Raw genomic sequence first — 128,948 nt, 5'->3', positions numbered from 1 at the left:
TATACATATTAATGACTTGGACTTGGGTGTCCAGGGCACAATTTCCAAATTTGCAGATGACACAAAACTTGGAAGTGTAGTGAACAGTGAGGAGGATAGTGATAGACTTCAAGAGGACATAGACAGGCTGGTGGCATGGACAGACACGTGGCAGATGAAATTTAACGCAGAAAAATGCCAAGTGATACATTTTGGTAGGAAGAACGAGAAGAGACAATATCAACTCGAAGGCACAATTCTAAAAGGGGTACAGGAGCAGAGAGACCTGGGGGTATATGTGCAGAAATCGTTGAAGGTGGCAGGACAGGTTGAGAAAGCGGTTGCAAAATCATACGGGATCCTGGTCTTTATAAATAGAGGCATAGAATACAAAAGTATGGAAGTTATGATGAACCTTAACAAAACACTGTTTCGACCACAACTGGAGTATTGTGTCCTGTTTCTGGGCACCGCACTTTAGGAAGGATGTGAAGGCCTTAGAGAGGGTTCAGAAAAGATTTACTCGAATGATTCCACGGATGAGGGACTTCAGTTACGTGGATAAATTAGAGAAGCTGGGGTTGTTCTCCTTGGAACAGAGAAGTTTGTGAGGAGATTTGATAGAGGTATTCAAAATCATGCAGGGTCTAGACAAAATAGATAGAGAGAAACTGTTCCCATTGGTGGAAGAGTCAAGAACCAGAGGACATAGATTTAAGGTGATTGGCAAAAGAACCAAAGGTGACATGAGGAAAAACATTTTTAAGCAGCGAGTGGTTAGGATCTGGAATACACTGCCCGAGGGGGTGATGGAGGCAGATTCAATCATGGCCTTCAAAAAGGAACCGGATAAGTACTGGAAAGGAAAAAAATTGCAGTGCTACGGGGATAAGATGGGGGAGTGGGGCTAGCTGGATTGCTCTTGCATAGAGCCGGGGCAGACTATGGCCGAATGGCCTCCTTCCGTGCTCTCACCTTTCTATGATTCAATGAGACGTTAAACCGAGGCCCTGTCTGCCCCCTTAGGTGAACGTCAAAGATTCCACGGCACTATTTTGAAGAAGAGCAGGGGAGTTCTCCCCAGTATCCTGGCCAATATTAATCCCTCAACCAACTTCACTAAAACAGATTGTCTGTCTGGTTTTCATCACTTTGCTGTTTGTGTGCAAATTGGCTGCTGCGTTTCCTACATTTAAACAGTGACTACGCTTCCAGAGGTGAAAGGCGCTATATTTCTTTCTTTCTTTGCTTAAAGCAAAAACGTATGCCTCTCCTGTTCTCGGGACACCCCCAAAGCACTATACAGCCAATGAATTACTTTTCAAGTGTTATCACTGCTATCTAGGAAAACACCGCAACTAATTTTTGCACAGCAAGATCCCACAAATTAGATGAATTGTTAGTTAACCAGTTCTCTCTGTCGATTGAGGAAGTAGTGTGGGGCAGGACACTGGGGACCTCCTGCCCGTCTCCGAATGGTGCTATTGAATCTTTCGTGTCCACCTGAGCAGGCAGACAACAACAACTTGCATTTATATAGCGCCTTTGACATAGTAAAACTTCCCAAGGGGCTTCACAGGAACGTTATGAAACAAAATTTGACCACATAAGGAGGTATTAGGACAAGTGACCAAAGGCTTGGTCAAAGAGATGGGTTTTAAGGAGCATCTTAAAGGAGGTGAGAGATGTAGAGAGGCGGAGAGATTTAGGGAGGGAATTCTAGAGCTTAGGGCCTTGGCAGCTGAAGGCACGGCTGCCAATGGTGGAGCGATTAAAATCAGGGGATGCGCAAGAGGCAAGAATTGGTGGAGCGCAGAGATCTCGGAGGGTTGTAGGGCTGGAGGAGGTCACCGAGATAGGGAGGGGCAAGGCCATGGAGGGATTTGAAAACAAGGATGTAAATTTTAAAATCGAGGTATTGCCGGACAGGGAGCAAATGTAGGTCAGCGAGCACAGGGGTGATGGGTGAACGGGACTTGGTGTGAGTTAGGATATGGGCAGCAGAGTTTTGGATGAGCTCAAGTTTATGGACGGTGCAAGACGAGCGGCCGGCCGGCCAGGAGAACATTGGAATGGTCGAATCTGGAGGTAACAAAGGCAAGGATGAGGGTTTCAGCAGCAGATGAGCTGAGGCGGAGACGGGCGATGTCACAGAAGTGGAAGTAGGTGGTCTTGGTGATGGAGAGGATATGGGGTCAGAAGCTCAGCTCAGCTCAGGGTCAGATACGAAGCCAAGGTTGTGAACGATCTGATCCAGCCTCAGATAGTGGCCAGGGAGAGGGATGGAGTCGGCGGCTAGGGCAGGACCTTGGTTTAACATCTGATCCGACCTGCCCAACAATGCAGCACTACTTCTGAAAGGTAGTACCTCCAGAAATGCAGCGCTCCCTCAGTACTGCACTGTCTAGATTTTGTGCTCAAGTTCCAGGAGTGGAGCTTGATCCCACAAACACTGTCTGACTCAGTAATGACGATACTACCATGGAGATAAGTTTCATGGAACACTGTAGTTCCTGTTCTGCTGGGGATATGGAAATGTCTCGAATAAAGGGAGGTGTAAGTGTGGATGGGTTTAGAAGTTTGTTTGACTGTCTTTGGGGTCAGAGTAAAACTTCTTGCCGGGGAAGTTAGCTGCGGCGGTATCCATGAAAGGAGAGATTGTACACAGCCTTTGCAAGGAATAACCCTGGTGGCCTAAACAACCTTTTTTCTTTGGTATTTTTCAAATGAAAGTTATCCCTGCTGTTACAGCACTCTGAAGCACTACATATTTCTAGATCTGCCAGTTATCATTCATTGAGTGATCATTTTGGTTTAAAATTGTAACTTATTTTGATATATCTATATTATCAGTCTTGTGAGTAACGCACATTTCCTGTCACATTTTAGTGAATCCTTTGACTCACTTTGAGCAGTGCCTTAAAAATAAATGCGTTTAAATGGGCTTGCAATTTAAATTACCCTTATTGCTCATAAACTAATTTGTAACATTTGCAAATGTTGACAGCTCTGCATTGTATGGTCCATTGAATCCTCATTGCTTATAAATTTTTTAAAAAACACATTCACTGTTGTTTCTCTGGAAAATATGAGAGCTTCGTTTCATGAAGTGCACAAAGGATTGGAATGCAATGCAAAAGAATGTGCAATACATTTTGGCCATGCACTAAACATTGTGCCTGGACTTTGAGAGGGGTTTAAGCTGGCACTGCAGGGCAGCAGTGAGGGATTGCTGCATCATAGGAGGTGCTGTCCGTCAGATATTAAACTGAGGCCCTGTTCGAGCAGTATAGGTGGATGTTAATGATTCTAAGGCACTAATTAAAAGGTGAATAAGGAGTAGTCCTTCCAGTGTCCTGGCCAACATTCCTTCTTTACCCAACACCACCAAACTCAGATTAGCTGCTCGTCCATCTCGTGGATGTTTATGGGTCATTACTGGCACAGAATTTCTCTTTGCATATTACAGACACTATGCTTCAAAGTAAATTATCGTATGAAGCACATTGAAATGTTTTGATGTGATGAGCTACGTTAGTGAGTTTTTTTTGTGTTTTTATTTTGCCCATCTGTTAATGTACATCACTGTCCCAAGTAGAAGGACTTTCCTAAATGTGTAGACAGTGATACTTTAGTGGAATAAACCAGCTTGGAGACAACTGCATAGTAAATTCTAAACAGTATAGTTCAGGTCCAGTGAATCAGTGCTTGAAACCGGGAGTTCTTTGGGCTCAAATCTTGGGTAAGTGGAGCCTGTGATGAGATTGAAATAGGCTGGTTGCTCAGTGTAATGTTAGATATATTGACGAACGGCTGCAGGGGAATAAAGGGAGGGAAATGAGATCAATAGCACAGATCCAAAGCAACAGCTTCGAGGGCAAAAAAGAGATTTTGATGAGGAAATCAAGCAACTGGTAAGAGAGAGGAATGGACAGACAGTAAGATGCTGAAGGGCCCTGACAGTAAAGGAGAAGGATGGTAGACTATGGAAAATGATTATTCCACTGGTTAAGTAGAAAGAGTCTATAGCCACACAAGAAACCATTTCAATGTGTGAGTGAGACTGAAAATAGATGTGGAGGTACTGTGAAAATATTCTGGGAGCTTCAGTGTAATATACCCAGCCACGTGTGTAGGGCACTTAGTTTTCCACAATAGCAGAAAATGCACAGAACAATTGGATTTTTGTCAATCCTGTGGAGTTAATTGCTCTGTCACTTCCCAGTGTTTGTGCATGAGTTTCTGTATTCATTCCTCTGTTGAGTGCTCCTATTCTGCAAACTAAGCACCAACCCGTGTTTGACATGGCCATTTTTATTTTACCTCTTTGAAATCAATGCTTCAGTGACAACACTTTCAAAAGATGCACATAGAATCATAGAATAATACAGTATAAAAGGAAGCCATTCGGCCTATCGTGCCTGTGCTCTTTGAAAGAGCTATCTAATTAGTCCCATAGCCCTGCACATTTTTCCTTTTCAAATATATATCCAGTTCCCTTTTGAAAGTTATTATTGAATCTGCTTCCACCATCCTTTCAGGCAATGTATTCCAGATCATAACCACTCGCTGCGTAAAAAAAATCTCATCTCCCCTCTCGCCCTTTTGCCAATTATCTTAAATCTGTCTCCTCTGGTTACTGACCCTCCTGCCAGTGGAAACAGTTTCTCCCTACTTGCTCTATCAAAACCCCTCAAAATTTTGAACACCTCTATTAAGTCTCCCCATAATCTTTGCTCCAAGGAGAACAATCTCAGCTTCTCTGGTCTCTCCACATACCTGAATTTCCTCATCCCTGGTACCATTCTGGTAAATCTCCTCTGCACCCTCTCCAAGGCTTTGACATCCTTCCTGAAGTGTGGTGCCCAGAATTGGACACAATACTCCAGCTGAGGTCTAACCAGTGTTTTATAAAGGTTTAGCATAAGTTCCTTGCTTTTGTATTCTATGTATTTTTTTTGTATTGCAAAGCTATGAGGAGGATGCAAAGAATCTGCAAAGGGGTATCAACAGATTAAATGAATGGGCAAGAAGGTGGCAGATGGAGTATAATGTGGGGAAATGTGAGGCTATTCACTTTGGTAGGAAAAATAGAGAAATGGAATATTTTTTAAATGGTGAGAAACTATTAAATGTTGATGTTCAGAGGGATTTGGGTGTCCTTGTAGACAAAACACAGAAAGTTAATATGCGGGTACAGCAAGCATTTAGGAAGGCAAATGGCATGTTGCAAGGGGGTTGGAGTATAAGAGTAAGGAAGTCTTGCTGGAATTGTACAAGGCTTTGGTGAGACCACATCTGGAGTACTGTTTACTGTTTTGTTCTCCTTACCTAAGGAACTTGCCTTAGAGGCGGTGCAATGACAGTTCACAAGATTGATTCCTGGGATGAGAGGGTTGTCCTATGAGGAGAGATTGAGTAGAATGAGCCTTTATTCTCTGAAGTTTAGAAGAATGAGAGGTGATCTCATTGAAACATATAAGATTCTGAGGGGGCATGACAGGGTAGATGCTGAGAGAATGTTTCCCCTGGCTGGAGAGTCTGGAACTAGGGGCATAGTCTCAGGATAAGGGGTTGGACATTTAGGACTGAGACGAGGAGGAATTTCTTCACTCAGAGGGTCGTGAATCTTTGGCATTCTCTACCCCAGAGGACTATGGATGCTCAGTTGTTGAGTATATTCAAGACTCTAAGGGAATCAGGCGAGAAAGTGGAATTGAGGTCGAAGATCAGCCATGATCTTATTGAATGGTGGAGCAGGCTCAAGGGGCCGAATGGCCTCCTCCTGCTCCTATTTCTTAGGTTCTTATGCCTATATTTGTAAAGCCAAGGACCCCATATGTTTTTTTTAATAGCTTTATCAACTTGTCCTGCCACCTTCAACGATTTGTATATGTGAACCCCCAGGTCCCTCTGCAAAATTGTACCATTTAGTTTATTTTGCCTCTCCTTATTCCTCCTTCCAAAATGCATCACTTCACACTTCTCTGCATTAAATTTCATCTGCCATGTGTTTCTCTATGTCCTCCTGAAGTCTGCTATTACCCTCATTGTTTACTACATTTCCAAGTTTTCAACATCTTAAAAGTTTATGCAGAATTTGTTCATGAGTTTTCAGTGTTAATGAGGAGATCTGATCTCAAGCATTCTTCACTCTTTGGCATTATGTTGGACGATTACCGTGTAATACTCTGGAGCCGGAAGAGTTGCTCCGCTGCCGTGTGTGGTGGGTCAGTCAGTGAGTGGCTCTCCCTGGGGCAGCCTGGAGTGGCATTCATTCAGGTTGTGAGTACGGGGAGCTGTCTAGTGATTTTTAAGTATTTACCGATGACTGGTGGCCAGCTCTCTGACTGGGGGAAGGTTAGGGTTAAAAAAAGGCATTCTCGTATCCCTGCTTAATGCGCACAGAATTCAAGCTTTCTTTGGTCGGAACCCGACTTTGCCTTTGTATCTGTAAGTATTGAATTTTCAAAAAACAATTATTGGGCTGACTGTCTTGTGACTAACCATGTGAATTACTATTGAGCTGGAAAGATTGTGGGCTGTAATGGATAACATGTATGGTAACCTCTGCTTCAAAAACACAGGTATAAAACCCAGTGACTGAATAAAATGTGAAACATTTCAACATATTTTGTGGAAGAGGCAAGAAAGAATCTCAATGGAAATGAGTCAGAGTGCGACTGCAGTCTGTTACAGATTGCTGTGACCTTGTGTGAATAGCTGTCTCCCATATGTCTTGCACTTAAAATTGGAATGTGATTCCAATTAATAAGTGGTTTGGTTTAATTATTTTAAATGCACAAACATCCTGTGCTGAACACAACTGTGGTCCGAATAAATCTAGCTGACAGATTCCATCACATTGTGTACACACAAATGAATATGGAAATTCATGCTCTGAATTTATTTTACATTTTACCTTCTGCCACTGAAATTATGGTTGCAGATTAGGTAAGGGACTGGATAGCACAAGGTTCTACAAGTGGATTATTATTGCAGGGGAAGCAAGATGAGCACTTGAGGGAGAAAGGAATAGAAGGATATGCTGATAGGGTTAAATGAAGAAGGGAGGGAGGAGGCTCACGTGGAGCATAAACACCAGCATGGACCAGTTGGGCCGAATGGCCTGTTTCTGTGCTGTAAATTCTGTGTAATTCTATTTTCTTTTCACTTGTGGGACTTGTGTTCAGTTCCAGTTTAAATTGATGAGATTGAAGGAGACTTTATACTAACTCTAAGGGATATGTGCGAAGTGAGTTTGGGCCCTCTGTCCAGCTTATCCTGGACATGGCTTCACAGCTCAAAACTGGCCACAAATTGTTAATCCCACTCAGCCCATGCAGATATTTGTTGTGGGAAATAGTTTGCCGCGAGTTACATGTAGGGTCGAGATCTCATTGCCCCAATCTTGGGTAAACACGAGATGCCACACCAATATGACTTGTTACTCTCCCCAGATTATGGCCCATTTGGGAGCTTGTTCCCTCAAGGAATCTGATCTTACCAGACTTTTCATGTAAGATGCTTACAGTTGCAGAAAGCGGACACTTCTGTTCCATTATTCTGGCTTGGAATTAAACTAAGGGTGCAGAAAATGTTCTTAAAAAGTGCTAACCCCTCACTCCTCTAGTGTTTTTAAGTTTAAAAAGTGGTATGTTTCTTTTGTGGGCAGAAAGTGGGAGTGGGTGGTACCCGTTCAATGACGCCATCGGCATCATTTCCTTTCTTCCAAAAAATACACCTGCGTTACAAATTGCATGTTTTAAAGAACCACAAATGATTATCCAGTTTTTGTGAATCAAAGTATGATAATAGGAACATATGCAGGTCGACGCCTCGGTTCAAGTGTGTAATGAGGCACTAACAACCAATGTCACCTCAACCTTGATGTATTATGCAATGTGTGCACACATTGGCGTTACTTGAAATACAGGTGCAATCTGTAGAGAGGAAGTTTGGCAGGAGATGCTTGCAGTTGCTATGGGAGACAACACCAGGCTTCCACAATCAAACTATTAAGATTTGACCAGCAGTAATAGTGCATTAACCACCAACCACATCAGAATTTAATTGTTGCTTGTTATGTGGGAACATCAAACCATGTAGAAATTATACCTCATTCTTTAGAATTTAAAAGGTATTTTAGGGTAGATGTGTTCAGCAGTTAAAGTGAAGCTGTGATGAATTGCTCCTGTCATGATTAAAGCTGAACTGCATATGAGGAGAATAGCTACATAATTTTTTAAAAACTTGTGTCTCCACATACTTCCTAGCTACATAACCTTATTTTTTGTTGTCACATTTTTGTCACACTTTTTTGTATCAACTTTTCCCCCAATACAATTTCCTGTGTCCACATTTATAATGGAAACTGCCTATAAAACGTGTCACGGTGTAATTACACCCTCCCACCAGTGGTGGGGCTGGAATGTGTCTCAGCCCCTCAATCTGCACGACAGAGAAACTTGCATGCTCCAACCAAATGTACTTCCCTCCCTCCTAAATTTTTGTCACTTTTTTGCTATTTAACTATAAATAATAGCAAATCAAAGCATTATATAAAAATAAGGAGAGAATGTATGGCTTTAAATTGGGGGCTGAATCACATCTGCACGTCCTGGTCCAATTATCCCCTGGCCTCTAACCCCACTGCGCCTGAAGGCTACTCCTGTTCTTGACTTTCCATGTACCGTGCCACGAGAGATCGGCTAGTATTTCACAAAGTATTTCTGTAAAATTTTTGATGCGTTTGATCAGAGAACAGTGATAATTCCTATTTCCTGTTGCAAATATTGCACAATATTTATTTTGCAAAAATGCATGCACCCATTTTATGTGTGCGTGGGTTTTTACACAGACATGCATGCAACTGAAGAACTTGCATGGCTGGAACATTTAAATGTCTGCGGAGAGCATTGCTTCCCTTTACTGCCAACAGTTATGCTGTTTTCCACTGGAGGTGTGTCCGTGTGCAGAATCCCTGCATTAGCTGGCTTTACTTCATGGACGTGAATATTTGCTTCAAAAGACGTAATTTGTCGCAGTTTAATTTAGAAGAAAATCATGGTGTTTTAGAATCGCTGTATAAAGGAAGGGGAAATGCTTTAAAGATATAAAATGATGGATTCTTCAATACACTAACCAAAAGGTATCAGCGTACGACATGTGAGACAATCTTGTGTGTTGTCAGATCCAGTCATATAGCTTGTTGTATCTGCCACTTCTGACGATAGGTCTATGACCTAAAACGTTAACTCTGTTTGTTTCTCCACAGATGCTGCCTCACTTGCTGAGTATTGCCAGCATCTTCTGTTTTTATTTCAGATTTCCAGCATCCGCAGTATTTTGCTTTTGAGCTTTTTGTATCTGTTGAACATTGGTCCTGGACCAGGCGGATGATGCAGGCCGGCACGCATCACTTTCCTGCACCGTTTCCTGACTATGGCAGATTTTTTGGTAGAACTGAAAAATATAACTCTTTCTCACCAGTAATATACCACAGTGTCAGACTCAGTTGAATCAGAAAGTCATGGGTTCGAATTCGACGCGAGAGACTTGAGCATAAAATCCAGGCTGGCACTCCACTGTAGTACTGAGGTAGTGCTGCAGTGTCGGAGGTGCTGTCTTTCAGGACAGACGTTAAACAAGGGTCTGTCCTCTCTGTGACTATAATTCAGAAGTACTTTGTTGACTCTAAAGCCCATTGGGACATCCTGAGGTGGTGAAAGGCGCTTAATATATATGCACGTCTTTCTTCTATTAGTGTACCCTTTGTTTGGACTAGATGCATAAATGATAAACATGGCAAGCTGTGTGGTGTGGTACTGAAAGACTGTGAAAGTCTTGGATTGGTCCTTGGTCTGCACTGAGTTACAAGATCTACATGGCTAAGGGTGTGCTTAAATTGACCTGAGTGTTTCCAGCAAAGAGCAGGGGGAAATCAGCCAAGTTCCTGATTGCTATCCTGTGTCCACTGTCAGTCACAGTCTAGTTAAAGCATGAAGTATGGCCTGTGGGCGAGATATCTGTGGAACTGTATAAACCATAACTTTAAGACGGGGAAGAGAGAGAATGGGGTTGGAGACAGCAGTGAATGCCAAATTTCTCAATCTAATCCTCCCCCGAGACATCTTCTGACACGGCTAATGATGTATATATGTCTTGTAACACATTTTAGCTTGTGTGTATTCCATTGAAGTCTGCAGAAGTTTCTGATGATCAACCCCAGATTATCCAATAGCTAAACTTGCAGTAACAATGCTGTTTTGCTTAACTCTTCGTTTTGGCCATCGTTGCGTATTAGCATCACAGAACTCACTGGCTGTCACTGACGCTAACAGCTCTTAGTGGCACAAAAAAGGTAAACCTGCTACTTCAAATTATAAGTATATAATGTGTATTAAACATATCCTCTCCCCCCACCCCCCCAAATATATATCCAGAACTGATTTCAAGTTTGTGAGCTAGTTTTGACGAGGGGGTTGTGTGCGTGTGTATGGTGTTCACTGTGTGGCGTTCACAGTGGATGATTAAGGTTAGGATATAATTACTAGAGGTTTATTGAGGAAAGATCTGCAGCTGATTACTGGTTTGCGCAGTCCTCTTTAGCACTAATTAAATGGTTCTAAAAATTGCTCACCTTGTATTTTTTTTGCTTTTCTTAACCTCGCTTTTCCGTAGAGGTGTTTCCCTTTCTGTTCTGAATACAATGAGATCACATAAGAATATAAGAAATAGGAGCAGGAGTAGGCCATACGGCCCCTCGAGCCTGCTCCGCCATTCAATTAGATCATGGCTGATCTTCGACCTCAACTCCACTTTCCCACGCCTGATCCCCATATCCCTTCTTTCCCCTAGAGTCCAAAAATCTATCTATCTCAGCCTTGAATATACTCAACGACTCAGCATCCACAGCCCTCTGGGGTAGAGAATTCTAAAGATTCACAACCCTCTGAAGAAATTCCTCCCCAGCTTAGTCTTAAATGGCTGACCCCTGATCCTGAGACTATGCCCCTAGTTCTAGATTCTCCAGCCAGGGAAATGACCTTATCAAGCCCCCTCAGAACCTTTTATGTTTCAGTTAGATCACCTCTCATTCTTCTAAACACCAGAGAGCATAGGTCCATTCTCCTTATAGGACAACCCTCTCATCCAAGGAATCAATCTAGTGAACCTTTGTTGCACCGCCTTCAAGGCAAGTATGTGCTTCCTTGGATAAGGAGACCAAAACTGTACACAGTACTCCAGGTGTGGTCTCACCAAAGCCCTGTACAATTATAGTAAGACTTACACTTGTACTCCAACCCCCTTGCAATAAAGGCCAACATGCCATTTGCCTTCCTAATTGCCTGATGTACCTGCATGCTAACTTTTTGTATTTCTTGTACCTTTTCACCTAGCTCAGCAAAGTACAGGAGTCAAACGCGAGGCCCACCTGGCCTGCAGGGCTGAGTGACACATCTACACAGTGCATTTAACCACCTCACTAATGCAAGCCACGAGTGAGCTCAGCCTGTCAGTCTTCAATTTCAGTCTCATTGGGATCTGAGGGCAATGCTTCATTACAGTAAATTTAAATCACTCCTCCACGTTCTCCATCTCCTTATTGATAAATGATTTGGACCCCATAATTGGAGGTATGGTGTTGAAATTCGCAGATGATAACAAATTGGGGGGCCATATGCTTGCAGGGTGGGCAGATCGATGGCAAATGAAATTCAATATAGCGAAGTGTGAGATGGTTCATTTTGGTAGGAGGCATAAGGAGACCACTTATTTCTTGGAAGGTAATAAATTAAAGGAGTGCTTTTAGCGATAGTGTAAAATGTGGTGATGATATCAGATCGGCCAGCCGTCATACATGTCTCCTGATTTTTATTTCCATTGACTTCAATTACCCCCTAAATTGGCTAGAGGAGCAGAGAGATCTGGGAATACAGATACATAAATCACTAAAAGTAGCAAAACAAATTGGTACGGCCATAAAGAGTGCAAACAAAGTACTGAGGTTTATTTCTAGAGGAACACAATACAAAAGCAGGGAAGTAATGTTAAATTTATACAGAATCTTGTGGATTGTGTGCATTTCTGGTCTCCATACTACAAAAAGGATATTGAAGCCTTGGAGAAAGTGCAGAAAAGATTTACAAGGATGTTACCAGAATTAAGAGGATGCGACTATCAGGAAAGATTGAACAGGCTGGGGCTCTTTTCTCTGGAAAAGAGAAGACTAAGGGGAGACCTGATAGAGGCCTTTAAAATTATGATGGGGTTTCATAGGGTGGATGTGGAGAAACTGTATCCACTTGTATCGACCAGCACAAGGGGGAATAAATATACAATAGTCACAAACAGGTCAGATAAAGAACTTAGGAGGAATTTCTTTACACAGAGTGGTGAAAATATGGAACTCACTGCCACATGGAGTGGTTGAAGAAGATAGCATTGACACATTGCGGCTTGATGCATACATGAGGGAGAAGAGACTAGCGGGAGAGGTAATTAGAGTGGCACGAGGCTTGTATGGTGTATAAACGCCAGCATAGACCAATTGGGCTGAATGGCCTGTTTCAATGCGGTAGATTCAATGTAATTCTGTGTAGAATTGCCCATGCTTTGGCAATCTCATTCAGGAGAGGTCACTGGATGGGTGGTGTGGAAAAGGAAGATGTAAGTGCTGTAGTAGGGGATGCTTGTCTGATGTTGGAGCAGGATGGTGGGGCTTTAATGTACACCTGGCTGTGCTGCACTTGACTTGCGACTGCTTCATATTGTCACTGGGTGCCTGACATGGAAACTGTTCTCCACAAACATCCCTCTCTCAGAATTTAAATAAAGTCACACCACCGCCTTAAAAAGAATGCTGCATTATATACAAAACATGCATGTCTTCTGTTTCTCAGGTCCTGATCTGTCGGAATTATCGGGGAGATGTGGAGATGTCGGAAATTGAGCACTTTATGCCTATTCTGATGGAGAAGGAAGAGGAATGCTCCCTGACGCCCATTCTGTCGCATGGAGCAGTTCGATTCATGTGGATTAAACATAACAATTTGTATCGTATCCTTCAAAAAGGTTCCGAGCAATTGCTCTTTAAGATCAAATATGTGGGAAATATTCTGGTAAATCGAGTCACCCCATGCAAAGAGTGCCTAAGCAGTCAGCAAATGGTATCAGACCCTTTGTAATAAGGGTCTGATCCCAGTTATTACAAGATGCAAGCACTGCCAGTATCCAGAGCTTACTCAGTTCACATTGCAGGAAGTTGGCATGGCCTCAAGTCAAAGGTAAAAGAGTATGAACTATTGCAAATGAGAAACCTTAGGGCACTGCAGATCTCTTCTGTTTCCCTGAAGGCTGCATTTTTCAATCAGTATGTTTTTGCAGTTTGATTGTCTTCACTGACAATCAGTATAAGAGTGATACATCTCAACCTTTGGCACAGACTGTATAAACACCTCAATATATTCGATGTACCAAGCTCCCAATGTAGCATACAACAACCTGTCTAATAGCTAAATACATGGCGTGCCTTCTCTACAGTATTTCCTTTAATCTGTGCCTCTCCCATGTTGGGTTTACTGAGTCAGTTCGGTGAGTCATTCAGAATGTCGTTTTAGTTACACTGGCCCAACCTTTGCCTCTGTTATATAATTTCTCAACTCTAGGTTTGGCCTTTTAATGTGAAGTTGAGTCCAGCTCAAATAAACATTGTATTGAAGTTTCTAGTCCAGTGAAGACTTGTTTCGGACGAACTGACTATTTATAAATCGTTACAACGGGAACATAAAATGATATGAATTTGTCAGCAGCCAACACTTAAATTGCACATGCACGCAGCCTCGAGAGCTTTTGGTATTCACATCACAGGAAGTTTGGAATGGTCCCCTTGAGATCAAAGGTAAAGGAGTGCTCAGGATATCATAAATCAAAAGAATTAGGAAGTCTCTGCACTGTCCCAGGTTCTGACAGCAGATGCTTGATGTGTCACATTTCAAACCAAGGTGCACCGAAATGAAAATTGTCTCAGAAGATCTCAGTTTCTGTAGGTGCAGCTGGGAAATGTTGGTCTTGATCACTTAAAGACATCCGTTATCCACCTTTCAACTATCCTCTTGATTATCTTTTCAAATGTTAGCGGACATGTTACACCAGATATTGTCTCATTGCACAGTCCCTTAATGCCAGTCAACCACATGGCCTCAGTACGGTTCAGGTTTGTTGTTCATATTCTACTTGACTTCATTCCAGTATCTAGCGTAATGTGCCATTTGTGTAAGACCAAAATTTGAGGACTGAATTATCCATCAATCACCAATATAATGGTTAATTGTGGTGCCGTTGTATTTTTAATAAACTAGTTTCAAGGATGTCCTGTCGAACTCACATGCCCCCGCTCCAGTTATTGTACTGTTAAATGTCGTTTCCTCGTGCTAGCAAGAACTTATTCCCATCCATTTTAACGCATTGACCTTAATCTTTGTGTAGTCGTCGCAACCTCCAAGAAGAATGCGTGTGTGTCTCTGGTGTTTGCTTTCCTCTATAAGGTGGTTCAGGTGAGAATGTTGGCTTTAATTCTCTCTCCTTCTCCTTCTCCTCCTCCTCCCCCCACCACCCCCCCACCACCATCACCTTTCAGGCCTGACAATTTTTCATTTCCCCCCCCCCCGGCTAATCCATGCCCCTTCTGCTTCCTGATGAATCAGCAGCTTGGCCAGTTCCCGTTTTGAATCTTTCAACAGAGTTGGTGTTTACTGCACCAGATGGCAGTGTATTTTAGAAGTTAATGACTTGCAAAAGGGGTGACATTAATCTTTCAACAAATCAAAAATAGGAGACTGCCCATGTTCTCCCCAACGTTCAGCCACATGTAAAGTAACAATGTGTGTCTTTGAAACATGTAACTACAGACAATACAGTTTAGTTGGTTAGTTACAGAGAAGGTGATCTTCCAATTTTTATTTTTGTTGAGGACTTTAGAGCATGTGCTTATACTTACTGTAATATTTAGTATAACTGGCACTGCTGTATTTGTAACCACGTGTGAAGATGTGGCATATAGAGCAGATGGTACAGTAATTGCACCAGTGGAGGCTGCTGTTGTTGAAGCTGCACCATTTATCATTAGCGCTCTCTTTATGCTTTGCTGAAAATCACAGAACCTTCCAACTTGTTTCCGCTCATACTGTAAAGTGAGACCAATCCCTCCGCTCTGCACTGTGTTCTCTTTGTAGCCTGTTATTCAGCAGTACCGTCTGCTATTGCCCTTTTAATATTGCCCATAATTTTTAATAAAAACTTATTACCTCTTTTTTCATCTCCCTGGAGATTACATTGCTGAGATGGGAGGGGGGGTAGGGAAGGATGGCATGATGCTCCGGCCATCATGGGTGTGGGGCAGGCTTGATGGACCAGCTGGTCTTTTCCTGCCAACCAGTTTTGTACATATGTTATCTTCGTACAATTCCTACCGGGGTATAGTCACAGGGTTATGTCGGTACATCATCCACACAGCTATTCTTCGTTTGCAAGCTTGCGCCAATGAGAGCTGCCAGATTCTTCAGTGCTGGGGAGGTTTGTCACAGCTGAGTCCAATCCTGTCCTAACCTGCGCCCACACTTTACAGCAGAGGCCCTGATTGTGACCAGGGGGATACCTGGCTGACTACTTCCCCCCCCCCCCCCCCCCCCCCCCCCCCTTTCTCACTAGCCCGTGGATGCTGAGACCAATTGTCGTGGTCCCACCAATGCTGCTGTTGAGATCGGCTAGCTCAGTGCAAGCCAGCGACCTTCCTGAACTGTGTCAGATTCACCCTCTGGGACACTGGTGGAGATACCTGACTCTGTGAGGCCTCCCTGCACCAGCTAAGGTTACCTGACATGCACCCAGATACCCATCAGTGTTATCAGTGTTGTTACAGGAGGTGTGCTAGAGCGGCTCGTCCCATTCTTTTGTTCCTTTTCCTATAAGAGGTGTCCTGCTTCTGCTTGTTGGAGGTTGGAACCTGTTGATGTGAGGAATTGTAAGCTTTTGTCTGCATCCTCCCACCTGCTGTGGAGCGTGGTGGAACTCCAGCCTTACAGTTAGGTTAGAGCTCATACTGAGGGGCGTGTTCCGTTGCCGTTAACATTTTCTGACCCCTTTACTTTCCAGGTGTTTTCTGAGTATTTTAAGGAGTTGGAAGAAGAAAGTATTCGAGATAATTTTGTTATAATCTATGAGCTGCTTGACGAGCTAATGGACTTCGGTTACCCACAGACCACAGACAGCAAGATCCTGCAGGAGTAAGTAGGGGGCATTTCATTGAAGTAGTGCTCCAGGATAAACGGTAACACTATCCGAGAGTCCTTGCCTATGAGGTGGATATTCCCTTCAATGTAAATTAAAATATATTTATTTTATTGAAGGGCTGGTGATCCCTTTACAAGTGACCAGCTAATTGACGGATTCTCATTTCGCCTCCTTTTCCCTCACTCCCCTTTCCCCTCCCCTTCCCAGAGGCTCCCAATTTCCCATTGGGAAATGATCCTCAAATAACGGGGACACCTGCTACTACCCCTTACTAGGGCTCAACTTTAGCAGCGCTGCATCTGTTGGCTGTCCACTTATCCCTCCCTTACACCGGAGTGTTACACGTTACCTTACTCTACCCTTTTACCTGTGTGTGCTGCCTCTATAAATGTGCTTTATTCCTCTGCAGTTACTGTCTCTCTTTTCTGCTTATGATTCTTTTTCATTTGCCTAAATTGTGTTTCTAAAAAAACATATATTTTAATACTTTTTTCAAACTTAATTATGATGTGACTGCTGACCCATCGGGCTGTGTTTCCAAGCCCCGGATACAGAAATGCAATAGTCCCTGTCTCCCAGCAGTGTTTGGTTAGCACAATGTAAAAAGCAGTAGCAACCTGGCAGCTGAGGTTCAGCGATAGAATATGTTCTTGTGTCAAGCCCTGCAGAAGTGGTGATGGGGATGGGCCCTGATTTGGATGTCCGGCAAATTTGGTGAATTTTTTTTAGAAAATAAAAATGTTTCTTTCCCTCCAAAAAACACTCATTTAAGCGAGTATTTTACAGGCAAAGACTGAACTCTTTGTGTTGCCTTATCCTAGAATTTTCCTTTGGAATTCTACCATTTTCCAGGAAAAGTACAGAATCAAGTTTCCAACTATGTAGGACAGGCGTACAATTGGATACCATGACAGGAGAGTTATCGTATGAGAGAGCTGAGCACAAGGGCTAGCACCAGCTTTCTCAGGCACCTGCCAAATGAGACTAGTGAAACTGGGGCTCTTTTCACTAGAACAGAGAATGTTAACAGGAGATCTGATAGTGATGTCCGAAAGGGAGAGGTTAGGATTTTTTTATATGCAGAGGTTTGTTAGGACACGGGATGCCCCTTCAGAAACTGCGCTGGAAGCAGAATCCATAATAGCTTTTCAGAAGGGAAGTGGATAAATATTTATTAAAGAAATGTTTGAAAGGGTGTTGAAAGGGCAGGGCAATGGGGGTAATCCTCTGAGAGCCGGCACGTGCAAGACGGGCCAAAAAGTGTCATGTTTCCCCTATGACCGAGATAGGAAAATCGCAAATGGAAAACCTGGTGATATAACAGGCTTTTTACTTTTCCTGCCTGCATTAATGGCATCTGGTTTTCTTAAGTGTAGAAGGTTCTGTGTTTGTTGGAGTGTAGAGGATGGGAGAGGAGGTTAAATGGGGAGCGTTTTAAAGGAAGAATGTGCCCTCCTGCTCCACCACCCAGAAAGCCAGTGAAACCAGATACCTTGGCCTTCATTTATATCTTTACTTTATTTTTTTCCCCTCTCTCTCCCTATTTCTTCTATTCCTTTGACTATTGCTGCTTTGGTCACAGAATACAACAGTGGCCATCTTATTTGCTGACTGAATCGTTTTTAAAAAAAACTTTGTCGCTTGCCAATGAAAATAAATGCTAATGAAATGCAGGTACTCCTTTCCCATTGTGTAATGCAGTTACACAGTAATAGTTTGTTTTTCAATGGGTGGTTGGCTGTGGTTAATGTCTGACCATTTCAGAGCATACTTTAATGAGACCACCCACCCAGTCTGAGAGCTCTTCCTGCATTTGTTCAAGCAGCCCGTTAGTATAAGGCGCTGCTTGGCCTGTGCCACTTCCACAAGCTCACCCCATTGCTTAGGAGTCGAAATGAAGGTTATCCAAACCTCCATGGAGAGGAAATATAAACAAAAGTGCAGTGTTTGTGATGATGATAAGTCCCATCTCAGGGTAAGCACTTACTCTGATACAGATGTTCTCTATTTTAAAAAACATTTTAAAAATTCATTCTCGGGATATGGGTGTCGCTGGCAAGGCCGACATTTATTGCCCATTCCTCGTTGCCCTTGAGAAGGTGGCGGTGAGCCACCTTCTTGAACCGCTACAGTCCGTGTGGTGAAGATGCTCCCACAGTTAGGGAGCACCACTTGGAGGAAGCACTGAGAGTAGCAAGGGCACAGAATATACTCTGGGTGGGGGACTTCAATGTCCCTCACCAAGAGTGGCTCGGTAGCACCACTACTGACCGAGCTGGCCGAGTCCTGAAGGACATAGCTGCCAGACTGGGCCTGCGGCAGGTGGTGAGCAAACCAACACGAGGGAAAAACTTACTTGACCTCGTCCTCACCAATCTACCTGTCGCAAATGCATCTGTCCATGACAGTATTGGTAGGAGTGACCACCGCACAGTCCTCGTGGAGACGAAGTCCTGTCTTCGCACTGAGGATACCATCTAACGTGTTGTGTGGCACTACCACAGTGCTAAATGGGATAGATTCAGAACAGATCTAGCAGCTCAAAACTGGGCATCTGTGAGGTGCTGTGGGCCAGCAGCAGCAGATTTGTATTCCAGCACAATCTGTAACCTCATGGCCCACCATATTCTTCACTCTACCATTACCAACAAGCCAGGGGATCAACTCTGGTTCAATGAGGAGTGTAGAAGAACATGCCAGGAGCAGCACCAGGCGTACCTAAAAATGAGGTGCCAAATTAGACATGCTAAGCAGCGGAAGCAACATGCTATAGGCAGAGCTAAGCGATTCCACAACCAACGGATCAGATCAAAGCTCTGCAGTCCTGCCACATCCAGTCGTGAATAGTGGTGGACAATTAAACAAATAACGGGAGGAGGAGGCTCTGTAAACATCCCCATCCTCAATGATGGCGGAGTCCAGCACGTGAGTGCAAAAGACAAGGCTGAAGCGTTTGCAACCATTTTCAGCCAGAAGTGCCGAGTGAATGATCCATCTCGGCCTCCTCCCGATATCCCCACCATCACAGAAGCCAGTCTTCAGCCAATTCGATTCACTCCACGTGATATCAAGAAACGACTGAGTGCACTGGATACAGCAAAGGCTATGGGCCCCAACAACATCCCAGCTGCAGTGCTGAAGACTTGTGCTCCAGAACCAGCTGCGCCTCTAGCCAAACTGTTCCAGTACAGCTACAACACTGGCAACTACCTGACAATGTGGAAAATTGCTCAGGTATGTCCTGTCCACAAAAAGCGGGACAAATCCAATCTGGCCAATTGCCGCCCCATTAGTCTACTCTCAATCATCAGCAAAGTGATGGAAGGTGTCATCAAAGGTGCTGTCAAGCGTCACTTACTCACCAATAACCTGCTCACCGCTGCTCAGTTTGGGTTCCGCCAGGACCACTCGGCTCCAGACCTCATTACAGCCTTGGTCCAAACATGGACAAAAGAGCTGAATTCCAGAGGTGAGGTGAGAGTGACTGCCCTTGACATCAAGGCAGCATTTGACCGAGTGTGGCACCAAGGAGCCCTAGTAAAATTGAAGTCAATGGGAATGAGGGGGAAAACTCTCCAGTGGCTGGAGTCATACCTAGGACAAAGGAAGGTGGTAGTGGTTGTTGGTGGCCAATCATCTCAGCCCCAGGACATTGCTGCAGGAGTTCCTCAGGGCAATGTCCTAGGCCTAACCATCTTCAGCTGCTTCATCTATCATAAGGTCAGAAAAATTGGATGTATGCTGATGATTGCACAGTGTTCAGTTCCATTCGCAACCCCTCAAATAATGAAGCAGTCCAAGCCCGCATGCAGCAAGACCTGGACAACATCCAGGCTTGGGCTGATAAGTGGCAAGTAACATTAGTGCCAGGCAATGACCATCTCCAACAAGAGAGAGTCTAACCACCTCCCCATGACATTCAGTGGCATTACCATCGCCGAATCCCCCACCATCAACAACCTGGGGGTCACCATTGACCAGAAACTTAACTGGACCAGCCATATAAATACTGTGGCTACAAGAGCAGGTCAGAGGTTGGGTATTCTGCGGCGAGTGACTCACCTCCTGACTCCCAAAGCCTTTCCACCATCTACAAGGCACAAGTCAGGAGTGTGATGGAATACTCTCCACTGGCCTGGATGAGTGCAGCTCCAACAACACTCAAGAAGCTGGACACCATCCAGGACAAAGCAGCCCGCTTGATTGGCACCCCATCCACCACCCTAAACATTCACCACCGGCGCACAGTAGCTGCAGTGTGTACCATGCATAGGATGCACTGCAGCAACTCGCCACGGCTTCTTCGACAGCACCTCCCAAACCCGCGACCTCTGCCACCTAGAAGGACAAGAGCAGCAGGCACATGGGAACAACACCACCTACACGTTCCCCTCCAAGTCGCACACCATCCCGACTTGGAACTATATTGCCGTTCCTTCATCGTCGCTGGGTCAAAATCCTGGAGCTCCCTAACAGCACTGTGGGAGAACCTCCACCACACGCTCTGCAGCGGTTCAAGAAGGCGGCTCACCACCACCTTCTCAAGGGCAATTAGGGATGGGTAATGAATACTGGCCTCGCCAGTGACGCCCACATCCCATGAACGAATTTAAAGAAAAAAGTTTCAGGATTTTGACCCAGCGGGGATGAAGGAACGCCGATACGTGTCCAAGTGAGGATGGTGCGTGACTTGGAGGGTAACTTTGAGGTGGTGGTGTTCTCATGTGCCTGCTGCCCCTGACCTTGGTGGTGGTGGAGGTCGCGAGTTTGGGAAGTGCCGTCGAAGATGCCAAGATGCAGTGTATCCTGTGGATGATACACACTGCAGCGACAGTGCGACGGTTAGAGTTACTCATCCGTCCATTTTGCTCTTTATTCTGCCTGTCCTAATGTTTATTTTGACAAGAACTGTTAGTTGAATTTTAGCACTTAAATTATCAAAAGGAATAGAATTCTCCTTCAGTGTCGATGAGGGGCTGGTTATTTGAGGCTGTGAGGAGATGCATCAGGCTAACAGGTCAGCTACAACAAGAAAGATGGGAAAAAAACAATCAAGATAGAGGGTGAGGAGAGAAAAACACTGTTCAATTGGGCTGATTTGCTTTTGTTCAGTTGAAACGACCAGGTTTGGGGCCGGGTTATTTGGCCAATATGCAACTTTCGAGCCCTGCACCAACCAAGTATTCTGGCTGAAAACTGACCCAGAGTGAAAGGGTCCTGAGTTTCCGGATGATGAAGTTACCTGGGCTCGGAGTACAGGCTGTATAAGTTCAACATTTGAGTGTCATGTGCTGAATCTGCCTCTGTTGGCTGAGTCTCCAACCCATGTTCATTCCGATCTTAGGTACATCACCCAGGAAGGTCATAAGCTAGACACAGGGGCACCACGCCCACCAGCAACGGTCACCAATGCTGTGTCTTGGAGATCAGAGGGAATCAAGTATCGGAAAAATGAAGTATTTCTCGATGTTATTGAATCCGTCAACCTTTTGGTGAGTTGTTTCTCCGTAGACAAGTAGAGCTTAGCCACCTACAAGACCACCAATGAATCTTGGGTGATGCACAGGTGAGGGAGGGGAGAACACTCAAATCTGTTTTAACAAGCAGCACCCTTAACATACACCTGGCGCTGGTGATGCTGCAGGCTGTTTCATCGAATGTGAACGTAGATTTTTATGGCACGTTCACCGTTCCTCAGATGAATGTGATGACCTGCTTCACTTCAACAGGCCGCTTGTAGGTGTTTGGAATTGTCCTTACGGTTTTTTTTCTTTAGCCTGCCTGCTTGGTCAAGGAACTGTGTGTGACCTCTGGGTCGAGAGTTTGATTCTAGCCCATGCTAACTGGATGGAAGTATTAGCTGTAAGAATCCTATATGCATGAGCTTGGACAGTCTCCAGTCAGCTGTTAATGAGCAAAGCTGCCATTCATTCATTGTAAATTGGTAATGTCATCCCAGAGAGGGACAAGTGTAGGCGATGGAAGTGTCACCCTGGGGCAGTCGGAATTATGTAGCTGTCCAATGCTTCTGTGGAGAAAGTTCCCATTTCCAACACTGATGCTTCTCACCTTGAGCATTAAAAAAAAGCTAAATCTTATTTCTGGAATGTTTATTAAAATGTAATCACCAAGTCATCGACTCCTGATTGTTTAGTGACCCTGGAACTTGATATTCCCTATTCTAGACTGTGCCAGTAAATCGTTTTACACACTTGGTTTGAAATAGAAACCCATGAGAACCAGTTCTAGATTCATCATCATCTTCCTTTCTCCCACCCTAGGTCAGTGCTAATGGAAATGTATTACGTAGTGAAATAGTGGGATCCATCAAAATGAGAGTGTTCTTGTCGGGGATGCCGGAGCTGAGACTCGGACTAAATGACAAAGTATTGTTTGAGAACACGGGCCGTGAGTATTCTTTTCGTTATTGTGCCAAGCGAAATAGTAATCGTATGTCACGAGGTAGAATCCACCGAATGGAAATGGATAAAATTGTGAGGCAAAGTATAATGCGTGACTAGGGTTTGAACATATTGAAGCTTGAGCAGTTTCCTGCTGAGATGTATTACCCCCTTTGTAAAAAAAAACGCAAGTATTTTGATGTAAAACTAAAACTGCCACCCTGATGATGAAATTTGGAGGAGTCAGCCTTGTCTCAGTGGGTAGCACACTTACTTCTGAGTCAGAAGTTTGTGGGTTCAAGACCCACTCCAGACTTGAGCACAAAATCCAGGCTTACACTCCCAGTGCAGGGAGCTCCACTGCACTGTTGGAGGTGCCGTCTTTCGCGTGAAACGTTAAACTGACGCCCGGTCTGCCCTCTCTGGTAGATGTAAAAGATCCCATGGCACTATTCAAAGAAGAGCAGGTGAGTTCTCCTCAATGTCCTGGCCAATATTTATCCGTCAACCAATATCACTTTTTAAAAAAAAATAGATGATCTGGTTGTTTATCTCATTACTGTTTTTTGAGATCTTGCTGTGCGCATATTGGCTACCGTGTTTCCCTACATTACAACAGTAGTTACACTTCAAAAGTACTTAATTGGCCGTAAAGCGCTGTGTGAAGTCCTGAGGTCATAAAAGGTGCTATATAAATGCAAGTTCATTCTTTCTTTCTGAGTGAGTCATCCACAGGCATCTTGAGTCTCACTAATCTGAAGGGTTAAAGTGAGCTGGCACTGTCCCATATGCCGCTCTGATTCTTAATGCCAGGTCTGAGCAGCATGTGTGTCTTTGGTGAAATGGGCGGACACATGGCAGATGAAATTTAACACAGAGAAGTGCGAAGTAATATATTTTGGCAGGAAGAACGAGGAGAGACAATATAAAGTAAATGGTACAATTCTAAAGGGAGTGCAGGCACAAAGAGACCTGGGGATATGTGTGCACAAACCTTTGAAGGTGGCAGGACAGGTTGAGAAAGTGGTTAAAAAAGCATATGGGATCCTGGGCTTTAGAAACAGAGGGATAGAATACAAAGTCAAGGAAGTTATGTTGAACCTTTATAAAATACTGGTTCGGCCACAACTGGAGTATTGTGTCCAATTCTGGGCACCGCACTTTAGGAAGGATGTGAAGGCCTTAGAGATTTACTAGAATGGTTCCAGGGACGAGGGACTGGAGAAGCTGGGGTTGTTCTCCTTAGAGCAGAGAAGGTTGAGAGGAGATTTGATAGAAGTGTTCAAAGTCGTGAAGAGTTTAGGTAAAGTAAATAAAGAGAAACTGTTCCCATTGGCGGAAGGCTCGAGAACCAGAGAACATAGATTTAAGGTGATTGGCAAAAGAACGAAAGGCGACATGAGATAAATCTTCGTTACGCACCGAGTAGTTATGATCTGGAATGCACCGCCTGAAAGGATGGTGGAAGCAGATTCAATCGTGGCTTTCAAAAAGGAATTGGATAAATACTTGAAGGGAAAAAATTTGCAGGGCTACGGGGAAAGAGTGGGGGAATGGGACTAACTGGATTGCTCTTACAAAGAGCTGGCATGGGCTCGATGGGCCGAGTGACCTGTGCTGTAACCATTCTATGATTTTAGTGTAAGGAAAGAAGAAGGTGATGGAGAGGCGGGTCGGGTAAGAGATAGGAGCTAACTGGGATGCATCCAGATGGTGTCAGTGCGTTGGAGAACTGGAACTCAGAATAGGAAGGTCTGCACAGGGGGGACTAAAACAGGATAAAGGGAGCAGCAGAAGGGCTGAAAAGAAAAGGAAAATATAATTAGTGCAGGGAGACACATGAAACTGAGTGAAGAAGCACGAGAACAGGAGAGAAAGAGGATGTGCAAGAGCGGCCAAGATTGGGAGGCAGAACCGGGGCAGGGGCACAGCTGGGAATCCATGCCTATGGAGAGCCCTGTGTGCAGGAAACAGAAGGCAGAGAGACCTTAGTGTGTCGAATGAACCAGCCCTGACACAACTCATCTGGTTGGAAGAGGATGCCGGAATCTGGGATTGGTGAAACCAGTCTATATACTTGAGATCAGTGGGTACAAGAGGGATGCTTAACATGACCAGGTACTTCATTGTAATGCTTTGTGTTAGGCTGCTCCTGGTCCTGAGTGGCAGATATTAGTAGCTTTTCTTTTCATATTTTACTTTTATTTAAATGTTTTCCCTTTCCTTTTTTTGAGAGCTGGAGGTTTCTTTATGTAGGATTTTTAAAAATGTCATTCTTGGGATGTGGACGTCACTGGCAAAGCCAGCATTTATTGCCAAGCCCTATAGATAAATTGAGACGGTGGTGGTGAGCCGCCTGCTTGAGCCACTGCAGTCCATTTGGTGAAGGTGCTCTCACAGCGCTGTTAGGGAGGGAGTTCCAGGATTTTGACCCAGTGACGATGAAGGAACAGCGATATATGTCCAAGTCAGGATGGTGTGTGACTTGGAGGGGAACTTGGAGATGGTGGTGTTCCCATGTGCCTGCTGCCCTTGTCCTTCTAGGTAGTGGAAGTCTTGGGTTTGGGAGGTATTGTTGAAGAACCCTTGGTGAGTTGCTGCAGTGGTTCCTGTGGATGGTACACACTGCAGCCACGGTGCGCTGGAGGGAGTGGATGTTTAAGGTGGTGGATGAGCCGACAATCGAGCGGACTGGATGGTGTCGAGCTTCTTGAGTGTTGTTGCAGCTGCTCCCATCCAATCCTGACTCGTGCCTTGTAGGTGGTGGGTATGTATATGTGGCTGAAATCCTCGGAATGTGAGGTGTGTGTAGGTGAGCTGGGTCAGTGTGAGATCTGGGCCATGCAGCTGGACAACACATGAGCAACAGCGCACTTGTGAGGCTGAACCAGTGTTGCCATCGGGCTTAGTTTGTCCTCCATTTTCTGCTCTCTTAAATTTTAAAGAGTGACCATGAGAAGAATGCGTTAGCATTTTAAAAAAAATTGACTTAATTTTTCACTTCTGAAGGTAAAATCAAGTAGCCCGACCACACTAACACTGTGAATAATTTAAAATCGAACAGATCTTCCCTTTCCCAAACTCTGTAGTGTTTTCTTAATCTGTTGCCTTTCCATCCTGAGCAAATTCACTCAAGGTCCCCTTGCATCTTTTTTAAGAAAATAAAATCTACTCTGATCAAGTTTGCTGAATGAACGCTAAAGCTAAACTTGCTACGAATTTAGTGAAAAAATTACAGGATGAGGTCAAAGTTTACCCAGGGCTGGGGGAGGAGCAGAGTACTCTGCTATTGTGAAGAGGACATAAGGAGTCTGGAAAGGGATATAGATAGGTTAAGTGAGTGGGCAAAAATTTGGCAGATGTGGGAAAATGTGAACTTGTCCACTTTGGTAGGAGGAATAGAAAAGCAGTATATTATTTAAATGCAGAGAGATTGCAGAACTCGGGTACAGAGGGATCTGGGTGTCCTAGTACATGAATCTCAAAAAAAGTTAGTATGCAGGTACAGCAAGTGATTAATTAGGAAAGCAGATGGAATGTTGTCATTTATTGCAAGAGGAATGGAATATAAAAATAGAGATGTTTTGCTACAGTTGTACAGGGCATTGGTGAGACCACATCTAGAATACTGTGCAGTTTTGGTCTCCTTATTTAAGAAAGGGCATAATTGCTTTGGAGGCGGTTCAGAGAAGGTTCACTCAGCTGATTCCTGGGATGATGGGGTTATCTTATGAGGAAAGGTTGGACAAGTTGGGCCTGTATATACTGGAGTTTAGAAGAATGGGAGGTGATCTTATTGAAACATATAAGATCCTGAGGGGACTAGAAGGGGTAGATGCTGAGAGGATGTTTCCCCTTGTGGGAGAGATTAGAACTAGGGGCCACAGTTTAAAAATAAGGGGTCTCCCATTTAAGACGGAGATGAGGAGAAATTTTTTCTCTGAGGGTCGTGAGTCTGTGAAACTCCCTTGCCCAGAGAGCAGTGGAGGCAGGGTCATTGAATATTTTTAAGGCTGAGTTAGATAGGTTCCTGATTAACAAGGGAGTCAAAGGTCATAGTAGGTAGACGGGAAAGTAGGGTTGAGGTCACAATCAGATCAGCCATGATCTTATTAAATGGTAGAGCAGGCTCGAGGGGCCGAATGGCCTACTCCTGCTCTTAATTCATATGTTCGTATATATTCCTTCCTACCAAATTCCAGCAGAAATCACTTAAGTGAAGCAAGTGCCAAATTGTATTGATGCAGTCTCCCAAGATTCTCAGTAATCCCACCTGTTGCTTGATTGATACAGGAGCGACTGTATTGAAAATGACTTGATATTTACACTGCCTGTCTGTGATGTTTGAATGACGCAGGTTTCCTTACGAAGCTTTATAGAACAGATGCTTCAGGAAAACGTATTATTTGCTGTACCTCAAAGGAGCAGTGAAACACACTGCACTCTGGTCAAGAGTATTAATCGAGCTGCCACTCCTGGTGATTTTAAAACCTTTACAAAAATAAAAATTTCCAACTCTCTTCTCTGAAGAGAGATTTTCAGTGAAGTCACTAACTGTGACACGCCTTCAACACAAGACTCTGAGCTACGTCAGTTTAAAACAATTGCAGAAAGAAATTGCGGGCGGCTCTGCCGGTGCCTGCCCCGGCGCGCGGGCGGCTCTGCCGGTGCCTGCCCCGGCGCGCGGGCGGCTCTGCCGGTGCCTGCCCCGGCGCGCGGGCGGCTCTGCCGGTGCCTGCCCCGGCGCGCGGGCGGCTCTGCCGGTGCCTGCCCCGGCGCGCGGGCGGCTCTGCCGGTGCCTGCCCCGGCGCGCGGGCGGCTCTGCCGGTGCCTGCCCCGGCGCGCGGGCGGCTCTGCCGGTGCCTGCCCCGGCGCGCGGGCGGCTCTGCCGGTGCCTGCCCCGGCGCGCGGGCGGCTCTGCCGGTGCCTGCCCCGGCGCGCGGGCGGCTCTGCCGGTGCCTGCCCCGGCGCGCGGGCGGCTCTGCCGGTGCCTGCCCCGGCGCGCGGGCGGCTCTGCCGGTGCCTGCCCCGGCGCGCGGGCGGCTCTGCCGGTGCCTGCCCCGGCGCGCGGGCGGCTCTGCCGGTGCCTGCCCCGGCGCGCGGGCGGCTCTGCCGGTGCCTGCCCCGGCGCGCGGGCGGCTCTGCCGGTGCCTGCCCCGGCGCGCGGGCGGCGCTGTCTCTGCATGTATGTTTTTATGATGTGTGCCCCAATTCCAGTTGTGGAGAGACTGTGCGCATGATCAGGTGTTTGTGAGCAAGCAGGCAAATATGATCAAGCCTGGGGAGGGTGTTATGAAGCCTGCTGGTAGTATAGACGTAAAGTGCAGCCAGAGAAACGCACTGAGTTGTGCAGGATCTGCAAACTTTTTCGTCTTCACGCTCTTCGTTGCTGCTGCTGAAAGAACACAAACAACTTTTAGAAAATAAACCAGATTACTCACTCCTTTTAAAAAGCCAAATGTTATTTTTACAAAACCTATTAATTTCCAGATGATGTATTGGCCAGCAGCGTTCTCTTACACACAAACCACCAGCTGTTTTGTTTGTGCCAGCGTTTCTCATGCTTCCTGTAGTTAAGACCCAAATCGGCCTTGCCAAACCATTAGGATGATTGCTGCCCACTCTGCCTTGCAATTTCACTGCATTAAAGCAGTGGTATGCTGTTGGTTTAAACAAAGCAGATCTCTAATGAAAACACTGCTCCCAGTAAATACTTGTGTTCTCCACAAGACACTTATTTGGGGAGGGTGGCTCTGCAGCTATGGACTGTTGCATTCATTCTGTGAGGGAGGTGCAATGTGTACATGTTTGTGTAGCTGACAGTGTAGGATAGTACAGACATAAGCAACTGAAATTCAGTTTTACAGAAATATAGCCTGATGACAGCTAGTGTCCCGGCTCACAGGTCAAGAATGAGGTAGCGGAAGGCTGCTGGCCTTGGTGGACTGATATCTCCTGCATTTCACCACTTTCAGTAGAAGAGGGGCAGAGAAAATTGGGGAGGAAGAACTATCTCCTCAACAATAAACAAAATTGATCCCAAAGTAATTTTGTCTTATAGGTATTATGTTCCTGTTCCTCCAGTTAAGAAAGAAATAAGTTGCATTTATGTAGCACCTTTCACATCCTTGGGCTGTCCCAAAGCGCTTCACAAGCAATGAAGTACTTTTGAAGTGTAGTCACTGTTGTTTTGTAGGTAAATGGTCTATGGATTCTTAATTATTTTTGGCTGACTTAGACTAAAGTACCTTGCAGTAATATTGTTCAAAGCTTACTCTTGACACTTGTTTGCCAGAAGTAAAAATGTATAAGCAGGTTAAAGAGGGTTGATCAAAAACATTTCTGTTTTGCTCATATAGTTCATAAAAAGAATTGTCATCCTTTTTCCAGTCAGGAGAACACTTGTTACCAAGCTACTGGAGTTGAGCAGGAGCTGCTCATCTGATGGGTCCTTCACATCCATCAACAAGTGTCCCACTGTGGTAGCACATAGCTGCATCCTTCCTGGCCTACGATGCCAACCCTAAAGGATGATTGAAAGTGTTGGTTGAGCTGAAAGGCTGATTTGAATATAAAAACAGATTGTAAGAGCTTTACAAGTATGTAAAAAGGAAGAAATTAGCAAAAGTAAACGTGGATCCCTTAGATGCAGAAATTATAATGAGGAATAAGGAAATGGCAGAGATGTTAAACCAATATTTTGCATCTGTCTTCACAGTAGAAGACACAAAAATCATATTGGAAATAGTGGGGAACCAACAGTCTAATGAGAGTGAGGAACTTAGGTTATTAAGATTAATAAAGAAAAAGTACTGGAGAAATTAATGGGACTAAAAGCCGACAAATCCCCTGGACCTGATGGCCTACATCCAAGGGTTCTAAAAGAGGTGGCTGCAGAGATAGTGGATGCATTGGTTGTGATCTTCCAAAATTCCCTAGATTCAAGAACAGTCTCTGTGAAACGGAAGGTAGCAAATGTAACCCCGCTTTTCAAGAAAGCAGGGAGAGAGAAAACAGGGAACGAAAGGCTAGTTAGCCTGACATCAGTAGTAGGGAAAATGCTAGAATGTATTATTAAGGAAGTGGTAACGGGGCACTTAGAAAATCATAATATGATTAGGCAGAGTCAACACGGGTTTATGATAGGGAAACCGTATTTGACAAATCTATTCGAGTTTTTTGAGGGTGTAACTAGCAGGGTAGATAAAGGGGAACCAGTGGATGTAGTATATTTGGATTCTCAAAAGGCATTCGATAAGATGCCACACAAGAGGTTGTTACACAAGATTAGGGCTCATGGGATAGGGGGTGATATATTAACATGGATTGAGGTTGGTTAACGGACAAAAAACAGAGAGTAGGAATAAATGGGTCATTTTCGGGTTGACAAGTTGTAACTAGTGGGGTGCCGCAAGGATCGATGCCTGGGCCTCAGCTATTTACAATATGTATCGACGACTTAGATGAAGGGACCGAGTGTAATGTATCCAAGTTTGCTGATGAAACAAGGCTAGGTGGGAATGTAAGCTCTGCGGAGGACACAAAGAGGCTGCAAAAGGATATAGACAGGTTAAGTGAGTGGGCAAGAAGGTGGCAGATGGAGTATAATGTGGGGAAATGTGAAGTTATTCTCTTTGGTAGGAAGAATAGAAAAGTGGAATATTTTTTAAATGGTGAGAAACTATTAAATGTTGGTGTTCAGAGGGATTTGGGTGACCTTGTACACACATCACGGAAAGTTAACATGCAGGAACAGCAAACAATTAGGAAGGCAAATGGTATGTTGGCCTTTATTGCAAAGGGGTTGGAGTATAAGAGTAAGGAGGTCTTGCTGCACTGGTGAGACCACAGCTGGAGTACCGTGTACAATTTTGGTCTCCTTACCTAAGGAGGGATACACTTGCTTTAGAGGCGGTGCAACAAAGGTTCACTAGATTGATTCCTGGGATGAGAGGGTTGTCCTATGAGGAGAGATTGAGTAGAATGGGCCTATAGTCTCTGGAGTTTAGAAGAATGAGAGATGATCTCATTGAAACATATAAAATTCTAAGAGGGCTTGATAGGGTAGATATGAGAGGCTGTTTCCCCTGGCTGGAGAGTCTAGAACTAGGGGACATAGTCTCAGGATAAGGGGTTGCACATTTAGGACCGAGATGAGGAAAAATTTCTTCTCTGAGGGTTGTGAATCTTTGGAATTCTCCACCCCAGCGGGCTGTGGATGCTCAGTCGTTGAGTATATTCAAGATGGATAGATTTTTGGACATTGAGGGATATGGGGATCGGGCGGGAAAGTGGAGTTGAGGTTGAAGATCGGCCATGATCTTACTGAATGGCGGAGCAGGCTCAAGGGGTCTTATGGCCTACTCCTGCTCCTATTTCTTATGCTCTTATGAAAGCATTGATCCACTTTAAGATGATAGTTGAAAACTGAAATCTGGGGACAAAGAAATGGCGTTACTCAATAGTTACTACACTTCTGTCTTCATCCAGGAAAAGAAGGGAAAGTTTACTGAGTAAAGACATCCAATTTCCAGGAATGGTAAAGGAGGAGCTAGACAGTACACAAATATTAAAGGATATCTGGTTATGAAAGGGTTAAACGTTTTAAAATAAAGTTCCTGGTGCAGACAACTTGCACCCATGAGTCGTAAAGGAGAAGGGGACTGAAATGAATGAAACCATAATATTTTATTAAGTTCGGGATAGATTCCTGAGGATTGGAAAGTGGCTAACAGATATCTGTTATGTGTCAGGAGACTGGAGATTATAGACCAGTAAGTTTGTTCTATGTTTTCTCGATAGAATTTGAAACAATCTTTAGAGGCCTAGGGAGTGAACATGTGGGAAACTTTAACAAATTAAAGGACAAATGAATCTTTGATGTACACAAAAGAACTATGCTACCAGTCCACATTGCATGCTACCTCTGTTTACTTGTGTATCGCAAATCTGTAAGTAAGCAGAGCTTTGATCGACATTTACTTCTGGCATAGAACTAAATGTCAGCACTTTTCCACCTGCTATCAACCCACAGGTTTTGCTTCACAATGGGAAGTTTCAGTTTAAAGTTACAATATCAAGTAAATTGTACACCTGTGTTTGGTTCCTCATCCTTCAACATTCCTGTTATGATCCCCAGATAGTAACTGGCAAACCGTTTGAGCTTTCCTTTGGAAAGAGAAAACCTTGGCACTGGAATGTAGAACCATGTTAAAAGGGTTCTCTTTCTTTCCCGAGACAGGAGGGAAAAGCAAATCTGTGGAGTTGGAAGATGTGAAATTTCACCAGTGTGTACGTCTCTCCCGATTCGAGAACGACAGAACCATTTCCTTCATTCCACCAGACGGAGAGTTTGAGCTGATGTCCTACCGTTTAAACACGCATGTAGGTATTGAGCTGTGTGCAGTGAGTGAGGTGGATGGGTAGGTAATAGGTCTGAGTGTATATGAAGTGCAGCCTGGAATCTCTCTTTAACAGGTTACAAGAAATCATTGGACAACTAATTATCAAAGGGCTATCGCGATCCAATGCATTTCCAGTTCCCTCAATAATCCAGTCACCCAGTGATTGATAAATATATTGTGACAGTGTCGTCTCTTCATGTGGCTTTTGTGGCCAATACCACCTTGGATTAATCAAATGGAGTTACAATTTTGAGCAAGTGTATAAAACCTGAAATATCAGTACATTAACAGTCTTCAAATGTACTTAACCCACTAGAACTGTACTAAGAACTTCTGCACAGTAACATCTGTGTCACCCATGAAAATACTTTGACCAAAAGCAAGGAAAATGTGAGATTCCCCCCACCTAAAGTTTATTTTTTTTGGAGAAGTCATTCAGAGGGTCTGGAATGGGAATGTGGCAGGGGAGAGGGAAGCTGCTGTCTGGATTGAGTGGGTTGGGATCGTGGCAGTGAGTGGGGCCGTTGTCCTGGGTGGGTTGGGACTGTGATGGGGAGAAGGAAGCTGTTGTCTGGATTGGGTTTGTTGGGACTGTGGCAGGGGTTGAGTGGAAAGCAGTTGAATTGGCCGGGTTGCAGTCTAGGCAAAGGTGCGAGTCTGGGCTGTGGTGTTAGTCGTGCTGCCGTGTTTCTTTAACCCTCGTTCAGATTTTAAAAGCTTTAGAGGTTTGTACAGAACAAAATGTTCGGCGATGAAAAATATCTACCGTGTCCTGTTTTGTTTGATTGGCATGCCAAATACAACTGGTTTCCCTAACAGTGATTATAAAGCATGTATGTAGTCGGGCCTCGTTGAGTGACCATGTGTCCTGGGTTTGTCCAAGGAACCAAATTCACCAACCGATCACGGACACAGACCTGCATTTGATAACGGCGTTTAAATGGCATCTCATGAGTAAATCAGTAGTTTTCAAACTTTTCTGTTCATATTCACACTCCAAGGAACCCCATGACTCCCCTGCTGAAAGACGGTGCCAGCTGCTCAAAAGAAAACACTGCTATCATAATAGAAAACAGTTCATTAGTTACCTTTTCCTGCATTTTATTACTTTTGCCTACATTCTTCTGCAGTTGTTGATTTGCTAGCAGGTTATTTCTCTCGCCAATTCTGTTAGCAAGTCAACAAATGCAGGAAAAGATATAGAATGCAGGACTTGCGGCACACTGTGCTCACAGCCTGCTACATGTCCCACCCCACTCGTCACGAACCCCAGTTTGAAATCCTGTGAGCATTTCACAGCCTAGCACCACTAATCTACAGCAGGCCCGGTCCCAGTGAGCTCGGTCATGCCCGTTACACATGGTCCCAAGTACTAGGGTACACTGAATTAATTTATTGCTTTCCTTTAGTCGCTGCACCTGCGATTGTGAATTGGATCTGCTGCAGGGGTTGGCCAGAGTGTGGCTGTAAAGCAGAAACGCCCAGTTGCACTCTGCTATTAATCTGTGGTTTTTCCATTGGAGTGAATGAGGACCTGTGCCAGGGCGACTGTTGCCTTTTTAAAAACTCGTTCCCGTTAAAAGTCGTGGACGGTACTAACGATCCTGCATCTTTCCGCTTACCAGGTCAAGCCTCTGATCTGGATCGAGTCGGTGATCGAGAAGCACTCCCACAGTCGGATAGAATACATGATTAAGGTCAGTTATTTCTCTTCTAGCTTTCAAATCAATCCAGCTTCAAAACCTCAAATGGACCTTGAATGACCCGGTTATTTTCTAAAACATCCAGTTCCTGCAGGAGTTTCAGAAACACAGACCCAACTTCAGCTGCAATCTACTTGAAATGAGCTTAATCAGTGACGTCTCTGTTGAACATTTTTGTACTTCGTGGTGAAATCCCAATTGAGGATAGAAGGGTGGGAGAAAAATATTCACGCTGACTTCATCAGAATTCCCATCACAGTCAGCACATCACTTTAGTTCCCATTTAAAACGAAACTGTGCACCTAACTTCTCTCTCGATTCCTTGTCTAACTTGTGGTATGAATAATACAGGTCTAGGAGGCACGAGGTATGATCTGTATCCCATTTGCGGCTCTGATCGTAACTCACTGACGACTGTCAAAACAGCCCACTCGTGTGATATATAAACCGTATCCCCTACCTTCTCGTGTGACTGTCAGAATCCAAAATGCATAATTTTTATGTGTTTCCCTGTGACGTACAGCAGACTAACGCTCACCAGCACTGTACTGTGAGTCACGCGTTACAAGAACACTGCAGTGTGAATAATGGGAGCCCGCTGTCCATCTGACTCGGTGCCACTATCCCCACCAACAAATAATTGCCTTGTAATAATACAAGCTAAATGTGCGTGTATATAACGAAGTGTGCAGTATTACTAATCGAAATCGAAGGTGCATGGCATAGTGAGTCTGTCAAAGTATAGCCTACAGCATCAGAGCAAGCACGAACCCTTAAATCCCACCTGCATTTTAATGCAAGCAAACTGCAGTGCAGTACTGGGAGTACTGTACTGTCTGAGTTACCGTCTTTCAGATGTGATGTTAAACCGGGGCCCCGTCTGCCCTCTCAGGTGAATGTAAAAGATCCCATGGCACTATTTCAAAGAAAAGCAGAGGTGTTCACCCCGGTATCCTGGTCAATATCCATCCCTCAACCAACAACACTAAAAGAACAGATTATCTGGTCATTATCACATTGATGTTTGTGGGATCTTGCTGTGCGCAGATTGGCTGCCATGTTTCTGACATTACAACAGTGACTACACCAAAAGTACTTTATTGGCTGTAAAGCACTTTGGGACTTCCTGAGGTCATGAAAGATACTATATAAATGCAAGTTCTTTCTTTTTTTTCACTTCCTTTCATTACCTCTGGGCAGACCATCAGGAGCAAGGTTGTGGGCTGTGTCCCTGCCAGTCATTGTCATGATTGCTCTTTCAAGTATCCATCTGTTTGATTTCTCGTGAGGTCACTTGTACAGACACTCCAGTGAAGGATTACCTGAATCCTTGTCTCCCTCAAACGCTTCAAATCCTGCAGCGTGACATCTGTGAGTGGGATCTGCGTTCACACAGCACTGTAACTGTTGAGGTCTAGTGGTATAGGCAGCAATTTCACAAAGATTCTGGAGCATTTAGTAGCATTCTAAACAGTATGGCATTACTGAGAGGTACATTATAGGAAGAATGCACTGTACTGGTAATGTAGGTGAAAGAACCGGTGGGAAGATGAGAATTTTTTTTTACTCAGCGAGTTGTTATGATCTGGAATGCACTGCCTGAAAGGGTGGTGGAAGCAGATTCAGTAGTCCCTTTTAAAAGGGAATTGGATACATACTTGAAAAGGAAAAATTTGCAGGGCTATGGGGAAAGAGCAGGGGGAGTGGGATTAATTGGTAGCTCTTTCAGAGAGCCGGCACAGGCATGACGGGCCAAAGGGACCTCCTTCGGTGCTGTATGATTCTAGGTGGAAGTCTCAAGGCTATAAGTCATCTTCTGGTTCACATGACTGAGTAAGAGCCCTTGATGTGCCACTGCCTTGCAACACAGCTCTGAACTGTGTATTATCACTTATGTTCTAGTACCCTGAATTGTTTCTCCCTTGTTCTGGAATCACAAGCTCCAGCTTCAACTGGCTTGGCACATAGGGGCTTAGAGAAGGCACTCGAAACCAGTCGGTATTTCCATGTATCTTCATACGGTTTTAAGACCTATTTAGAATCATTGATCCAGTTTTTAGTATAAATCAAACCTCTAATTCCGATGCCAATAACATATATGTAGGCTTGTACCTCAGATTGAGTGCAGTGCTGGATGTACAGACTTTATTGAACACGTCGTATTCTGAGCTGCTCCATCTCTGACTGAAACACATCAAAAGTCAGAATGTGTATGTTTTTTTAAAAAAAAGCTACTTGCAAACTCTTCCTTGGGTAGATGTTACCTTTGATTATTCTGTCTGGTTAAACCCGCTGTTGGAGTAACTCTATCACCCAATGGGCTTTGTCTCTTCTTTCCTCAGGCCAAGAGTCAGTTCAAACGTAGATCGACTGCCAATAATGTCGAGATCCACATTCCAGTCCCAAACGATGCAGATTCGCCCAAGTTTAAGACCACAGTGGGCAACGTGAAGTGGGTGCCAGAAAGCAGCGAAATAGTGTGGTCAATCAAGTCATTTCCAGTAAGGGTCCTCATTAGTGTGTTCTGAGTGGGATAATGTGTATAGAGACTGTTTTAAAATGGGAGCACGTGAAGTATGCAAAGGAATAAGTACTTTTATATTAGGAACAGGAGAAGGCCATTCAGCCCCTCGAGCCTTTTCTGCTGCTCAGCTAGATCATGGCTGATCTGTATCTTAACTCCATCTACCCACCTTGGTTCCGTAACCCTAAATACTCTCACCTAACAAATCTATCAGTCCCTGTTTTGAAATTTTCAGTTGACCCCCATCCTCAATAGCATTTTGGGGGAGAGAGTTCCAGATTTCCACTACCCTTTGTGTGAAGAAGTGCTTCCTGACATCACCCCTGAACGGCCTAGCTCTAATTTTAAGATTATGCCCCCTTGTTCTGGACTCCATCACCAGAGGAAATAGCTGCTCTCACTCTATCATATCAACTACTTTAATCATCTTAAGCACCTCAATTTGATCACCCCTTAATCTTTTCTACTCAAGGGAGTACAAACCAAGTTTATGCAACATGTCCTCATAATTTAACCCTTTTAGCCCCGGTATCATTCTGTTGAATCTGCCCTGCACCCCCTCCAAGGCCAATATATTCTTCCTGAGGTGCGGTGCCCAGAACTGAATATTGGTTGGATAGTCCACACGTTCCTTTAGCCCATAGCAATGAACTAAATGGTAATCCAGATTGGCCATACTTCGCACAGTTACATAGAAATTACAACATAGCCCAACAAATTTAGCAGTAAGTAATAGTACACTGAGCTGTTCCTCCCTTATTCTAGAACTGCAAGCTCCAACTTCATCTGTGATGGTGTTTATTCTTTACACGAGCAGTAGTCCTAATCCCATGTACCCACCTTGTTCCCACATCCCTTTATCCTCCTTTCCTTCAACCATCTATCTAACCTATTCTTAAATGTTGACATGGTCTCTGCTTTATAGCTTCTTATTTGTATTTCCTCATGCCTGGCAGCATCCTAGTGAATCTGCACTGTACCCTCTCTATTGCCTTAACGTCCTTCCTATGGTGTGGAGCCTAAAATAGTACAAAGTACTCCAAATGTGGTCATTACTAAGAGTTTCATCATTACATCTCGACTTTTATATTCTATACCTCTTGCCATAAAATCCAGTATTCCATCAGCTTTTTTATGGTCATATCTGCTTGAGGTGCTGTTTTTTCTTGTGAATCTTAACTCTCAAGTCTCTCTGCTCTTCCGCGTCACCCAACCTTCCCCTGTTCGAAGTATAATTATTTTATTTTTTCAACCAAAATGTACCATCTGACATTTACTGACATTGAATTCTATCTGCTACTTTTTTGCCCATTCCACTCTCTTATCAGTATCTCCTTGCAGCTTTCTTTGGTCCTCAGAATTATTTACTGTGCCTCCTATTTTAGTATCTGCAAATTTGGACACCACTCCCTCTAGACCCACATCCATTGATGCACACAGTGAACAGAAGTGGCCCCAGAACGAGCCCTGTGGGACATTGCTACCCACTTCCAACCATTCTGAGAAACTACCCTGAACTCCTACTCTCTGTTTACTCCCTTCTAATCAGTTTTTAATCCAATTTACTACTCCCCTTAATTCCATGCCCCTAGATCTTCTCCAGTCATCTCCCTTGTGGTACCTTGTCAAAGTCCGTGTAAGTGTCCTGTTGTGATTCAGACGATAATTCAGAAGAGGAAGGCCATTTGATTCATCTTAATTCACCATCCAGAAAAACCCTATAATCCCCATCATTAATGTCACCCATTCGTTTCTTAAATTATTCCCAGGTTTTAGCCTCCACTACTCTATCTGGGAGTCGATTCCATGTGCGGGTCGCTCTTTGTGAAGAACTTGCTGATACCAGTTCTCAACGTGCCTTTTACCCGTTTGAACCAGTGTCCCTTGTCCCATTCTCGCAATTTAGTTTGATGTAATTTTCCAGGTTTACCTGTTTCATGCAGTTTACTATCTTGCATCCCTCAGTAAGATCACCTCTCAGATGCCTCTTTCCAGGCTGGACAGCCACAAGTCTATCCAGTCTTTCCACATAACCCAGCCCCTTGACACTAGCGATCAGCCCTGTGGCAATTGTCTGCAGTTCTTGTGTCTCAGTGGCCAGAACTGGACGCAGTACTCGAGGTGCAGTCTGGCCAGAATACTGTACAGTTAGATTACAACTTCCTCTAACTTGGATTCTACTGTGTTGTCTGTGTAGTTTAACATTCTGTGGTTTTGTTGATTGCTGCTCTGCATTGGTGGGACATGCTGAGCGTTGAATCAACTAAGACTGAATCAACTTCATCCTTAGCAGTTTCAGGGCCACTCATTTCCCATCTTTCCTTCCTATGTGAATACTTAACACTTGTCTGTATTAGATTTTCACCTCTAACATCGCTCAGCTTATCTGCTGCTGAAACCCTCATCCATGCCTTTGTTACGTCCAGACTTGACTACTCCAACACTCTCCTGGTTGGCCGTCCACCCTCCGTAAACTTGAGCTCATCCAAAACTCTGCTGCCTGTATCCTAACTCGCCCCATATCCCATTCAACCATCACCCCTGTGCTCGTTGACCTACATTGGCTCCCAGGCCGGCAACACCTCAATTTTAAAATTCTCATCCTTGTATTCAAATCCCTCCATGGCCTCGCTCCTCCCTAATTCTGTAACCTCCTCCAGCCATACAACTCTCTGAGAACTCTGTGCTCCAATTCTGGCCTGTTGTCCATCCCTGATTTCCTTTGCTCCATCATTGGCAGCCATGCCTTCAGCTACCTAGGCCCTAAGCTCTGGAATTCCATCCCTCTGCCTCTCTGCCCCTCTACCTCTCTCTCCTCCTTAAAACCTACCTCTGATTAATCTTTTGGTCACCTATCCTAATATCTCTTTATGTGGCTCGGTGTCAGTTTTTATTTGACAAATGCTCCTGTGAAGCGTCTTGGGACATTTTACTACGTTAAAGGCTCTATATAAATGCAAGTTGATGTTGTTCCACACGCTTGCATGTTTTGTCCAACTTGTTTTTATAGTTTCTCAGCTGCCTTCTCCACTTCCACTGCCCCTCCTTGTTTGGCTTCATCTACAAATTAGACAAGTTTGCATCAAGTTTCTGATGGAAGCTTGCTGCCTGAACTTTAGCGAAGGTAGGATTTGGGGTTGGGTGAGAGTGGGGGGGGTAATGGAGATGGTGCTCAGATGGGGCGATAATACTAGATGTGATCACTGTCTGTGTCGCTGTCTCTGTCTGACTTGTCTTTTCTTCTCCGTGCCTGTAGGGCGGAAAGGAGTATCTGATGAGAGCACATTTTGGGCTCCCTAGTGTGGAGGCTGAAGACAAGGAGGGAAAGCCACCCATCAGTGTGAAGTTTGAAATTCCCTACTTTACCACTTCAGGAATACAGGTGGGTGCATGTTGCATTTATGAACAGTAGATGGTGCTACTGCCCTTTTCTTTCACCAGAACATTGGCAATGCAGACTGTAAAGAGGAAAGTTCTTTTGAGGGGCATTGTAAGAACATTTTGTTTATGAATTCCACTATCCCAATTTAATTCCCCCTTTTGATGTCGCTCCAGACAGCTCTGGCTGCACTTCTGACTCGCGCACCAAGCAATTTGCATAAGTTGTTGATTTTTTCAGCTGTGCGATTGCTTTCCCAGGCTTCCACATAACCTATTGCAGCCGCAACATTTGTTAATATGGAACTAAACGGTTCAACATTGAGGGTCCATCACTGACAAATCCCTACCGTCTCCTCTAATCACACACAAGCACCAGTGGGTGCGGTTTGACATTAGAAGGTAATGAAGTTGGCTCAAAGCTCTGTCGACAGCTGTTTGGAGCCAGCCCAGAATTGGTCCAACACGTGACAACTGTGGTTACCCAAATGTGGATTTATAGCAGCCCTGGTTTTTCACAGTGCTGGTTAGCAAAGACACTTGCTCGTGCTGTGCTGCCTGTAATATGGAACTGTTGTTCTGATACTACCTGCAGCAATGCATAGGAACAGGAGGAGGCCATTCAGCCCCTTGAGCCTGTTCTGCCATTGAATCAGATCATGGCTGATCTGCACCTCAATTCCATTTACCCGCCTTGGTTCCGTAACCCTTAATAGCCTTACCTAACAAAAATCTATCTCAATTTTGAAATTTTCAATTGACCCCCAGCCTCAACAGCTTTTTGGGGGGAGGGAGTTCCAGATTTCCATTGCCCTTTGTGTGAAGAAATGTTTCCTGACATCAACAGCATGTCATTTACCTATCCATAAAAGTAGAAAATAAACACACTTATTCCACAGTGATTGTCCACTTCAGATCACCTCCTGCTGTCCATTAATCCTCCTGAGTGAGGGCATGTTATACCTTCGCGTCTGGTCTTTTGAAGATGCTACATCTCACTGGTCCTGCATTAAAGTAATGAGAATTATTATTACCCTGGTCCTCTCGGGCTGCCACTTCTGAATTAGTCCCGTGCAGGCCAGCAGCCAACTTCACCCACCAGTTTGCAGCCAGTACCCAGAGACACCCCAAGGGAATCTGTACAAACAAACGAGGACTATTACAAATTTCAGGTCTGCCTGAGATATTCTCATGGGTTCGGTGGCGCTGGCCACCTTGTGAGCAGTCCCCACATCATACATTCAGGAATGTGCCCTTACTGCCCGATAGTGTAACCCAGGCTGTAACGATCGAACTCCCTTGTGACCTGACCTTTCAGTAGACGGACCAATAACACGAGGCCAGATCCGAATCGGTAAACTGCTTTATTTTAAAGACAGTAAGTGATCACACACAGTAACAGTTAGATTCAAATCTTGTCTTACTCCAACTGACCTCTGTTTCCCCCCACCCCCCACCTCACGAATAAGAAAAAAATAATAATAATATGCCACGCTATCCCTATTAGCAGACATGCTAAACTTCTTCTGGTCAGTCTTAATTGCTGAATTTGACCAGTTCTCTCTAGGCTTAGTGGCTCTCTCTGAACCAGATCTTACACCAAACTGACAGGAAACTAAACATCTGACCTGTGACCCTCTCCCTGTCTGGGGATTAGCCAGTAGGGCTACCAGTGAAACAGGCAATCGTCCCCTCTTCCTCCCTCCACCCCCCCCCCCCCACTCCCTTTTAGAAGCATCTCATTGGTCCATAGAAACTGTGTGACCTTTAATGTTACCAGGGACCAATCCCCACGTTCCTGCTCCCAATCGTGGCCGCCTTCCTCCATAGTCAACTTCTCCACTCCCGACCTGGTCTCCCGTTCTCAAACTGGGATGTATGTTCTCTGCTGTCGATACTTTTTAATTAAAAAAAAATCCTCTTTGCCTTTACTGCAATCTAACCTCATCCTCAGCAGACAAGCCATGCTGCAGGAGATGGATTAATCATCTATGGACAGGGAAGCTGGTGATATATGGACTGTACGTCACTTGTGATGTGAGTTGCTAAACATGCACCCATTCCTAAGCTGTAAGGCCCAACCACACTCAGCAGTGTACGTCCTGTAATCTGTCTCCCACCCCCTCAATTTGGACAAACATAAGCAAAGTATATCCTAGTACTCTCCTGAGATCTGGCGCACTGCTCTGTTCAGTCCTTGTATACCTGACCCGGTTTAATTCCATCCTGACCTCCTGCCAACCTGACCTGACAATGCGGTTCATTGCATCCTGCCCAACACCTTTTTGTGAGTGAATTGTATTCACATTGGAAGTGAACACTATGCAGGTTGGAAACATGAAGGTGGTTTTGATTTTGGTGGTGTTGGCCACTAGGTGGTGGCGTGTACACATGCTCCAGCTCCGTCAGTTGCACACCTGACCTCCGTGATTAACACCATCCAGTGGCCACAATGCAGACTTCACGTTCAGGATATCAAACGGGAAGGGGATCAACAGTGACCACATGCATTTACGCAGCGCTTTTAACGCAGATAAAACCCCCCAAAGCACTTCACAGAGGCATAATCAAAGAAAAATGGAGGCCTAGCCAAAGAAGGAGATATTAGGAGGAGTGACCAAAAGCTTGGTCAAAGAGGTGGGTATTAAGGAGAGATTTAGAGGAGGAGAGAGAGGTGGAGGAGTTTAGGGAGGGATTTGCACAGCATGTAGCCTAAACAACAAAAGGCACAGCGAGCCCACTGTTTGCAGCTGGAAGATGCAGTTTGATGGAATGGTTCTGTCCTAGTCGGTTATGTGCTCCGTATTCACACAGTGTATCTCGATAAAGAAGAACGATAGAGTGTGCGCCAAGGGAGATGGCATCTCTGCTCTTTGATTTTACCCATTTCTCTCTTAGACCACGCAGACTTTCCCTGGAATGAGGAACTGGATTAAACAAATCCTGCATTTGAAAAAAAAAGGTTTTTGGCACAGAATCTTTGGTATGATAGTGAAATCAAACAAGCAGATGTTACGGGGGTCGGGGCATGCGGTACTGAGCTGTGTGTAATGTACTTCAGAGTGTGAGAAGACTGGACTTTTATTTAGGAAAGATAAAAATTTACTAGCAAAACTGTTTGGCTTGAGATGGTATAGCTTACCATTGTTTCCATTAATGTGTGAATTTTGACCTTTGCTGGTGGATGAGGACCAAAGATAATGGTGATTTTTTTGGAGGGAGGGGCGGTCCCGTGCAGCTATGTCTCAGACAGATGTTAACTTTCCCTCGTGGGCCACACTGGTTTCAGATCGTTGCCCATGAGGAGATAGAGGAGAACGTCACTCAGAGGAGGTTACTATGGCTACACAATATACACAGTGCGTCTTGAACAAACAGGAACTCTGTGATTAGCACAACAGATGCTGGGAGCAGTGCTTCAAGGGTTAAGTAGCCCCTTTGGGCATTGAACTACACGAGAAGTTAATTTGGTCCAAGTGTAAAAGCTTTAACCCACTGCTGTGTGAAACACGCCAAGCCTGATAGACATTAACTTAATGAGGGTTCAGTGCCAGTTGGTTTTGAGAGCATCTCTCCAATGCAATCAGGATGGCCTGAACCCAGGTCATATCTGAGTGTAACTAATCCAATGAGAAATGGTGGGCATTATTCAGGGTTACTTACCAAAAGTCCCTTTATTTTCTATTTGTATATTTTTTCCGGCATTTTTCTTCGTATAAACCTAATAAAAAGCAGATCCTGTTAACTGCTTAACCTTTGGCATAATTGTATCCACATCCTACACCAATCCAGGTAACTATAATAGTGTCCACATCCTACACCAATCCAGGTAACTATAATTGTGTCCACATCCTACACCAATCCAGGTAACTATAATAGTGTCCACATCCTACACCAATCCAGGTAACTATAATTGTGTCCACATCCTACACCAATCCAGGTAACTATAATAGTGTCCACATCCTACACCAATCCAGGTAACTATAATAGTGTCCACATCCTACACCATAAAATCGTTATAGCACAGAAGGCGGCCATTCGGCCCACCGAGCCTGTGCCAGCTCTTTGTAAGAGTAATCCAGTTAGTCCCATTCCCCTGCTCTTTCCCCGTGGCCCTGCAAATTTTTTCTCTTCAAATATTTATCCAATTCCTTTTTGAAAGCCACGATTGAATCTGCTTCCACCACCCATTCAGGCAGTGCATTCCAGATCATAATTACTCACGGTGTAAAAAAGTTTCTCCTCACGTCGTCTTTGGTTCTTTTGCCAATCACCTTAAATCTGTGTCCTCTGGTTCTCGACCCTTCTGCCAGTGGGAACAGTTTTCCTTATTTACTTTATCTAAACCCGTTATGATTTTGAACACTTCTATCAAATCTCCTCTCAACCTTCTCTGCTCTAAGGAGAACAACCCCAGCTTCTCCAGTCTATCCACGTAACTTAAGTCCCTCATCGCTGGAACCATTCTGGTAAATCTTTTCTGCACCCTCTCTAAGGCCTTCACATCCTTCCTAAAGTACGGTGCCCAGAACTGGACACAAAACTCCAGCTGTGGCTGAACCAGTGTTTAAGAAAGGTACAACATCACTTCCTTGCTTTTGTACTCCGTGCCTCTATTTATAAAGCCCAGGATTTTTAAAAATTTATTCGTTCATGGGATGTGGGCGTCGCTGGCGAGGCCGGCATTTATTGCCCATCCCTAATTGCCCTTGAGAAGGTGGTGGTGAGCCGCCTTCTTGAACCGCTGCAGTCCATATGGTGACTGTTCTCCCACAGTGCTGTTAGGAAGGGAGTTCCAGGATTTTGACCCAGCGACGATGAAGGAACGGCGATATATTTCCAAGTCGGGATGGTGTGTGACTTGGAGGGGAACGTGCAGGTGGTATTGTTCCCATGTGCCTGCTGCTCTTGTCCTTCTAGGTGGTAGAGGTCGCGGGTTTGGGAGGTGCTGTCGAAGAAGCCTTGGTGAGTTGTTGCAGTGCATCCTGTGGATGGTGCACACTGCAGCCACAGTGCTCCGGTGGTGAAGGGAGTGAATGTTTAGGGTGGTGGATGGGGTGCCAATCAAGTGGGCTGCTTTATCTTGGATGGTGTCGAGCTTCTGTATGCTTTTTTTAACCGCTTGTCCTGCCATCTTCAAAGGTTTGTGCACATTTACTCCCAGGTGTCTCTGTTCCTGTAGCCCCTTTAGAATTGTACCATTTAGTTTATATTGCCTCTCCTCATTCTTCCTGCCCGAATGTATCACTTCGCACTTCTCTGCATTATATTTCATCTGCCATGTGTCTGCCCATTCCAAGTTTTGTGTCATCTGCAAATTTTGAAACTGTGCTGTGTACATCCAAGTCATTAATATAAAAAAAAAGTAGTGGTCCTAGTACTGACCCCTGGGAACACCACTGCATACCTTCCTCCAGCCCGAGAAACAACCGTTCACCACTACTTTCTGTTTCCTGTCACTTAGCCAATTTTGTATCCATGCTGCTACAGCCCCCTTTATTCCATGGGCTTCAATTTTGCTGACAAGCCTATTATGCGGCACTTTATCAAACGTCTTTTGAAAGTCCATATCCACAACATCAACTGCATTGCCCTCATTAACCCTCTCTGTTACCTCATCAAAAAACTCAATCAAGTTAGTTAAACATGATTTGCCTTTAACAAATCCATGTTGGCTTTCCTTTATTAATCCACACTTGTCCAAGTGACTATTAATTTTGTCCCGGATTATCGTTTCTAAAAGCTTCCCCACCACCGAGGTTAAACTGACTGGCCTGTAGTTGCCGGGTTTATCCTTACACCCTTTTTTGAACAAGGGTGTAACATTTGCAATTCTCCAGTCCTCTGGTACCATCCTCATATCTAAGCAGTTTTGGAAGATTATGGCCAGTACCTCTGCAATTTCCACCCTACTTCCCTCAGCAACCTAGGATGCATCCCACCCAGACTGGGTGACTTATCTACTTTAAGTACAGCCAGCCTTTCTAGTAACTCCTCTTTATCAATTTTCACCCCATCCAGTATCTCATCTACCTCCCTTTTTACTGTGACTTTGGCAGCATCTTCTTCCTTGGTAAAGACAGATGCAAAGTACTCATTTAGTACCTTGGCCATGCCCACTGCCTCCATGCATAGATCTCCATTTTGGGTCCTTAATCGGCCCCACCCATGCTCTTACTACCTGTTTACTATTTATATGCCTAAAGAACGCTTTTAGATTCCCTTTTATGTTAGCTGCCAGTCTATTCTCATACTCCCTCTTTGCCCCTCTTATTTCCTTTTTCACTTCTCCTCTGTACTTTCTATATTCAGCCTGGTTCTCACTTGTATTATCAACCTGTCATCTGTCATACGCCCCCTTTTTCTGCTTCATCTTACTGTCCATCTCTTTCATCATCCAGAGAGCTCTGGCTTTGATTGTCCTACCTTTCCCTCTCGTGGGAATATACCGAGACTGTACCCGAACCATCTCCCCTTTAAAGACCGCCCATTGTTCGATTACAGTTTTGCCTGCCAATCTTTGATTCCAATTTACCCGGGCCAGATCTATTCTCAACCCACTGAAATTGGCCCACCTCCAATTAAATATTTTTGCTCTAGATTGTTCCTTCTCCTTTTCCATAACTATTCTAAACCTTATGATACTATGATCGCTGATCCCTAAATGTTCCCCCACTGACACTTGCTCCACTTGGCCCACCTCATTCCCCAGAACCAGATCCAGCAATGCCTCTTTCCTCGTTGGGCCGGAAACATGCTGATTAAGAAAGTTCTCCTGAAAACACTTCAGAAATTCCTCCCCCTCTTTGCCCTTTACGCCATTACTATCCCAGTCTATATTAGGATAGTTGAAGTCCCATTTTCACATCTCTCTGTAATTTCCCTGCAAATTTGCTCCTTTATATCCTTCCACTAGTTGGTGGCCTATAGAATACACCCAGTAGTGTAATGGCACCTCTTTTTTTCTTAACTGTAACCAAATAGATTCTGTCCTTGACCCCTCAAGGACATCCTCTCTCTCCAGCACTGCAATATTCTCCTTAATCAATACTGCCACCCCCCCTCCTTTCTTTCCTTCCCTATCTTTCCTGAACACCTTGTATCCAGGAATATTTAGTACCCAATCCTGCCCTTTTTTGAGCCAGGCCTCCGTTATCGCCACTACATCATATTCCCATGCGGCTATTTGCATCTGCAGCTCATCAACCTCGTTTACCATGCCTCGTGCACTCGAACCCTATCTTCGACCTTCTCATATTGTCTCTTATACCGAATACTGTACTATTTCTTACTCTAGTGCTATCTGTCTCTCCCAATCCTTTGTGCACCTTGTTTTTTCTTTCTAATGCTACATCCTGATGCCCACCCCCCCTGCCAAATTAGTTCCCCTTCCCCCCGCAAAATGTTCTGCACCCTCTCAGTGATGTCCTTTACCCTGGCACCATGGAGGCAACACCATGCGGGACTCACATCGACGGTCACAGAAACACTTGTCTGTCCCCCTGACAATCGAATCCCCCACGACTACTGCATTTCTACACTTCACTGTGCTCCACTGTGCAGTCCTTTGCCCCATGGTGCCATGCTCAGGACTGCACTCTTTCGAGGTGTTGTCACACTCACTGATATTCACCGGTTTGAGAATGCCACACACCCAGAAGATTCCTGCCTCTTCCTGCCCTTTCGGACGGCCACCCACTTGCTATCCTGAAATCTCTGGCTGCGGGGTGACCACCTCCTGGAACGTACGATCCAGGAAACCTTCAGCCTCCTTTATGCTCTGCAGTGACTCCAGCCGCCCCTCAAGCTCAGAAACCCTCAGCTTGAGCTCGAACAACTGGAGGCATTTCCTGCACATGTGGCCTTCCAGGACATATGAAGCGTCCTGAAGTTCCCACATGGACAGGAATTGCAGGCAATGGGTCTCAGCTGCCTGTCCATTATATTTAGAAACCTTTTTTTTCTAAACTCCCTTTAGTTACTCTTATTATTAATTTACTTACTGTTTACTTACTCCGATTAACCTAGTCTTTTATTCTGGGTCACCATTCTAGGTAGATATAATTGTTTCCACATCCATCACCAATCCGGGTAACTATAATTGTGTCGGCTTCCTATATCAATCCAGGCAACCATGAACGGAGGATCCATCATTCATGTAACTGAAGCAAAGTGCTTTTGAAGGAAGGAATTTGTGTGCAGATATGTATTCTGTTTTGTCTGTACTTTGCACGAAAGTTGGCAGCGGATTTTAAAATGATAATGCTTGTAAGACTCAATAGCTCATTAACTGCTGCAGGCTACGTACATTAATTACCGACAAAAGTATTTGAGAAATATATCCACTGAAAGCATTCCAGAGACTGAATGTACAACCAGCAGTCATTTGGCTCTTAACACAGCATGTCCACAACCAGCCTTGCAGGTACTGCCGTCCTATTTGAATATTGAGTCTTGTGTCTAGAGCAAAAATAAAGGGGGATAGGGGTGTATAATGGGGAGAGAGAGGGGGATAGGTGTGTATAATGGGGAGAGAGAGGGGGATAGGTGTGTATAATGGGGAGAGAGAGGGGGATAGTTGTGTATAATGGGGAGAGAGAGGGGGATAGGTGTGTATAATGGGGAGAGAGAGGGGGATAGGTGTGTATAATGGGGAGAGAGAGGGGGATAGGTGTGTATAATGGGGAGAGAGAGGGGGATAGGGGTGTATAATGGGGAGAGAGAGGGGGATAGGGGTGTATAATGGGGAGAGAGAGGGGGATAGGGGTGTATAATGGGGAGAGAGAGGGGGATAGGTGTGTATAATGGAGAGAGAGGGGGATAGGTGTGTATAATGGGGAGAGGGGGATAGGTGTGTATAATGGGGAGAGAGAGGGGGATAGGGGTGTATAATGGGGAGAGAGAGGGGGATAGGGGTGTATACGTGTACAAAAAAATGTCAGCTTGGCTCAGTAGTAGCACTCTTGTATCTGATTACACCCCTGTGAAGAGCTATGGGTCGTTTTTCTACATGAGAGTCACTTTATAAATACAGTTTGTTGTTGACGTTGCGGGTTCAAGCCTGATTCTAGGTACTTGAGCACAGTATCATGGCTGGCACTTCAGTTCAGTACTGAGGCTCCATTGCTGGAGATGCCGTCTTTTGGATAAGGAGTCAAGCTGAGGCCCCGTCTGCTTGTTCAGGTGGATGTGAAAGATCCCGTGGCATTATTCGAAGAAGAGCAGGGGAGTGCTTCTGGTTTTCAGTCTGACAGCACCAAAAGCTGTTTAACTGATCAGTTATCTCATTGCTTGTTGCATGGTGTATGCAAATTGACTGCCACATTCGCCAATGCTCTCCTGGCCGGCCTCTCATCTTCCACCCTCCATAAACTTAAGCTCATCCAAAACTCTACTGTCAGTATCCTAACTCGCACCAAGTCCCATTCAACCATCACCGCTGACCTTCATTGGCTCCCTGTCTGGAAACTCCTTGATTTTAAAATTCTCCTCCTTGTTTTCAAATCATGGCCTCGTACCTCCCTATCTCTGTAACCTCCTCCAGCCCTACAACCCTCCGAGATCTACGCGTTCCTCCAATTCTGGCCTCTTGCGCATCCCCGACTTTAATCGCTCCACTATTGGCGGCCGTGCCTTCAGCTGCCTAGGCCCTAAGCTCTGGAATTCCCTCCGTAAACCTCTCCGCCTCTCTCTCTCCTCCTTTTTAAGAGGCTCCTTAAAACCTATTTCTTTGACCAAGCTTTTGGTCACCTGTCCTAATATCTCCTTATGTGGCTTGGTGTCAAATTTTGTTTGATATCGGTCCTGTGAAGTGCCTTGGGACGTTTTACAACGTTAAAGGTGCTATATAAATGCAAGTTGTTGTAGGTACATTTCAAAATAACTCATTGGCTGTGAAGAGCTTTGGGATATCCTGAGGGTGTGAATGGTGCTATCTAAATGAAAGTTCATTCTTCTTTCTGGCTGCTGTATTTGCCTACACAACAGCAGTGACCATGTTCAAAAATAATTCATTGATTGATTGTGATGTACTTTGACATGTTCCAAGGTAATAAGTAAGTTGCTATATAAATGCAAGTTCGTTCTTTTGCTGGTTCTGACATTTTTCAACTTGGGCACCTTGTGGTTGCCTCCGTCCTGGTCCTAAAAACAGCCCATAATGTTCAGTACTCTATATAAAAAAAGGGCCATTGGTGGCCTATGACCAACATAACTCTCGGTAAGTTCACGTGGTTCCTCAGCATCTTCCATGTGTGAAAGTGTAATTTCCTGTGCCAAGAGATGCGATACAGGAAATCTATCTTCACGGGTTTTAATAGCTGTTACAGGAAGTCGATGCTGAGAACTTCCAGTAACCACAGGGTGGAGGGGTTTTCACCCAGTGCTTCAGTGAGTAAATGCAGTGAAAGGTGCAGCACCAAAACATACAGACCAAGAAGGTCACAAGTTCTTGCACTAAGCCTGGTTAGGCAGGAGGCCACCCAGCACAGGGTTCCCACTACAGAATGTACTCTGGTGAGAAATGTGGAAATTGGTTGACAACAGTATAACATTCTGTTCCCTCTTGTCCGGAGCAGGATGCTGAGTGGTTAGGTTTCTACGGTTTCATTGGTGCTGTTGAAATGGTGGGTAAGTGGTTCATCAGGTGGCATCAATTCTGCATTCCCAGTGAGTTAGCTATTTAAGACATATTATCGGCCACATCCTGCCTTCTACGTTAGGCCAGCAGGTAGAAGGGCAGGGTTGGGGGAGTGGGGGGTTCTCCTAGATTTTTAATGAGACCAGGGTTTTCTTTTCTCAGCTGAAAGCTGTAGTTCAACACTGACTGGAAATCAAACCTTTAAGGTAATTTGGTTGTCTCTCGGTAGCTGGCCTGGTGATTGGTGAGATGGGTTGGAGGATTGAATTTCTGCTCTCGCTGCAATCTGTCTGCCGTAGTTAGGATGGGGTTTAATTGATTCTTGGTAGGTTGCTAAGTGGGGGCACTGCACAACTAGAACTAAAAATAAGGGGTCTCCCATTTAAGACGGAGATGAGGAGAAATTTTTTCTCTGAGGGTCGTGAGTCTGTGGAACTCCCTTCCCCAGAGAGCGGTGGAGGCAGGGTCATTGAATATTTTTAAGGCTGAGTTAGATAGATTCCTGATTAACAAGGGCATCAAAGGTTATAGTAGGTAGATGCGAAAGTAGGGTTGAGGTCATAATCAGATCAGCCATGATCTTATCAAATGGTAGAGCAGGCTCGAGTGGCCAAATGGCCTACTCCTGCTCTTAATTCGTATGTTCGTACAACATTAGAGTGCAGCAGCAGCAGGGGAACATACATTGGAGTGAAGACAAATACGGTACAAATAACATGAATGGAATTTAATCTCTCCGGGACTGCAAGGCCGACTTATGTCAGGAGATTGGTGTACAATGAGATAACATCTTGCACACTGCTCATTCCGATGGAAACTGGTGGGTGGGCAGAGGGCAGACTGTTGTAGTGTGCACGTTGGAGGTTCCACTATATTTGTATTTTGCTTTAAAATGTGTATAATATGCACAATTCTTTTTAAGAACTCAAATTCTGTGTACAGTTGTAAAGCAACTACAGAACATTCTCCTGTCACTGGAGTGTTGTATAGAGTTTACTGGACAGTGGCCCTGGGGGTAACGTTCTCAAAACGCAGCAGCACCTAATTCAGAAGGGATACAGAGGATTTGCCCACGAGTAAACTAAATAGTTCTTCTGAAAATAAATGACTAGTTTTTACATTGCAGATATAATATAACATATATAATAAATTTAACAATATATTAATCTTGCATCTACACACTCTGTGAACTTTTTCCATTATAAATTTCTGTGTCCACATTTATAATGGAATCTGTCGATGTAAACATGTCACACTAATTACACCCTCCTGCCAGTGGAGGTGCTGTGTCTTCACTGCCAGGAATGTGTAAATACAGTGTGATGAGTTTACATGGGCAGATTCCATTCTAAATGTGGACATAGGAATTTATAATGGAAAATATTTGAATGTATTAAATATTGAAAATATTTGAATAAAATAAAAAATTTGCAGGGCTATGGTGAAAGAGCAGAAGGAAATGGGTCTAATGGATAGCTCTTTCAAAGATTGGATTGCCTTCTGTGCTGTGCAATTCTATGATTCTGTATAATGTAGAAATAAGAACAGAACTAGGACTTCAAAATGGTAATTGGATTACATCTACACACCTTGGTACAATTATCCCCTGCCTGCCCTGTAACCCAACTTCACCCGAGAACTGCACTTAGTCTTCCTGTGTGCAATATCATGGAAGATCAGTTGGTATAACAAAAATATACACTTTCAATGTACAGATTCTAATGCTGAAGTGCCTAAAGTTCACAAAGTGCTCTTCTAAGTAATTGCCATTGTCAGTGTCAGGCAGAGCAAGAGGAAGTAACGGGGGGAAAAACACTTTCATTTGTAAGAGCTAGTGTAAAAACCATAAAATTTGCATGTTGATTTAATCAAATACACATGCAAAATTTATGATTACATATGGGGAGATCCTTCAGTTCCTGTTAGAAATGGGCCACTGGGCCTCCTTTCTCTAGAAAGATAGGAACGCTCACATCATTCCACAAACCTTTAGGCTCCTTTGTCACCACTATTACCCATGCCATTCCAAATTTACTGCATTCAGCATGCCCACCATACAATAGAAGGGTAAGGGTGAAAAGAATTTTTATGACATGCTGTCATACCACAGTAGAACAACAAGCAGAATCCATGTTGACTAGCGATGGGATTTGATAAATATTTCCTTTCGTGACTTTGTTACCCTAGTTATTTGAGGAGATAATTATTGTATCCCACTTTTGGCTGATCTAACAAATTGCAATTTAGTATATTTGAATACCTGTTTCATACAAGATGTGTTAATGCCTCCAAAGATGACTCTAATTACAAATGCCTGTGAGTTCAGTCCTCTATTACGATGGTGTTTGTGGTCGTAGTGTGGCTCCTGGTTTCTTCCCTTATGTGGCTGTGATATTGAGTACCATTTTTAGATTCCTATTTCCAGCTTCCCCAATGTCTCTGTTGAGTTTATTGCCCACTGTGATACTGAACCTCACAAATGTCCCAGATTTGATCTCTAGACTGCTTCGTGCCACCACTGGCAGGAGAATGTAATGACAAGTTTACATAGGCACTTCCAATTTAAATGTGTCCATAGGAATTTATGTTTGAAATGTAAAAATAAGGACAGAACATATGACTTTAAAATGCAACTGAATTATGTCTGCATGCCCTAGCCAATTATCTCTCTCTCTTCCCCCCACCTTCCCACTTGATTCCTGACTCCATCCTGCGCAATGTCACAGAAGATCAACTAGTATAATATAAAAATGTGTTTTTAATATACAGGTTCTAGTGCTGCAGTAGTTAAAGTTAATTAGGGATAGCACTAGGAGCATAGCAATGGTTCAATTTTAAAGGAGGTGCAGGAACCTGGGGGTTCATTTTTACAAATCTTGGAAGGTGATAGGTCAAGTTTTTTTTAAAAAAACATATGGGATCCTGGGTTTTCTAAATAGAGGTATAGAGTACAAAAGCAAGGAAATTATGCTAAACCTTTATAAATCACTGGTTAAGCCACAGCTGGAATATTGTGTCGAATTCTGGGCACCACACTTTAGAAAGGATGTCAAGGCTTTGGAGAGGGTGCAGAGGAGATTTACTGGAATGGTACATGGGATTAGGAACCTTATGTGGAGAGAAACAGGGATTGTTCTCAGAGCATAGAAGGCTAAGGGAAGATTTAATAGTGATGATCAAAATTATGAAGGGTTTTGATAGAGTAAATAAGGACAACCTGTTTCCAGTAGCAAGAGGGTTGGTAACCAGAGGATATAGATTTAAGGAAATTGGCAAAAGAACCAGAGGGGAGATGGAGAGTTTTTTTACGCAGCGAGTTGTTATGATCTGGAATGCACTGCCTGAAAGGGCGGTGGAAGCAGATTTAATAGTAACTTTCAAAAGGGAATTGGATATGTACTTGAAAAGGAGAAATTTGCAAGGCTATGGGGGAAGAGCGGGGAAGTGGGACTAATTGGAATGGCTCTTTCAAACAGCAGGCACGATGGGTCAGATGGCCTCCTTCTATGATTCGAATTGTCCTCCGTGCCTGTGTAGAGTGGCTCCTTTTCTGTCTCGACTGTGATGCTCCCGTTGTAGAGTAGCCCACCAAAACTCAGTGTCTAGGCTCGCCCATGAAGAACGGCTGATTTGGTGAAATGGAAGAAAACTCCCCCTCCCCCCATGAAACTGTCTCTCGGCATAGGGCGAAGAAGGAAGAAAACTGGGAGGGGAAGGGATAAGAACTCCAATCCTTCTAAACAGTTTCAAACTCCAGTGGTGTCATTTTAAACATTGGTTTTGCTAAGCAATTAAAACTTCCAGCAATAAAATCAAAACAAATTTAGTAGTAGTTTACTGCCCGTTTCCCAGCCCCATCCCTTGCATTGGTATCGCTTCACAAGACAGTCGTTAGAGCTTTGTACTTGGTGCCAAAGTTAAACATGTTTTTCGCAGATGAGCGGCCCTCATATTTTTTTAAATGTGTGGGAATTGTTCCTAATGTGCCAAAGATAGAGAAGTTAATTGCAAGCTATAATATGAGAATTGCCTGCACTGGCTGCTCTTGAGGGCACTGACGAGGACTGACCGGGTTGGCAGTGGTTGGCGTGTAATGGAAGTTCTGTAACCTGTAGTTGCGTATTTATATAGCAGACCACAAATACTATACCAGCAGAGTTAATCAGTAAGGGGCATTTAGTTAGATTATACAGTGACGGGATGAAAGATCTTCAAACCACATCAGACCAGTGCAGGGAAAAATAAACTTGGGGCCTCAAACCATGTGGCGTGCCGTGGTCATGTGGCCGATGGCTAAAGAGGCTAATTCAGCCACTGCCATCTTCATGCATTCAGCTGCATCAGGGGAGCTCAGGGTCATGATGAGCATTCAAGCTTTCAGGATTTCCAGTGGATTACTGGCATATCTAACCAGTTGATGGGTGGTCATAAGGAAGCCTGTGACTATTTGCCTGCGGTTCTCAGCTGAAGCCCTAGGTATTACGGGTTATGGAACCAAGGCAGGTAGATGGAGTTAAGATACAGATCAGCCACAATCTAATTGAAGGATGGAACAGGCTCAAGGGGCTGACTGGCCTCCTCCTGTTCTTATGTTTCCAGTGACATCAATGATTGAGTTTTGACTCTTGTTGTTTCACAAGCTACGAAAGCAGGCATTGTGGCTGTTCCAATGAACTGTACCACAGACTAGTTTTACACCTGCAGTCTCTCACATGGCAAGGCACTTCTCTGGGGGGCAAAGGAGGAGGGAAAAAAATCATGGTGTGAGTTCTCTCTCCCCCAGAACCAGATTACTTTTGCACATCTCCTTGGTGGCTGGTGCATTGGAAGAGAGAGAAATGGTGCATGAGCAAAAGAAGGAAGAAAAGAAAGAACTCTCATTTATACAACGCCTTTCATGTCCTGAGGATGTCCCAAAGCGCATCACAGCCAATAAACTACTTTTAAAGTGTAGTCACTGTTATAATGTGGGCAAATGCAAAAGCCAGTTTGTGCACAGCGAGGTCCCACAAACTGCAGTAAGATAAATGACCAGATCATCTCTTTTAGTGGTGTTCTTTGAGGCATAAATATTGGCCAGGATACTGGGAGAACTCGCCTCTGCTCTTCGAAATAATGCCATGGGATCTTTTATGTCCACCTGAGCAGGCAGGTGAGACCTCGGTTTAACATCTTATCCGAAAGACGGCACCTCCGACAGTGAAGCACTCCCTCAGTACTGCACTGAAGCGTCAGCCTAGAATTTGTGCTCAAGTTTCTGGAGTGGGGCTTGAACTCATGACCTTCTGACTTGGAGGTGACAGTGCAATTGCTCAGCCAAGACTTGTGCTTAAGGAAACAAAATTATTGTTGCTGGGGGTGGGAGGTGGGGGGGTCCCCTCAAGAAAGTAAATTAAGATACAGGTTCTGTGTAATATTTTTAAACTGCATCACTTTCAGCCAGGTGCTCATGGTCTTCCATTTCCTACTTTCACAAATACCAGACCACACGTCTAAATCCGTCTAAGCTGGGACTTTCACACCTTATCATTTAAGGTCAGATTTCAAATCGAATTTGTTTTGTAAGTTTAGACATTGCAAAATATTAATGTATTTTTAGTCTTGATCTTGAGCAAGGTGTTCTGTGTGTAAAACCTGCACAAGCAGTAAACCCAAAGCACAGTTTAGCGATACTTTTATTGGGAATAATAGAGCAGTTGCCCACTGGTTGGATTAAAATTTGCACCCTGAAAAGGGTGAAGTCTTCCATATGGAAATAAACATTTTTTTTCTTAGCCAATTACAGTATAATTTATTTTTTTTAAAAGTCCCATTTTGCAACATCTTTAGTAAACTGTAAAACAAAGCACTCTTCGAACCAGAGGCTTAAAATGCTGAGGCTTCAGTTTAATTGGAGTGGGTATCAAAGGCCCCTCTGATCTTTGCTAAAATTAAACGTATATATTTGCTCGCACTGTGTTTACAAAAATAAATGTGGTTAGTCTAAAAAAAAGCCTGTGGAGACTGGAGTGACCTCTGCCCTGAAATCCTGTGGTACAATTGGTTGAGCAAGTTACCAGAACCACCTCCTCAGAGCTTTCAAGAAACCACCTTTCTGGTTCACCAGCATGATCTGGAGCTGAGATTTATCGCAGATCAAATTAGCTACCAGCCCCAGCTGCATACCCCAACCTATTCAAAGACCCGGAGAAATCTATTCTTAACCAATCTTTTACAATTAGATTCTTTTTTTTAAGCAGTAAGTTTCCATTTACAATTTTCACAATGCACACCTTAGGGGGTGATTTTAGCCCCCAAGAGCGGGGTCATGGGGGCGGGTGGGAGTTGAAAATAGTTGTTTTTTTGGGTCGCAACCACAACATTTTCGGACTTCGCATTCCCAGTGGGAAGCCTGTACTTTTACTGCCCACGTTAAACCCGGAAGTGAAGCCAGGTTGCGGTCGCGACCCAAAAAACAACTATTTTCGACTCCCACCCGCCCCCAACCCACCCGTTCTTAGGGGTTAAAATCACCCCCTTTGACTCTACCAGATACATAACTAGATTTCTGTTCCATTCGTTGAAGAAGCAACACTTGCACGAGCAACCCTGCAGCTGACTGAACTTGGTAAAACTGGGCAGATATGTCGCAAATGCAGTATAGTGAAGGTAAATGTGTATAGTACAATGTGGGGAAAGAAAGAACAGAGAATGGAACAGACCCCGAAATGGTAAAATTCTCAATGAAATACAACAATAATGATATCTTTGAGAGTAGGCCTGTAGATGGAATGATCGTAAAAGGGCAAATTGGGTTCTGTACAGGCACATTGAATACAAAAGCATGTGCATAGTAGTACATTTTGGTGAAAAAAGAATAATGAAAGGAAGTATACTGTATAAGTTTAGACTCTTAACCAGAGGTGGAGGAACAGATATCTGGTGTGCAGATACATTTTTTAAAATTCGTGTGGGCGTCGCTGGCGAGGCCAGCATTTATTGCCCATCCCTAATTGCCCTTGAGAAGGTGGTGATGAGCCGCTGCCTTGAACCGCTGCAGTCCGTGTGGTGAAGGTTCTCCCACAGTGCTGTTAGGGAGTTCCAGGATTTTGACCCAGCAACGATGAAGGAACGGCGATATGTTTCCAAGTCGGGATGGTGTGTGACTTGGAGGGGAACGTGCAGGTGGTGTTGTTCCCATGTGCCTGCTGCTCTTGTCCTTCTAGGTGGTAGAGTTCGCGGGTTTGGGAGGTGCTGTCAAAGAAGCCTTGGCGAATTGCTGCAGTGCATCCTGTGGATGGTACACACTGCAGCCACTGTGCGCCATTGGTGAAGGGAGTGAATGTTTAGGGTGGTGGATGGGGTGCCAATCAAGCAGGCTGCTTTGTCCTGGATGTCGAGCTTCTTGAGTGTTGTTTGAACTGCACTCATCCAGGCAAGTGGAGAGTATTCCATCACTCCTGACTTGTGCCTTGTAGATGGTGGAAAGGCTTTGGGGAGTCGGGAAGTGAGTCACTCGCTGCAGAATACCCAGCCTCTGACCTGCTCTTGTAGCCACAGTATTTATATGGCTGGTCCAGTTAAGTTTCTGGTCAATGGTGACCCCCAGGATGTTGATGGTGGGGGATTCGGCGATGGTAATGCCGTTGAATGTCAAGGGGAGGTGGTTAGACTCTCTCTTGTTGGAGATGGTCATTGCCTGGCACTTGTCTGGCATGAATGTTACTTGCCGCTTATGAGCCCAAGCCTGGATGTTGTCCAGGTTTTGCTGCATGCGGGCTCGGACTGCTTCGTTTATTTGAGGGGTTGCGAATGGAACTGAACACTGTGCAATCATCGGCGAACCTCCCCATTTCTGACCTTATGATGGAGGGAAAGTCATTGATGAAGCAGCTGAAGATGGTTGGGCCTAGGACACTGCCCTGAGGAACTCCTGCAGCAATGTCCTGGGGCTGAGATGATTAGCCTCCAACAATCACTACCATCTTCCTTTGTGCTAGTTATGACTCCAGCCACTGGAGAGTTTTCCCCCTGATTCCCATTGACTTCAATTTTACTAGGGCTCCTTGGTGCCACACTTGGTCAAATGTTGCCTTGATGTCAAGGGCAGTCACTCTCACCTCACCTCTGGAATTCAGCTCTTTTCTCCATGTTTGGACCAAGACTGTAATGAGGTCTGGAGCCGAGTGGTCCTGGCGGAACCCAAACTGAGCATCGGTGAGCAGGTTATTGGTGAGTAAGTGCCGCTTGATAGCACTGTCGACGACACCTTCCATCACTTTAATGGTGATTGAGAGTGGACTGATGGGGCGGTAATTGGCCAGATTGGATTTGTCCGGCTTTTTGTGGACAGGACATACCTGGATTGTTAAAGATGGGAGCGCAGATAGAAAAGGTCACAAAGTTAAATTGGATTCTGGGCTCCATACATAAGGGTGTTGAATGTAAATGCAAGTAAGTGATGCTGAATTTGTACGAGATATTGGCTAGGTCACAGTCGGGGTACTTCTGAGTTTTTGGCACACCACTAAAGGAATGCTGTTGGATCCGTGGAAAAGCTGCAATATGAATTCACCAGGGATTAGAGCATATAATTATGATAGACTTGGAATAACTAGGGCTGTGTTTAACTGGAGCAGGAGAGGTTATGGTCTAATAGAAGTGCTCAAAATTATGATGGTTTGAGAAGCTTAATTGTGAATGATCATTTCCAATGGTCAGTGAATCGGTGCAAAGGGCCATAACTGTAGGATTATTACTGGGATCCTCAACGGGGAGGCCTGAGCAATTGTTTCAAGCAGCGGCTTATTAGTGGGTTATATGGAATGCAAGTGGCTATTGAAACCGATTCAATCCACAGCACTGGAGGGGTAATTGGATAAATACTTGGATGAAAATTTTTTACAATATTAAGAAAAAGCAGGGAAATAAGGTGAGAGTAGATGTGGAGCTAACACTGGCATGGGCTCATGGGACGAATCTGTGCTGAGATTTCTATGATTTAAAATCTTAGTACTATAATTGCACCCCCCCCCTACTCCCAACCAAAAAATAAAATCGATAGTATGGAACTCATCCCTCTGGCCCTAGATTCATGCGATTATCATTGTGTTAGAAGCTCGGTCTATGTCTGGCACCAAGTCTGTTCTGGTACAGTCAGCTAGATAGATTGGAATGAATTTCCTGGAAATGTAGCTCCTGATGACCAGACTCTAAGACTCCATTCAAAGATTTAGTGCCAATTTTGTTGACCTGGAGGAGCGTTTGTTATTTTCCTGTTAAAACTTATGTTTATTCTCCAATGGTAATCTTGTGACCCCGTCAGTCATGGCTCTGTGTCACAACATCATAAAGTGCTGTATTATCTTGTATCCACAAACAACTCAATGTTTTTACTGTCAGTAACTGAAAATTGTAAAGTCCAAAATAAGTTTTAAACAAAATTTTAAAAACTCAAAAAAATGTTTGATTCATAATAACATGATTAAATGTATCCATAGAATTCTTTTGTATCTTTTATGCCTTCATTAAAATTCTTCGTTGAAGGCTTTGGCCTCTCCCAAAAGCCTGGTCTTGTACTTGATATTTTTTCCCCAGAACTGAGACTTGTTGGCTGAATGTAGATTGTGCAGTGCACCAATTTCGCAGGATGCATCAGTACCATTTAGTAAATATTTTACTTCAGCTTCTAGCAGTTTCTGTTCAGTCGTTCTCGTAATTATTTGAAGAAAAGCTAGAGGACGAATTTTAAAAGCTTTATTCATAAGTTTATATTGAGTTTTTTTTTAAACCGTGTTTGTGTGAAAAAATAACACTTCTGATTACACACCTATTGCAGCTATCGTTATAAACTTGAAAACCACACTAAGCTGAGGCAGTGTCTTTTGTCATAATTTTACATTCATTTTTCAAAAAAAAGTTATATTTTGAAGCAATCTGAATGCTTCTATCCCTGTTTTGTTACCAGAAAATATTGTTATTGCTGAAACCTGAGGCAGATAATGTCTTTCCTCATCCTAATTTGAATTTTTAAAAACAAAAACATGTCAATTTTGAAAGCAAACAAAGCCTTTTTGAGGGGAAGGGGTAAGCGGGCCTTTGGCCTCCTTACCTCTTGGGAAGAAGTAGTGGGAGCGAAAGGGAAATGGGTGAAGTGAATGACAGTGGAGCAAGGGCGAGGGGATGTACCGGAGTTGAGTGGGTAGTTCTGAGAAGAAGGGATGACATAATAATGACAGTGAGTAGAGCAGTGGTGCGAGTGAGGGGAAGGCAGAGTGGTAGGGGATACAATAGGACTGAGGAGGTAGTGGAGGAAGCATGGGTGATGTGAGAGGGGATGGGAAAGAAGCCACTGAGAGCTCCCCTAACTAGAAAATGTAGCAGGCAGCCCCTGGTGGCTTCTTTCCTTGACACACCACCTTTCACCTGTAAGGAAAGAAACAGAAGATGATAATAAGAGAAGCAAAAAGAAGAGTTAAGGAGAGAGATGCAGAAGAGAATGAGAGGGACAGAAGAGAAAGAGAGAAACAAAGACTGAAGAGATTGGTAAGGAAGAGACCATATTTGCTGACTTACTGTGTTCAATGACAGAGGAAGATTTACTTGTCATTATTAAAAAAAATAAATGACAGTGAACATAAGTAACCACCAGCATCTCTGATCCTGAAGAACTGTCCATTTGTATGCAGGTAATATGATTTATAAGCCAAAAATTCTTGTAACACCAATCATTATCGACTGAAGCTAAAAATAATTGTGAAACAGTTTAGGCCTCTATTTGTAATTTTTTTTAATGAAAACCTGTTTATATAGTCCACTAATTTAACTTCTGCCATGTACTGCAGTTCTACTAACAATAACCTTGTGTATAAATCCCTTCATGGCCGAGCCCCTCCCTATCTCTGTAACCTCCTTCAGCCGTACAACCCCCCGAGAACAGTGCATTCCTCCGACTCTGGCCTCTTGTGCACCCTCTCCCTTCAGCCCACTATTGGCGACCGTGTAAGCCTTTTGGTCTGGAATTTTCTCTCTAAACGTCTCCAACTCCCATTCCTTCTTTTAAGACCGTCCTTAAAACCCACTTCTTTACCCAATCTTATTCACCCCTCCTAATATCTCCTCCCCTGGCTCAGTGTCCAGTTTTGTCTGACTACACTTCTGTGAAGTGCCTTTGAATATTTTTTCTATATTAAAAACGCCAAATAAATGCAAGTCGTTGTTGAGAGTGGCAAATGTGAATTCTTAGGACAAGTTCCATCCGTTCTTATCGTGTATCGTGGAACGAGAGACTATTGTCACTTCGTGGGTGTCCCTAGTACCTAACCTCATGGCACTGTCTGTGATCCGGAAGTCTGACTGCCTTTTCGGGAGGAAAAATAGGGGATTCGCGACCAAGTCTGAGCATCTAGCACTCATTCCAGTTGGACAAGATATCGAGGGTGGATCAGTTCAAGTTTCTGAATCCTTTGGTGCATTTTTCACTGGTCATTTTGTTCGATAATAAATAAATATATTTCATCTAAAGATAGGGGTGAAATTGGGCTTCAGCGTTAGTGCCTAACAAGTGATAGCGAATCAGCAGCCTGCTTTACACCATGCCCGATTTTTATTTTTCACTGACTTCAACGTTCATGTTACAGGAATATTCCTTGAAACTATACTACAGTTTGGGCTGTGACTCCCAGTGCTGTGAAAATGAGGCAGATTCCACAACTCTGAAACAACACAAAATCTGCACATTTGTAAATTTACACACACAGCTGTATTTAAGCCCCGATTTCCACTTGTTTTCCTCCCGCTGGACCTTTCCCTAACGGGTGGAGAAGACACAGACATGCCAGCCAGAATAAACTACATCGCTGGCTCCATGACCAATAGGATGGTGGTGGTGTGAAGCAAATGAGGCATTAAAGAAGCCTCATTGTTATCATTGGGTAGAGAATAGCTGAATATCACCTTGTCGCAAAGATACTGTATACAATTAATGCAGTGTTTTGCTGTGCAGTGATGTGTTTGGAGGTGAACTGTCATTGCATCACAATATTTAACAAATGCAGAAGGGAAGTTAGTCAAACGATTATTGTTGAAGACCATGCTTCTTTCAAATGGAGGTTGTTTGTAAAAAGGCTTCACCCTAAATCTACAAAGGGAACCTGGTAATTAAATAATAGTGTTGCTTGTTTAACCATTTCACCAAAATCCTATTTTCTTTTGGGCAGGTTCGTTACTTGAAGATTATTGAGAAAAGTGGCTACCAGGCTTTGCCGTGGGTTCGTTACATTACTCAAAATGGAGGTAAGGAACACACATCTTTATGCCTTGAGATGTTGGATGTCCTGTGCTTTACATTTTGAAACCAATCACAAATGTCAGTAGTAATCGCAGTACCAAATGCAGACTCTATCTGAGTAATAAAACAAAATACCACAAATGCTGGAAATCTGAAATAAAAACAGAAAATGCTGGAAATACTCAGCAGATACAGTCACTATCTCCACAGACCCTGCCTGACCTGCTGAGTGTTACCAGCATTTTCTGTTTTTATTTCTATCCGAGCTTTTCTATTGTATTACATCTTTATGAGCAGTGTCTGTATCTTCATAAAGAAACACTCCCAAAGTTCTCGTCAGTATCCCTGATGCCTTGTAATCTTGCTGGAGCGTTTCCAAATGAGGCTACCTTGCAATTGGTTAGAATGGTTTGTTGGCTGCAAGGTACCTGCTACCAAACTGATTTTGTGTCTTGTGAGCCATTAACCTGCACACATATCAGCACCAAGTGTTAAAAGCACCAACAAGTGACTAGTGATGCATTAAAGCTGGACAGTGTTTCAAATTTTGAATTATAACTTCCTAGTTTAATAAACAAAAACATAATGTTTTTAAATTCTTTTTTAAAAAATGCACCAGATGTACACCTAAAGTCAATTTAGCCGCATTTGCGGTGTGAAGATAAAAATTGAGAACGCTTTTCATCTTCGGTTTCAAGGTATGGTATTTTGCAATCGCTAAGTCCAGTTCACTGGAGAAACCTGTCCAGATTTAAACCCGAGTCATGCATTGCACTGAATTATCCACTGCTCACTGCTGAAATTGAAATTATTAGCACCTTTCTAAAACTGGGATATTCAAAGCAGAAGGTATATCAGGCAGTTGTAATTAATTTACACTCAATGAGTACAGTAACTAGTAGTGATACTGTACATACACAGTCGTATGGTACACAATCAGTGGAATGCATCTGTTGTCTCAGCAGCTGGTACAGTACAGGCATTCAGTCTAGTAATTCAGCCTCACTGCAGCTGTATAGTATACACGTTTAATCCAACCTGTAAGACGGAACTCTATACTTACAGTGCACGTGTTTAATCTACCCAGTATCATAAGAATCTATACAGTTAAGGTATGCACATTTAATCTGCTCAGTATCATAGGGATCTGTACAGTTAAGGAACGCATATTTAATCTGCCTCGTAGCATAAAAATCTACACATTTGTAAATACAGTATATTTATTTACATAGAAATTACAACATGGATTCAGGCTGTTTAGCCCATCCAGTCTGTGTTGGTGTTTGTTCTCCATAAACCAGTTGCCCTAATCTGCCCCGTTCTCATATCTCTTTATTCCATTTTCCTTCAACCAGTTGTCTAACCCATTCTCAAATGTTGACATGGTGTCTGCTTCAGTCACTAATTCTGGTAGTGCATTCCACAGCCTTGCAACCCTCTGTGTAAAAAAAAAAAAAGTTTCTCCTGCTGTCCGTTTTAAATCTCTTACATTTAATCTTATACCTGTGTCCCCTTGTTCTAGATCTCTGTCACTGGAAACAGTCTGTTTTCATATACTCTGTTGGATCCTTAATAATTTAATAATCACTCCTTAATCTCCTCCGTCCTAATGAAACAAGCCCAATTTTTCAAGTCTTCGCATATGTGTTTCCTCATACCAGGTAGCATCGTAGTGAACCATTACTGTACCTTCTCTATTACCTCAACATCCTACAGCGTGAAGCCCAAAACTGCACACACAGTACTCCAACTGTGGTCTTACAAAAACTTAATGAGCCAGATTTTGCTGGAGCGAGGCATCTGTTCGTTAGACTTGTTGGTTTATGTTCAGGTTTTAAAACGTTTTCCCCACTAAGTTGCCGGACGTGCAAGCTGATAACGGCGCATCGAGGGCAACAAGGCATCTAGGACCTTGGTGAACGACGTGACAAATCTCCTTAACCATTGAGATTAAAAGATTGAGAAATAAACAGAGGAAGAACTGAGAAGGAGGGTTATTAGAGTGGGTGAATCTAATGTCAAATCAGGTGCAGAAAGAGAAATAAAGAGAGGGAAAGATTGGATTACGAGAGAGAGAGCAAAAAGAGACTTGTTGAGATTGAGAGAAATTGAATGTGAGCAGATAGAAAAGTATAAAAATGACAGTAATAGAAGTGAATCCAGAGTCTTTATTTAATAAATTCACAAAGTACAGGTGGTGTTTTCAGGAAAAAAGTATTCTGTGATTTAGCTTCCTCCTGCTCCTTGTCTTAGTCTCTTTCTCCCCTCCCCCACCTCACCACAATAAACATGACAGACCAACATGTAACAGGTCTTCACTAATACAGTCACAGATCTTTAACAGTTGCCCTGAAGCAGCATGTGCTGACTCTCTGTGAAACACCTGTCCTTCACTATATACTCCACCATCGCAATTACGCACGTTTCAGTCTGTCATGCATGAATTTTACTTTTGTTGCTGTGATCAAGTGGGAGAGGGTCTGCCAAGAGTGGCCCAGTAACAACATCCTTTTATTTCTTCTTGCCTCTCTCTTCCCTCTCCCCTCCTTCCACCTCTCCAGGATTTTTGCCTCCACTACTCTATCTGTGAGTGCACTCCATGTGTTGATCACTCTGTGTGAAAAACTTCCTGATGAGTTTACCTTTTATTAGTTTGAATCTATATCCTCTTGTTCTGCTCTCAAAATCATATTGCAGATTTACCTTTTCACTTCCTTTAACTATCTTTTATATCTCTGTAACATCACTTCTCAGACTCCTCCCTTCTGAAAAGCCCAAGTTTCTTCAGCCTTTCCTCATAACTCAGACCCCTGACCTCAGACAAGGGATCAGCCTCATGGCTGTTCTCTGCACTGCCTCCAGTGCTTGAATGTCTCCCTTATGGCTTGGCAACCATACCTAGACACCGTGCGCACTGACTGGAGCATCGAACAGTTTGATTATGACTTCCTCTGACTTGTATTCTGTTGTTCTGGCATCCTAGTTCAACCTTCTGGTGGCTTTGTTGATTGCTGCTCTACATTGTTTGGTCATGTTGACTCTCACTGCTGTGAATGTGAGCTATAATCTAGCTTTGAGTCGAGCTCTTGGTCTCCCCTCCTTCCACCTCTCCAGTAATTTTGCCCCTGGTAACCATAAATGCTCCATTGAACGCTGGCAGTACTAACATTTGAAAATGGAAAGTGGTTTGTAACTTCTGCTGATGGCAAGACAGCTAGAGGTAGGGCTGTAACTGCTCATGGGGGAGGGGTTACCAAACAGAGATCGTCTCCTGCCAGCCATAGATCATAAGTGGATTGGAGAGGTCATTTATCTTCTAAAGTTGGGTTGTGAAAATTTGAATGGAATAGTTTAATTTGTATTCTAATTGTCTTACATTTTAGTTCATATTCAGATATAGTTGTCTTAAGTTTAATTTTTGGGAATTTCATTGTGTGTGGCAAGACAACTCTACCCGTTGATGTCAGGTAAAGTAAACTAAATTGGACAGTCACTAGCTGCTAAAATAACAATATAGAGATGAGAAAAGGCCACTTGGAATACATTGTGCACTCCTTGAAACCTTACGGTCAATGGCTGGCAGCTGGATACAGTCTCTAGTTGGAAAAACCTCCATGAGCAGTTGCAGCCCTATCTCTAGACTTGCAGAAGTTATACACCACTTTCTATTTTTAAGTGCTGGTAGTGCCAGCCAGCCTTGGCCTCGCACTGATCAATGGAACATTTGTGGTTGCCAGGGGCAAAATTTTTCAAGACTCTCACTGATCTCCTGCCTTGACCTCAAGCCCACACTCCTCTGCACCCTGTTGAATCTGGAGCCCTCATTTAAATTGTGATTGTACCTCAACAAACCATGCTGAGGACATAACCTGTCAATGCAAGTAATCATCTCAGCCTGCTCCAGCTAATCCTTTGAAGGGTTTATAAAAGTAGCAGTTATACTTCATTTGTGTAACACCTTGTAGTGGTACTGAGAAATGACTTACATTTGTGACTTTAGTTGTGATTTTAACAGTACTTGGATATTTAGCAGCTGATGGTCTGTTATGAATAGAAAAGAAGATGATTGGCATTGAGTTGCAAGTGGTAATTCGAACGAGCAGTTCCAACGTTGACTTTGGGACAGCATGGAGGCATTTTTGCATAGCCGTTCCTGATGAGAATAAATGGATTGAGTAGAGTGCATGATGCAGCAATATTGTCTGTGGAAGAATTTAGCAATGAGGACACTTGTAAATGAATAATTATACAGACACCTTTAAAACTGACTTTTGGAATGATTGTGTAAGCAAACATCAACAACAGTGACTACATTCCTGGAGTAATTCATGGGATGTGAATCACTTGGTACTTCCTGAGGGTGTGATAAGGGGCTAGATAAATGCAAGTTTATCTAGTTCTCTTTCTGTCTCTCTCTAGCTCTTTTTCTATCCATTCTTTCTCCTTGTTCTCTCTACCCTCTTTCATCTTGCTTTCTCTCTCTCACCCTTTCTTTCCCTATCCTCGTTTGCTCTCTTTCCCCCCACCCCTGTGCGGGCGCTCTCCCCTGCTCCCTTCATGCTCCCTTATCGTAACGCGAAATATATTAATAGCAAAGAGCTTACAGTGCAGGAGTGCTATTTACAACCCCCAATCAAGTGCCCGTGAAACAATGATCCTGTTCATGAGTCGATAGCAGCTATAGATACTACTATAGGTACGTAAGCTGAAATCCATCTGCAGGAAGTGCAGAAGCAAACAAGACTTTTTCCTGTCAATGGAGAGGGATGTCCCACTTCTATTTACCAAGAAGCTTGGGTCAGTGATTCTATCCCCTGAATGTCTATGTTCATTTAAAGCATCAGTTTAGCATCCCAGCTTTTAAAAACCATTTCCTCCATACTCAACTTGGTTTCCACTAAAATAGTGTTGAAGTTCCCCTCAACCCTGAACGGAAGGGTAAGCTCCATCACTATGTAATTATTGCACATCACACCACTTTAATATCAGCTCTCAGCAGTTTACAAGTCCTCATTGGCAAGCTCATAATAACCTGTATAACCGTGTGACCGCTGCACGAGATTTTCGTCTCTGTCTCTGTTGGTGACAGGCTGAATACTATATTTAATGCTGAGCTCAGTGATTTCAATTTAACAACTTAAAACATGGGATGAAAAATGTAATTTAAAACCCATCAATCCTGTCCCTTCCACAGACCTGTGAAGAGGGTGCGGAATATAACGTAATATGTTGTTCTACATAAAGATCCTAAGGCTCCAATTTTTTACTCTGTTATGCTGAGGACAAATGTTATTTATGAATTCATTATTCTACCTGAAGCCCCCCTAACCCATTGTGCCACCCATTCATTTCCACATTGATTTTGTTTTAAAAGAGAGTGGGGAATTAGGAACAGGAGTAGGCCATTCAGCCCGTCGAGCCTGTTCCGCCATTCAATTAGATCATGGCTGATCTGTATCTTAACTCCATTTACCCGCCTTGGTTCTGTAACCCTTAATACTCTTGTCTAACAGAAATCGATCAATCTTAGTTTTGAAATTTTCAATTGACCCCCAGCCTCAACAGCTTTTTGGGGGAGAGAGTTCCAGATTTCCACTAACCTTTGTGTGAAGAAGTGCTTCCCGGTATCACCCCTGAATGGCCTGGCTTTAATTTTAAGGTTATGCCCCCTTGCTCTGGACTCCCCCACCAGAGGAAATGGTTTTTCTCTATCCACCCTATCAAATCCTTTAATCATCATAAACACCTCAATTAGATTACCCCTTAATCTTCTATACTGAACAGAATACAAGTCTAGTCTATGCAAGCTGTCCTCATAATTTAACCCTTTTAGGCCCGGTATTATCCCCCTCCACGAATTCAGCAAGTGAGGGGGTGTGGCTTAATTTTTTTGAATCCATTGGTGAAGCAGTAATACTTTATCTCCATGGAGGCGGAGTGTTTGTTCCTCCTATGGGCACTATTCAAAAGGGCTGTGAAGGTTTATTTGACCATTTGAATACCACTGCCCCAGCGTGCAGGGTGCAAATACCAGTATTGTGGATGTACATTAAAACCTGAATTTGCTCCCCACTATCCCTTGTGACTGGAAAGAAATGGAAACTGTAACAAAATAATGCAGTCTGTTAGGTGTCATAATGCTTTATAAAGGTTGGCGGCCTTTTTTTTAAATCATAGACACTTACAGCACAGAAGGAAGCCATTTTGTCCATCGTGCCTGTGCTGGTTCTCTGAAAGAGCTATCCACTTAGTCCCATTTCCCTGCTCTTTCCCCCTAGCCCTGCAATTTTTTCCTTTTGAAGTATTTATCCAATTCCCATTTGAAAGTTATTATTGAATCTGCTTCCACCGCCCTTTCAGGCAGTACATTCCAGATCATTACAACTTGCTGCATAAAAAAAATTCTCCTCATCTCCCCCGTGGCTTTTTTGCCATACGCTGAATGAATCACTTTCCTCATGTCCTTCCAAAGGCTCAACAAGTTAATCCAGTGAGTGAGTAACCCACACAGATGGGAATATCTGAGGTTTAAACCCTGGCCTGTTTTGACGTGGTTGATCTCAGCTAAGGTGGTAGGTGTACTACAATTGGCCCATGCTGGGGAGAGGATATCAGCCAAGCTGCCACTCCTAACCGGTGCCCTTTGTTGGAATGCACGTGTGCTCATTGGGTGAGAACAGAAGCAGCTTTTGAAACCCCTGTGTTTGAATACCCTGGTGACACTCGTTGTCCATGCTTTCATGTGAATGATGGTCACTTGAGTGAGGTACCGGAGATTGATTGGAGCCCATGGAAGTGTACCCTGCCTTCAGAAGAGGAGGCACAGGAGAGAGACTGGAGCCCATGGAAGTGTACCCTGCCTTCAGAAGAGGAAGGGAGAAAATTGTGACCTTATATTTTTTTTTAAATGTCCCTTTCCTTCCTCCCTCGCCCCCCACACACCACCATTTTGCCTTCTGATCAACTGGAAGGGCCTTTAGTGTCTCCATGACTACTGTCAATGTCCTTCCTTGGTTGCCCACCCCGTGCTTCCCCCCCCCCCCCACCCCCCAGTTTGTCCTTCCTCCCCCACCCTCTGCAATCCACTCAATCTGAGTAAACCTGCGCCAGAGCAAGCAAGCTCTGAATACGTCGTGAGGCTGGGACTTAAACTTGCACCCCGTCCATTCAGGAGTGCAGATGGCTCCCGCAGGAGTCCGACCCTGCTGTCCTGTGCAGGTAGCACAGACAATAATCTTTGCCTGGCCCACCAGGAGTGTTTGAAAATGACCGCCCCTCCTTGGCAGTTTGAACACTGATAAACGCACGAGCAGTCTGCCAAGAGCGTCTCTGCTTTCATCATGAATTCTGGAAACTGGAACTTAAAACCTCCAATTTGCAAAGATGACAGAACACACTTAACAACAGAAACATATATTTTACACAGAACTGATCAGACTTCTGAAATAGGCTACCGTCTGTAAGTGAGACTTGGCCCTGAGTTCCCTGTGTTTAGTGTTCTGAGCATTAAAAAAACTGGATAATTTAAGAACTTAAGAATTTCTAGGAACAAGACAAGGTCATTAGGCCCAGCATGTCCATTCTGTTTTGTTAGATCATCCTGCCTTCTCACCGTATCCCTCTATCTGTTCTCTCCAGAAATGGCTTAGTACCCTTTCGTGGTAACTTATTCCACAAGCCTTCCTTTTTCACTCTTAACTTTTAACTTATGCCTGTCTGATATTTGAACCCTTCATCATCGTGAATAATTACCTGGATCAACTTCATCATCAATCTCCTTTCATAATCGTGTAAACTTCAACTAGTTTACAGTTAGGTCTCTTTTTGAAAAAGAGACAGCTACAAGTCTTTAGACTTTCCTCACAACTTAAATTCCCGAAATCTGGAATCTTCCTGGTTGCTTACTTCTGTACCTTCTCAAGACCCATAATACCCTTCCTGTCATTACGTGACCAGAACTGAACACAGCATCCAGATAGGCTCGACCAACACCTTATACAGCAACAGTGCAGCTGCTTTTGATCTGTAATTTGGAGATATTTTACACTTGGTTAAGAGCACTATATAATAAATTGAGTAGGATATTAGTGTCCATTGGGATGCTGCACTCCAATCTGGTTACAATCTAGATGTAGTCACTGCTTTTCCTTCACATTTTCTCTTGTTTTGGGCGAATAAACTAAAGACCTGATGAGAATCCTGCTGAACGCAGCTGTGGTCTGACTTATTGAGTAGATGTACTGGCCCAAGTGGTACAGAGCCATCGAGATCAGGAAGGCCTTAGATTCCATCCCTGGTCTGTGTTGAGTTAGCTAATCTCCGCCAAGTATCACAGGGCATGCTACAATTCACAACAACACCCTTGGACTAAGGAGGGAATAGTCTCAGCCACGGTTCAAACTCCAGAATTCTATATTGTATGGCCAGTTGGCTGAGGTACCAGAAGATTGCTAGCACGTGTGGGGCAGTACTGTAGATCGAGTTAGGCTCTGAAGAGGGGGGGGGAGAAACAATTAGTGAGGAAAGGAAAGAAAGTCTGCCAAGTAATGGATGTAGAACAGCTACAGAATGATTTACTTTAGGTTCTAAACCATAAGGTATATTCAGGGGGCTGTATGGTTGGGGCACTGCCATATCTAGCAGTCTGAAACTTGGGAGCTGATTCATACTCCCTTGTCCATTTTTCAGAAGTCCTTAATGTGGTTTCTGTGAATCCAAGTGGAGAAGATGCTGATACAGTCACGGTAACAGTGGCTTGCCCCAGGGACTTCTTCAGAAAGCACATCTGATCTGGTATAACAATTCCCTAATAGGGCAGAACACACGTGCCAACACTGAGCAGGCTGGCAATCAAGTCCCACGCTGTCAGCTGTTGTTAGTGGGACAAAACGGCACCAAACACTGAACAAAAGCTGATGGCATTTAGAGGATATACTGAAAAATACCACAGTGATGTCAAAGCAGCAATCTGATCTCAGGGTTCGGAATGTCTCTGATGTCTGCATCCCTTACTGGGGATTGTATCTGTAGTGATGCTCAGCATTTCAACATCCGCTCTAACCTTGTTTAGTATTGCTGAAATGTTTTCGATTCATACATGTATGTCTGGTAATGCCTCTACTTTAAAATTCTCATTCTTGTTTTCAAATCCTTCCTTGGCCTTGCCCCTCCCTATCTCATGCAATCTCCCACAGCTCTACAACCCGCTGAGATCTCTGCGCTCCTCCAGTTCTGGCCTCTTGCGCAGCCCCGATTTTAATTGCTCCACCAATGGCGGCCATGCCTTCAGCTGCCTAGGCCCTAACCTCTGGAATTCCCTGAATCTCTCAGCCTCTCTGCCTCTCTCTCCTCCTCCAAGATGCTCCTTAAATCCTACCTTTTTGACCAAGCTTTTTGTCATCTGTCCTAATATCTTCTTGTTGTGGCTTGATGTCAAATTTTGTTTGCTCCTGTGAAGCGCCTTGGGATGTTTTACTGTGTTAAAGGCACAAGTTGTTGTTGTTGTTGAATGCAGTATAGATACATTATATATAAACTAAATATATACGTGTATACTCCCGATTGTCTACGACAAGGTTTGGTGTGGTGTATCCTGAGACCCAAACCAGGGGCTCACTGGGTGCAAATGGATATGACTGGTTCATTCCTGAAATCATGGCCCTTCCCTACCCCTTTCTCCATGTGAAAATCTTTTTTTTTTTCTCTCTCTCACCTCAGATGTGTTGCTGAACGGTGAGACAGTGGGAAGTCTGGATGTTTCCATTGAGATGGCATGAAAGTCCAAGGGGGTGAGAGCCAGTGCCCCCCTCACACTGCACATTGGACTGGTCGGAGACTAGTGTCGTGTGCGTGTGCACATTTTTGTGTACCTTTTTGTCTGTCTTCTGTTTTCTTCCTCATTGGCTAAGTCTGTGTTTTTCTCCTATCTAATTAATGATTTTCGACTTTTGTTATTCACCAGTCACGCTACACAAAAGTTTTCTCCCCAACTTCAATATACTATCCATCTCATTGCTGCCAAATGAAAATTCTCCGACATTCAGCTCCCCATCCAGTCTTAGAGAGGAAAGCTTTACATGATAGTATTGCTTTAAATTGTATGAATTCTGAAGTTAGTTGATTATCGTCTGCTCCCAGGAATAAAATGATAGATTACCTGCAGAAACCTGCAGCTCCATTTGATGCTTGCTGATTTGGAGAAGCCTGGGTCTTCACAAGCCCTCAGACATGACATTTAATGAATCCACACCCACCTCTGCCTCTGCTTCACTCCTGGGCTGAACTTTTGATTTCATTTTCGTTCTTATGAAAGTCACCATCCCCAATACCCAGACCCACTAATCACGTACCCCTAAATAACCCCACACCCACTCTCGCCCTATACCTCAACCAGACATGCTTCCTCTACAGCCAGCCCCAGCAGACGCGCAGCCCCAGCAGAAGCACAGCCCGACCTCCTGAGCCTGCCAGCAATCGCATGGGGAGGGGAGAGAGCGCTGGCCATTGTATAATAAAATGTGTATGTGTGAGCGAGGGTAAGTCTTTGACTCGGGAGAAGAAAACCAGCAAACAGTCCCGCACAATTAAAACTGTAAACAAACCTTGCAAGGGGACAGCTCGCTTTTTGTTCAAATTGCAGATGTCTAATCCCAGCCTGTAACCTGCCAAGGAGAGAAGCCTTTCCCCTTTAAACAGAGTCCAGAGACATTTTAAAGGCCCTAAAGGTGCAGTGAAGGAGTTTCTGCAGCCTCATCAAGTCCGAACGCAGAAAGTCCTTTTGTGAGCTAAGCGAGGAAGGTACATGTTGCTAAGTGACCCTATACGTTGCTCGGCCCAGCTGACCTACAACCACTGCAGTTTCCATTTTCCCACGTGCTTTTTAACTGCAAGTTTTAAAATGTTTAAAATGCTGCTGTAATGTTTTATCATTTTAAAATGAGCAGCCTAAATCCACTTTTTTAATGCATCTCTACATCAATCTTTTACTTATCATAGCCACTAAAAACATACTTAATCAAAGGGCAGGGAAGCAATGTAGTAAAGGCAGCCAACTTTTTTTTCTCTTTATACTTGCGGCACTGAGAGCTTTACACTGAATGTTTAGGGTTGCTATATGTGGCCTTTGGGATGGTGCTGGACTCTGTTGAAAGGGATGTTGTACAAAATGTGATTTATTTTAATTTTATTTTTTTTGATGGTTTTGAAATATAGTCTAGGTAAACCAACACAGACAAGTGCTGATTCTTTGAAGTCCAAGATGGGATTACAGCTCTTTTTCCCCAAGGCAATTATCTTGTACTTGCTGTTAGAGTACGAGGAGTTCTTGTGGTTAAGTGGATCCTCCATGTGGCAACCGCTGAAGCTCCGCCCTGTCTGGACACAGGGTGCTGTCAATCATACTGCTTCTCCATTTTGTTTGGAGAGGTGAAGAGTAGGTTCTTTCTAGGAGTTTGTGTGGTCATGGCAACAGTGTCTTGCTGTTTCTTTCCATTGATAAATGTCCACCTTTTGGGCACATCATACCATGATGTCTACTAGGTGTCTGCATCTTGCACAGCACAACACACTGCCCAATGGTGCAGTTCCTAGCCTGGCTAGGGTTGCCAACCCCCCAGGATTGCTCTGGATACTCCAGGAGTTAAAGATTAATCTTCAGAACACTTTAGCAAGCAAACCCAGGAGAAAAATCATAGTGGTATTAAAAAAAAAGCGCTTTTTTTCATTTTCTTGTAACGCTTTTGTTTATTAGTAATCATAGAATGGTTACAGCACAGAAGGAGGCCATTCGGCCCGTCAAGCCCGTGCCGGCTCTCCGAGAGAGCAATCCAGCTAGTTCCACTCCCCCACCGTTTCCCCATAGCCCTGCAAATTTTTTCCCTTCACGTACTTAGCGAATTCCATTTTGAAAGCCACAATTGAATCTGCCTCCACCACTCTTTCAGGCAGTGCATTCCAGATCATAACCACTCGCTGTGTAAAAAAGTTTTTCCTCATGTCGTCATTGGCTCTTTTGCCAATCTTAAACCTGTGACCTCTGGTTCTTGACCCTTCCGCCAATGGGAACAGTTTCTCTCTATCTACTCTATCTAGACCCCTCATGATTTTAAATACCTCTATCAAATCTCCTCTCAACCTTCTCTGTTCCAAGGTGAACCAACCCCAGCTTCTCCAGTCTCTCCACATAACTGAAGTCCCTCATCCCTGGAACCATTCTAGTAAATCTTTTCTGCACCCTTTCTAAGGCCTTCACATCCTTCCTAAAGTGCGGTGCTCCAGTTGTGGCCAAACAAGTGTTTTATAAAGGTTCATCATAACTTCCTTGCTTTTATACTCTATGCCTCTATTTATAAAGCCCAGGATCCCATATCCTTTTTTAACCGCTTTCTCAACCTATCCTGCCTCCTTCAACATGAGGAAAAACTTTTTTACACAGTGAGTGGTTAGGGTCTGGAATGCACTGCCCGAGTGGGTGGTGGAGGCAGATTCAATCATGGCCTTCAAAAGGGAACTGGATAAGTACTTGAAAGGAAAAAATTTGCAGGGCTACGGGGAAAGGGTGGGGGAGTGGGACTAGCTGGATTGCTCTTGCATAGAGCCGGCGCGGACTCGATGGGCCGAATGACCTCCTTCCGTGCTGTAACCTTTCTATGAAAAACAACCGTTCTCTGTTTAACCTTCGACTCTCTTCTAATCATCATTTATATTAACTATACGTTAGAGTCAAGTACCTGTTTGGGGACACACTGAGAGGCCTATGCTTGGGTAACCTGATTCATCCTGATTCACTTACCTAAGGCGTGTGTGGGTCATCAGTTCTCAGCTGTATGACGAGGAGGGGAGGGTTGGCTGCAAGATCCGACAAGGGTTTTGTTCCCAATGAGAGGGTTTAAAACCCTCAGCTGTCCCACCCACCAGCCCGTTAGTGAGAATCATCGACAGCATTTGGGGTGAATTCTATAACTTGGACTGCCCCAGTCCACATGCTTGATGAAGAGTTGAATCTGAACCCAGAAATGCACTGCTCTGTGTAAGTGTGCTTTGATTTTGTCTAAAAGTGCAGACAGCATATGAGAGTCTTCTCCAAGCATTAACCTGACTGGTCTCTTTGTAGTAGGATTGCCAACTCTGGTTGGACATATTCCTGGAGGTTTCATCACATGACCTCAGATCGCCAACTGCCCCGTCCCCACACTCTCGCCATTGGTCACCCAACATGTCCATCCTCACGGTGCACTGCCTCCCCTCGCCAATCGAAAATTGAATAGACTCTTCATTACCCATTTGGACGATTCTTGACTGTCAGTAAAGCAACATTTTTTTCCCATGTCCAATATATTTATAACTAGTAAACAAAAGGGTTCAAAGAAAATTAAATGAACACAATTTTTTATTGCCCCTATGCTTTCTCTCCTGGGTTGTTTGCAGCACTATCCTGGAGGTTAATCTTTACTTCTTGGAGACTCCAGGGCAATCCCGGAGGGTTGGCGACACTACTTTGTAGATGCAATTGGGCCTGCAGTGGCATTTCCAACATTTTCTGTGTTTTATTTCAAATTTTCCGATTCTTTTTATTTGTGCTGGAGATTCCAGTGCTGGATTAGCCCAATCTCTACTGGAAATAGGAAATTTCAGATCCGATCTTATTATAAAGAGTGTCCCCTGATAACCTCGTGTGGGATTACAACTCTTCCACCCTCCTCCTCCAGTAAAAATATTAAATATTGACGAGGAATTTCAGTCCCTCCCATTTTTTCTGTGATTTTTTTCCCCCTTTTTTTTCCCTCCCATCCCCTCTCACACAGCTGGCCTTTGTCATTCAAGTGCTGAAAAGTGTTCACTGAGTTTTGACCACTTCAAGTTAATAGTGCACGGAGGCTTCTCAGATTCCTCATGTTTTTATTCAGAGCACCAGCAAACATCTGACCAAAAGTATTTGAAGAATCTAAAAGTTCTAAAATTAAAAGCTGAAAATGGCACCGATTGGACCCTTTTGCTCTGTGTTTATTTCCCCTTCCTATTTTGAAGGCTTCCAATCTGGTTTTAGCCACTTGTGGGTTTTTATTGGAAGCAGTCTGCCTGATTTTTGGCCGGGGTGCGTTGCTGACTACTCTCGAGCAGCACACCCCCAGTTATTGCAGCGCCCATTCCTTCTAGAGAATGGGCCGTTGAGTTTCACTCCCTGCGGTTCCTTTTCTTCTGGCAGATTCTTATTTCCGCCCAGCTGCTTTCAGTTACGTGAAGAGTATGAGCGGAAACTGATCAGTGCCATTATTTCTTCCACTTTAATGTTGTTGGCCCAGAATTTGCTGCCAAAATAATGGCAGCGAGTTTAATGGTGTTATTAATGTGTAAATCGTCCAGCAACTTGTGGTGAGGAAGAGATACCACGTGAATTGCGAATCGCCACAAATTGCTGGATGAATTGCGCCGCTCCACCATTAGCCTCGCAAACACAGCAGCTCGCCCTCAACCTCCCCAGGATTTTCATAAAGTTGCTGCATTTGCATATTAATTGCCCATTAAACTCACCATAGAAAGTTACAGCAACTACTTAACAGTGTAAGTACCTTTTTAATGAGATTTATGTACCTGTAATGCCACTCAACCTCTCCAGCCCAGAAAGGGAATAATTTAAACTGTGGAGTTTCATTCCTACATGTAGTAAATTGTTGTTAGAGATTTTAAAATTTAAATTTAGAAAAAAATTTTCTTACTTTTCCTTTCTGTCTCTTTTCTCTCTCCCTCAATCCTTTCTTTATTTCTCTTTTTGTACCTGATTTGACTTTAATTCACTCTCCTCTGTCATTCCTCTGTTTATTTCTCAATTCTTAAATCTCATTGGTTAAGGAGATAGACTGTTGGTCCCGTTGTTCACCAAGGTCCCAGAAGCCCCATTGCCCTCGCTGCCCCGTTACCAGATCGCACTTCCAGCAAGTTACAGAACAAAGATTTTTGGCTCTGAAAGGTGAGGGAAAATGCCTAACTAACGTGGTAAGATGTCCCACTCCAGCGAGATCTGGGCCTTTGAGTTTTTGTGGCCATTAAGACAAAGGGCATAGGTGCTGGGGCCTGGCACATTTTCACTTTTCGCAGAGCGCCAACTATGCCTGTGTGGGCGACCCCTGCTCTTATGGAGTGATAAATCTTTTACCGCTCCAATAACTACAGAACACAGAGTGGAATTACTTTTCCTAGTTTAGGTAGCCTTGTGCTGGAAGGATCTGGTGCCCACTGGGCTGCCCTTCAGGTCCCATTCCTCTTCTTTACCCCGACCACTGCCGTGCCTGCGTATGTGGCCACTGCCGGCATTCCACAAATAACGTTCGCTTCCTGGCGTTCGCTGGCAAGAATCGGCGTGGGATTTAAACTTCCCACACTGGCTCAGGGTCACCTCAAGGCAAAGCCTTGGACACGGCTGGCCACATGTTCAGGTGATTCCCGTTCCAGGAGCGAAAAAATAAATATCTGTGGCTCTGACTCTCGTTCTCTGTCCCGACAGCTGAGTGCCCTGGGGCAAGTGGAACTGGTGCTGGCAACTCAACACACAGATTGAACTTCTGTGGCCACACGTGGCACTAATTTATTAAGCCCAAACCAACAGTTAACTGTAATTAACACATGATGGGTAAATTTTCTCGACTGTAGTACTGCACAATTATTTATTAAGAAAGAAATTTATACTCAATAATTTACTGTATTGCCCTCCCCACCACCAACACACTGCCCTGCTACAGCAGAAGCATATGCAGGTCTATTGTATCTGCAACATAATCCAACTTTTTTAAAGCTTTTATTGGCTACCCATCCTCCAGCCACTGGAGGGTGGAAGAGGTTGGAGCTATCAACTGGCTCTCTGTGTCCCAACTTCTCACCCCTACTGACCTGCACTGACTCTCAGTTCCCCAGCTTCTCACCCCTGCTGACCTCCACTGGCTGTCTGTCCCTCAGCTTCTCACCCTTACTGACCTCCACTGGCTCTCTGTTCCCCAGCTTCTCACCCCTGCTGACCTCCACTGGCTGGCTGTCCCCCAGCTTCTCACCCCTGCTGACCTGCACTGGCTATCTGTCCTCCAGCTTCTCATCCTTACTGACCTGCACTGGCTCTCTCTCCCTCAGATTTTTAATTGTAATTCTTTTCCTTATCTTCAGACTCTCCATCTATCTCTGCAACCTCCACCACTTGCGTCCCCTCCTGCATTCCACTGAATTTAGCCTTTTCTACTTCCCCCTCCCATCGTCCCACCATTGATGGGAGAGTCTTCAGCCACCTCATCCCCACTCTCTAGGAATACCTCTCTAAACTCCTCCGCTTCGCCACTTCTCTCTCCATCTTTAAAAACCTTCTTAAAACCCACCTTATTGACCAAGCTTTCAGTAAACCCCCCCCCCCCAACTTGCCCACCATGGCTCAACATCCGCTCATTTATTCCTTTTATCTATTTTTCCGGCTCTCCGTAAAGCATCATGGGGTCTTTTCTCTGTTAATGGCACTATATGAGTACCGGTTATCAGTGTTCACACATGCCATAAGGAGGGCTGTAAGGTAAAGTGGAGCCTAGGTGCCCATCTCTGAAGTGGAAAGCTCATTTATTCATTTCAACCAACCGCATTTTATGCAGTCAGCGTTTCAAAACCACTGTCTATTTGTCCAGGTTTACAGCTAAAAATTAGCAGGGTTTAAACTTCCCGAGCTCCTTAGGAGTGATCCAATGAATCGCCTTGACTCCATTTTTCTGCGCAGGTACTTCCTCCTGAGTTCATGAACAAACTAGTTGCTAGATCATGACCAACTCTGACAGTGGAGCTTCAGCGATCACAGAGTGCAAATAAAGCACTGGGGTTCTAGGGGAACAGAATACAAAAGCAGGGAGGTAATATTAAACTTGTACAGAACTTGTTAGACGTTAGACACACTTGGAGTACTGTGTGCAGTTCTGGTATCCATACTACAAAATTAAATTGAAGCACTGGAGAAAGCGCAGAAACGATTTACAAGGATGTTAGCAGAATTGAGTGGCTGCAACTATTAGGGAAGATTGAGCAGCCTGGGGCTTTTTTCTCTGGAAAACAGACTAGGAGGAGACCTGACAGAAGTCTTTAAAATTATGAAGGGGGTTCGACAGGGTGAATGTGGAGAAACTGTTTCCGCTGGTGAGTGAGTCCAGAACAAGGGGGAGTAAATATAGGATAGTCACTAATAGATTAAATAAAGAATTTAGGAGGAATTTCTGTAGACAGAGAGTGGTGAAAATTTGGATCTCACTGCCAAATGGAGTGGTTGAAGCAGATAGCATTGACACATTTAAGAGGATGTCTGATGTGTACACAAAGGAGAATAGAGTGGATCAATTCGGTGGCAGGGTGGGAAGAGGTAGTTAGACTGGGAGGAGGGTCCGTGTCACTGGTGACGTGTGTTGTATGGGTCAGATTTCTCACCTATGGTGGCTCTGAACAGAGAACTTTTCTAAATACTCTCATTGGGCAAATCACGTTTCACATATTCTTCTCGGGCAGCAGATGGCCAGTATTGTTTTGTGGTTGCTTATCCTCTCCCAGTGACTGAGGCCCTGCTTTCTCGCATCAACTGGCGAGCCATTGTATGTTTTTTAGCAACATACTCTGACCACGTTTCTTGTCCACATTTGCAGTTAGAAATCTCTGCAAAGACTTCCTATTGCTCTCTTCACCTTTCAGTTTAATGCTGCGTCATGTTGCTCCTGTGCTTGGTGGGTGGGACAAGACTGAGGACCTGGCAGAGAGGGAAGATATAACTTTTGACTTGAAAGGCAGACTTTCAATGAACTTAAGTGCTGGAAAGTTAAATAATATCACAAACAAAATATGTTGCCCCAGACTCCTGTCCCCCTACCCGAAGAATAAATTTTGTACCTTCAGCTCCCTTCAGAAATCTCTAAATCTGTGATTTTATGTATTTTAGGGTTTATTTTCCTGCAATACAAGTAATGAAACGTCAGATATACCTGCAGCTTAAGTGACAAGTCCCTGTCCCACTGCACTTTCTGTCACTAGCTAATCACAGGGCTGTTTGAAATAAAAATAGAAAATGCTGGAAACACTCAGCCGGTCACTCAGCGTCTGTGGAGAGAGAAACAGAGTTAACGTTCCAGGTTGATTACCTTTCACCAGAACAGGAAGATGTTAGCAATGAACAGTTGTTAAGCAAGTGCAGAGCCAGGGAAAAGGTGGGGGGGGGGGGGGGTGGGGGGGCAGGAAAAGAGCAAAAGGGTGAGGTCTGTGATAGGGTGGAGGGCGGGAGTGATGAAATGACAAAAGTGATGATGGTGCCGGGCAAAGGGGGTGATAATGGGACAAGTGAAGAGATGGGTCCAGAGGAGGTGTGAATGGGGCTAATTGGTTGTCCACTTTTTTGAAACTCTTCTTGAAAGTCAGTTTTTGCTAGATTCTAAATTGGCATGTATGTGTGTAGTGCTTGCCAAGAGCACCCAGATCCAGAATATTACGGCTGATTTTACTATACAGGGTAATACCTTGAATGACATCATTAGCAAATGTCCATTGCTGAGTCAGTGCTTTGTTGCTCTAACAAACTGGGGCTTTCAGAGTCTGGGACCAGGAACCACTACATTTCCCTGGTACCGATGATTCCAGCTCACTTGGAGTGGCCTCTCAGCTAACTCAGGGACCAGCTCTGGCATCATGATGGGTGCCCTTCATGTCCACTTGCCAGCCTTCAAGTGGCTATGGAAGTGACGGGTTGAGGAAGTGGTCCCGTTGTTATAGTATCTCTCCATGCAACGTTTTAAACTAAATTTATAAACCGAGAGTAGCATGGATCCTTTCTACTCCTGTTGGCATCTGAGGCTGAACACTACAGTGCTGTCTGAAATTGATCAATGCTGGGGAAGAAAAATAAATTCACAGTTCAAAAATCTATACAAAATAGCAGGTATATTTTAGATGCTCTTTAAACTGGAAACGCTTCCCCCCACAGCTACTTTCTTTAAAAGGGAGAAGTAAGCTTTGCCTAACAGTGTAATGCTCACTAGTCCTTTCATAACCCCGCATGTACTCATTAGTTTGATGACTAAAGGCTGCCTGATACTTGTGTGTTTGAAGATCCAGTTAACTAGGAAGCGTCTCCTCTGCCCACTGTGCATGTGCACATCCTTGTGTTTTTCTTTCTTTATTCTCTCATATTCCCATCTCTCTTTCTCTCCTCCCTCCCTCCTCCTCTCCTCTCTTCCTCCTTCTCTGGTCTCCCTTTCTCTCTCCCCTGCACCCCTCTCTCTTTCCTGCTCCCTGCTCTTTTTCTCTCCCCTCCCCCTAAAAGCTGTCAGTCACAGAAAATTGGAACTCTTCACTCAGTATTCTCTATGGAGATATAAAGCAGTATGTTTGTGATGTAGTAGAATCACTGAACAGGAATTTGCGGTATTCCTTAGTAACTTTCCTGGAATGCTTTAAATGGAATGAGGGGAGTCGGTAGTGTTGTAGCCAAACTACATACACTACAGTACTGTTGGTAAACTGTGTCAGGAGCTCTACTAGATTAAAATGAGGCATGCCATATAATTTGGTCTGCAAATGTGATGAAATGCGCAATCTGAGCAAAAAAATGATTGCCATTATGGGAATTGACAGTTAGCTCATTTACACAGCAGGGAGAAGCACTGTTGGGAATAGACAAAAAAAGGATGGGTAGTCAGTTGGCATTCACTGATCTGATACTCTTAATCCATATGTCATTTATATTCTTAACTTGTGGGTCTGGAAGTAGATAGCAAATGCCCTGAGGTGAAGCTCTTATCGAGCGTATGGATTTGGATAGCAGTGTTACTGGGAAACACCCCGGATTGTTCCAGACATGGTGTACTTTGCCTGTAGCGGCACGCGTATCAATATGGCTTCTTTAAGTATTTGTTTTATATATAAAACATAAAAAACACACACAAACAAGCAAACGAAAGCCTAAGGGGCAAGTGAATAAAAATTGGAGAGCTCTGGGGGAGACTGTACTGCCAGCAGCTGAAATGATCTGTTGGGAAAATCCCTTTGATAAACATCCACGAAAAGGAAGTGATTTCAGATGCAGTTCCTGAGAATGCACACAAACTGGATACAGATGTGAGGTTGCGGAGGGGAGTTCATTAAAAGACTTCCAACTTTTCAAATGTACACATCAGATCTTATTTAAGAAAGAAGCCTTGGTCCTCGGCAATATTTTTGGCCAATTTTCATCTCTTGTTCTCTGTCCCCCACCCTATGAAGTATTTTCAAAATGCCAACGTGTGTCCTTGTGCAGTTTCTCATTTGGGAGTGTTCCTACACAGCCAGTGGTCTGGTGGCCTCTTCCCTCTTTCTTTCTGCTGCCCCCACCCCCCCCCCGCCCCTATGAAATTAATTTACTTTCTTCTCGTCTCTTATAACATGTCCAGAGTAGAGGGGCTGGGTCAGCACCCTAACCTAAAACTGGCTGGTAGGAGGCGAGCAACTCCTGGCCAACCCGCCCTTCAGATCCACCTCCCTTCCTGCCCCTTGCACAAACAAGATCTTAGAGGCTTTAATTATAAGGAGAGGTTGCATATACTTGACCTGTATTCCCTTGAGTTTACAAGATTGCGGGGTGATCTGATCGAGTTGTTATCCAAAACTCTGCTGCCCGTATCCTAACGCGTACCAAGTCCCGTTCGCCCATCACCCCTGTGCTCACTGACCTACATTGGTCCAGCAACGCCTCGATTTTAAAATTCTCGTCCTCGTTTTCAAATCCCTCCATGGCCCTACTCTATCTCTGTAACCTCCTCCAGCCCTACAACCCTCCAAGATCTCTGTGCTCCTCCAATACTGGCCTCTTGCGCGTCCCCCGATTTTAATCGCTCCACCATTGGTGGCCGTGCCTTCAGCTGCCTAGACCCTAAGCTCTGGAATTCCCTCCCTAAATCTCTCCAAACCTCTCTACCTTTCCTCCTTTAAGACACTCCTTAAAACCTACCTCATTGACCAAGCTTTTGGTCACCTGACATATCTCCTTATCTGGCACGGTGTTAAATTTTGTTTGATCGCTCCTGTGAAGTGCCTTGGGGCATTTTACTACGTTAAAGGCACTATATTTTATAGATATATTCCTTAAATTCTATAAATATATTTCTTAATGCTAAAGGGATCAAAGGATATGGGGAAAAAGCGGGAACAGGGTACTGAGTTAGACGATCAGCCATGATCACTTTGAATGGCGGAGCAGGCCTGAATGGCCGACTCTTGCTCCTATTTTCTGTGATTCTATATAAATGTAAGCCATCGGCGTTAAAATGATTTGATGTGGGAAAATAGAAAGAAGCTATTTCCTCTGGTGGGGAAATCAAGAATGAGGGGAAATTAGGAAGCACTTCCTCACACAGAGTAGTGGAAATCTGGAACTCTCTTCCCCCAAAAGGGAGGATGCTAGGGGTTAATTGGATCTTTCAGGACCGAGATCGATAGATTTTTGTTAGCTAAGGGTATCAAGGGACATGGAGCAAAGGTGGGTAAATGGAGTTGAGGTACAGATCAGCCATGATCTAATTGCTCTGTCTCATTTCGGATCACGTACAAATATTCCTGCCGCCTTTTAATTCTATCTTCTCTCCTTTTGTTTTTGCAGACTACCAGCTACGAACACAATGAAGGAAGACTGTGTCTGAAGAGTGACTGGGGGGTGGGGGGGGGGGGGGAAGAGAGATTTAATTCAGTGGATTGTGTAAAAGTGTTAGGTGTATTCATCATGTTTCAGGTCTCTGTCATAGTACCGTCTTTCATGAAGAAGATAAAACATTTCAAATGCACTCATCCACGGAGCTGAAAGGAAAACAGGCAGTGTTTGTCCCCTTCTACCCCCCCCCCCTCCCCCCCCCCCCCCCCCCCCCACCTCATCACCAAATCTTCCTCTTGCTCTTTGGTCCCTTCGGATAGTTAGACTCAGTCTCTCCGTTAACTTACACACCCCAATGCATCAGACAATGCGCCAGAACTCCGAAACTGCCAGACTGAACTTGAACTTGAAGTGCTCCTGACGGGTTCTAACTTTGTGAGTGTTGCTCAGCAGTTGAGTATGTTCTTGTGCTTTGATGTGAGTGGAATTCTTATTGGCTGACAGTTGTGCTAAACGCGATATGTGTACCGCCTGCATCGATCCCCAAGCACTGAATTAAAGTGGAACATGGGACAAACCCATTATCCAGTGGTCACACGGCACTCCAGGGAGAGTTCCCGTTCCTTCAAACCCCCATTAATTAAGGTACCCACTATGGAAAAGCACCTGCAGAAACCAGGAGGAGTACATTGCCGTCCTCACAAATATAAATATGTGTTCCAAATATTTGTTTCCTTTTTTTTTATACAAACATAACTTAATATCCAGAGTGACGTCAAGTAGCGGCTGTCCCTGTAAGAGGGTGTTTGCTCAGGTCTGGGTGGTTTAGTAGCTGTCAGCTGCATTGAGTTGGTGTTGACATCCCAGAGCTTTCCCTGGGTCAAAGGCCTTTTCAGACCGGCAAATGCAGCTTGGGTTCACTTTGAAATCTGACATCTGCTTCCTACCGTAAACTGCCCAAACTGAATTGCGCTGGCACAGATCCGACCCAGCTCTCCGTTCAGCTTCGTGCCAATTTGGACTCACTGCCAATTTGAACTGCTAGCGGGCTCATCGCTGAATCTCCACAGATGGGCCAGCACGTTCCTCCTCCCAATTGCCTCCCTCTCTTCACCCCCGCTTGGCCCCCTCCTGCACTGCCCATCAGGTCCTTCTGCCAGTATGAAATTGAAAGCCTGGTGTATGGACCTCATGTCTGATATACGTGCATGTTGATTTTATTTTTGGAGGTGGGGGAAGATACCGAGAATTTTTTTTTAAAATAAGTCGTACTGTTAAAAATACTAGAGAGAGGCTGCACAGCAGCTCCAGTAATCGGGCCTGCACAGACTCGAGCACTGAGTCTTGATTGTGGTACCGTTCTTCAGTACAAACGAGTCATAGATCTAAACCAAAGGCTGGTCTGGCCCTCAAACTGCAGGGAACGCAGGGCTGGCTCAGGTAGGAGGTCACTTCAAAGAAACCCATTCCCAACAGTTAACTCTTTTGTACGCTGCTGTTTTTTAAAATATATGTGTGTGTGTGTGTAATGCTGTACAAAATGTTTAAAGAACAGTGTTAAAATGAGTGCTGATGATCTGCAGATCTGATCTGGTTCTTGGCTGGCACAGGATTATGTATTTCTGGGCCAGACTGAGAGATCCAGTGCCACTATTACTGTGTATATGACTCTGGTGTTGGGATTTGCTACACGATGCTGTAACAGCCCTTATCGAAAGTGTTCTGAAACGGCTTGTTGGGTTAAGCCAAAAGGGGTACCGACAACCACACGAGCTGTCTGCGTGCCACAAGAAGCTGCAGCTTTTAAAGGTTTCCAGGCAGGTCCCCAAGACAGACCATAAGACCCTAGATTCGATCCTCGGTTTGTGCTGACTGAGCTGATCTCGGCTGAGACAGCAGTGGCGATGTTATAACTGGCCTCTGTCTCCAGTGAGAGAAGAAACATTGGCTTGGGCCTCCCACTCCTTCTGGCTACCCAATAACCATTGCTAGAAAGCACATGTACCTGGCCCTTCAAATGAGGACAGGGTAGGGACTTGGTGGTGGTTCCTCACGTGGTTGAATAGCCAGCCATCGCTCACTGCCTCAGGCCTCACACAAAATATGGCCACTTGGGTGAGGTACCAGGGAGCTGCCACTACTTCTTGCCGCGCAAGTCGGTGCCTTCAGCGCAGGGGAGGGACACATTGTGCCGACAGTGTAACTCTGCGAGCGTGTGGAACTGAAGGCCTTGAGATGAAGCCCCCACACTGATCAGCTATTCGCGTGCAGCGGTGGGTGCTTAGCGAAAACAAGTGAGGTGTTCCAGTCATAGCCTTGACCTGTTCTGTGGCTTAGTCCTGTTCAGACCCTGGAGCTGGTCTGTCGTGATGTCACATACACTGGCATCGATTTCCATTAGAGCGCCTGCCACATCGCCACAGTTACTGAGGACAGGACACATTCTGCACTAAGCCAGCAGCTGAAGCAGGCGGGAGCAAGCAGTATCCCATAATGCCACCTGGCTGGAGCACAGCCAGGGGTAGTGACGAAGGTGGGCCTCTATGTGTTTTACTGAAGCTGTAATCAGTTTTATCAGGCTGTGCTTCACATGGTCCCTTATTAATCACAATACCTCCATCCCTCAACAACTGAAGGTACAGACATTTGCCCGTGGATTTACCGCGGTGGGGTTCTCTGGCAGCACTCCCAGATCTGCAGCCGCAAACCGTTTTTCTGGGGGTTCCGCCAATCTCCCACTGAGGTTCCAGCAGGAGATCCCTGGGGAAATTCAGGGCCAATGTCCCTGCGCCCCTACAGACCAGCAAGATCCCAGCTTTGATCCCCTGTTGTGCTGAGTTAGCTCGTTTCAGCCAGGGCCGCAGGAGGGGCGCTACAATTGGTGACAGCGCCCCCAGGGCCGCAGGAGGGGCGTTATAATTGGTGACAGCGCCCTGAGTTAAGAAGTGGGGGGGGGGCGGGGTGTTGGGCAGGCTGCTTCCTGCTTGCTATCGAGCGGCCCCGATACATTGTTAGTACTCACTGTCGTAGCTGACACTTAAACTCTGGCCACTCATGTGATGTACTGGAAGGCTTCCTCTCCATGGAGCCTTAACCCAGTAAAGGTGTCAGTGTATTCAGGAGAGAATTGGAGGGGCGGGAGGGAAATCATGATTTTTCAAATCCCAGCAGCCCGTAGCCTTCTAACTTAGCATAGTGTAGTTGTGTAAAGTACAGTATTTAAATGTACTGGTGTGTGGAGCACCAACACGTGCACCACAGGTCTTGGTTCCACCATTGCCAAGTTACTAATCCCAGCCTCATTACTGATTACCGGACGGGCACAGCCAGTAGGATGGCATGGTTGCTGTTTTACACAACCTAGCGACCAGTTCTGGCGCATTGTCTGATGCGTTGGGTGTGTACGGCAGGGATGATGCATTGTGTAGGGTGAACCAATGAAAAGAAGAGAAGTAAGTTTAAAAGAGAGAGCGAGTAATTACCCTTTCCCAAAATCTCCTGGTGCCAATTATTCCCGCGTACAACCAAAGGAAATACATTTCTCTGGTGGTTTGAATTTGCAATTGGCAAGACACAATGGGCTTTAGTGGCATTACTGAATGAATCAAAACAGTACAGACTGTCACCAGAAAATACCAATTACTTACAAATTAAACTCTGTATTTCAGAGTCTAGAGGTAGTATACTCATGATTTCCCAATAATGTGAAGTAATAAATCTTTCCCTCTCCGGCATTAGTCTCTGGCCTCGCTTTGATCAGGAAGGCAGTCTCAGGCAGCAGGGTCTGCTTCAAAGCTGGTTTGCGTCGGGGACAGTGTGAGGGATGACTCGCTCATGGTCTGGAATGTGGGTGGGTGACTCTCACACTATTGCAAAGCCACCGGGAGGCAGAGCTGTGCTCAAGGTGTGGCTGCTCCCTACCGCCAATATACTGAACAGCAGAGGATCTTGTGCTGAAAGGGGCAGGGGATGTCTGTATGTGGCCATGTGTAGCACACTCTTATGCCAGCCTTGAAGTGAAAAGTGCTCTTTTTTAATTTCTAGGACGCAGGTATCACATAGCGGAACTGTTGGTGCCAGGCAATCTGACGCATCTGCTTTTAGCATTGGAATATTTTAAACTGGCCATTACACAATAAAAAGGAAATGTAATGAAATAAATTGAAAAAGATTCAATTGGAGTCCTGCAGTTTGAGTTTTCTAAAGCCGTTTTTCACTTCAGGCATTCTTTAGAGGGCTGTGTATCCCAAGGGTAGGTGAATCCCAAAGTGTGCTAATTTAGAGCACGCCATAGATTACTGTCGAGGGCCAACGCAGTCTGATTTCTTTTGGTCAAGTAATACTTCTCACCACAGGTTGTGGCTGGCGAGAAGATGCTTTTTGCATCCATCGATTCTTCCTTCCCTCCATTTTCTACACCCAGATTGAGCCAAAGGTTCATCCAAAGCGCTAGTAAATGGCATTGGTCGTTCCTACAAGAGTAACCACATGCCAAAAGGCACGTGAATGTATTATAGTCCCAGCAAGTAATCAGATATTTTAGAAATATGTATAAACGCACAGCCTGCTAAAGGAGAAAGCTCAGCCAGCATCGCTGCTCCTGTTCGTTCTCTCTCTCTTTCTCTGCAGAGACTCCTGGTGGAATATGCATGTGTGTTGGCATCTGTTGGGGACATGATTGAACTCCATCGTATTGGGCCTCCCTCATGGACGATTAGCCTGTCGACACCGAATGCCAAGGCTCATGCATGAATGGGAGCCTCTTGGGTGAGTGCGAGGGGGCACCCCAGCATCTGATGCCTCTTTCAGGAAAGGAGGAGATAAAAATCAGGGAGAAACCCAGCGTCACTGTCCATAGGATAATGTAGAAATCAATACCTTACTTTACATCAGCAGAATTTGGTTTCACTTAACTCAGTTTTGGGTCCTGTAGTCTCTATGATTTCCAAGAGGGGGGGGGGGGAAGAGAAGAGCAAGAGAGAGGAAGGGAGTCTTCGAGACAGTGATCTCCAAGGGTGGGAAGTTCTGTATCCTGAGATGGCTCCACCTCATTTGGCTTCTTCTATCTGAAGAGAAGCCCTGTGGTGTAGCGTTCAGTATTTTCTGAAAGAGCTGTGACGGACAGTTTAACGGTTGGAACGTAGGAATGTGAACGCTGGTCGAAGAGACCGTGTCTCGTGACAAGGTCTGGAATATTTCCAAAATGTTAACCGTGTGCACCTGTTACAAACAGCAAGACCAGAACCTGCTTGTTGGTGAGGAATGCCTGTTCTCTGGAGCAGTCTGTTTGTAGAAAGCTATTCAAGTAGTAAACTACTCATTTAATTGTACTTTTCACTCCATCCTCTTAACAAAAAAATTAACTGCAAATGGAAGTCTGCACTGGTGCAGCTGTCTCACTCCTGGAAGTCCTAAATTAGACCGTGTGCGTAAACTGAAACCCACCGGTACAGCAAAGTGACTTGGAAGATTGACTTAGCTGCGCTCTCACAGAAACACAAAGCGCATCGTACTGTGTTTAGTTTGTATGGGGGCCTGGTCTGGGAGCGCTTGCTCGTGTTACTGGGTGCCTGCGTTTCTCTGCACTCGCGCTCCTCGCACGAAGGGAAACCCATGTCAAGAAAAGATTTCTAAACGGTGATGTTGTCCTTTGTCTCCCTGCCCCAACCCCCTCCCGCTGCCCTCAACACTTGCTGAGCAGAGAGGCACCGCTGGTTAGAGAGGCTGCCCATTCAACCCGGCCATACTGTTGTCTCTCTCTCTCTCTCAAACAAGTGTCGAGGGAGGAGGACACACTGTGTGAGAAGTGCTGAACGTTAGTTGTGCGGACTTTGGGCTGGCTCCAGAGGGCTGACGGTCCTCAGCAGCGTGTTCCTATTGCTGTTCAGATGCCCGGGTAAACCGACAGATGTGGCTTGTTAGGTTCCTTAAAGCTTTTTCTTTCTCTGCCTGTTACAGATGTTGAGTTCATTTGCCTTCCTTCCATGATGTCAATTTATCATATACTTTATATCACTAATAATAAAAAGAAATCACAAAATGCCGTCTGGTGTGTGTTTTATTTTAAGTGTAGGCTAGAGGTAAGATGTAGCTACCCTGTAAGACCACCGTATGCTAATGAGTATATTGATGTGGTAACGACCAGACACACATGATATATTCATAGTAATGTGATAATGAACACAGTGTGTTAAGCGCACAAATAATATTGAAAGTGGTTGCATTCAGTCAGTAATAATATGGAGTGTGTGTATGTACACACTTTGTAATAATTTTTCTGTGTTTTTATTTCTCTAATTCTATTTTATAATATTGAGTAGTTTAGAATTTACAGAAATGTAAATACCCATTACCCTTCATGTGGGTTCATTTCAGTAACCAGGGATAAACTGGGATACGTGACCCAGAAAATCAAAACAGCCCATGTCCCATCTAAAGACTTTTCAGCCAGATTTCACTTCAGTCTTTAAGATCATGCACTCAGAGTTTTTTTCTCTCTAAAATATGAGATGTCGATGCGCACAGCAGCAGCCACCATCTGTTGTGTTGCCATTTGTTTATCATAGAATCATAGAAAGTTACGGCACGGAAGGAGGCCATTCGGCCCATCGTGTCCGTGCCGGCCGAAAAAGAGCTATCCAGCTTAATCCCATTTTCCAGCACTTGGTCCGTAGCCCTGTAGGTTACGGCACTTCAAGTGCACATCCAGGTACTTTTTAAATGAGTTGAGGGTTTCTGCCTCTACCACCCTTTCAGGCAGTGAGTTCCAGACCGTCACCACCCTCTGCTTGAAAAAATTTCTCCTCAGCTCCACTCTAATCCTTCTACCAATTGCTTCAAATCTCTGTCCCCTGGTTATTGACCTCTCCGCTAAGGGAAATAGGTCCTGCCTATCCACTCTATCTAGGTCCCTCATAATTTTGTACACTTCAATTAAATCTCCCCTCAACCTCCTTTGTTCCAATGAAAACAACACCAGTCTATCCAATCTTTCCTCAGAGCTAAAATTCTCCAGCCCTGGCAACATCCTCGTAAATCTCCTCTGTACCCTCTCTAGTGCAATCACATCTTTCCTGTAATGTGGTGACCAAAACTGTACGCAGTACTCAAGCTGTGGCCTAAATAGTATTTTATACAGTTTTACCTTAACCTCCCTGCTCTTATATTCTATGCATTGGCTAATAAAGGAAAGTATCCCTTATGCCTTCTTAATCACCTTATCTACCTGTCCTGCTACCTTCAGGGATCTGTGGATCTAGGATCTGCAGTCCAAGGACCCTCTCTTCCTCTACACCTCAGTATCCTCCCATTTACTGTGTATTTTTTTGCCTTCCCCAAATGCATTACCTCACACTTCTCTGGATTGAATTCCATTTGCCACTTTTCTGCCCACCTGACCAGTCCATTGATATCTTCCTGCAGTCTACAGCTTTCCTCCTCACTATCAACCACATGCCCAATTTTTGTATTATCTGCAAACTGCTTAATCATGCCCCCTACATTTAGGTCTAAATCATTAATATACACCACAAAAAGCAAGGGACCTAGTACTGAACCCTGTGGAACCCCACTGGAAACAGCCTTCCAGTCACAAAAACACCCATCAAATGATGGGTCGAACACCCATATGAAGCAAAGGTTAATGTTTCTCCTGAATGTTGGAGAATTTCTACAAGGGTCTGTCTGCCCAAGGGTCTGTACAAGTAACGCATCACTGCTTCACTTTTGAGTTTCAATCCCCTTGAGATAAAGGCCAACATTCCATTAGTCTTGATGATTACCTTTTGTACCTGTTCACTAGCCTTTAGTGATGAGTGTACATGGAGCCCTAAATTCCTGCACTCCTCCACGGCTCTTAGTCTCTCACCATTGAGAAAATACCCTGCTCTACAGCCCAACCAGTAAGGGAACTGCCATTGGTGCTGCTTCCCTTCACCCCACCACCAACTATCTTTGTGGTTTCATTGACTGAGATGCAAATGTATAAATGAGCGTCTTTCTTGGAGATAGCCGGTTTTGTTCTAATTTGTGCCAAATGCAGGGCAATTTTGCATGATGAACTTGTCCCCACCCACTTCAGGTGTCAGACACTGCACAAACTTATTTCTCCTAGGGTCCTTAGATCATTGGAGAGAAGAGGCTCCTATCCTGATGAACCCGTCTCCCACAGATGAAGAGACAGTGTTTGGATCCATGGTACCACCTAATCCTGAGTTTGAAATGCTTTTCATTTTAAAGTGACATTTTTGCAGTAATGAAGCACCTTCACTAAATGTCAATGGCATTTTTTACAAAGAACAACTCAGACATTGTTTTTTTAACAATACTGCACCGTCTGACGTTATGTTGGTGTCGCAGCAACATGTGGAGTCGTGGATCAGATTTCCCCCCAATGTATTGAGCTGATCTCAGCCAAGATTGTTGGGGAAGAGGGGAGAATGGAAGCAAGGTGTTTAACAATGTCAGTTGTGGCTCAGTGGTAGCACTCTTGCCTCTGAGTCATAAATGTGACACAGGGAGAGAGAAAAATGATCCCACACTCCCTGTACTGGGTTGTAATTCACCATTCTCCTTAGACTTTCAATATTCCACTCTTAACGCTGGCAATTTGGTCACCAAGATTACATTACGTAGGAAATCAACATCCTTCAGGCATTGAACATGACTGGTTCCTCATTTTGATGAGTCAAGATCTCAGGAATACCTCTCTTCATTGATCTAGAAGAGGCAGTGTTATTTATTCTACACTTCAATGCGTGTTATGTAAATCAAACATAAGGAGCCAAGCCAGTTTTCAGTCCACACCCTTTTTATTCATAAACGATGCTCGCTAGGCTGTCACATCTGTGTGCAATTTTGGAATGTAGTGGCCTCAAGTGTGTACATGACACAAATGTCAAGGATTTTGTGGTGAGGTGGTCTAAGAGTTGTGTAATTAGAAGATAGCCTACAGCCACAATTGCTATACAATATTTACACAAGTTGACTCAATCCAGTAACACACAAATGACTGGCTGGGTCTCCAATGATCAGATCATCTGTTTTAAGGTATTGGTTGAGGGATAAATATTGGCCAGGACCCTGGGAGAACACCCCTGCTCTTCTTCAAATAATGCCATGGGATCTTTTATGTCCACCTGAGTGGGCAGATGGGGCCTCACTAACATCTCATCCGAAAGACGGCATCTCCGACACTGCAGCACTCCCTCAGTACTGCACTGGAGTGTCAGCCTGGATTTTGTGCTCATTACTCTGGAGTGGGGCTTGAAACCCATGACCTCTGACTCCGAGGTGAGAGTGCTACCCATCGAGCCAAGGAGTGAACCAGACAGTGGCAATTTTCCCTTGGCTTCTCTCAATTAAGTCACCAAATTGAACCAAGAAGAGATTAAACTCGTCAGAGTGAGATAAGTGAATTTGTTGGACAGAGGACACAGGAATTAAAATTTTTATATGGCCGGGAACTGTTAATTGAACTGAGCTTACTCCTAAGCCAAGTCCATGCTTAAACTAAATAGGAACACAACCCAATTGTTAAATTTCTTCACCCAATAAATTCCTTACAGAAACGTCCTTTGTGTGCCTCCACGAATACCTCCCCTTTAAATAGAATTTTACAGCACAGAAACAGGCCATTCAGCCCAACTGGCCTGTGCTGGTGTTTATGCTCCACACGAGCCTCCTCCCACCTTCTTCTAACCCTATCAGCCTATCCTTCTATTCCTTTCTCCCTCATGTGTTTATCTAGCTCCCCCTTAAATGCATCTATTCTATTCGCCTCAACCACTCCTTGTAGTGAGTTCCACATTCTCACCACTTTGCCTTGCCTTGTGTACTTACAGTTCACAATGAAATAATACAGGTGGCCCGATTGTGCAAACACAAACCATGGGATGGTAGGAAATGGGATCACCACCACAATACCCCACATGGCAAATACCCTGACTGCAAACAGACCACTGAAGGCACTCTTGAGCAAGACAACTTTCTGTATAGTTTTCTTTTTAATTTACTTTTATGTAAATGAATCCAGAGGGAGGGTTTGGTGTAGGTGAGTTAGTCAGTGGGTAGAAAAGGGTTGCAACAGGCTGTAACAGCTCAGATAATCCAGAGAACATGAGTTCAAATCCCACCATGGTTGTTTGAGAATTTGAATTCAGTTTAAAAAGACTCTGGTGTCAGTAAAAGTGATCATGAAGCTGTGGGAATATTGTAAAAAAACAAACTGGTTCACTAATGTCCTCTAGGGAAGGAAACCTGCCATCCTTACCCAGTGGTCTATATGTGACTCAGTCCCACACTAATGTGGTTGACTCCTAACTACCTTCTGAAGCACTCTAGCAAGCCGTTCAGTTGTGCGAGGGATGGGCAATAAATGGCCGGCCTTGCCAGTGAGAATGAATTTTTAAAAAAGATTTAGAGAAGATTGGACAGATAGGTCGTCTGGTGGTCCTTGCTAGCTGGCAAGTTAGGGTTTTTTTTCAGCTTAGCAAAGCCAGAAGGTGATTTGCCCTCTGTAAACCCCCCTCCCCTGCCCAGCCCCCTGAAATAAATACCATATGGTCAAGACCACTGATCTAACATTTTCACAAGAAGATGCTCAAGAATACAATCCCCAAAATGACCGGTCAAAATCCTTTTGTGCGAAATGACTTAAACGTATTCTGTCGCCATAAACCAATGGCTTTGCCGATGACACACTGTCATTTAACAGAAAAGGGGGAAAAATAACTTGAAATAGGAGATTCTCTCTTCGCACTTCCAATGTTTGAAGCATCTTAGTTACCAAGATAGGCTCACAGAGCTGGGATTCTACACTTTAGAGAAGAGTAGGTTTAGGGATGATTTGATCGAGGTTTATAAGATGATGAAGATGATGATGTGTTTGTGTAGACAGTTCATTTCAACTAAATAGGTTAGGGAGGACCAGGGATCATGATCTTGTTACCTAAGGCCAGAGATAGGTTGGATGTCGGGAGGTGGTTCTTTTCCCAGAGAATAGTGGGCCTGGGGAATAGGCTGCCGGCTCGTGCAGTGGATGGCGATTCACTGAATTCCTTCAAGCAAGAGCTGGACCTGTTTCTGGCTGGGGCGGAGATCACCTGGTATAAGAGCTGGGTATCCTGTATAACATCAATCAGGGTCAGAGTGATCTCCTGGGCTAGTTTCGATCGCCTAAGGGGGTCGAAGAGAAATTTCCCAGATTTCTTTCCCCTAATTGGCCTGGGTTTTTATCTGGTTTCTCGCCTCTCCCAGGAGATCACACGGTTTCGGGCGGGGTGGGGAGTCTATATTTTGTGATGTACAAGGCATTGCTGTTGTGGGACAGGCTGGACGGACCAGAGGGTCTTTTCCTGTCCATGTGTAATGTTATATATAACCTCTTAGTATCAGGATTCCCAATGGGAGGTTCTTCCTGCACTTCACTGTGTCTCACATGAGGCAAGAGGCTTGAGCTCTCCTATAAAGGAGTGATATCCCTGACTTAAGCTTGACCTTACTGATTAGTGAAGTCTGCACTTTACAGACGATTTGATCTGTGGACAGTCTGTGTGCCATCCTCCTCTTAGAATGTAATGGCATTTTAGCGTCAATAACAAATATTCCATTCGGTGTCAGCCGTGGCTCAGTGGGTCGCTCTCTCGCCTCTGAGTCAAAAGCTTGTGGGTTCATGGTCCCATTTCAGAGACTTGAGCATGAAATCTAGGCAGGGACTCCAGTGCAGTACTGAGGGAGTGCTGCATCGTCAGAGGTGCCGTCTTTTGGATGAGACGTTAAACCGAGGCCCCGTCTGCTCTCTCAGGTGGACGTAAAAGATCCCACGGCCACTATTCGAAGAAGGGTTCTCCCTGGTATCCTTGCTGGGCACAAACTGACTGCCGCGTTTCCTACATTACAGCAGTGACAACACTTCATTGGCTGTAAAGCGCTTTGGGACGTCCTGAGGTGATGAAAGGCGCTATAGAAATGCAAGTCTTTCTTTTATTATTAGATGTTGTTGCCCTATTGAGCACCAGCACATGATAGATTAAGGAACATTCTACCTCTGTAGATTCCTCCGATTCAATTCTACAAGGGCCCCGCGGGCACTGATCTCCAGTTTGGAAGGCCTCACCCTATAAGTTCTGGTGTGTGGGAGTGAAAGGAGTGCAGGCTCCAGATGAAGGTAAGGGCCTCAATTTTCCTTTGAAAACAATGCAATAAAATAATATCGGAAAAATACTTTCAAAAATACAAGGAATAAATGGAAACTTTTTAAACATTTGGTATATTCTCCAGTGTGAGGGCCCACTGCTAGTCTCCATGGAAACAAATAGCTCTCCGGTAAAGAGTACACATTCCAGGCATCTCTCTGCATGTTGATGGTTTGCAGTGCTCCTTTATAACCCGCGTCGCTGGAAGTTTACTGCGAATTAGTTCTGCAGATGTGGCACAAGAGTTTGAGTGTTTAAAAGTTGGGAATGTTTCTCCGTTCTCAGAAGATTATTGGTGGCAATTCTCTGAAAACCTGCTTTTCATGATTAAACTGCATCTCGATTTCGTGATTAAACTGACAGCGATTGGTGCAGGATATCAGGATCCAATTCCTGGGAAGATGCATTTCAATCCAGCCCACTTAGACAGATGGGATGAAGGTCTCCCCATCCCGATTGGCTGATCAGGGGCCTGAAGTGAGATGAGTTTGGGCAGCTTCTCGGCCAACTTCCAGATGGACGGGAGACACGAGCTGCCCACACCGATCGTACAGAGCTGCCCACAGGGATCGTACAGAGCTGCCCACACAATCGTACAGAGCTGCCCACACCGATCGTACAGAGCTGCCCACACCGATCGTACAGAGCTGCCCACACCGATCGTACAGAGCTGCCCACAAGGATCGTACAGAGCTGCCCACAGGGATCGTTCAGAGCTGCCCACAGGGATCATACAGAGCTGCCCACAGGGATCGTACAGAGCTGCCCACAGGGATCGTACAGAGCTGCCCACACCGATCGTACAGAGCTGCCCACACCGATCGTACAGAGCTGCCCACAAGGATCGTACAGAGCTGCCCACACAATCGTACAGAGCTGCCCACAGGGATCGTACAGAGCTGCCCACAGGGATCGTACAGAGCTGCCCACACCGATCGTACAGAGCTGCCCACAGGGATCGTACAGAGCTGCCCACACCGATCGTACAGAGCTGCCCACACAATCGTACAGAGCTGCCCACAGGGATCGTACAGAGCTGCCCACAGGGATCGTACAGAGCTGCCCACACCGATCATACAGAGCTGCCCACACAATCGTACAGAGCTGCCCACAGGGATCGTTCAGAGCTGCCCACTCTGATCGTACAGAGCTGCCCACACAATCGTACAGAGCTGCCCACAGGGATCGTTCAGAGCTGCCCACACCGATCGTACAGAGCTGCCCACTCTGATCGTACAGAGCTGCCCACACAATCGTACAGAGCTGCCCACACCGATCGTACAGAGCTGCCCACAGGGATCGTACGGAGCTGCCCACACAATCGTACAGAGCTGCCCACTCTGATCGTAGAGAGCTGCCCACAGGGATCGTACGGAGCTGCCCACACAATCGTACAGAGCTGCCCACACCGATCGTACAGAGCTGCCCACACAATCGTACAGAGCTGCCCACACCGATCGTACAGAGCTGCCCACAGGGATCGTACGGAGCTGCCCACACAATCGTACAGAGCTGCCCACACAATCGTACAGAGCTGCCCACTCTGATCGTACAGAGCTGCCCACAGGGATCGTACAGAGCTGCCCACACAATCGTACAGAGCTGCCCACTCTGATCGTACAGAGCTGCCCACACAATCGTACAGAGCTGCCCACTCTGATCGTAGAGAGCTGCCCACACCGATCGTACAGAGCTGCCCACACAATCGTAGAGAGCTGCCCACTCTGATCGTACGGAACTGCCCACACCGATCGTACAGAGCTGCCCACACCGATCGTACAGAGCTGCCCACACCGATCGTACGGAGCTGCCCACAGGGATCGTACAGAGCTGCCCATACCGATCGTACGGAGCTGCCCACACAATCGTACCCAGCTGCCCACACCGATCGTACGGAGCTGCCCACACCGATCGTACAGAGCTGCCCACACCGATCGTAGAGAGCTGCCCACTCTGATCGTACGGAGCTGCCCACACCGATCGTACAGAGCTGCCCACACAATCGTACGGAGCTGCCCACACCGATCGTACAGAGCTGCCCACAGGGCTCGTAGAGAGCTGCCCACACCGATCGTACGGAGCTGCCCACAGGGCTCGTAGAGAGCTGCCCTTTAATGTAGCGTTAATGGCCTTTAACTCAACAGCCTTGACTGAGACCTCGGAGCGTGGATCTCCCCAGTTGATGTTATTTGAATTCTGATAGTGACCCACTTACAGTAAATGAGTTACTGTCAATGTTAAAACCTCGATTAGCAAATCCCAGACCCATGCACGGATGGAAGTGTCACAAGGACCAACCCATCCCAATTAGTTCCCCGTATTCCCCCCACAACTTCTTTCCTTGCTACCACGTTGCTCATCCCATGAATGTAAGTAGATCTCCAGAACCTCATCCAAGTGAGCAATCTCCACGTCTGAGCTGCTCCAGTGAGTGTCAGATGGATATTTGACCCTGGTGGGCATCACAGCTGGGCCTGACTCTCTCCTCACCCAATGTCTACACAGGTGCGATTTTCAACAGGGGTCATTGGATAGCAGGCTGGAGCAGGAACTCTTGCTGGTTTTGGTGTTGTAGCTTCCCAGCCACCAGCCCGGCTGTGATCAGATAACTCATCATAGACCAGCCATCACACCAGCGACTGTCTGGTTTGTGTGGATTAGCACCATTATACACCCACAAATCCTTTGCCCCTTGCTTGATTACGAAACCACTGTAAACCTTGCAGCTGCAATTTGTAACAGTTTCATCTCAGTATTACAATCCCACTCTAAATCAGCACTGATGATATGCAGCTGGGAAGGAGTTCCTAAGCCTGAACGTGAATGAAAATCAGGAACCGTCCAGTCATCAATGGTGTTAAGTGGTAGCACTCTCGTTTCGGAGTCAGCCAGTCCGCGGGTTCAAGGCCCACTCCAGAGACTCGAGCACATAATCCAGGCCGGCACTTCAGTGCAGTCCTGAGGGAGTGCTGCACTGTCGGAGGTGCCGTCTTTCGGATGAGTCATTAAACCGAGGCCCCACCTGCCCTCTCAGGTAGATGTAAAAGATCCCATGGCACTATTCGAAGAACAGCAAAGGAGTTCTCCCTGGTGTCCTGGGCAATATTTATCCCTCAAACAACACCTAAAAAACAGATGATCTGGACTTTTATTTATTGCTGTTTGTGGGATCTTGCTGGGCACAAATTGGCTGCTGCGTTTCCTACATTACAACAGTGAGTACACTTTAAAAGTACTTCATTGGCTGTAAAGCACTTTGGGACGTCCTGAAAGGTGCTAAATAAATGCAAGTTCTTTATTTTTCTTTCAATTGCGCACGTCAATTCAACTGCCTCATACTGTCGGACGTGGCAACTCCTTCAATCCAGTTCCCCTAATGATGTCATCAGATCCTGTTCCCACATAGATGGTCAAAAAAGAAAAAATTGCAATGTAATCACAATTCTTTAAAACTGATTTTTAGTGAGAGTCACCCTTTAATAGGGGCCTTGATGGTGAAATTCAGTCTTTAACTGTAAGTGAATGTCTGAATGTTTGAACAGTACAAGAAAGAGGCAGCATTCAGAGGTTGGCACAGTTTGTACCAGGACTCCCAGTCGACGGGTTCACATACAAACACTCTCGAGAGGAGCTAGGTGGCAGTGTGGACTAAGCCTCTCGCATCTCCTCATTAACGAGTTCAGACTGTTTCAGTTGTAATGTCATTCCTGTGACAAACAACCTTTCAGAAATCAGTAGCGATCTTAATCGTAGTAGTAACCTCACACAGGTCGGGCAGAGTTCAGCCCATTGGGATTTATCTGCTGCTGTGCACGTTTGGATTGTGTGTCTCCGGTAAATGAGGGAGGGCATCACTGTCCCACCGTCTGAACTACACCAGCACCAAGTGTGAAAGTGCCTGTAGAGAACAGGGGGAAGAACAAGTGAAAACAAGGCAAATGGAAGCAGAGTATTTACAATTTTTAAATGTATAATTGTATTTTAAATGTTTCTTTTTGTAGTTCAGGATTAATATTGCGGTAATAAAAACATTGAAACCTGGATGGGTGCAAACGCAAGGCCACTCAAGAAGCTCAACACCATCCAGGACAAGGCAGTTGGTTTGACTGGTGCCCATGGGCTCAGTATCCTCCCCCTCCAGCACCGCACTGCAGCTGCAGGATGTACTATCTACAGGATGCACTGCAGGAACTCGCCAATGTTACTTCAACAGCACCAACCTCCCCTGTGGCATCTACCACCGAGAAAGACAAGAGCAGCAATGTTGTGGGAACCCTATCACCTCCAAGTCACATGGAGGGCAGTTAAGAGTCAACCACATTGGTGTGGGACTGGAGTCACATATAGGCCAGGCCAGACCAGATAAGGACTAGTAATCCAGTAGCTTTCCTTCCCTAAAGGACATTAGTGAACCAGTTGGGTTTTTATAACAATCTGACAGCTTCATGGTCAATTTTACTGATACCAGCTTTTTATTTCCAGATTTTTAAACTGAATTCAAATTCACAATGTGCCATTGTGGGATTTGAATGTCCGTTTGCTGGATTACTCGTCCAGGCCTCTGGATTATTAGTCCAGTAACACTACTCTAGCCCTTATACATATAGTATGCATCTTATATTGCAATATGTTATGCACTACATAACGCAATACTAGTGGAACTCCTGTGGCGATGCCCATGGAAAGTCAGGACAAAATAAATTCCCCTCGGAGCGCATTCGGGATGCTGAAGGAATCGGTTTGGGGATCTGTATCTACAGGAGCTTGGGAAGCTCCATCTAGTGGTGGAAGTTTGCAGCTGCCGGCGTGACTCTGTCACAGAATGGTGATGTCTAAATAAGGAGTATGCGACATACATAACCATATTGAATATATTATCGTTACTCTGCACTAGGTTCCCCAAAGCACCTTCACCACACAGACTGCAGCGGTTCAAGAAGGCGGCTCATCACCACCTTCTCAGGGCAAGTAGGGACGGCCAATAAATGTCGGCCTTGTCAGTGATGCCCACATCCTGAGAATGAAACTGTATGGTATAACACAGAATTAATAGGTATTTCAGCACAGAAGAAACTATTTGGCTTGTCAGTGCCTGTACTCGTGCTTGCTCCATATTCCTATCGACTGTAGTCCATTACCCTGTTGAGAACATCGGACCAATGGATCTTGGTAAGGACAGGGATGATGTACGTTCAGGGGCTTTGTGTGAAAGAGGACGTGACTCACGGAGTTCCGGATTAACTAGAGTTGGGAAGGGTGGAGGAGGGGAGGACAACGAGGGGAGCGTTACAAAAATCAATTCTAGAGGTGATGTATGGTGGGCTGGGGTTTCCCAGTGAAGAGCGAGAGGCAGGGCTGAAGTGAGAGAACTCCTAGAGATGGAACATGGAGAATTGGTGCCTCAGGGTTGATCAGAACACTAAGGTTATCCACCACATGGGCACCAGGACTGTTGATGGAACTGGAACCAGAGGTTCTGTAGGTCATGGAATCATACAAAGTTACGGCACGGAAGGAGGCCATTCAGCCCATCGTGTTCATGCTGGCCGAAAAAGAGCTATCCAGCTTAATCCCGCTTTCCAGCACATGGTCCGTAGCCCTGTAGGTTACGGCACTTCAAGTGCACATCCAAGTACTTTTTAAATGAGTTGAGGGTTTCTGCCTCTACCACCCAGACCCCCACCACCTTCTGGGTGAAAAAATTTCTCCTCAGCTCCTCTCTAATCCTTCTACCAATTACTTTAAATCTGTGCCCCCTGGTCACTGACCCCTCTGCTAAGGGAAATAGGTCCTCCCTATCCACTCTATCTGGTCCCGTCATAATTTTATATACCTCATTTAAATCTCCCCTCAGCCTCCTTTGTTCCAAAGAAAACAACCCCAGTCTATCCAATCTTTTCTCATAGCTAAAATTCTCCAGCCCTGGCAACATCCTTGTAAATCTCCTCTGTACCCTCTCTAGTGCAATCACATCTTTCCTATAATGTGGTGGCCAGAACTGTACGCAATACTCAAGCTGTGGCCTAACCAATGTTTTGTACAGTTCTAGCATAACCTCCATACCTGGAGGGTGACCGAGAAGGATTGCTTTGGTTTTGCCGATATACAAAATCCAGTATTTATACAGTAATGAATATTTTGTGGACTATGCCTTATAAAATAATCTATATGTGATGTAGAGCATTTGAAGCATTTTGCCTCCTTCACTGAGGTTCGTTAGATCTACGAACAAGAGCCTCACAAGGCTTTAGCCGAGCTGATAAACTAAACAAGATGGCGGGCGACAGAAAAGTCTGTTGTATGCCAAAATCAAACCAGTAAATGCACTTGTCTTCGCCATTGCCAAATACACAAGCAACAGTCGACTGCTGCTCTATGTTAATAGAATAGTTGCCGGGAAGAATATGGCCTAGAAATTGGGCTGCATTGCGCCCTTTGTTCAGGCGCTAAGCGGCCTACTAGGTCCCGAAAATGGGAGGCAGGAAATGAGCTGCTCGCCATATTGGGTAAGGACAAACAAGAGGCGTCCTTAAGCCTCGCCTGAAGCAGGCGTTAGACCCTTTGCATGTCCAAAGAAGGGCACGCCTGAATTTCTGGGCCAAAGTGTGTTACATGATGTCTGGGACCATCCAAAAAGAATCATTGCAACGGAATATGAAACAAATAAATCTCCAGGAATACATGATATTTGTCCCAGAGTACTGAAAGAAACAAGGGAGGAGTTTTGTGAGGCATTGGCAATCATTACAGAGGAGTCATTGGCTACCAGAGAGGAACTAGTATATTAGAAACAGGTTAATGGGGTGACCATTTTCAAAAAAGTAGACTCTGGTAAGTAGAGACCCATTAGTCTTGCTTCAATATCGTGCAATATAATGTAATCGATTATCAGGAGTATATTTGAGGGTTTACAATACAATAATAACAGCATCATCATGGATTCAGAAGTGGAAGATCTTACCAGGCCAAAGGAGTGACAGCCCCAAGCCTTAAAATGTAGTATCCCTAGACTCCGAACAGGCATTTGACAAAGTTCTATCGGAAAGAATACCAGTTAAGCTCAAAGTTTTGGGAATTCAAGGTAAACCTTAAGAATGGATAATAAATTGGCTAATGGGCAGAAAACAACGGGTACTGGTTAAAGGGATGTACTGGGATGGAGGAGGTACTGGGTGGGGTTCCCCAGAGATCAGTATTGTTTGGAAATTACATCAATGATTTGGATTCAGAAACTCAACGCAAACTATTCCTTACAGTACGACAGTGACTACACACTGAAAGTACTTCATTGGCTGTGAAGAACTTTGGGACGTTTCTGAGGTCATGAAAGGCACTATATAAATGCAAGTATTTACTTTCTTCCATGATAACAAACTCGGAGGAACAATGGACTCGGAGGACGCAGTCCTGAATGAATTGGGCAAAATATACAGTACAGTCGCAGATTAAATTTAATGCAGATGAATGTGAAGTATTGCAAACAGGAAGGAAAAATGGGTAAGATACCATGAGTGGTGTGGAAAAGGCTACAGATGAAGTTGAAAGAGTCTCAGTGGACCCAACACTCAACATTTCCAACCAACGCAGAGCAACTATGTGGAAAAGGAGTGAGGTGATCTTACTGAGATATATAAGCTACTAAACTCTCTGGAAAAAGCCAATCCTGAATATTACTTTAAATTAAACTGTGAGAGTAGGTCAAGGGGACACAGGTTCAAACTTGTAAAAGGCAAATTTAGGATTGATGTCTAGAAATTCTTCACACAAAGAGTAATGGAGGCAAAAGCCTGGGAATCATTTAAGAAACAATTGGATACCACAAGTTGGGGCTGTAGGGTCTACCTGGATGGATGCACTGAGGTTGCCTCCTTGGGTTGTAATTGTCTTGTGATGGGGTCTTCAGTTCAATGGTGGCTGGTTACCCAATCAGGAGCTAACTGATAAAGATTAAGGTTAAGATAATTGGCAAAAGAACCAGAGGGGAGTTGAGGAGAATTTTTTTCCCGCAGCGAGTTGTTACGATCTGGAACGCACTGCCTGAGAGGGCGGTGGAAGCAGATTCAATAGTAACTTTCTAAAGGGAATTGGATGCATACTTAAAAGGAAAAATTTGCAGGGCTATGGGGAAAGAGCAAATGAGTGGGACTGATTGGGTATCTCTTTCAAAGAGCCAACACAGGCATGATGGGTCGAATGGCCTCCCCTGTGCTGTAAGATTCTGTCATAGTGATCAGGAACCAGAGCATTGAGGAAGTGGTGAATCAGTGACTCGAGGAGCCCGTGATCTGAAAGAGAGTTTGTCAGGGATCCACAGGATGCACTGCAGCAACTCGCCAAGGCTTCTTCGACAGCACCTCCCAAACCTGCGGCCTCTACCACCTAGAAGGACAAGAGCAGCAGGTACATGGGAACAACACCATCCCGACTTGGAAATATATCGCCGTTCCTTCATCGTCACTGGGTCAAAATCCTGGAACTCCCTTCCTAACAGCACTGTGGGAGAACCTTCACCACACGGACTGCAGCGGTTCAAGAAGACGGCTCACCACCACCTTCTCAAGGGCAATTAGGGATGGGCAATAAATGCTGGCCTCGCCAGCGACACCCACATCCCTTGAATAAATAAAAGAAAGTCCTCACAGACCAACAAGGTTGTCTATGGGAGAGACCAAGGGGGGCGTTTTAACCCCCAAGAACAGGTGGGTTGGGGGCGGGTAGGTAGTTAAAATAATTGATTTTTCCTGCACGACTGCAACCCAGCTCCAACACACCCACTTCCGGGTTTAACGTTGGAGCGCCTGGATGCGTGCGAGTAACGTACCCACCAGGTGGGTCCCTAATTAGTGCAGTCGGGCAAATAGTTATCGGCTCAATTAACCTTAATAAGGTCTTTTTAAATTGATTTTAACAAACCTTCAAATTTATCACCTCCCTAAGAACATAAGAAATAGGAGCAGGAGTAGGCCATACGGCCCCTTGAGCCTTCTCCGCCATTCAATCAGATCATGGCTGATCATCGACCTCAACTCCACTTTCCAGCCCGATCCCCATATCCTTTGATTCCCCTAGAGTCAAAAAATCTATCTATCTCAGCCATGAATATATTCAATGACTTAGCATCCACAGCCCTCTGCGGTAGAGAATTCCAAAGATTCACAACCCTCTGAGTGAAGAAATTCCTCCTCATTTCAGCCTTGAATGTCCGACCCCTTATCCTGAGACTATGCCCCCTAGTTCTAGACTCTCTAGCCAGGGGAAACAATCTCTCAGCCTCTACCCCATTTAGCCCCCTCATAATCTTAAATGTTTCAATGAGATCCCCTCTCATTCTTCTAAACTCCAGAGAGTATAGGCCCATTTTACTCAACCTCATCTCATAGGACAACCCTCTCATCCCAGGAGTTAATCTAGTGAACCTTCATTGCACTGTCTTTAAGGCAAGTACATAAGGAGACCAAAACTATACACAGTTCTCCAGGTAAGGTCTCACTAATGTCCCGTACAACAGTAAGATTTCCTTATTCTTGTACTCCAACCCTCTTGCAATAAAGGCCAACATTCCATTTGCTTTCCTAATTGCCTGCTGTATCTGCATACTAACTTTCTGTGTTTCTTGTACGAGGACACCCAAGTCTCTCCGAACACCAACATTTAATAGTTTCTCACCATTTAAAAAATATCCTGTTTTTCTATTCTTCCTACCAAAGTGAATAACCTCATATAATGTGGGGAACCACATTATACTCCATCTCCCACCTTCTTGCCCACTCACTAATCCAGCGCTGGTTTCCCGGGCACATGAATCTCGCCAGTGAAATGGTGGTGGGAGGGGCTGGATCCCTGAGGTGAGGACCTTTATTGCACTGTTTGTGGACCCAGGGGGGCAGGAGTGTTTCCTCCAGGCCCAACAAGCTCATCTGCCATGATTGGACCGCTGTGATTGGCCAACCCCCCCCCCCCACGATGTCCGAGACCCCTCCCATTGTCTGAGACCCCTTCCAATGTCCAAGACCCTCCCCGATGTCCGAGATCCTCCCCGGTGTCCGAGAACCCCACCCCGATGTTTGAGACCCCCCTTTTCCGAGACCCCCTCCATGTCCGAGCCCCCCCCAATGTCCGAGACCCTCCCCCAATGTCCGAGATCTCCCTGATGACCGAGACCCTCCCCCGATGTCCGAGACCCCCACTCGATATCCAAGACCCCCCCCGATGTCCAAGACCCCCCCCCCGATATCCGAGATCTCCCTGATGACCGAGACCCTCCCCCGACGTTTCAGAACCCCCCCCCCCCCGCCACCGTGTCCAAGCTCTCCCGATGTCCGAGACCCCTCTAATGTCCGAGACCCTCCCCGATGTCCAAGACCCCCCCTCCGTGATCCGAGATCTCCCTGATGACCGAGACCCTCCCCCGACGTTTCAGAACTCCTCCCCCCTCGATGTCCGAGACCCTCCCCGATGTCCGAGACCCCTCTAATGTCCGAGACCCTCCCTGAAGTCCGAGACCCCCCTCATGTCCGAGACCCCCCCCCCCCCCACCCCGCCCGCTCTCTTCCCAATCCAAGTTAATATCGGGGCCCAAGTCAAACAGAAGCTGGTTAGAGATTAACTCTTTTGAGTGAACAAGATCGGCAGATTCAGGCCACCTAGAATGAAAAATGTCATGTTTAATTATAGGGCTCAAATTATTACTGTATAATTCATGTTTATTTTATTAAATTCCTTGTCTTTAAACTATTTGAAGCTCTCGAATGATGATTAGTATTCCTCTGACAGCCATATTTAAACTTAAGAATGCTAAATCTGGAGAGGTAGCTGTCTCGCCCTGTGTCGGCATCCACACAACGCAGACACTCTCCCAGCGGATAATGGCTGTTTATTGCTGGAGAGGCTAATGTTTGGTTTTCAGTGCACATCTCCCCAAGAGTATAGGAGAGCGAAACAGGTCAGGAACAGCAACATATTGCTGCAGAGTCTCAACTTCCTGTTTGTGACCTCAGTACATTAAATTCGCAATTAAGATGGGCTGAAATATATTTTGTTTTTTAAGAGGCTTTGTCACTAATAAAAAGGGATGTCAAAGCTTTCCTCTGATGCAGAGTTCATCTGAGTCTGATCTCTTGACCAGTGCTCCTGTCGCTGGTCTCAATATCCACCCCCTCCATCACTGGCACACTGTGGCTACAGGATGCACTGCAGCAACTCACCAAGGTTGCTTTGACAGCACCTCCTTCCCCTGTGACCTTCACCACCAAGAAGGACAAGAGCAGCAAAGTCGAGCGAACTCCATCATATCCAAGTCACACACCATCCTGATTTGGACGTAGATCACTGTTCCTACGTATCTTGGCTCAGTGTTAGCACTCTGAGTCCCACTCCGGAGACTTGAGCCCATAATCCAGGCTGACACTTCAGTGCAGTACTGAGGGAGAGCTGCACTGTCGGAGGAGACATTAAACAGAGACCCCATCTGCCCTCTCCGCTGGACGGAAAAGATCTCATGATGCTACTCGATGAAGAGCAGGGGAGTTCTTCCCCGGTGTCCTGGTCGATCTTTATTCCTCAACCAACATCACTAAAACAGATTGTGTGGTCATTTATCTCATTGTTGTTTGTGGGATCTTGCTTTGCATAAATTGGCTAATGTGTTTCCTACATTACAACAGTGACTACACTTCAAATGTGCTTCATAGGTTGCAAAACGCTTTGGGACCTCCTGAGGTTGTGAAAGCCACTGCAGAAATGCAAGTTGTTTCTTTATTGATCGTCACAGGGTCAATCATGTCCCAGTTGTGCGGTGATGTTACGTCCCAGTTGTGCGGTGATGTTACATGCCACTTGTGCGGTGATGTTACATGCCAGTTGTGTGGTGATGTTACGTGCCAGTCGTGCGGTGATGTTACGTCCCAGTCGTGCGGTGATGTTACCTCCCAGTGGTGCGGTGATGTTACGTGCCAGTTGTGCGGTGATGTTACGTGCCAGTTGTGCGGTGATGTTACATCCCAGTTGTGCGGTGATGTTACGTGCCAGTTGTGCGGTGATGTTACGTGCCAGTCGTGCGGTGATGTTACGTGCCAGTTGTGCGGTGATGTTACGTCCCAGTTGTGCGGTGATGTTACGTCCCAGTTGTGCAGAGATGTTTTCCAACAAGAATTGAGCATGGCATTGCCAGTTTGGAATCGAAGAAGAAATGAAATGTTAAATTACTTTATTTTCCCGTGAAGCCAGTGCCTCTTTAAGAATCCTGTGTGTGACAGGACAGGAACAGGCAGACTCTGTCTCCAGCCTGCTCGTACGTAGAATGAAAATAATCATCACAGGATGGTTCTTAATGGTTTAAAGAAAGAAAATGCGATCACATAAACCCAAATCATTCTATTTTGAGTCCTATAATTAAAGAGGATGTGTTTCCCAAAGCGTATTGTTAAAGAAGTTGTGATCATATCTTTGCACAGTTCCATGCATCAGAATTTGGACTCTGGTTCGAGCCACAATGCAGCCTTCTGCTCCCCGTCTACTTCAACAACACATGACAAATCGCACCAACCATCACCCCGTCACTGACCGATTACCTGCACTGTCGGCCACAACTAATTGTTGAGCTGAAATAAAAACAGCAACATGATGGAAACACTCAGCAGGTCAGGCAGCATCCGTGGAGAGAGAAACAGAGTTAACTTTTTCAGGCAGACGGCCTTTCACTAGAATAATCATTGTGCTGCTTTGGACTTGCAGCTCGGCAACCCCCGGAGGCCCTGGTTTGCCAGTCCGTGACATCGGAATGGGAGAATCCCGCTGGGAACTCAATATCATCGGGCAAATAGTATAAATGCATTTAAGGGGAAGCCAGATAAGCACATGAGGGAGAAAGGAATAGGAGGATATGCTGAGAGGGTTAGACGAAGGAGGGAGGGAGGAGGCATAAACGCCGGCATAGACCTGCTGGGCCGAATGGCCTCTTTCTGTGCTGTAGACTCCTATGTAACTCTATCTCCTCAGATGGTTATAGCTCTGGTAGAGGCCTGAGCACAGGCCTCATCTGGGAAATGGTGTGTGTTTGAGTTGGGGGGGGAGAGGAGACGAAAAGCAATTAAGAGAAATAACAGCATGGCAGCAAGTCTGTAACAATTTTCACCATAAGGATGTTTTAAACAGTTTGAACGGTGTGAAAATTACGAGCTCAGGGTGTAACTGGTCTGTCTTTTCACCTCTGGGTCTTGGGTTCTAATTTAGCTGAGACTGACTGACCTCTGTGCTAGTTATTCGGGCCCTTTCTGAAATGGTGTCTGGAGCATCTCAGCTCCGTTCCTGCTGCCTGCACGAAACTGCCCAAATTCCACATGAATTGTCAGCCCCTCAGACAGGCCATAATAAGGGCTGCTATGGGAAACGGAAGTGTCGGCCGGTACAGTATGGGTGGTCTTTGGGGGGATTCATTGGGTAAGGGTAAACTGACAGAGCACAGGGGCGGTCTGTGCCATAACCTGAGCTGAGAGTGCTCGAGCCTGTCAGTAGGCGCAAATAATGAAAATCTTTGTGGTCTGGACTTTCGACGGGATTTCTCCAGTGAATCCGGGGAGACGACGTAAGTGAGCAGAAATCGGCATTTACTCCCTCTCTCTGGTGGGTCCCACTGACGTCCCATTGAAGTTAGGGCAGGACTTGGGGAGAATCAGAAACTCAGGGCCAATCTTTCTTTCATTCCTGATCACTGACATTCCTCAACTTAAAAAGCAAATAAAAATTCACAAAAAAAGAAAGAAATTATAGCTCCTTTCACATTCCAAACTGACTGCTCTTTGTAAACATGAATTTTTGGCTGGCAATGCAACAATTCATGTCAACACTGGCTCCTGAAATATTTTGCCTGGGTTGGAAACTCTGTACAACTAATGAGAGGGACTGGGAATGGTGTCAAACTTCACTTTGGGGTCAGGTACCTGTTTACTTGGAAGATTATATAATTTGCGACACCGACCAAACGAAACACAGGGAACTGCACTCCTCCGAACTGTGGCACAGCTTTGTCCAGTTTTGTCTCCTTTCCTCCTCCTGAGATATTGCTTTACTGTACTGGAACCTATCCCGTATCTCACCGTAGTGCCTCTCCTTCACTACTGAGCCTCGGGCACTGAGTACTCACGGGCTGTTTGACCATGGAGTGCCTCACAACCATGCCCAATCCTGTCCTCGTCCCACACCTTCACTTTCCACCAGGAGGCACCCAATAGCGATCAGGAGAACCTGACTGATGGGGCACTGAGGTAATTGTAACAACTCAACAGCTGTCCCAACTTTCCTCATCCTCAGTATAATGTAGCCCAACTGGGGCCTGGATACATATCAATGCAAGCCCCAACTGGTAAGTCCCATTAACTGATTTGATACCATTTCCTTTCTAATACTTGTACCTATTAGTTGTCCCTCTACATTCTCCCAGTGACTAGTGTTTGCAGAGTCAAGAGTCTTTAAAGAAGGGAGTCTCAATGTCAACAAATGAATAAATATAAATAAAGGGAGATACAGTAACTGCACACTTACTGATGGCTCTCAGTCTCCTCCCTTGTCCCCATGTCCTGTCTTGTAATTCTGTTGATCCGAGGTTGCATGGGAACAGACATCGTCCCTTTGTGTGGTTTTAGTGCACACATAATATAAACATCTCCAACATTGCCCTACAGCACGCCCTGTCCGCAAGACAGTTCATCCAGCATTAGTCCTGGGGCTACGGTTACTGTATGTTTACTGATACTCCTCGATGACAACAGAGTGACCCATTTTGGCCTTGGAAACCCCAGAGCTACTTAGAATCTCTCTGTTCACTAACAGTTAGCACAACAAATAAGGAACTGAGCTTACACAGTTATGACAACTGAAGGGAAGGTCAAACACATTTGGGTGGTGATAGATGGTTGTCAGGTCGAAAGTTAGAGTGCTACTGTAAACACCACACCTCAGAGATGATGTGATTCTATTTTTAGACCATTGCAACATGCCTGAGGCAGTGAACATGTTGTGGTCTTTGGTGGACTCCCTGTAATTTGTCACAATGGCAACCTTTGACCTTCCTCAACCCTTGTAAAAGTAGACGTACCCATTTGGCCAGTTACGCCACGAAGCTAACCGACGTTATTTAGAACATGTTGGGAGATATCCCACGGTGAATTGGAGGCCATGCTGCGGGGAACGGCTGGGATGGGAGTGGCCATAGGGGCACGTATGGGTGTTGAAAAAATTTCTAAAAAAGTTTATGGGAGATGTGCTCAGGGACTGTGAAGCAAGTGTTTTGTGATAGCTTCCTTGCAAAGCAAATAAGTAAATAAATATGGTTTTTCTTACCGACTGCAGATACATAAATAAATAAATAAAGTTGCTCCCCTCAGATAACATAAATAAATAAATTCTGTGCATTTAACATGGGAGAGAAGGGCAGCTCAGGAGTGGGGGGAATCTGAAATTCAGGGGGGAGAAGGGCAGACCATGTACCTATGTAGGAACATGGGACCAGGGGGAGGCCATTCAGCCCCTCGAGCCAGTTCCACCATTCAATTGGGTCATGGCTGATCTGTATCTTAACTCCATCTACCCGACTTGGTTCTGTAACCCTTAATACCCACCTTACCTACCAAAAATCTATCAATCTCCGTTTTGAAATTTTCAATTGACGCCCAGCCTCAACAGCTTTTTTTGGAATCTTACAACACCAGGTTATAGTCCAACTGTTTTATTTGAAAATCACAAGCTTTCGGAGGCTTTCTCCTTCGTCAGGTGAGCAAGTTTGCTCACCTGACGAAGGAGAAAGCCTCCGAAAGCTTGTGATTTTCAAATAAAACAGTTGGACTATAACCTGGTGTTGTAAGATTCCTTACATTTGTCAACCCCAGACCATCACCGGCATCTCCACATCATAGCTTTTTTTAGGGGAGAGAGTTCCAGATTTCCACTACCCTTTGTGTGAAGAAGTGCTTCCTGACATCATCCCTGAACAGCCTAGCTCTAGTTTTAAGGTTATGCCCCCTTTGTTTTGGACTCTCCCACCAGAGGAAATAGTTTCTCTCTATCTACCCTATCAAATCCTTTAATCAACTGAAACACTTCAATTAGATCACCCCTTAATCTATATTCAAGGGAGTACAAGCCTAGTCTGTGCAACCTGTCCTCATAATTTAATCCTTTTAGCCCCGGTATCATTCTGGTGAATCTGCACTGCACCCCCTCCAAGGCCAATTTATCCTTCCTGAGGTGCAGTGCCCAGAACTGAATGAAGTCTCTCCAGATGGGAGTCTAAGCGGAGCTATATACAACTGTAACATAACTTCCACCCATTTGTATTCCAGCCCTCTTGTGATAAAGGCCAACATTCCATTAACCATTTTAATTATTTTTTGTACCTATCCAGTAGCTTTTAGTGACTTCTGTACTTGGACTCCTAAATCTCTCTGCTCTTCCACAGTACCCAGCTTCTCACCATTTAGAAAATACTCTCATCTATTTCTCTTAGGTCTTAAGTAGATGACCTCACACTTCCCCACGCTGAACTTTATCTGCCACAGTTTTGCCCACTCACTCAATCTACCAATGTTCCTTTGCAACTTTCTGCTCCCAGCAAACTTAGGTATACGGCTCTCTATTCTTTCATCCAAGTCATTTATAAATATAGTGAAAAGCTGAGGCCCCAGTACAGATCCCTGGGGGACACCACTAGTCACATCCTGCCAATTTGAGTCATACCCATTATCCCTACTCTCTGCTTCCTACCTCCTAACCAATTCCCTATCCAAGCCAATAGGTTAACTCCAATTCCATGCACTCTCATTTTTGTTAAGTCTCTTATATGGAACCTTGTCGAAGGCCTTCTGGAAATCCATATAAATAACATCCATAGACACTCCCTTATCTACCATGTTAGTCACCTCCTCAAAAAAATTCAACTAGGTTCGTTAGTCATGACTTACCCTTTCCAAATCAATGCTGGCTCTCTCTGATCAGCTCATATATTTGTCCAAATGCTCAGTTACTCTGTCCCTAATAACAGATTCTAGTAACTGCCCCACAACAGATGCTAGACCAATAGGCCTGTAATTTTCTCTCTCCCACCCTTCTTAAATAGTGGAGTGACACTGACTCATTGACATATGTAATTGTTTGTTCAGTATTTCCCAAACTCGGCTTAAATCTAATTCTCTTCTGGGTCTCATGAAAATCCAATTTTGGATCTGAGATTGTTGTGTTTAGGGAATGGGGCTAAGTGGCAATGTGTTGAATTCCTGATCAGGTTTAGAGAGAATGCAGGGAGTTGACCAAAGGCTACAGGCAACTAGACCTGGGGCTGGAAATAAAAAGAAAACTAGGTTAGTATTCCTGAGAGAAGGTGAGGCGAGCAACCAGGGGAGTGTGAGGAGTCTTCCCTGGAACAATAAATAAACACATAGCTGCTTTAGTAAACAAAGGGGCCTAGAAATTGGATGCCGCTGTGCCCATTTTTTGGGCGCTAAATGGGCACCTAAGCCTCCAGGAAGTGCAAGCTCATTACAAGCCGCAACTGCGCCATATTGGTATAGGTAAAAAAATAGGCGTCCGGGGCTCGTGCCTGAAACAGGCATTTGCCCCTTTGCAGACTCAAATAAGGTGCCTGACATTGGTTTGAGGCCCCCTCTGCAATATTGGGTTGCTCTGGATGCAGTCGGCACTGGACCGGCTGCATTCAGGAAAACCAGGTCCACATGTGGCCTAACCGGCGGTCCTTAAAGGGACCGCTTCAGGCCGCAACCAACATGGTCAGTGTTTAAAATATACTTACATGAATGTGGAGCCAGGAGGAGCAGGAGCTCTATTTGTGTGACTCCTGTCTCTCACTACCTCCAATAGCTTACAGTATTAGCCATGGCTCATGCCAGAGTGTTAGCACTTCTGCATCTGAGTCAGAAGGTTGTGGGTTCAAATCCCGCTCCAGGGACTTGAGTACATAATCTAGGCTGACACTTCAGTGCAGTACTGAGGGAGCGCTGCACTGTCTGAGGTGCCGTCTTTTGGATGAGACATTAAGCTGAGGCCCCGTCTGCCCTCTCAGGTGGACATAAAAGATCCCACTGCAAGATTCGAAGAAGAGCAGGGGAGCTCTCCCAGTGTCCTGGCCAATATTTATCCCTCAATCAACATCACTAAAAAAACATTATCTGGTCATTATCACATTGCTGTTGTGCTCTGTGCAAATTGGCTGCTGTGTTTTCTCCATTACAACAGAGACTGCACTTCGAAAAGTGGTTGTAAAGCACTTTGGGACATCCTGAGGTCGTGAAAGGCGCTATATAAATGCAAGTTCTTTCTTTCATTCTTTTATTGCACTCCATGATACCTGGCAGTGGAAGTGTTTTTAACACATTCCCACCTCCTGGCAGCTGGTTTCACACCAGTATTACTCCAGACCTGGGGGTAAGTTGTCTCTCTATCCACCTCCTGGTCAGGGCTGCTGTCTCTCACACGGGATCTGTCCCATTACATTCCTTCCTATTGACCAATGAGCAGAGTGAAGGGACATTGTGGTGTAATGGGCATGACTTTGGTGTTGTGTTCAATGGAGGAACGAGGCAGCAGACACTGACTGTCACAGCGAGAATATAACGCACATGAGATAACAATCAGCAAGAGAACTGCTTCCAGGGAATATTACCCTCTGTGGTATAGTTAAAGGTAACTGGCCAGGTTTATGCTGAGAGCTGACTGAAAGAATTTGCCTACATTTTACACAAGGATCAAAATATTCCCCTCCGTCTGCCCCGACTTCACATATCATCAACCTAGAAAGACAGCTTTGTTGCAGTAATCTGTAAACAGTATCTGGTTTCAGGAAATTGGTTGAATGAAGTACACAGTAATCCATAACCTGCTATTGTGTCTGTGTGAACGCAGCCTGTGAAAGGTGCTGAGTAATGACAGTGACAATCGCCAGCCCATGGCACTTCATTTATTTTTACATACAATTCGTCTCATTTCTTTTGGCGTCAGTCATGAATGTTTGCTTTTCCCAGACTATCTCCAAAATCATCTCTTCCTGATTCATAGGTATTCATTACAGAAGTGAATATGCTGACTGTTCCACTGTATGATCAGCTGGTGATCATTGTGCTGAACTATCAATTTAAGAGTTGGAACCGTGCTCTGTACTGGAATCGTACTGTAATATTCTACACTCAGCACTGTGCTCTGTATTGGTATTGTACTGTAATATTCTACACTCAGCACCGTGCTCTGTATTGGTATTGTACTGTAATATTCTACACTCAGCACTGTGCTCTGTATTGGTATTGTACTGTAATATTCTACACTCAGCACTGTGCTCTGTATTGGTATTGTACTGTAATATTCTACACTCAGCACTGTGCTCTGTATTGGTATTGTACTGTAATACTCTACTCTCAGCACTGTGCTCTGTATTGGTATTGTACTGTAATATTCTACACTCAGCACTGTGCTCTGTACTGGAATCGTACTGTAATATTCTACACTCAGCACTGTGCTCTGTATTGGTATCGTACTGTAATATTCTACACTCAGCACCATGCTCTGTACTGGTATCGTACTGTAATATTCTACTCTCAGTACTGTGCTCAGCACTGGTGTGGTACTGTAATACTCCACTCTCAGCACCGTGTTCTGTACTGGTATCGTAATGTGATACTCCACTCTCAGCACCATGCTCTGTATTGATATCGTACTGTAATACTCCATTCTCAGCACTGTGCTCTGTACTGGTATCGTACTGTAATACACCACTCTGAGCACTGTGCTCAGTACTGGCATCGTACTGTAATACACCACTCTGAGCACTGTGCTCAGTACTGGTATCATACTGTAATACTCTACTCTCAACACTGTTTTCTGTACTGGTATCTTACTGTAATATTCTACTCTCAGCACTGTGCTCAGCACCGGTATCATACTGTAATACTTCACCCTCAGCACTGTGCTCAGTATTGGTATCGTGCTGTAATACTCCATTCTCAGCACTGTGCTCTGTATTGGTATCGTACTGTAATACACCACTCTGAGCACTGTGCTCAGTACTGGTATCAAATTGTAATACTCTACTCTCAACACTGTTCTCTGTACTGGTATCGTACTGTAATATTCTACTCTCAGCACTGTGCTCTGTACTGGTATTGTACTGTAAAACGCCACTCTCAGCACTGTGCTCTGCACTGGCATCATACAGTAATACTCTACCTTCAGCACCATGCTCTGTACTGGTATTGTACTGTAATACTCCACTCTCAGTACTGTGCTCTGTACTGGTATTGTACTGTAATACTCCACTCTCAGTACTGTGCTCTGTACTGGTATTGTACTGTAATACTCCACTCTCAGTACTGTGCTCTGTACTGGTATTGTACTGTAATACTCCACTCTCAGTACTGTGCTCTGTACTGGTATTGTACTGTAATACTCCACTCTCAGTACTGTGCTCTGTACTGGTATTGTACTGTAATACTCCACTCTCAGTACTGTGCTCTGTACTGGTATTGTACTGTAATACTCCACTCTCAGTACTGTGCTCTGTACTGGTATTGTACTGTAATACTCCACTCTCAGTACTGTGCTCTGTACTGGTATTGTACAGTAATACTCCACTCTCAGCACCATGCTCTGTACTGGTATTGTACTGTAATACTCCACTCTCAGTACTGTGCTCTGTACTGGTATCGTACAGTAATACTCCACTCTCAGCACCATGCTCTGTACTGGTTTAAACACAATACTAAGATTAAGCAGAGCCTTGTACCAGTGGGGTTGGAGTTTTGTCATGCTAACACTTTAATTCTGGCGGGAAGACTGCCCATTTGTTAAATTTTATAATTTTTCTGAACATTTACAGAGAGGTGCAAGAACTATAGAGTGGTGATAATGGGGCTTCAACTATCTTAATATAGACTAGGATGTAAAAGGCAAAGAGGGGGAGGAATTTCTGGAGTGTTTTCAGGAGAACTTTCTTGATCAGCATGTTTCTGGCCCAGCGAGGAAGGAGGCATTGCTGGATCTGGTTCTGGGGAATGAGGTGGGTCAAGTGGAGCAAGTGTCAGTGGGGGAACATTTAGGGATCAGTGATCATAGTAACAAAAGGTTTAGAATAGTTTTGGAAAAGAACAAGGAACAATCCAGAGTAAAAATATTTAATTGGAGGAGGGCCAATTTCAGTGGGTGAGAACGGATCTGGCCCGGGTAAATTGGAATCAAAGATTGGCAGGCAAAACTGTAATCGAACAATGGGCGGTCTTTAAAGGGGAGATGGTTCGGGTACAGTCTCGGTATATTCCCACGAGGGGGAAAGGTAGGGCAACTAAAGCCAGAGCTCCCTGGATGATGAAAGAGATGGACAGTAAGATGAAGCAGAAAAAGGGGGCGTATGACAGACGACAGGTTGATAATACAAGTGAGAACCAGGCTGAATATAGAAAGTACAGAGGAGAAATGAAAAAGGAAATAAGAGGGGCAAAGAGAGAGTATGAGAATAGACTGATGGCTAACATAAAAGGGAATCTAAAAGTCTTCTCTAGGCATATAAATAGTAAACAGGTAGTAAGAGGAGGGGTGGGGCCGATTAGGGACCAAAAAGGAGATCTACACATGGAGGCAGAGGGCATGGCTGAGGTACTAAATGAGTAGATTGCATCTGTCTTTACCAAGGAAGAAGATGCAGCCAGAGTCTCAGTAAAAGAGGAGGTAGATGAGGTACTGAATGGGGTGAAAATTGATAAAGAGGAGGGACTAGAAAGGCTGGCTGTACTTAAAGTAGCTGGTCCGGATGGAATGCATCCTAGGATGCTGAGGGAAGTAAGGGTGGAAATTGCAGAGGTCCTGGCCATAATGTTCCAATCCTCCTTCGACATGGGGGTGGTACCAGATGACTGGAGAATTGCAAATGTTACACCCTTGTTCAAAAAAGGGTGTAAGGATAAACCCGGCAACTATAGGCCGGTCAGTTTAACCTGGTGGGGAAGCTTTTAGAAACGATAATCCGGGACAAAATTAATAGTCACTTGGACAAGTGTGGATTAATAAAGGAAAGCCAGCACGGATTTGTTAAAGGCAAATTTTTTTTTTATTCGTTCATGGGATGTGGGCGTCGCTGGCTAGGCCGGCATTTATTGCCCATCCCTAATTGCCCTTGAGAAGGTGGTGGTGAGCCGCCTTCTTGAACCGCTGCAGTCCGTGTGGTGACGGTTCTCCCACAGTGCTGTTAGGAAGGGAGTTCCAGGATTTTGACCCAGTGACGATGAAGGAACGGCGATATATTTCCAAGTCGGGATGGTGTGTGACTTGGAGGGGAATATGCAGGTGGTGTTGTTCCCATGTACCTGCTGCTCTTGTCCTTCTAGGTGGTAGAGGTCGCGGGTTTGGGAGGTGCTGTCGAAGAAGCCTTGGCGAGTTGCTGCAGTGCATCCTGTGGATGGTACACACTGCAGCCACTGTGCGCCGGTGGTGGAGGGAGTGAATGTTTAGGGTGGTGGATTGGGTGCCAATCAAGCGGACTGCTTTGTCCTGGATGGTGTCGAGCTTCTTGGGTGTTGTTGGAGCTGCACTCATCCAGGCAAGTGGAGAGTATTCCATCACACTCCTGACTTGTGCCTTGTAGATGGTGGAAAGGCTTTGGGGAGTCAGGAGGTGAGTCACTCGCCTCAGAATACCCAGCCTCTGATCTGCTCTCGTAGCCACATTATTGCTGCAGGAGTTCCTCAGGGCAGTGTCCTAGGCCCAACCATCTTCAGCTGCTTCATCAATGACCTTCCCTCCATCATAAGGTCAGAAATGGGGATGTTCGCTGATGACTGCACAGTGTTCAGTTCCATTCGCAACCCCTCAGATAATGAAGCAGTCCGAGCCCGCATGCAGCAAGACCTGGACAACATCCAGGCTTGGGCTGATAAGTGGCAAGTAACATTCGCGCCAGATAAGTGCCAGGCAATGACAATCTCCAACAAGAGAGAGTCTAACCACCTCCCCTTGACATTCAACGGCATTACCATCGCCGAATCCCCCACCATCAACATCCTGGGGGTCACCATTGACCAGAAACTTAACTGGACCAGCCATATAAATACTGTGGCTACGAGAGCAGGTCAGAGGCTGGGTATTCTGCGGCGAGTGACTCACCTCCTGACTCCCCAAAGCCTTTCCACCATCTACAAGGCACAAGTCAGGAGTGTGATGGAATACTCTCCACTTGCCTGGATGAGTGCAGCTCCAACAACACTCAAGAAGCTCGACACCATCCAAGATAAAGCAGCCCGCTTGATTGGCACCCCATCCACCACCCTAAACATTCACTCCCTTCACCACCGGCGCACTGTGGCTGCAGTGTGCACCATCCACAGGATGCACTGCAGCAACTCGCCAAGGCTTCTTCGACAGCACCTCCCAAACCCGCGACCTCTACCACCTAGAAGGACAAGGGCAGCAGGCGCATGGGAACAACACCACCTGCACGTTCCCCTCCAAGTCACACACCATTCCGACTTGGAAATATATCGCCGTTCCTTCATTGTCGCTGGGTCAAAATCCTGGAACTCCCTTCCTAACAGCACTGTGGGAGAACCGTCACCACACGGACTGCAGCGGTTCAAGAAGGCGGCTCACCACCACCTTCTCGAGGGCAATTAGGGATGGGCAATAAATGCCGGCCTTGCCAGCGACGCCCACATCCCGTGAACGAATAAAAAAAAATTTAAAAAAATAAAAATATGGCTGGTCCAGTTAAGTTTCTGGTCAATGGTGACCCCCAGGATATTGATGGTGGGGGATTCGGCGATGGTAATGCCGTTGAATGTCAAGGGGCGGTGGTTAGACTCTCTCTTGTTGGAGATGGTCATTGCCTGGCACTTATCTGGCACGAATGTTACTTGCCACTTATGAGCCCAAGCCTGGATGTTGTCCAGGTCTTGCTACATGCGGACTGCTTCATTATTTGAGGGGTTGCGAATGGAACTGAACACTGTGCAATCATCAGCGAACCTCCCCATTTCTGACCTTATGATGAAGGGAAGGTCATTGATGAAGCAGCTGAAAATGGGCCTTGGACACTGCCCTGAGGAACTCCTGCAGCAATGCCCTGGGGCTGAGATGATTGGCATCCAACAACCACTACCATCTTAAAGGCAAATCGTGTTTAACTAACTTGATTGAGTTTTTTGATGAGGTAACAGAGAGGGTTGATGAGGGCAATGCAGTTGATGTTGTGTATATGGACTTTCAAAAGGTGCCACATAATAGGTTTGTCAGCAAAATTGAAGCCTGTGGAATAAAAAGGGCAGTGGCAGCATGGATACAAAATTGGCTAAGTGACAGGAAACAGAGAGTAGTGGTGAATGGGTGTACAGGGCACAATTTCAAAATTTGCAGATGACACTAAACTTGGGAATGTAGTAAACAATGAGGAGGATAGTGATAGACTTCAAGAGGACATAGGCAGGCTGGAGCAATGGGCAGACACATGGCAGATGAAATTTAATGTAGAGAAGTGCGAAGTGATACATTTTGGCAGGAAGAACGAGGAGAGGCAATATAAACTAAATGGTACAATTCTAAAGGGGGTGCAGGAGCACAGAGACCTGGGGATATATGTGCACAAATCTTTGAAGGTGGCAGGGCAGGTTAAGAAAGTGGTTAAAAAAACATACGGGATCCTGGGCTTTATAAATAGAGGCACGGAGTACAAAAGTATGGAAGTGATGTTGTACCTTTATAAAACACTGGTTCGGCCACAGCTGGAGTATTGTGTCCAGTTCTGGGCACCGCACTTTAGGAAGGATGTAAAGGCCTTAGAGAGGGTGCAGAAAAGATTTACTGGAATGGTTCGAGGGATGAGGGGCTTCAGTTATGTGGATAGACTGGAGAAGCTGGGGTTGTTCTCCTTAGAGCAGGGAAGGTTGAGAGGAGATTTGATAGAAGTGTTCAAAATCATGAAGGATTTAGATAAAGAAAATAAAGAGAAACCGTTCCCATTGGCGGAAGGGTCGAGAACCAGAGGACACAGATTTAAGGTGGTTGGGGAAAGAACCAAAGGCGACATGCGGAAATTTTTTTTTACGCAGCAAGTATTTATGCTCTGGAATGCGTTGCTTGAAAGGGCGGTGGAAGCAGATTCAATCGTGGCTTTCAAAAAGGAATTGGATAAATACTTGAAGAGAAAAAGTTTGCAGGGCTACAGGGAAAGAGCAGGGGAATGGGTGTAACTGGATTGCTCTTACAAAGAGCTGGCACAGGCTCGATGGGCCGAATGGCCGCCTTCAGTGCTGTAACCATTCTACGAAACTCTCTCAAAACAATAGAGCACTCTTACCCAGAGTGAGACGCAGGATTTGGACCCTCTGTGGTCAGATGGGCTCTCTCTATCTTGTCACTGGTTTGTTTCTTTACTGACTGTGCTATCGTGAATCAAACACGAGATTATTAAAAATATTTTAATGGCAATGACAACTAACAGAAATAAAATATTAGAACTGCAGTCTGATGCTGCTATAGAGAGATTGCAAATTAAAGCTATTTCGGGGTATGGAATGATGCAAATGATGGGCTGGAAATCAAACAAATAGGTTATAAGGGATTCTGATAGGACAGAGTCGGCCAAAAAGGAGAAAGTGGGGCTATATTTGATAAAATGGTGTTCTAGAAAGAGATGCCTTTGCTTTGGAGAGCACGACTGAAGATATTTGGTTCAGTTGGATTAAGTTATTGGCTCAAGATGGATTATTGGCCCCTACAAGGGGCCCATCAGGTGAGGTTCACCGGGCACAAATTACAAAGGCAACTGAACTGGGACTATTTTGATTGGAACCAATAGAGTGGCACTGGGTTAGCCCAGTGTTACCAGGAAGTAAGTGCCTTTCCCAAGAGAAGAGTACCAGTTAGTCCCATTCCCCCACTCTTTCCCTGTGGGCCTGCAAATTTTTTCCCTTCAAATATTTATCCAATTCCTATTTGAAGGCCATGATTGAATCTGCTTCCACCGCCCTTTCAGGCAGCGCATTCCAGATCCTAACCACTTGCTGCATAAAAAAGTTTTTCCTCATGTCATCTTTGGTTCTTTTGCCAAACAGCTTAAATCTGTGTCCTCTGGTTCTCGACCCTTCTGCCATTCAAACTAAAATTACATTGATGACGTTAGATTAAATTCTGCTTGTCATAACCAAGGTTCCAATGTTGGTCCAGGACACCAGTTGAATGCTCTGCTCTTCTTCGAATTGTGCCATAGGATCTTTTACATCCAGCTGAGAGGGCATTTTAGCAGTTCATTGAAAGACAACGGGGAAAAATCGGATAGGAACCGTTTTTGGGCGTAGGTAGCGTGATGTGCTATTACCCCGCGCCCAATGACCCCTGCGCAGGCAGGACGCATGTTCCGACGGCCCGAGGACTCACCTGCAATCAACCTTCCATCCTGAGCCTTGCACGTGGAATCAATGCAATTTGCACTTTCCATCACCAGGGGGAGCTCAATCTCTTAAAGGAAGGATGTTTCTTAGAAATCTCTTAAAGGTAGCTGGTACCTGTTACTTGCTGAAAATAACAGTCTACTGTCTGCACAGAGTCTGAATGGAGATCAGACATCACACATGTAAAACACAGATGCAGATCCCATCCCTATGTTTACACACTGATGAGTTTTGTTAAAACATTGAATAAAGGTTGCACACTACTAAATCCCACATCCTCCAATCTGCGAGCCAGACCTCACCAATCTGCCGATCTGAGTTGGTACCAGGCCTGTGAGAGTACATGCACCAAGGTTCTCTGCTGATGCACTAGAAACCTTGGTGCAAGAGGTGGTCAGGAGGAGAGACATCCTGTATCTGTTGGGGGGGGCGCGGTGGGGTGGGGGGGTGCCAGAGGGCCTCCAGACATATATCCAAAAGGCAGTGGGAGGCAGTAGGGGATGAAGTCAATGCCAGACGTACAGCATCATGAACATGGATGCAGTGCAGGAAGAAGTTCAATGCTTTGACATGAGTGGTCAAGGTGAGTGAGGTCAACTGTCAAGTGGCGTCTCCCACCAACTGCACCACACACTACACCCCATCCCCCACATACCAACAAACTCTTTCCATCAGTACTCAACTCTTCCAATCAGATGCTTCCTCTCGCCCTTACACATTACCACTGTTGCAAGCCGCCCACCCACAACTCACAGGTCACACACACTGGCAGCTATTCAACCATGACAGGCTCATCACCCAGACACACGTCCCGCTTTCTTGCAGGAGATGGTGGCGTATAACAGCAGGCAGCAAGTGGCAGTGGCATTTAGCCCATCGAGCCTGTTCCGCCATTCAGTGAGATCATGGTTGGTCTGTAACCTAACTCCATATACCCGCCTTAGTCCCATATCCCTTAATACCCTTGGTTCACAGAAATCTTTCGATCTCAGATTTAACATTTAACAATTGAGCTAGCATCAACTGCCATCTGCAGAAGAGCGTTCCAAACTTCTCCCACCTTTTGCGTCTAGAAGCATTTCCTAACTTCACTCCTGCACGCCCTGGCTCTAAATGTTAGGCTATGTCCCCATGTCATGGTATTCAAGTCTAGGAGACCTCCAAAAACAGTTCCAAATGTCTCGGCAGCCAGAAGCAATAATCCAGCCACTAACCTGTAAATCCTGCATGGTCCCGGTGGGGGGTCCTCCAGGCACTCCAAGACACGTTCAGATGTTCGGGGTTAAGACTGAGCATTGAGATGAGCGTTAAGTCCCAAAATGGTGTCTATTACATTAAATCAGCGTTGCACACTGATTGAAGCCATTTTTTCCCTACTTTACATGATTCCAGCATTCATTATCTGCGCCTGCACTAACTCCTGTACCAAGATGGTGTCTGGCACACGTAACGCTGGAAACGTGCGTGCGCATCCAAGACGCCATCTTGGATGTTTGAGAGGCCGTGTAGCGCCAAAACAACGGGCGCTACACGGCCCAATTTAGCGCCCAACATCTCCAACAATGCCAAGCCCGCTCAGTACTTTACTGAAGTGTTTGCTTAAATTACGTGCTTCGGTCCATAATGGGACCCAGAGTGCGACCAATGGAGCCAGGCTGATATTATATTCCATTTATCACAGCTGCGACAGATTTAGAAAACAGAATTGGAATTTAATGAGTATTTTTGAAGCTTAGGAACATCGGTAGCGGCTGCTTTGTGGAGTCACTGTTAGCGCAATCTCATACCTGCGGTAATCTGAATGTAATTAAACACAAAAAATCCAAACCTGCCTGAGTCCGTGCCAATACTTCTTCATAACGAAAACCATCTTTTCATGATCTCAAATATGTGTTTGTTTGTGCAGCTGAATGGGTGTTAGTGTTTCAGTCATGATAGAACAGAGCAGTGGAAGATATAAACCCTACAATAGTCACCTCAATCCATCATCTTTATCACTGCTCTTTGCATCATCCATATGACACCCGTCAACAGATTAACTTAGCACAAGGAACACGGAGTATTTGTGTCGAGCGATTTTGATAGGAACTGCCTACAGCTGCCATCGTTCCTTTGCCATCTGAACTCCAAGCTTTTGCCAGCCATTGTATGCCAGTTTGGGCTTTAGGATCAGATAAAGACCCATTTTGTTCCACCGTCCATTTTGCACCAGCATAATAACATTTGGGACACACCATCCTGACACCCTTAGCAACGGATAATATCGCCCGTACCACAAGCCAATAAATGAGAAAGAACTTGCATTTATGAAGCACTTTATCGTGTCCTCAGGACGTCCCAAAGCACTTCAGACCAATGGATCACTTCTGAAGTGCAGTCACTATTGTTATGTAGGAAAACATGGCAGCTAGTTGCACACAAGTAAACGCGCTAGTGGAATGAATTTGTGCACATAGAATCATAGAATCATAGAAGTTTACAACATGGAAACAGGCCCTTCGGCCCAACATGTCCATGTCGCCCAGTTTATACCACTAAGCTAGCCCCAATTGCCTGCACTTGGTCCATATCCCTCTATACCCATCTTACCCATGTAACTGTCCAAATGCTTTTTAAAAGACAAAATTGTACCCGCCTCTACTACTGCCTCATGTCCAATCATCTATAGTATTTTACTTGCCCACAGAAAGTAGACAAAGTAATGATGTGGGAAGTGAACTAAATGGTGACTGCCAATGAGAATCAGTGAAATGGAGAAATGGGACAGTGAGAATGTTGGCCAATGGCCAATTTAGTACAAGTGGAGTGATGGGTACCATAAGTGGCTGCAAATCTGGATTTCCATTCATTGGTACATACTGCCAAGTGCCACATGATGGCAATTCAATGGACATTTTAATGTGCTTAAGATGATTTTAATCATATCACAACTGATGCCAGATGCCTGGAGCTCATGGATTTCTTTGTCTCCAAATTTGAGACTATCTGTTTCACTGCCTCAGCCTCCTCCAGCCTCCTCCAGCCCCACCGCCCCTCCACCACCCCTGGATCACATCCCACCCAGCTCTCACAGCACTCCTCACCAGATTCATTTCCACTATGGGGCCCACCTCAAACTCCCGTGACCCCTCCTTCCGATTCAGCTCCTGGCCACTCAAATCATTCCTTGTGCCCAGCACTTGTGGATATTGCCAACTGCTCCCTCTCTTCAGGGACTATTCCTCCTCCCTTTCAAAACAGCCATACTCACTCCACCCCATTACAGCCAATCCTCAGTCTCCGTGTCCTCTTTGCTACTATCTCTAATCCCTTTGTCTAAGGTTCTGGAGAATGCTGTTACCACCCACTCTTTGCCCATCACATGTCAGTCTAGTGTCCGCTGAGACTATCCTGATCAAAGTCACTAACTACATCCCTTGACAATGTGACTATGATGCATTATCTGTCCTTGTCCTTTTTGACCTTTCTGCAGCATTTGACCTCACCATCCTCTTCCAGCCCTCTCCTCTGTGACCCCTCTTCATGTATCCCACATAGTTCCATCCCTTTCTGTCCCACCAAAACCAGCACATCTCCTACAATAGTTTTTCCCTTTGATGCCCATCGTCACCTCTGGTGTGTCCCAAAGTTCCATCTTCCTCCTATTCCTCGTTGATATGCTGTCCCTTTGTGACTTTATCCACAAACATGGGGTCAGCTTCCTGACATAAGCTGCAGACACCAATCTTTACCTCTTCACCACCACCCTTGATGCCACAGCTGCCACCGCCGTTGTCTGATTGCCTGTCCAACATCAAGCCATGGGAGAACCAGAACTTTCTGCAACTCAACATTGGGAAGACCAAAGCCGCCCTGTTCAGCTCTGTGATAAAAATCATGGCGGGATATTCGAGTCGGGCAGAAGTGCAAAACGGAAGCTAGCGATTGGGCCGTCCGTTTTACACCCTGCCCAAGACCACTTTCACCCCTGGTGCATTTTTGTCTAATGTTATTGTAGTATCTTTAAACCCCGTTCATTGTACAGATGGATTTTAACAGCCACAGTCCTAGTACAATGTTGTGTGGTTTTACATAGAATTGCATAGAATTTACAGCACAGCAACAGGCCATTCGGCCCATCTGGTCTGTGCCGGTGTTTAAGCTCCACACAAGCCTCCTCCCTCCCTACTTCATCTCACCTTATCCACATATCCTTCTATTCCTTTCTCCCTCATGTGTTTATCTAGCTTCCCCTTAACTGCATCAATGCTATTTGCCTCAACCACTCCTTGTGGTCGCGAATTCTACATTCTAACCACTCTCTGGGTAAAGAAGTTTCGCCTGAATTCTTTATAGAATTTATTTGTGACTATCTTATATTTATGGCCCCTAGTTTTGGACTTCCCTCAAGTGGAAACAGCTTCCCTACGTCTGTTGGAGGAGTCTCCCTGATAATAGGCTTGGGAGGGAGTCTAACACAATCTCTCAAACATACACAGATCTCAGGATCAGCTGGGTTTGTATTTGTCAGACATTTCCTTGTTAAATCTGAGAGGTGAGCTATCTAAAATCCCGGATATCCCCATTATCCTTCGTGAATATAAAACCCACAATCTTGTTTTGAACCTAGCAGTCAGATTAACTTCAGAGTTGGCAGCTGGCTGAAGAAGCTCAAGAGACGTTTGAGAAATCTCATTAGAAGATAATCAGCGACAGTTCGGAACTCCAGGTTAAGTGAGAAACACTGTGGGGGCGGTTTTGGTGTCTGGTATTCATCAGGCAGACGGGGAGTGGGGAATCCACTCCACCCGGCCCATGCCATCACCGGGAGGCCCAATCCATGTTCGTGGTCAGGCCTCATTTTAATATCCATGGCAAGCTGCCAGCGCTAACAGGCAACTTGACGATCGTGAGAGAGGGGGGTGCTAACGGCAAATACGGTGGCTCCTCCATGGAGCTGAGTCGGAAGTTTCCTTTTAAAGGGGGCTACCCCTGACCAGGGGGCGGGGCAAACCCTGACCAGGGGGTGGGGCAAACCCTGACCAGGGGGCGGGGCAACCCCTGACCAGGGGGCACAGAAAGTACAGCAGCAACCAGGAAGATTCCTGCTCCTCCTGGCCCCACATCAATCACTGACAAAGTTGTCCTTGAACATGTCGCCTCCCAAATCCATGCCCATCCTTCCCCCAACTCCAAGTTTGAACCCCTCCAATCAGGCCCCTGCCACAGTACTGAAACGGCCCTTCTCGACCTGTCTGCAGCCTTTGACACGGTTGACCATACCATCCTCCTCCAATGCCTCCGCTCCGTCATCCAGCTGGGTGGGACTGCGCTCGCCTGGTTCCATTCTTATCTATCCAGTCATAGCCAGAGAATCACCTGCAATGGCTTCTCTTCCCGCTTCCTGCTCTGGAGCCCCCCAAGGATCTTACCTTGGACCCTTCCTATTTCTCATCTACATGCTACCCCTTGGTGACATCATCCAAAAACACAACCTCAGGTTCCACATGTACGGTGATGACACCCAGCTCCACCTCACCACCACCTCCCTCGACCCCTCCACTGTCTGATTTGTCACACTGCTTGTCCGACATCCAGTATTGGATGAGCAAAAATTTCCTCCAACTAAATATTGAAAAGACTGAAGCCATTGTCTTTGGTCCCCGCCACAAACTCCGTTCCCTAGCCACCGACTCCATCCTTGTTTTCAAATCCCTCCGTGGCCTTACCCCTCCCTATCTCTGTAACCTCCTCCAGCCCTACAACCCTCCGAGATCTCTGTGTTCCTCTAAATCTGGCCTCTTGTGCATCCCCGATTTTCATCGCTCCATCATTGGCAGCCGTGCCTTCAGCTGCCTAGGCCCTAAGCACTGGAATTCACTCCCTAAATCTCTCTGCCTCTCTATCTCTCTCTCCTCCTTTAAGATGCTCCTTAAAACCTACCTCTGTGACCGAGCTTTTGGTCACCTGTCCTAATATCTCCTCATGTGGCTCAGTGTGAAATTTTGTTTGATAACGGTCCTGTGTAGCATCTTGGGACGTTTTACTACGTTAAAGGTGCTTTATAAATGTTGTCGTTGTTGTTTCTGGAGTATTTTGAGGACCAATGGTTTGGTCGCTCAGAATCCAGTGGTAGATCAAGGTTGCACTGGG

General features: G+C 45.0%; 1 protein-coding gene across 1 annotated transcript; it reads left to right on the top strand.

Annotated features, from left to right (window-relative positions):
• Positions 1 to 12,888: 12,888 nt before the first annotated feature.
• Positions 12,889 to 90,239, top strand: LOC137299352 (AP-1 complex subunit mu-1). The gene is made up of 11 exons (XM_067968040.1): positions 12,889 to 13,041; positions 14,470 to 14,537; positions 16,135 to 16,265; positions 21,617 to 21,764; positions 22,554 to 22,680; positions 31,915 to 32,057; positions 33,703 to 33,774; positions 36,123 to 36,281; positions 39,561 to 39,686; positions 62,519 to 62,594; positions 84,212 to 90,239. Exons 1-11 carry the CDS (start codon positions 12,921 to 12,923, stop codon positions 84,232 to 84,234), a joined length of 1,194 nt encoding a protein of 397 aa, XP_067824141.1. The 5' UTR covers positions 12,889 to 12,920; the 3' UTR covers positions 84,235 to 90,239.
• The last annotated feature ends 38,709 nt before the right edge of the window (positions 90,240 to 128,948 follow it).

This window comes from Heptranchias perlo, chromosome 29 (assembly GCF_035084215.1).
Source record: "Heptranchias perlo isolate sHepPer1 chromosome 29, sHepPer1.hap1, whole genome shotgun sequence".
Taxonomy (NCBI): Eukaryota; Metazoa; Chordata; class Chondrichthyes; order Hexanchiformes; family Hexanchidae; genus Heptranchias; species Heptranchias perlo.
This window is presented reverse-complemented; position numbering and strand designations above follow the sequence as displayed.

What these genes read in the sequence shown, in the direction of transcription:
- LOC137299352 (XM_067968040.1), top strand. Translation starts at nt 12,921, where the DNA reads ATGTCGGAAATTGAGCACTTTATGCCTATTCTGATGGAGAAGGAAGAG. An exon ending in TAAACATAACAATTTGTATC is followed by an intron (nt 13,042 to 14,469) that starts GTATCCTTCAAA and finishes ATCTTTGTGTAG; the next exon opens with TCGTCGCAACCTCCAAGAAG. An exon ending in TTACATTACTCAAAATGGAG is followed by an intron (nt 62,595 to 84,211) that starts GTAAGGAACACA and finishes TTGTTTTTGCAG; the next exon opens with ACTACCAGCTACGAACACAA.